At 45.7% G+C, this 122594-nt stretch overlaps 3 long non-coding RNA genes across 5 annotated transcripts; 1 reads left to right on the forward strand and 2 right to left on the reverse strand.

Annotated features, from left to right (window-relative positions):
- Positions 1-21398: 21398 nt before the first annotated feature.
- On the reverse strand, positions 21399-44551 carry LOC125091843 (uncharacterized). 2 transcript variants are annotated; one of them, XR_007124766.1, is made up of 5 exons: positions 44191-44551; positions 42469-42692; positions 41945-41987; positions 41097-41223; positions 21399-21898 (listed from the first exon to the last, which is right to left on the reverse strand). It is a non-coding gene; the product is annotated as an uncharacterized LOC125091843 (long non-coding RNA). The 2 variants fall into 2 exon arrangements; XR_007124765.1 differs by having other exon boundaries at positions 41945-42692.
- Positions 44552-64602: 20051 nt separating this feature from the next.
- Positions 64603-118367, reverse strand: LOC125092365 (uncharacterized). The gene is made up of 3 exons (XR_007124886.1): positions 118030-118367; positions 112012-112367; positions 64603-64650 (listed from the first exon to the last, which is right to left on the reverse strand). It is a non-coding gene; the product is annotated as an uncharacterized LOC125092365 (long non-coding RNA).
- On the forward strand, positions 74608-84701 carry LOC125092363 (uncharacterized). 2 transcript variants are annotated; one of them, XR_007124883.1, is made up of 4 exons: positions 74608-74711; positions 77814-78036; positions 80202-80317; positions 84494-84701. It is a non-coding gene; the product is annotated as an uncharacterized LOC125092363 (long non-coding RNA). The 2 variants fall into 2 exon arrangements; XR_007124884.1 differs by lacking the exon at positions 80202-80317.
- Positions 118368-122594: the final 4227 nt, after the last annotated feature.

The following is a 122594-nucleotide window of genomic DNA, read 5'->3' on the forward strand; positions in this document are numbered from 1 at the left end:
AGCCTCACTTGCCAAGCAAATAGGCTATGATCCCAGTGGCGGGGTCAGTGACAGCCCACCAGGAACTGGTGTTAGCTGTGGCTGGCAGAATACAGAAGGAAAAAGCACAGAGGGGAGGCTGGGAGTCAAAGCAAAGAGGCGGTATGGGATGGTGGAAGGGGTCCGGGCTGTGTTCTGTCTCTACTGTTACTGAGGGCATCATCTCACTGCCTCCCCTGGGCTGGATCTCAAATCCTAGCTCTGCCATTTCCTGATGGTGGCCACTAGGTTATTCTAAATCCACTCGCTCACCTTTCCAGGGCTTATACTCTGATGTGGTGGAATACGCCAACCCCATCTGAGACAGCCCACACTGTCGGTGAGCCACAAAGCTAAGGGCCTAGGTGTTAAGGGTTGTTGATACTACCAGTAGTGGCGGAGTTCATTGTGGGACTTGCTTTTCCTTACAGCCACTGCCCTTTAAGAACCCAGAACACTGCATGAAACTGTTTCCTTACTCCCCCAACCAAGCTCACGTCTCCAGACAAAATTCATCTCCTGGGGGCATTCTACTGCACGGCGTGTGAGTGGGAGTCCATAGTCCCTGCTTAGTGGTCCCTATCCTGGGCCAGAGACTCCTTCTTGTGACCAATGACCCAACTATGAACAGGAGTGCTGCCTGGGCCCTTGCTGGAAGGCCTTTCCTGCACCTTCGCGGTGTTCACACCACTTGCCCCATCTGACAATCCCCTATCATCCACGAAATGAGCTGTAGAAACAGGGCCCCAGCCCAACATTCAGGGATGATTCCTGCTATCTTTCATCTCCCGGGCCCAGAGGACAAACTCTTTTCCTTTGTGTTCTATTTTGACATTATTCTGCCTCTTTGTTCCCATTTTAGGGCAGTGTGAGGGGAGCTGTGCGTTAGCTTTTGTGGGCTTTAATGAAGCAGGATTTGACAGCATTTCCTATCAGGTATCATCTTTTGTGTGCATGGGGAGAAGGGCTGAGAAATGTTCCTTTAACTGGTGCCGGAAGAGAAGACAGAGAAAGACAAGAAAAAAAATCTGATAACTACTTTTTTTCCATTAAAGTTCTGGCCCCTTTCTAAAACATGCTATTCGTCTATATTTCAAATCAGTTGGGAATCATATCTTTCCACAACTGCATTTCCTCACTTCCTGAAAACATATATCACAGGATGTATAATAAATGTTTATGCTAGCCGTAAAGAGGAAAGTCACATTTAATAAAATTTACCATAGACCCCAAGGTGAATTTAATATAGGAGTCTGAGTGACGAATCCCAAAGCAAGTGAATTCGGGCTTAAAGCCCGTCCTGCACAGACTTCATTATGCAGAGTTGATGTTCAGGGGGGAAAAATTCAACAACAAAACTTCCTGAGGTCCCCTCATGAATGAATTGGAATGAGGCTCTCCCATTAACCCTGCCCTTCCCCATGAGTCTCTCGGATGCCGCACATGAAGGATTATTACCGAGCAGCTGGTGGCTGGCTCCTCCCCGCATCTTTGAAGGATGGAACAGGAAGAAACAGCTGAAAATAGCCAGTAGGCAAGGTACACCAGCAGGGGCAACTGTACTCACACGGGGAGGACTGCTTCTTCTTGGGGGTGAAGATGCTATCATGGGCCCCACGTTGTGTGGCCAGACATAGACAGAGATGGTATCTCTCCTACGGCTAAGTGTGGATGGTCTGTTTTACCCTTTGAGGATGTCCAGTTCCAGGAATGTGCTTCCCTCCTCTCAGCGTGCTGGTGTGCTGGAATTGGGACAGAGAGGAAGGCACCGTCCACTGTCCACATGGGTCCAGGGAAGCAAACAGCCTCTTTCATCATCTTGGCTGCGTTGGTCGCAGGCTGCTGAGCAAGAGCTAGCAAGGCTCAGCGCCCCCCATCCAGGAAGCCTCCAGCGAGGTAGCAGGAAATCACGGGAGCTTCTTCGGGATCCCCAATCCATCAGCCAGTCCTTTGGTGTGCCTTGTCCTCTCCATGTCTTTGAGAGCTGGTGAGCCCTGCCCTGCAGGGCAGCCCTAGTCCAGAGTTGCCCATCAGGGCTGTGCTGGCCCTCCTGGCTGTGGGCACCAAGCTGGTACAGGGAGGCGCACGGAATTCACGGGCTTATTTCATCTACTAAAGCAAGGGGGTGATAGAACGCAACCCGGAAATCTGGGGGCTTGAGGGATCAGGAATTAGTACAGTCAATGACCTGCATGGGGTCTGTTGCTTCTTACACATCCATTTGAGAACGACTGCCCTGAAATAATCCCAGATCACCAGGACCTACTAAACAGAACAGCTGGTGAAACAGGAGCTGAGAGCTTGTTAAACATTCAGACTCCTCGGCCCCTCTAAGGGTAACCTGCATCCACAAGGCAGACATGGCAATGTCCTGTGGCAGGTGGATGGCAGGACTGAGATTCCAAGAAAAACTGTGTGGGTCCCAGTGGGGCTAGGCTTGTGTGCTGAGAACCATGACCCCAGGAAGGGACTGTACGTTATGGGCACTGGCTATGGAGCCAAATTGTGTTTGAATCCTGCCTCTACCTCTTATTTGCTGTGCTGCTTTGAGTAAGTTACTCAGCCTCTCCAGGGCTGTCTGACCTCATCTGTAAAATATGGATGATGAGAGCGCCTCCTAAGCCGGGAAGGTGTGCAGATTCAAGGACAGAACAGACGCCCGGTGCTGGGAACAGTGCCTGGCGCTCAGTCAGAACTGTGAAAGTGCTGGCTCTCAGCTCCAGAGGAGGCCGCTCAGACCTTGTCATGATGCCGGGGTGCTAATGCCAGGGGAAGAGCCGCTGACCGCACAGCGGATGAGAAGCCAGGCAGCAGGAAGCAGCTCCAGCCTCTGGGCAAACCTCAACCACTCGGCGCCCACAGCTCAGCCAGCCTCAGAGGACAACCCACTCCCTACCCTGGGAAGTGCTGTACATGGTCCCTCCTGGGCCAGGCTGGGGCGGAGGAGGGGGTCCCCGAGACAGGAGCCTCTTTCCCTGGACCTGACTTCTCAATCCTTCCACCTCCCTCTGTGCTCCAGAGCTGTGACTGTCCCACCCCCCACTACCCCACCACCCGCCCCTGAGGGGCTGGGAGAACTGCCACGAAGAATCCCGCAGCAGTGAGCTCCAATAATGCTAAACAATGGATTAATTACACTGCTCGCCTGTTTAGCTGCAGCCCCCAGGGTCGCCTGCACGTGTGGTCACGGCAGACAACAGGTGCGAGATGCCAGGGAACACATCCACTGCCCGGTGCCGCCCTCTGCCCCCTTTCCCCTCCGCAGCCCCTCGGTCTCCTGATCCCTGACCTCCCGATCCCTGGTCATATCCTCCAGCCTCTGACACTACCCTGCCCCCACCGCCAGGCCCCCAGAGACATGAAAGCCTTTTGTTTTTTCTCCTCCTTCCCGCTCTTTTTAAGGGTTTTCCGTGCTGGGACTGAGCCTTGTTTGCACAGCCCCTCAGAGCCAGAGGATGGAGAGCTCTGGAGGGTGAGGTGAGTCTTCTTTCCAGAAGGGCATCTGGCGTAGGGGGACGGCTGGGCTGGCACCGTTCTGAGCCCACCTGGCCAGGCAGGGAAGGGGCGACAGCTGCTTTATGCTCCTATGACTGCCAGCTTTCCCAAAAGGAGGTCAGCCTTGGAGACCAAACTGCTAATTAGGTCGCATTCTGCTTCCTGCTGCCACTTTAATTTCCACCCCAGAAAACCCTCAGCTGCGAGTCCAAGACCATCAGCTCCTTTCACCCAAATGCAAATGTCTCCGAGGCCTCTCTGGCTGGCCAGCCTTCCAGCTGGCGTGGCCACCGGCTGTAGAACTCTGCACAGAAGATGAGCTTCCAAGACAGAGGACCGCCTTAGAGAAAACTGGCTTCGAAAATCCCAAGTCTGCCAGAGTTTGGGGTTGCTTTGAAGGCCGGGGGCCCCGTGAAGACTATAGAAGCCGAGTGTTCTGAACTAGCACTGAGCCACAAGTCAGAGACCTTGGGCCTCTTTTTGACTTTGACACTAAAGACCTAGTGACCTTGAGTAGGTCACTTCTGCTCCCTTAACCAGTCTCCTCATCTGTAAGATGAGGAGGTTGAATGACCCCTTCCAGCTCTGAGCCTCTGTGATTGTGGTGAGTCTTATTTCCAACTCATAAAGAGCTCATTTTGACTTCCCTATCCCTTGAGCAGCCATGGAAATGTACGTTGCCTTTCTTTCCTGTAAAGACTAATGCCCTCCCCCACCCAGATTACGGTACCCTCATTCGTCCTCATGTGCCAAGTGGAAGAGTAGGAGTGGAGAGATTCTCCTCTGCCCAGGGTCTCTGTGGGGACAAGGCCTGACTCCAGGTCCTTGGCACTCCTCAGAGAGACGCTGCCAGCAAAACTGCACAAGCAAGGAGTCCCTAGGGCTCCAAAGTCCCCTTCGTTGGCCTTCCTCACACCCCTTCTCCTCTTCCTTGACCCTGGTCCTCTTCACCTCAACCTCAAATCCACTCCCCTGACCCTTATCCACACCTTATCAGAAAAGGCTCTGGCATCTGTCATCTACACCTTGGTGGCCATGGAAAAACAGTTTGTTGCTTGCCTTGGGTGGCTTTGTGTTCTCAACCCCATGTAGCAGGTGCTACAGTGGCCAGATCTGCCCCCCTCCAAGGCACTCTGGCCCCTGGCCACCAAGACTACTGGTATTTGAGTCCCCCTCTGGGGACTGCTCTTGGCTGATGGGAAGCCTTGTTGTCTGAGGTCACAGCACCTTCCAGGGTGAGTGGGAGGCGGTACCAAGGCCCAGTCCCTTTGCCTTAGTTTGGGACAGTTATACAAGTTGATCCCAGCTCTGCATGGCAAACATTCTGACTTCTCCCTCTGCCTTGTCCTGCTTCCCTCCCTCCAGAATGGGTGTTGCTCCAGAGTGCCCCAGGGTGCTCCCAATACACTTCCTACGTGCCCATCTGTGACTCAAAAGGTCTTTCCCAGGCAACCCAAACCAAGAAGCTTCACGTCTGCATCCCTAGGTCAAAACTGTGTTCGGCAGCTGGGGAAGAGTTCCCTTCCTGAATTCCTGTAACAGAGGCAGTTGCCTTCTGGCAAAGGGAAAGGGCGATCCTTTGGGTCCGGTCTCACATTTGCCCCAATACTGTGCAGAATTTGAGTTCCTTTGCAGATGGGATGCACAGGTTTATGACACCCACCAGATGCAGAAGCACCCAGGCAGACTCCCTGGAGTGGGTCGGGGCATCCACCTTCTTCCCTCTCGTGTCACTTCCTCCTTGCTTTGTGTTGCAGGACGGCCCCTGCATCATGCTCTGATCCCTGATCCAGTAACACAGCAGCAAGACCTAACCAGCTCCAGCACCCCCCAGAAGGAGCTTGTGGCATCCTTCCCTCAATAATGCTGAGAGAAGGCAGGACAAGCTTCCTGCGGTCAGAACGGGGTGCTGGCAGCCACTTGTCACTGCCACTCCTGGCTCTTCTCCAACAGAGAACAGTATACCACTGGGCTATTCCTCCAGTGCTCTCTGGGCCAGCCCCCGTGCCCCCACCTGAGACCTGACAGAGGTGTGAAAGCCAGTCTCTGCCGAGCTCCCAGAGTCAGAGGTCTAAAGAAATAACTACAAACCAGTGTGACAAATGTCATGGGTGCGTGAACTGTCCCCTAAGGGACTTAATGCAGGAAGGGGGTCCAGACTCCACAGACAAGGGTTTGGAAACGGGTGCTATCCACTCACTTTACTCCTGGCTGAAGACGACTGAGCCAAACAGGACCATGTCTCATTAGGGCACGTTCATTTATAACCTCCTGGGTAATGGGGGCCACCAACCCACAAGAGTCGCCTGGCCCAATGAAGGGAGTGTGGAAGTACGCCGGGAGTCCCTGCCCACTCTTCTTGCCTCCCTGTACTGACTCCGGACAGAGCACAGAGAAAAGGCCCACTGAGATAACCGCTTCTGTCCCCGCACTGAGGGCTCTAGACCCCAGACCAGTTCCCAGATCTGGTTTAAATGTCTGCTGGGCAAAATCTTCTCCATCTTGTCCACCTACGTGCCCCTAGGTCCCAGACACTGCTGAGACTCAATGGCCAAGGGGCAAGCCAGCAAAGGGGGATGGTGGTGGGCTAGGGGAGATACAAGTGTTACCAAGAGAGGAAGTAACACAAGGAGTGACTGCAGAGCTGGAGGCGAGAGAAGGAGAAGGGGAAGGGGAATTCATGGATCTGGAGCCATTTCATAGAAGGAGACTTGGTGAGTCATCAGATCTGGGAAGGAGAAGGAGGAGGCAGGTGAGGACAGGGCGCAGGTGTCAGGCTTGAGGGACTGGAGCACATAGCAGGCCACGTTTGAGAGGGCCATGGGACTCCAAGGTAACATACGGTCTAAAATTCGGGAAAGAGGTCTGGGCCGGGATTGGAGATTGGGAAACATGAGAATACAGGTAGACATGACTGAAATCCTGGGGATGGATAAGACCACCCGAGAGAAGAAGGCCCAGATCAGAATCCCGAACAGCATCAACCCTTACAAATCAGCCACAACGGGAGGAGCCTCCTAGCAGCCAGGGAGGTCAGAAGTGGATCAGAGGTCACGAATACCAAAGGGAACCTAATTTTCCAAGTGGAGGGTGTTTATCAGTGCCAAAAGCTACTGAGACGTCAGATAGGCAGAGACATGGAAAGTGACTCCGATAGGAGCAGCACCAAGGGCCTGCGGCCAACCTCAAAGGTGGGAGAGGCAGAAAGCCTTGAAGAGAAGTCGAGGCACTTCAAGACCATCCGGCCAATCACAGAGACCCTACCCAGAGCACAGAAGGCCACCCAGGCCACAGCAATGTGCCTTTGAAGCTTTAGATTGGGAAAAAGTTTTTCCTTGACACTGAACTCAATTCCACTTCCAGAGACAAGGCAGGCTTCCTGCTTCCCCAGGTGTTCCTGGGCACGGTGGGACCCACGTGTGTGTAAGCATCTTGCCATTACTCCAAGGAACTGGAACTAATGGATCAGCCAATTAGAAGTCCCACAGCTGCCTGCCGGAGCATGGGGACTGAGGGATCAGAAAGCCTGCCTCAGCCCAGACCGGGAGGCTGCTCCAGCAACCGCCAGAAGCAGGCACACCATGCTGGAAATATTGCCTAACAGACCGTAAAATTCCCAACTCTAAGACCTTCTTTTAAAGACGCGCCTTTTTTGTTGTTTCGTTTTGCAGGGGAGGAAAAGAGGCCTCTTTTATAAAAGTAAAGCCTCTGCTCCGCAAGGTTTGAGGTCAGTCCGGCGCGCAGAAGGAGTATCTTTCAACTAGGTTGTGGGGTGGGGCGGTGATCCCCATCAGGAGGTCCCCAAGCACCTCTACCTCAGCAGCCAGTCTCGGGAGTAGTCTCCCTTTGAAACTTTGGCCCTGGTGTGCATAAAAAACCTTTCCCTTTAAACTATTCAGACCGGGTTGCCTGGGTGGCTCAGCTGGTTAAGCGTCTACCTTCAGCTCAAGTGATGATCTCAGAGTCCCTGAGATCGAGCCCAACCTCGGGTTCCCTGCTCAGCGAGGAGTCTGTTTCTCCCTCTCCCTCTGCCCCTCCCCTCTCTCTTGCTCTCTCCCTAGTTGTCTCTCAAATAAATAACATCTTTTAAAATAAAAAATAAACTGTTCAGACCATTGAGGAGGCTATGAATTCCAAAAGTCAAATCTAAAATGTTAAGGGCAAACAAAGGAAAACAAACACACGTGCAAGTACAAACAAAGCCGCCTTTACCGAGTAAAGGGTCCTAATTCTACTCTAGCTGATACTTCACTTAGCTCTGGCCCCCATCTCCAAGGGCTCCAACACCCCAAACAATACCCTTTTTTGATTCCTAATTTCTCTCCCCACTTCCCATCTTCCCTTTCCCTTCCTAAGTATGGGGCTCTTGTCACACACACCTTCTGGGGCATGATGATCCATTCCTGGGGGATGTGGCAGCCTCCTTTGGATTCCCAACCGCAGAGAAACACATCAAGCCAGTGGTTGTCACATTCAAGTGTGTGTGATGATCACCAAGAAAGTGAGTCAAAACGCAGAGCACTCAGCCCAGTTCCCCAGTTTCTGACTCGGCAGGTCAGAGGTGGGACCCAAGATCTTGCATTTGTAGCAAGTTCTCAGCTTCTGCTGCTGGTCCCCAGACCACACTTTGGGATCCACGGGTGTAGGCCCAGGTTGTTAAGTATTTAGGATTTAAGCCACCTCGCCCTGCTTCTGTGCCCATGGCATGACTCATCAGTCAGCATTCACTTTTCTGCTCACCCTGATCATGGCCTCTGGACCCTTATCCTCTCAAGGCAGTGTTACAGATAGTCCCTGAATGGGGTCGAAGGTCAAGATGCTCCCGCTATGTGGCTGCTGCCGCTAATATGCAATATGCTGGATAGAAGAAAGGACACCACCACTGACCGAGTTGCCCAGGCCAAAAGCCTGGGCGTCATCCTGGATTCCATTCTTTACATTCTACTCTTAGTTCCTCAGCAAACGCTGCCAGCTCGAACTGTAAACCAGATGCTGAGTCTGACCCCTCCTTGCCGGGGTCCAGGCCACCACCGCTCCTGCCAGGCCCCTGAGACAGTCGCCTATGAGGTGTCCCCGTTCCCTTCTTGCCCACTCTGCAATCCGCTCTCCCCACAGAGGCCAAAAGGCTCGCTTCAGAGCACGCCATCTTTCTCTGTTCTCACCGCCCAGCGGCTTTTAACAGCTTCAGCATAAAATTGGATCAAAAGTTCCTACGGCGGGGCGCCTGGGTGGCTCAGTGGGTTAAGCCGCTGCCTTCGGCTCAGGTCATGATCTCAGGGTCCTGGGATCGAGTCCCACATCAGGCTCTCTGCTCAGCAGGGAGCCTGCTTCCCTCTCTCTCTCTCTCTCTGCCTGCCTCTCTGTCTACTTGTGATCTCTCTCTGTCAAATAAACGAATAAAATCTTTAAAAAAACAAACAAACAAACAAAAAAAAAAGTTCCTTGAAAAAGATTCAAACGACCTAGCTTCCGCTCTCCACTCTGATCTCATCCCCTTTCGCTCATGCGCACGCCTGCGCACAAACGCACGCACGCACTCAGGCACGCACGCACGCACTCACTCACTCACGCAGGCGCACAGGGTCTCCCGGGGGGGGGGGGGGGGCTCTCCTGGTGTGCTCCCACCAGAGGTCCCTTGCGCTTGCTCCTCCCTGTGCCTGGAGCGTCCGGCCCCCATTGCCCTGGGCTCACGGTCTGGTTTAGAGGGGGGTCTTTCCAAGCCCCCACCTCCAGTCACACTTCCCCTCATTCCCTGTGCCCCCTTTCTTGCTTTTCCTTCTCGGGACTCATTATCTGACAGCATGTTAGACATTTGTCTGCTTCCTCTTTGTCTCCCTCACTAGAGAGCAGGCTCCCTGAGAGCAAGGTCTGGATTCTTTCTCCCCCACCCCACCCCCGCCTCCAGATCCCCGGTGCCTGGACCAATGCCTGGCCCCAGACACAGGCTCGATGCATAGCTAGTGAATGGATACATCTATGAACAGGTTCACTGTGACATGCTGAGAACCTTTTTGAAAATTACTTAAGTGAATTCTCATAATGACCTGTAGGCTAGATATTATTATCAGCATTGTCCCCATTTTATGGGTGAGGAAATGGTATGGCAGACTTCAGTACTTGCTCCAGGCCTCACATAATAGGAACCAACAGAACCCAGATGCGAACCAAAGCCTCTTTGACCCATGCACTCGGGCCCTTTCCCTGACTCCTCACCTGAGGCAGGGCCAAAGCTCATTTCCGGGATGCACACGAGCAAGTGCAACTTCTAGTGCCCGTAATTTTCTTATTATCATCTGGCAGAGGACCAGGCTCCCAAGAGGAGCTAATGCTGACAGAGGAAATAGATGGAGAGGTCTGGAGTGAAAGATTCTGTATGGTGGGGGAATCAGAGAAAGGGCCAGCTGGGGCACAGAAGAGGACCGCATGCCCTGGAATGGGAGTGACACTTCAACAGGACGGGAAAGGACCCGAGATGGAGGCAGGCTGTGCTAAAGACGGAAACAAGTCTGTCACGGGTTCGCTGATGGCCAGTCTGGGCTACAGAGGGTCCCACTGGAATCCTTCAGACCGGGTCCATCCATGGTGGAGGACGATTGAAAGTCATTGCTAGTTGGCGAGTACTGAGGGCACACCTGCTCTGTGCCTGGCCCTGTGCTGTCAAAACACATGCTCACTGTGCATTTGTGTTGCCCTCAGCTCTCAGCCCCGGCAGGATGGACTTCCACAGCCCTTTTCTCTCAAAGCCTTTGGGCTATTACACAGGCCTCTCCAAACTCTACACAGCGTCATAGCATCATCCCCGCTTCACAGCGGCGGCTGTTTGTTGCAGCAGCTAAAAGGACTGTGGCACCAGCTGGTTCCACATACTCTCTGGCCTCTCTCCTTCCCTTCGCATAGTTCTCGAGTTGTCCTTACTTTCCGCACTGCAATCCATCAGCGCTGTGATGGCCTCCATATTGCCAAATTGAGTGGAGACATTTTCAACCTCTTTTCCTCAGCTCTCGTCAGTATTTGGAACTGCTGCCACGTCCACCATTCTGTGTGTTTTGATAACATCACTCTCCCAAGGTTTTCTCCCACTTCTTGGCCAGCTTTCTCTTAGTCTCCTTTCTAGGTGTTTGTTCTAGTCCTTTTCTCGTGTCCTGAAGGTTGAAGCTTCCCTATGCTTCCATTCTAGACCCTAAGTTCTTATTCTGTAAACACCTTCCGGATGACTTCTTTCAACCCATAGCTTCAACTACAATTATACCAAGGTTCTCCAAATATTTTTGTTCATGGTCTTATTTTAGGAATTGAGCATAGACCCCTCTGTATGTGTAGTTATTTATCTACAGGTGAATCTATGCATTCTTGTACTTTCTTATGCACTTCTTGTACTCCATATATTGTAAAGCATATATAATAGAAGTGTGACAAATAGATACAAATAAATCTAAATAGAAGGTCTAATCGTTTCTTCTCCCACCCAATGGACTATCTTGCATCACATCATTCTCACAGACTACTGGTTGGCAAACCAATTACTCCCTAAGGCAGAGACGGCCAGCAGTCTGCCACCAATTCATGCTTCCCTTTCCATAATAGTGGCAGAGCTGGGAGGGGCTACCTGGACTTTCAAGAGAAAAAAAAAAACACCATTTGAACACATTGGAAACAAAAGTGAATATATAAATTGGAGTGTGTGTGTGCATGTGTGTGTGCACACATACACGATTGCCTACCAGACATGGATGTCATAGATGTATGCCAAATTTAAATGCAGCATGTACAAAACTAAACTCATTATACCTTTCTTCCCAAAACTCTGACCTTCAGGAAATTACCAGATGATGCTGGAAAATAGTATGTCAGAAAGCAAAGAAGTGCTCAAAGGCTATGGGGGATATGCTAAAAGGACACAATTGCTGGTTTAAAGGGGCTCCCATTAGCCAGATTTGGGACAGTTAGAACATCAAAAAGAATGACTGTAGTAATATATATCATATATATTACGTGTATTATACATAATACAATATATATTATGCATATTATACATAATATATAATGTATATTGTATTATATTGTATATAATTATATATATGTATTCTATATGTGTAATATGTATGTATGATATACATGTACATACACATACATACATATACACATAATGTACACATATACATAATATAAATTTAATATATATTGTATATAATAAATATGTTGTCATATATATGTATACATCATATATTATAATGTATTATATGTATTATATGTATATGTATATGTAATATAGTTATATGTATTATAATGTATATATGTATTATAATATTATTATATATGTATACATATATACATATATACACATATACATACACATATTATACATATATGTATACATATATGTATAATAATATTGAATTTATTATGTATATATATATATATATATATATATATTTTTTTTTTTTTTAAGGAATCCAGGAATCCAGGGGTACCTGGGTTGCTTAGTTAGCTAAGTATCTGACTTAGGCTCAGGTCATGATCTCAGGGTCCTGGGCAAGCCCTACATTGGGCTCCTTACTTAGTGGTGAGTCTGCTCGTCACTCTCCCTCTGCCTCTGCCCCTCCTCCTGCTTTGCTCTTCCTCTCTCAAATAAATAAATAAAATCTTATTTTTTTTTTTTAAAAGGAATCTAGGAGTCCATAGTAATACCTTTTTAAAAATGGTGGCGGGGGTGGGGGGAAGTGGAGAGGTAAAGCTCTTCTTTACAGATGAAAGCCAGCTAATGAATGTATAAGGTATAGAAAATTAAGGAAATCGGTATTTTACAACTAACAATGGAGTAACTGATTGAGGCAAAGGTCATTCCTGGATTATAACTGGTGAGACATTCACAACAAGATATTTACACATTCACATAGCTTCACCCCGACAGATTACTGATTGATTACAAAAAGAGAAATGTGCTTTTTTGGGGGAGAGATCAAACTTAGCATCATTAAAAAAGAAAAACCTTAGCATCATTAATAATGGGTCAAACAGCTATTATGTATATCCTGATGAGACACAGAAAAAAAGATACAACATCATCCATGTAGAATGCTCGCGCACAATGCACAACCCGAATCTTATCCTGAGGAAATAATCAGCCATATTCATATTGTGGCTCATTCTACAAGGCAACCAGCCTAGGCTCTGAGAAAAGATCATGTTATAAAAGACACAAAATGGCAGAGAGGACTGTGGTAAATGACATAAGACTAAAAAGATGGGACCACCACATGCAATCCACGATCTTTGAGTCCTAGATTTTTAAAAAAGCTATTAAGCACATACATGGGGACATCTGGGGAGATTTAAATATGCACTGTGGATTAGATTGGATGTAAACGAGGTTACATTTCTTGAGAATTGCAGGTTTGTAGGAGAATGTCTTTGCTCTTAGGAGATACGTGCTGATGTATCGAGCTGTAAGGTATCACGATGTCTGCATCTTACAAACGGTTCGGGGAAAACATGTTTCTGCGTGTCACTGTGGACACATTGCAGACCAGAGAGGGAGGGAGCGAGGGAGAGAAAGAGGGAGGGAGCGGGGGAGGGAAGGCAGGCGCAGCGTACTGTTAGCAAGGGATGCGGTCTAGATGAAGCACAGAGAGGCATTCCTGACCATTTGGGTGGCTTTCCTGCAATTTACAAATTTTCCAAGTTCAACCTGGGGAAACCAGCAAACAAACTTTGTCCCTGCTCCTGCTAAAGCAAAGGTTATCAGGGACCCAATTAGAAAAAGCTTTATTTGATTAAAGGTTGGAATATTTTTCTGAAAGCTAAGGAAAATCATGGAAAGCATTTAACCAGAAAGAAATGACATGATCCGATTAGATGTGAGATGTGAGAGAGAAGGAAGGGCGCAGTAGGACTCCATCTTCTTGTCTGTTCTTTGTTGTCCCCCATCCATCTAGATGAATATATTGTGAAGAGTCTACTTTCTAAATGTCTTTCTCCTCAGGTTGAGCCTTAGCACCTGGATTCCCATGACAAGTGACTTGGTTCAGACCCCTATCCTGGCCCCCTGGATCAATGGTCTCTCCACCTAGATCTCTCCCAAATCAGCCTGTGGTTGGGGCTGGAGCAGCTTTTCTAACATACAAGCATGGCTAAAGCATTCCCTGTTGAAAAGTTTTTTAGCAGCAATGCTGGGGGAAACGTCAGTGTCTTTGGCTAATCCCCAGTAGACATCCTGGTCTGGTGGCGGCTTGCCAGCCTCTCCAGTGGCCCCTTCCACCACATTCCAGGTCTGTCCTATGTTCCACTAACCTGCAGGCAGTGCCTCACCTGTGCCCTGCTTCTGCGCACCTTTGGGCTTTCACGCAACACTTTCTGGTCCAAAGGGAGCGCCCCTTTGCCCCTTCTCTCTGCTTGGGCCACCTCTGCCTGCCCATCAGAGCTAACTGAAGCAACCTCTCTTCTGGAAGACTTCCCACTCCTTGGAGTCTCAACCGCTTTCCCTTCCGATGCCTCTCCGGCACCCACTTACTGACTGCGGCTGCCTTTCTTCTTACTTGCATCTCTTCCCCTCAACTCTAAGGTCCTTGAGGATGAGGGTCATATTTCATCTGTTCCCTAGAACGATGCTCCAGATTGAGCAGCAGAACATGGTCAAGGGTTTCTCACAAAGGGACGGCTATTGGACGAGTTCCACCAACAAGGTTATTACACACTGAACACACAACTGCTGTTTGGTTCTCTACGCGTATCCTCACAAGTACTCTATGAAGTAGAGCAGACGTAAGGGAGCAGTGGAAAGATGGCCTGGATTCCAGAAGCTGAGAACGGGGCTCCCCACCCTCGAAGCTGGTAAGACACAGACATTGAGCCCAAGGATCCCCTAAGGACTCCCTGAGATGACCATTGTTCAGTTATGTGGTTGCCAGACAGTATTTTCAGTGTCAAACCTTCTAGGAGTCATCTGTTTCTTTGGGGCCGGCTGCTGAGAGCTCTGAATAGCTCAAGTGGATGGAAACAGGCCATCCTCGCCCTTGCTAGGACTGTCCCTTGCCTCCCTCCTTTCCGAGAAGCACTGCCTGGGGTGTTTGGCCCACTTCTGAGGGGAGGGGGAACCTCAATCATGGTGAACCGGTCACCCCAGTGCTCTGCTGTCATTTCCCTCCTGTGTGCCCACCAGAAGCTAAAGTTGCCTCAAAGGGCAAAAGGCCTGATTGCTGCTCTGGCTGTTACCCCTCATGACCTCACACGGCCCTGGCTACTCAGCTGGTGACAAAGGGGCACTGTGGTGTGGCGACAGACCATGGGTCCAGAAAAGGGACACCTTATCACGGTCACAGACAGATTGAACTCATACCTGAGAAGCCCCAGATGGTTCCACCCGGCCCGAAGAGACAGAAGGTCCTGTTTTTTCCCCCTTCACCTTCGACAGCCTGTGGCCTCTTCTGCCTCAGGACAGTCCCTCCTTTGTAAACCCTCTGCCAAGAGGCTGCAGACAGAGGCCTGGGGCCAAAGGCACCGCAGCCACCCCAGCCGCTGAGAACAAGGTGCCTTTTGTATCAGACACCGAAGAAGGGATGGATTTATTTCTAGCACCTTCGGAAACAAGGCTAACCTACTTCTGTCCCCCTTAGGAGTTCAACTTCGAACCGGGGAGAGAAAGAGCCAACAGACAGCTACACTCATACTCCCACAGGAGCCTGTTCAAGGGGTCATGTTAAATACCACCTCTCCCCTCGAGGCAGGGTCTCTCTGCTATTTCTACCGGAAAAGCGACATGAAGAGTCACCCCAGACAGGGCCTGCCCCCAAATCTGTGGGCCTGAGGCTCCAGATACCTCATCTGCCCACGCAGCCACCCAGCCCCATCGGTGACCCTCGTAACCAGGGCCTCCCATGGTGTTTCACGCAGGGGGGCTCAGCCTTTATGCATCCGGAATGTACTTTTGCCTCCTGGAGCTCCAGAGGGCATGCATCTCAAGCCCATAAATATTGTAAGACTCCACCTCCGTGTACTCGTGCAGCTGGGGGCTCGTCCCAGAGCGGGCCCCGGGGCGTTCTGGCATAAAGCTGTTTGCTTGCTGTTCAGATATGTGACCCGAAACCGACAGCCCACAAACACGCTCAGCTCTCCTTGCTGCTCAGGGCCTGGGTCCCACCCGGCTTCTCCCCCTGCCCCCTCCTTTGCTGCTCTGCTGGCCTCTGCACCCCCTGACTGTCAGCTACTGCCTTATTTCTGGCTTCTTGGTCTGAATTCCCCACCTGAATACTCGAACGTGTCTGCCTTTCTTCCTGCCCCACACTGCCTTTGATTCTCCGGTGTCTGGCTTCTTCTCTCTACTTGATTAGTGGCAGCCTCGCCAAGACCACGTCCCGCGGCCTTTTCCCCGGCGACCTTCGTGCTCTCGAGTGCCCCTGCTTGAAGCGGTCACCTACTGGCATTCCCCGGTGCTACGATGATCCCCAGCATGGGGGTCATCCTTACCACCATCACCAGCAAGCGACAAATAATTATTTGCATAGCACTTAGTTGCCTTTTGATCACTTCCACGTGCTTTTGCTCCTCAGGATGATCTTACAGTTTATGTAAATCAGCATAAGCGTTCCCATTCTATCGGTGGAACAGGGCGTCCAACCCATTAAGTGACTTGGTCGAGAAGACAGGAGTGGTAGAACTGACTTTGAATGCAGGACTCACTCCTGATCCTCAGGTGTCTGAGAAAGGTTTGGGTTCCGATCCCAACTGGGGTTGGAATTTTGCCAGGGGTCCCATTTGAGAAAATACGGCCCCATGTGCCTGGGCCACCCTTGAGAGGGTCCTGTGGGGGTGAGAGACACAGTGCATGAAGGCATAAAACCCCTCCTCCCGCCCCCTTGGAAACCTTATGCCACCTTCCCTCCTGATCAACGCAACCTTCACACATTCCCCCCTGTTGGACTCAGGGCACAGCTAATTGCATAACCAGCTCATGAATGTTCTGCTCTGATTTGAGAATGTTTTGCTCACCCACAGGGGAAACCCTAAGCTCCAAGGCCTCCCTGCAGGGCTGCCGGGCCTTGCTAAAGACCAAACTGCCCTTGGCCGGAAGCACAAATTCTTCCTGCCCTTGAAGCAACGTGCACATCCCAAGTGCTTACAAGTTGTAGAAATGGAGTTATTACACATTCAATACCAAGGAAACCTTCTTTTCCTTCCTTCTTCATGAGTTTAACCTGATTCCAAGCTATTAAAATTCATTTGGTGAAATGCCTCCCCAGACAGATCTTAGCAGCTTCACCTTTCACAAATGGGGCTGACCCCCCATTAGGTGCAGTAAGGTGCGAGAACCAGCAGGCCGAGAAGGGGAGCTAGACCTGTCTCTGAGTCCCAGGCTTCTGAAGGCTGCTTTACAGAGACACAAAGCCTTGCACGGATTCGGGAACAGCTGAGGACAGGAGGAGAGGGGCCAGGAGGGAGTCACATATCTGCACACCCGCAGGGGTACCCCTGTGCCCAGAAGGAAGCTCTGCCACCTCACTCCGGATGAGCCAAGCAGCACCCTCCTCGTGGAACTCCCGCTTTTCATTCAGACAGCTCCGTAGAGCTAAAAACCCTTTGCTCTGATGGATGAAAATCAGCTTTGGAATGGGAAAGTACTTGGAGTCACTGGGGAATGAATATAATCTCCAAAACACATTTACTGCTCACATTCAAATGAAGATGAAATGATTCCTTTAATACTCATCAACTCTATTAAACTTCATAGAAGCAAAACCTTTTGAAATAAATTAGCCAGATACTTGCTGGAAACAACAGGTTTTTGAGGCTGCGTTCTCTTCCACTGATACCCATCTTCCTGGAAGCCCAGCCAATGGACATGATAAAGAGGAGGATGGGGTGATGGGGAGGCCAACTCGCACACGCACAGGGCATGGCCCATGGGCCTGGCATGGGTGTGAAGCGTTGTGAAGTTACCATGCCATTTAATTGCCCTAACGACTCTGGAAAGTAGCTACTACTACTATGGCCACTAGACAGGGAAGATAGTGGAGGGTCAGACCAAGAAGAAAGTAGGTTGGAATCTCAAAAAACCCTGTCCCACTCTCCTTTTTGAATCTACACCCAAGCGAAGCGTGGCCATCCGCACCACATATCATGCAATTACAGCTCAATAATCGACCATTTGGGTTCTGGAGTCTGAGCATGTGATTCAAATCCTGTCTCTGCTGCGTTATAGTTGGGGATGCTCAGGGAGATGATCTGGTTTCACTGAGCCTTGGCTTCCTCATCTGTTAAACTGAGAAGATAATGGTCCACGCAGAGAACAGCACCGGATATGCCATAAGCAATCAAAATCGATGTAACCGGAAGCAGACAACTGTCTTAGGTCGGCTGCCCCAGCAGGAGACCCCAAGAAAAAGATGTGGGTACAAGGAGTTCACTCGGGAAATATACCAGGAAAATATCCCAGGAAACAGAATGGAGAAGTGTGCCAGGGGATGGAAGGATGCTAACAAAGGGTGCATGAATGATCAGGCTGACATTGCAGACCACTGGGACTCCATCTTGTCAGGCACCTCTGGGAGAGACTGTAGGGCTAAATGCCTCAGAATGATTCTACTAGAGGAATGAGGCAGCTGGTGTGTTCACCCTGCAGCTCCCCTATCAGTGGCTGAGCAGTGGTCCTAAAGGCATTAACCCCTTTGCCCTTCTGGCCTGCCCATGATCCCATGTGGAAATTCTATCAGGTGGCGAGTTTCAGTTGTGCACAAAATGACATTGTTGGCAAGGACTGTAATGGGAAGCACTGAAGGAATCTGGGCAGGGGAGTGACAACATCTGTTAAAATAACTCTGAAGGCTGGCCCCTTAGTGGGGCCTTGGGGAGCTAGGGGCCCAGAACCAGAAAACACCCACATCCAAGGGGCTTCCCGACAAGCAGCTTCCACATTCAACAATGGCTCCATGTGAGGACAGATTTCTTTTTGCTATAGACAGCATTTGCAAGACTATGGCGTGTGTGGTGAATAGGGATACCTCTGGAGCAAGAGTCATAATGACAGAGGTCACCCCATCTTACTTGTGACCCAGCACCCTCAGTCCCTCTCCTGGCCCAAATAAGAGGTGCCCTGCCCTGGGCCCTGTGCTTTACAGGATCCCACTCTGGCCTTTCTCATGGGGTGGGGAGTTCTGAGGGGCAAGGAAATATACCTAAGGCTTACACAGGGCCTTCTCCCTGAGGATGGATGACCACTGATATGTCCCCCTAACCCTCCAAAGTGGCTAAGGAATGGGTATTTCCAAAGTGAGGTGATGGAGCTTGGACTTGGAGCATCATGGGACCTTCGTAATGTGGGCTGGAACCAGGGGTGAGAAGAGAAGAACAGTGGTCTGAGGGCCAGAGGACCCCTCTTCCCTGCCACCACATTCCAGTGAACATCTCTGAGTCCAAAGACCCTAAAAGCAATGCTGAATTTCCAGATTGGTATGAAGTTATATTTGTCAAGGTAGGAGAATGGATGTATTTCACTTAACAATGTATAAGCTTCATTATACTTTGTAAATAGTCAGACATAGGGTCTGCAGGCCTCCATTGGTAGGTGTGCTCTGAGTTTTTGCACATGTTAAGGATGGGCTTGGGTCTGGGGATGGTGCTTCTGAGTCTCACCAAAGAGCCCCTGAGTCCAACCCACCTTAGTCCTGAGGAATCTGCCCCAAAGTGATCATGAAGTAGATGAGAATGGAATCTTCTATAAAGTTCCCCCCTCAATAAAAAAGCATCCAAAGTATGAATCAAAGGCTGCTCATTGTGGAGAAAGTGAGAATACACACGGGCATAAAGAAGGAAATAAAACACTCATAATTCCACTACTTTATAGGAATATAAAGTTGTCATTTGTTTGCTTGGTTTTATGAATGTTCTATAAGGTGCCTACAGAGTAACACAGCTAACTCTATCTGTATCTCCGTGGTCTAAAACTTTCCAGAGAGAGAATGTTCCAAAGTTTTCATTCAGTGAGCAATGCGATTGCTGCAAAAATCACATAATATTATTAATACCACCATTAGTCTGGTGTCTTATTAGATTAGCAATAATCTAATCACATTGTGGAAAATCCTTCAAGAATATTAGCAAGAAATAATTTCTTTCTGTGGCTTCTTGAACAAAAGCAATTCAATCATGACCCATCAAATTTATGTTGGCTAGAGCTTAGGAGGAAGAAAAGTGGAGGAAGACACCAACTGTTTAAGCCCCAATTCCAGAAAGACTGATGGCTTGTCATGGCCAGGGTGGGCAATGGATGAGTGTGGAGTGGAAAGAAGGCAGTGGGAACAGGCTATATTCATTCTCTTCCTAATTCAGGAACGCAGTCAGCATTTGTTAAGCACCTACTATATGTGACACGGTGCTATGCCCTGAGGAGCTCACAGTATAGGGACAGGCATTTGCTATTTTTAGAGTCCAGCCTCCACTACTAGACACTAAGGGTAGGATAGGTGACCTCTTTTAAACCAATCAGAGACTTCTGTCCTCCAGACCACTGTGATTTGTGAGAGAGGGGCACGTGATCGAAGCCAAGCCAATCAGCATCAAAAAGACTCATGTCTCACATTTTTACTGTAGCTTCAGGGAAGAGAAGTTTCTGTCTCATCTTGGCTGGAGTTCTGAGGTTATTTAAATTCAAAGTTCAGGAGGAACAACATATAAATTCAGAGAACACAGGAGATCTGAGAATGAAGCTCACCCAGACAGATACTGGAAAACTTGTCAGGCAACTGAATTCAGCTGCAAAGGAAGGTGAGTTTTTCGGTGACACAAACCAATAAATCCTCATTTTTGGTTTAAGCAGGTTTTTTTAATTTTGTTTTGTTTTTGGATACTTGTAACCAAAACATGCTAGCTGATACAAAAATAGGAGAGATCCTTAGGACATGACACAATCTGGCCTGTAACAAAGGGGTGGGTTATGGTGAGATGTTAGTGCTTGGGAGTGGGGGAAAGACTACCTCTTAGAATTCTTCCTCCTGTCTCCGGACCTGGGGAATTTCAGGGGAGTGGAACATTGAGCAAGGTATTGGTGGATGAATGGGAAGTGATCAAGGAGAAGAATGGACAGAGGGATTTTAAATATAATTTTTTGATTTTTTTAAAAGATTTTTATTTATTTATGAGTGAGAGAGCGAGAGAGAGCACACAAGTGGGGGGCAGGGGCAGATGAAGAGGGAGCAGCAGACTCCCCACTTAGCAGAAAGCCCAATGCGGGACTCGATCCCACGACCCTGAGATCATGACCTGAGCAGAAGGCAGACAGTTAACCGACTGAGCAACCCAGGCGCCTCAAATATAATTTATATTTTTTTAATGTAGGGCCTGGCAGACCTGGATGGTTTGGGTGCTCGTTATGGAATTGAGATCCTTTTTTGAGCAAGACCCTTTCCTGATGTAAAACCCTGGACTTCCTGAAGAAAGAGTGGATCTCTGGTTTGTACTCTGAGACTGTTTCTGAAGCCTGTAAACTCAGAACTGGATCACTCATCACCAGAGTGGACCCTTTGTCCTTCACCTCCACCTGCTGGCCCTTCCCTTCTGGGGACTTGGGATCCAGGTGCAAGGTGTGTGGCCACTGGCTTCATTCAGGTCTTCTTGTTAGCAATTCACTGCCTTCTTCTCTGGTCTTGTTGACAGTTTCAATAAAACCTATGCCACAGAGGCATTTTACTCAGGCTTTTAGCCACAGAAGGTTCAAATCAACCACTCTTTTATTCATACTTTCAGGGACTTTCCTTTTTTTTTTTTAATTTTATTTATTTATTTGACAGAGAGAGAGAGATCACGAGTAGGTGGGGGGGGGGGGAAGCAGGCTCCCTGGATGAGCAGAGAGCCTGATGTGGGGCTCAATCCCAGGACCCTGAGATCATGACCTGAACCGAAGGCAGAGGCTTTAACCCACTGAGCCACCCAGGCGCCCCCAGGGACATTCGTTTTTGGAATCCGAGCTCTTGCCTCCTCCTTACAGATTACCTGCATTCTCTTTGCTCAGACTCTTTAAAAGCTAGCCCAAGCCCAGCTATTTTTTTTCTTGGTTTTATCTATTGAGACTTATGGAGAGGCAGGCAACCAATGGGTCCCAAGTTCCAGGATGTTGCAGGGTCCCCCATTAGACACTCAGAACTTTCTGCACTTTCGGCATGAGTCCATTTAACAATTTGTCAGCTCCCCTCTGGGGAAGTTCACAGGAGACCGGGCGGGGGGGGGGGGAGTGGTGTGATTGTGCAGGCATCTCACAACTCTGATCACTTTGCATAATTCACAAGTTCATGGAAGCATGGCGTGTTAGTATTGCAAAGTCTGAGACCGTCTCATCTAAGCCTCTGGAAAACACGAGGGACTGATGCTCGGGAAGGGGGAGGCATTAGCCATCTCAAACCTAAAAAGAAAGAAGAGAAGGGAAATGGGGGGGGGGAAGGAAACAGCAACTGTGATATCCTAATGGCCTGCATTCCACATTTTTTTGTTCAGTATTTTGTGATGGATTCAAGTGCATGCAATGAGCTACTTTAGCAATTCTGTGCTAGTGCCAGCCTCTCTCTCTCTCAAGCTCTCTCTCTCAGACCCTTCACCAATGATCTTCCTATAGCCAGTGCAACAAGCTCTATTAGAGTACACAAAGCTCAGACTTGGATCCTTATAGTGAACGAAGTCTGGTGACTTCCTCCCCACTACTCCACTACTACACAGACACACACACACACACACACTACATATATGTCCACTGTTTTAACAGGAGTTAGGAAGTGTTTTCTGGGTAAAAAAGAACCTTGGGGTACAGACCCATGGATATATCTGATACTTCTCTAGAAGGTCGCTGATAGAAACATGGTCTCATGGAAGAAACAGAGCCCCTGGGAGGGAAATCCCCATAAGGAAAGAAGCGAGGACTGTTCAACAACTGTACCTACATCTTTGATGCAAAGGGTGGTTTCTGGATAAAACATGATGGTGAACAGTGGTAAGACCCTGCCATCCTGTGGATGTGAGTCCCCCCACCCCCTGCCCCGGACCACTGAAACAACAACACTCAGCTCTAGAACCCTCTGTGGGACCTCACCCTAACTGGTCGTGGCACTCATTACTTTGCAAGACCTATGACATGGCGTTTCTGCTTATCATCTCAAGGCTCGGTGGGGTCCCAGCATCTGTGGCACCTACATAGCCTCTTGGACATAGGCCGGGGGGTGTGGGTGGCACGGAGCGACGCTGCTCTGAAATTGGGAGTGGGGGACGACAAAGTTAGGGACATCTGGCTTGGCTTAAAAACAGACCACATTTTCGCTTTTGTTTCCTTCTGCACAGCAAAGGAAACAGTCAACAAAACAAAGAGGCAACCCATGGAATGGGAGAAGATATTCGTAAATGACAGTACAGACAAAGGGCTGATATCCAGGATCTATAAAGAACTTCTCAAACTCAACCCACACAAAACAGATAATCATGTCAAAAAATGGGCAGAAGACATGAGCAGACACTTCTCCAAAGAAGACATACAAATGGCTAACAAACACATGAAAAAATGTTCATCATCATTAGCCATCAGGGAGATTCAAATCAAAACCACATTGAGATACCACCTCACACCAGTTAGAATAGCCAAAATCAACAGGACAGGAGACAACAAGTGTTGGAGAGATGTGGAGAAAGGGGAACTCTCTTACACTGTTGGTGGGAATGCAAGTTGGTGCAGCCACTTTGGAGAACAGTGTGGAGATTCCATAAGAAATTAAAAATAGAGCTACCCTAGACCCTGCAATTGCACTACTGGGTATTTACCCCAAAGATACAGATGTAGTGAAAAGAAGGACCATCTGTACCCCAGTGTTCATAGCAGCAATGACCACAGTCGCCAAACTGTGGAAAGAACCAAGATGCCCTTCTATGGACGAATGGATAAAGAAGATATGGTCCAGGAGCACCTGGGTGGCTCAGTAGGTTAAGCCTCTGCCTTAGCCTCTGGCTCAGGTCATGATCTCAGGGTCCTGGAATCGAGCCCCACATCAGGCTCTCTGCTCAGTGGGGAGCCTGCTTCCCCTTTTTTTCTCTGCCTGCCTCTCTGCCTACTTGTGATCTCTGTCTGTCAAATAAATAAATAAAATCTTAAAAAAAAAAGAAGATATGGCCCATATATATAATGGAGTATTATGCCTCCATCAGAAAGAATGAATACCCAACTTTTGTATCAACATGGACAGGACTGGAAGAGATTATGCTGAGTGAAATAAGCCAAGCAGAGAGAGTCAATTATCATATGGTTTCACTTACTTGTGGAGCATAATGAATAACACGGAGGACATTGGGAGTTGAAGAGGCGAAGTGAGTTGGGGGAAATCGGAGGGGGAGATGAACTATGAGAGACTGTGGACTCTGAGAAACAAACTGAGGGTTTTGGAGGGGAGGGGAGTAGGGGGTTGGGTGAGCCTGGTGGTGGGTATTATGGAGGGCACATATGGCATGGAGCACTGAGTGTGGTGCATAAACAATGAATTCTGGAACACTGAAAAGAAATTTAAAAAAATAAATAAAAATTAAAAAAAAAACCCAGACCACATGTTTTGTCTCTAATCCTCTCAGAATAAATAAGCAATTGAATGTATAAATAACAGAGCCTAAGTAACTAAGTTGACTTTCTGTGCAAAACGTTGTTACACCTACCTTGTGTCCCCAGGCTTCTTTAGGAATGTGAATTGCTGTTAGTAGTCTTTATGGCTCTGAAGTGTAGCATAGAATACACAAGATAAGGACTCCAAAGATAGGGTCTGAATATCAGCATTGTTATTAATTAACCACATGACCTTGGGTTAGTCACTAATCCCAGAAATTCTCAGCAGAAGTGTCTCCAGCATTCCAGGGTATTATTATCACAGGGAGGTGTGCCTCGAGTAATTAGCTTTCAATAATAGCCAAGTCCTGAGACTTGAAAGCAACTTAAAGTATATAAATTAGAGTGAATCCAAAGTAATGCCAATAATTCCATCATTCTGATTTACCTGATTATGTGTTTCCTCAAAGGAGAGAGAAAGTGTTGGGGAAATTATAACCAGCATATCATGGGAGCTGGGCATTCCATTGCCGGTTGAACTGATAAGGTACGCAGAGGAGCTTGAAACCACGTGACAGATAACGGCCATCTGACGTTAACTGATAGTATCTAAAACATCTTTTATATATGAAGATAAAAACACCAATGCCGGGGCGCCTGGGTGACTCAGTGGGTTAAGCCTCTGCCTTCGGCTCAGGTCATGATCCCAGGGTCCTGGGATAGAGCCCCGCATCGGGCTCTCTGCTCGGCAGGCTCCCTGCCAAACAGAGAGCCTGCTTCCCCCTCTCTTTCTCTGCCTGCCTCTCTGCCTACTTGTGATCTTTGTCAAATAAATAAATAAAATCTTAAAAAAAAAAAAAAAAAAAAAACACCAATGCCTTCCAAAAGAGAGAAAGTGAAATGTGCATGAAATTTCAAGGGTGCTCATAGACATGGGGCTGCTTGGGGCTATGGACCCCAAGAACTCAGAGTTATATGTTCTTTGTCCTTGGCCAATATGGGTCTTGAGGTGTAAATTTCGTGAAACTCTTAAGCCATGTCTCTGCCAAACCAGACAGTTACCACTCCATCAGTAGGAGTTAGTTATAATGATTATAGAAGTTGTGGTACCCATGAGTTGTGATTCGACAATTACTTCCATTTCTTTTGAAATTTCACCCCCCACGATAAATTTTTAATAACAAAACTGCAAGGAGAGACAAGAGAAGAAAAAGAAGGGCTTGGGTTTCTATATTGCACATGATTGAAAAGGGTCTTAGGAACATTTTTGTCTACGATACAACAGTCACCTTCCAAATAAAAGGCAGACAGAGTGAGAACACAAGAGAAATTATAAATGTTCTTCATGTTTATAATAAGATGTTGTCTTTATAAATTCTACCTTTTGTGATATTCAACAATAAAATAAGAATTATTTATATTTTCCTTTTCAATTTGCATGCTTACTGCTTTATTACATTTATCTATGGAATGGGAGTCTGGAAAAATTCAAGATTCATTTTTTCAAAAATAAGTTCCCTTCAGGAAAATTTGATTGAGCACATTTTTTTTCCTTGTGCAGACCTCGAAGGCACAAAATAAGATTCATCATAATCCTTAGTTCAAGCTATGCTCTGCCAGATTTTATTTGCTGAAGATGGCTGGAGCAGTCACTCCCTCTCACATGTTCAGGAACAATGTGACCTGGACACTCCTCCCTTAGAGGGGGGAGCTGTCTGTCCTCTCCCCCTTGAAACTAGGCAGGACCTGTGACTCACTCGTGACCATAGCTTAGGCTAGGTCTTCTTCTGCCTTGCTTGCTGGAACACTCAAGCCAGAACCTCGAGCTGCCACGCCGTAAGGAACCTCAAACTAGCCCATGGGGTGAGACCACATGGGGAAGTCCCAAGATTACAGAGAGAGAGAGAGACCTCAACTGCACCAGCCCCCACCACTATCTGACTGCAGACACATGAGAGATCCCAAGTCAGAATCACCCTAGAAACAGTGAAAGATAATTGCTGTTGTATCAAACTACTAAGTTTGGGGGTAATTTGTCCAATAACAACTTTAATGGCACATACACTATTGTCACTGATCCATGAATGGTTCCATGGCTTGCTTGGGGGAGTCAAAATAATATAGTACTTATATGAGCCCTGATTGGCCATCTCTCTAGAGTTTTTCTTGCTAAAATCTGGTATTTTTAAACATTGATTTCATTATTCATGTATTTGCAAAATTTTTGTGAATGCAATGCCCATTTCTGCCTCCCTTGCCAAAAATGTTTATAGTACTATTTATTTACCCTAGAAATATGAGTTTCTTCTAAACTTGGCTACGACCTTGACAGCGCATCATGCATGGGAACTCTGCTCGTCCTTGCACCCCCGTAGCTAAAAGATTAGAAATTCCTGACTCAATCTCTAGGAAGCTTCAGTTTCCCACATGTAAGATGGCGGATCAATCCTCACCCTGCCTGTCTCGTGGGGTTGCTGTGAACACCTATTTAGAAAATGCTGAAGAAAGCATTTATAAGTAGTAAGGATTTGTTATCATAAAGCTGTATCTTTTTTCCACTTTCATGATGTATCTTTCATCATCCTGTCTCCTGGCTCATCTGAAAAGCACAGGCTTCAACCTCTTTCCCACTGTGTGAACTTGAAAAGTTTCTCTGCAAATGACCCATTGTCTATATGGCAGGCGTTTGTACGTTTCTTAAGGGCAGTGACCAGGTCTTCTGTTCCTTTGATTTCCTTCACATTAGGGATGTAGTAATGCTTTGGGTTTAATAATTATTTTCCCCGCCCACGTGTCCCGAACTCTGGCCTGGCATTCCCACACAGACTGTAAAGCAGAACCTTGTATGGCTACGGCATGCCCAGCTCGGATCCCACTCTAGGAGGGGTCATTACTGAAAGACCAAGAGGGTCTCATTAGAAAGTGGTTTTGCCCTCAAGGCAGCGCCATGGCATGGCCCCCGAGGACAGCTTTAGAAAGATTCTGTAGAGCCAGTCCCTGAGATTTCTCGACCGAACATCCAGATGTCCGTCTGCTGCACAGACACCGAGAGGGTTGTTTTTGATGATGTGATGTTCCTAATTTCTATTCACAGGTCACGTGTGTTCCCGGTTTCCTTTGGGAATTAAAGCTGGGGTCTTGGGTGTGGAAATCTCCAAAGAGTTGGCGACATAATTCCCGGTCTTCAAATCTCACATTCAGCTCAGCCCCTAATTGCCCACAGAACTTCTGTTTACCATGCAAGGAAAAGGGACCACATGAGCCTTTTTTACCTATAGGCTGAGACCTCCTTGCAGAAGACTGGCAATCTCGCCTTGGGGGATATTTCGCAGCTCATTATTTTTTCTCTCTAGGTACGGTAGCCTCACTTCTGCTCATTAGGCTCCTTTCACTACATCATTGCTTTTCTTTAATGTGGCTGGTCTATTAAATAGCTCTCACCTGGCAAAGCCCCCCAGTGTCCCGAATGTAGCTCTGCTCCCCCGCTTTCATGACTCAGTTTGGACGTCGCTTTAATAAGAGTAGCCCTGGCACCAGCATCCCACGTCTCCTCGGGCCACAGAGCCCCTCTGCAGCAATGGAGGGGGGGGTATCAGACAACTCGGAGGACATGCCACTTAGTGTTCAGAGAGGTTCCTGAAGGCTTTCACAGACACGGAATGAGGGACACCAGAGGAGCAGCTCTGAGCAGAAATATTGGCATCCCATTTATTCAGCGCTACCAAATATCAAAAGGCAATTGATTAAATATTGATCTGACAACTGCTTGAAAAGGAGCAGGTGCTTCTCACAGTCTGGCAAGAAATCAGGGTCAGGAACACTAAATGTGGGTACTGCAAAAGCATGTTTGCAAAATCTCCGTGTCTTCTTGCCATGATTAAAAGGCTTATTAGTCACGGGTGAAATCCTATAGAGGGAATGTGCTTTGGCGTCAGCTCCTATTAAGCTGCATGAAATTCATGTTTCTTCTTTAGTCAGAATCCCTCAAACTGACCCAACCGATGCAGTTCCCTTTGTGGTCAGCTCAGCTGCTTTGGACTTTTTCTGAAGGTCACCCCTTGAACTGAAACAGATCTTAAAAGGCCAGTGTTCTAGTCTTTGTTTGTTTCCAAGTTCAGAAATCCACTTGTGCTAGGTCGGGCAAGAAGGAAAACAGAAACGTGTGTGCACGCATGTCTAGGTGTGGGGGCATGTGTATGTGCGCACACACACACACACACGGATGTATGTATCACCGACCTGAAGCTGAGGAGTTTTCAGGAAAGAACTCTCCTTCTCGTCTTCCCTCCCTCTCTCCTTCCTTCTCTAGGCTCTCACAGGCTCTCATTTTCACCTCTCTGCCCCTATGTGGGTTTTTCTTCTATTTCCCCACAGGCCAGAATTCTCTTAGCTCACCCGCCACTGGCTTGACTTTGGCTTTGGTTTGTCTCAGCACTGACTCCTGGGTGCCCCCCCCACCTTCCCCCGCCATCAATGGCATGTCACCATTGCTGCAGGCTGGATGGCAATCGTGAAATGGTTGTTATTGCCCCGGTCCATGCAATGCTGGTCATAGCTATTCACATTGTCATTGCGCAAGCTGAGATCTGTGCGTTGTCAGTGTTATACGTGCTAAATTGAACTGCTGCTTAAAATGTCTTCAGAAAGATTATACTATGATTTCTCATTGAGATGAAAAGGTATCATGTACACAGAAAGGCGGGTAAACAGAGCGGTGAGGCATACATTTGATATTAGCAAAGCAAATATTCATTATTGGAGGAATGGTAGCAATTTCGTAATTTTTTTTTCAAAGCAACAGCCAAGTGTTTACAAGACCCAAGGCAGGAAGACATCTACAAGTAGATGAAGCTGTGTTACATTGTGCTTCCCAGATACAAACAAAAGGACGGCCTATCTCCTGTCCAGTAATGCAATTGAAAGCAGGAGAAATTGCCAAATCCTTCAGAACAGACTAAAGAAATTTCAAAGCAGTGAGAGGCTGACGTGACCATTCACATGTTGAGCAAGATCATTGTTAAGACAATGAATATCCGTTTGTCCCAAACTGGCCAACTTCTAGCAACATTTGTTTCAACCAAGGGAAAAACAGTACCTCCATTTGATCAAACAGTAAAGCCCCGGAATCAAAAGTTGCCAACGGGGTGTCAGTTTCTTGGAAGGAAATCCTGGATACAAGAGTAGAGCACCCTGGGAAGAAAGGCCATATCATTGATGTTTTGGGGACATGGAGAAAAATCACCTGTGGAAAAGCACATGCATCAGCAAGTCTGAGTTGAAAAATATTTCAGGAGAGTTAGAGTCAATGCAAAGAAGTTTTTAGGAACTTATTTTACTTGTGTATTACTCTGTGTGCGTACTTAGTACATCTGAAAGGCCCTTCAATATGTATAAAATTACAAGTGGATGTGATTTTTTTAAATGCATTATAACAGCTTAATTGGCAGCATTTTTTTTCTTCCTTAGCGACACATAAGACCATGATCCATCTTACAACTGATGTGAACTTAGATGCAATGAGACACGGTAGGCCCAACAGAATGTGAGCAGAAGATCTGGGTATAAATTTGGCCTCGCCTGCTTAAGAGGAGACACCAGGTCCCAGTATTCCTTTTTCTCCCAACCCCCTGGCTGGAGAGGCAACGAGGCCACACTGTCCAATATGGCAGCCGCTAATTAGCTGCACGTCATGATTTAAATTCAGATTTTATTTTTTTTAAAGATTTTATTTATTTATTTGACAGAGAGAGATCACAAGTAAGCAGAGACGCAGGCAGAGAGAGAGGGAGAAGCAGGCTCCCCGCTGAGCAGAGAGCCCGACGCGGGGCTCGATCCCAGGACCCTGAGACCATGACCTGAGCTGAAGACAGAGGCTTAACCACTGAGCCACCCAGGCACACCTAAATTCAGATTTTAATTAATTAAAATTTAAAATTCTGTTCCTTAGTGACACTAGCCACAATGTTAAGTATTCAGTAGCCACATGTGGCTAGGGGTTACTATATTGGACAACACAGATACTAATAGAAACTTTCTATCATCATTGAATATTCTATTGGAGAGCAGTGGACTAGAGGGACTTCGACTTTGGAAGCCATGCAATGACGATGGCAGAGCCATTCACGGTCAAGCACAACTGCTTGAAGCTGAGCATCTAACTGACCTGGAACACTCATTTCTGACTGTTGAAAGAGAATGCATGTCTTTGTTCTTCACACTACTTTATTGCTGGGTATTTTGGTATAGGAGTTCACTTTTCACACTAATTAATACCATTGGTTGACTCATTTATTCTCCCTTTCCCCCAGTAGGTTCTACTGGGGCAGACTTACATTGTTGTAATTTAGCGCGTGGTCTGACCTCTGATAGGCTCTTAAAAACATGTACTGAATGATTTAATTAATAAATAGGAGCACATGGGAGGGACAGTTACAATTCAGAAGATCAGTGAAGGTTTCCTGAAGGAAGAAGCATCTCAGGTGAGGCTTGAAGGATGAGTCAGAGGCAACAGAGGGATAAGGGCAGGAGGAAGAGGCTTCCAGATAGAGAGAAGCCCCAAGGGGAGAGAGTGTGGAGCTTTGGAGAGAGTGAAAACTCAACATGTTTGAGCTAAAGGGGGGTAGGTGGTGAGAGTCAAGCAGGGAAGTGATGGTGACAGGCTGTGTGAGCCAGGCCAAGATTTTATTTCATCCCAGAGGCAGTGAAAGAACCACCAAACGATGCTGATGCTTTCACTAAGCTATCTTAAAAATTTTCCAGTAAAACAAATGTTTGTACTTTTCTTGGAGCATTTGAGGGAGGAGATTCCCTCACACTTGAGGTAAACCATTTCCATACTTAGCCAAGATCCTCGTGGAAGGTTCCCTTGTGTCTAACCTAAACCAAAGTATATTTCTTTTTTGGTCATGTGGTGGGCCTAAAACACACTGCTTACCATTCCCTATGGTTTTTGTATACGGTAGGAAGCTCTTGGGAAATAGGTCAGAGCCCTCTGTTGTAAGTTCCCCAGTCGGATGGCAGGCATTTTGCTACACGTGGTAGCTTGAATGAGGAGGGACCTGGCATAGCCAGAGAGAGGGACAAGGGAATAATGGAAGTGCACTGCATTCCGAGAGAGATAGCAAGATCATTGCACATCTTTTCTTCCTGGAAATAATGATTCCAGGGCCTATCACCTTCTTTTCTCAGTAACAGGGACAATCTAGGGTCTTTTCTTTGTGAGAACGATGATACATGGAAAACAGACAAACATTCTACATTAGCCTTTATCGATGAGGTGATTCTAACCACTCATCTATGGGCAAAGAGCCTGAATTATAACAGCTTCCTCCACGTAACTCTAACAGCTCTCTTGTGAGTTTTAGATCTTCACGTCTACCTACTGTTCACATCTTCCTCTGTGAAAGTCACAAGCTCCTAGAATTCAACATGTCTCAACCCCTATTTATTATCACCCCCGTATCCTCCCCATAAATCTGTTCCTCTTTCTTATTGCCAACAACAACATCCTATCCACCTAAATCACAGATTCCCACACTTGATTTTTGTCCTTGCCTCCTACCTTTTCTCAGACCCCTCAGCCTCTCCACCACCAAGCTCAATCACGTCTGCCTCCCAAGCATCTCTGCCCACTATGCCATCCTGTCTTGCATTTCTCGTTGTTTCCAGAATCCATATCCTCATCATTTCCTGCATCTAGCCCCAAGTTCCTACAATCTGGAATGGCATGCCTAAAATCCACATCCAACCATGCCATTCCTCCGCTTAACATGTTTAAATTACTCCCTCCCACTTTGGAATGAAATCACATTCAAGAATGGAGTGTACGAGGCCCTTCACGACCTACTCCCTGCCTACCTCCCCAGTGTTATCTCCCACGCCTCCCCCAGATCTTCTCCTGCCACTTCTCCATCTACTAACAGGCACAGTAGTTCCTGCTCCTCTTTTTATAGTTGTTCTCTTTGACAGCCACGTGCTTTCACTTTCTTATGCACCTGGCAAAAGTCTACCTGGCTTGTCAGGTTCAGTGTGGATAGCTTTTATCTAAGGTGGCCCCTTCTGATTTTTAGGTAGCCAGCCTCAGTACTTGCAATATCAAAGTTTCGCCATAACACTTCAGACACCATGTGAGATTGCTTCTTACTTTGCATCTCTTCCTGACAACACAAGGAATTTATTAAAAGTAGGGCCCTAACTCATTCATCTGTAAGAGTACAGTGCCTACTATAGCACCTGACACATAATAAAGCACCCAGCAAATGTTTCTTGAGTGAATTATGAACCTAATCAAAGAGAAAATTAGTGAATTGGATGATAGTCTTGCATAATTTATAAGATACACTACAAAGAGGTAAAAGGATATAAAGAAAGAACAGTTGAGAGACTGAGGGGGGGCTCTAATATACATCTAATTGGAGTTCAAAATGAGGGAACATAATTATCCAGAATCATGCTGGTTAGAGAAGGCTAGGACTCAGAATCAAAGTCACACAAATTCTAAAGAGTATGAATAAAAACAAATCTAAACTCATATAAAACTTCAGAATATCAAGGGCAAAGAGAAAAAACTATAAGAATGAGAAGACAAATTCCTGTCAAAAGAAAAAGTACTAACAGCAAAAGATGATAGAAGACAATGGCATCTTCCAATTACTAAAGAAAAATCATTGTCAACTTAGGTGTTAATTTTCAGCAAAAATAACATTTAAAGGTGAGGACAAATAAAGACATTTTCAAAAATAAAGACTCACAGATATTTACTAAATAAACAATTAGAGGATATACTTTAATAAGCAGAAAAGTGAACCCAGAAAAAGTAGGCTACCAGAAACTATGATGAAGAAATATATATAGAATAATATAGAATAATAATTTTAATTAACCATTGACCATAAAAAATAGAGCCATAAATTGTGTCTTTTTCTTTCAGAGGGAGAGGGAGAGAGGGAATCTTAAGCAGGTCCCACACCCAGCATGGAGCTAGACACAGGGCTTGATCTCAAGACTCCAAGATCACGACCTGAGCTGAAATCAAGAACTGGATGCTTAACCGACTGAGCCACCCAGGCACCCCCATAAATTGTCTTTTTAAACAGATGGGATTAATGTTCTAGACAAAATAACAAAGAAGTTGAGGAGGCTAGTGGAGCTAGTTAAAGGTCGGAGTAGGAGAACAGATATAATAGCTTTAGACTTTGAAAAAATTCATAATTAAATATGCATGTTTAGAATGTAAGAATAACTAGTAAAATTGGAGAGAAGTATAACACACAGTTTCCAAACTGGCAATGAATAAAAAGGACAATTAATTTTTTTCCAGTCTATTAGACAGTTCGAAAGGAAAACAAGTGTGGTAAGCAGAAAACACAAAATAAGAATATAAAAATAATTTCAAATATATGAGTATTACAGAATATATGCAGCATGACTTCATTTATGCAATGTTTTAAAATTCGTAAGATAATTCCAAGTGTTGTTTTCAGATATATATCTGTGTTGTAAGTTATAATAGACAGTCATGTAAATGAATACCAATCTCTGGGGGAAGGAAGAAGGGAATGGTATAGAAGTAGGGTACACAGAGAACTTTCACTGCAGACTTTGTTCCTTTTTAAAAATTATGTGGTAAATATGACCAAAGAGGTTAATATTCCATAATCTGGGTAGTAGACACACAACTGTAGTTTTCTGAGCATTTGAAATACTAAAATAACTATACATAAATCTATACCAAATGCAACGTAGCCTCCACATTTCCAAATGAAAAGATCTTTTAGGAAGATTTCTTGATCACCTGGATGGTTCATTTTGTTGAGCGTCTGACTCTTGATTTTCGGCTGAGGTCATCATCTTGAGGTTGTGAGATCATGCCCTGTGTTGGGCTCCATGCTGGGTGTGGAGTCTGTTTGGGATTCTCTCTCTCTCTGTCTGTCCCTCCCCCACTGCTCATGCGCTCTCTCTCTCTCTCTCTCTCGCTTTCACTCTCTCTCTAAAAAAAGAATTTTTTTATCACCTTGAATACACAAACTTTCAAAGATACAGATGGAATAGTGAAAGGTTTACTCACATTATTTAATTTTCTAATAAAATTAGATATCCATATTTATAAACATGTTTTACATAAAAAGAAGTATTAATTGGAAACACTGTCCTTTTGCCTTGTGAAACAGTTGTTTTTAAACTGATCATGCATCTTTGATGTCAGTGACTTTCTTAGAACACATTTAGGGATATGTTTGTGACATTGAATGTAGGTTTTGAGGTCACGTGTTATCCTCACTTCCCTCGAAGTTGAGATACAGCCCTCTTTAGTCTATGTTTAATGGTGTCACTGGAAATATCTGAAGCATTGAGTTTTCATCCCCATATTAGGATAGTTGTTTTTTTTTAATTTACCCTATAGGTTTATGTTTACCATCTCCAAAGGTAACCACTTACAAGTGATCCTTAAAAGCCTTGGTTACATCATGATCTAACTCTTGCAATTGTGAAGCCATGTTCCCATGCATGGTGACTACATTTGCACTAAATTTATTTGCCTCATTTTTAACTCTATTCTGTCAGATGGTCATCCAAAATTAGTATTTTGGATGCAACTGAAATCATTTCTAGCTAATGTGTCTTGACCAAAGAAGTATTTTGTTCATCAAATTAATATAATAAACTACAATAGGAGACACAGTGCAATGTCAATGGGAGACTGATTACCTTACACCTGGTACCACCTTACAAACAGCTATTTCTAATATTTCAAATCCATGGGAATGTATAAATAATAAACTAAAACAAACACTTACATACCCATCACACTGAATGGACTCCTTTTCTGAGCAGTAATTTTAATTTGTTAAAAATTGGTTTCTGTTTCTGGGATAAGATAGCATAGACTCAATATTCCCTCTTTTTTCCTCAAAGTATGACTAAAAACCCTGGAAATAATTCAATAGACAATGATAAAAGAACTCAGAATGTTGGGTAGAAGAAGACAGACTAGTTAGGGACCTCAGGACTTGAAGACCAATACTGTCATAAATCCCTGGGTTTTCATTTTTGTTCCAGGAAAAGGGAAGCCCATCAGGGACTTAACTGGGAGATACACCCAGGGGCATGGCAGGCCAATCTACTCACAGCAATGGTACCAGCAGAGCTCAGGAGGCTGTTCCATTCCCTGTCCACATCCAACAAGAGCAGTAGGCTCAATCTGTCCACAGCAGGGGCAAAAGTGGGTCCAGAGTGGACCCGTCTACTCCACCCCCACATAGACCAGCAACATTTAAACAGGTATCAATGGAGCTAGCATGCTCCATGTTTTCTAGCTATCCACTCAGTGGCTGCAGGTGACCCAAGGTTAATGTCACTCAACCCTTCACCTAATGGTAAAGAATCACCCAAATCCATGGCTCCTGATCCTCCAATCAATGGCAGAAGGAAACTCTAGTAGGTTCTTCACTCCCCCAGAAGCACCTATGAAAATAGGAAAATAGGACAGGAAGCCAAATGACACAGGTGGCCAGTGAACAGGCCAAGGGTAGTGTTTTCCCTCTCATAGGTCTAGAATCCCTCACATTCTACTTAAGAATACTGAGGAGCCCAGGGAAACACTGTTCATCCTCACAAATGGCACTAGCAGGGATCTAACAGAAGCTCAGGCAGAGCCACATAAATCAAACAGACCAGAATACCATTGCAAGGGCTCAGGAAACTAAATTGCCATTGGAACTGAGAGCTAAAAAAAGGTAGGACAGAATGTGCAAGCGAAACCGAAACAGGGCAAATGCCAAATACAATAAAAGATTCAAATACAGAGTCTTCTAAATAAAAATTAAAAGGTCCAAAATACAATAAAAAAATTACTCATCATTCTCATAACCAGGAAAATCACAACGTGGATTAGAAAGATGACCAACTTGGGACACCTGGATGGCTCAGTCGTTTGGGGACCTGACTCTTGATTTCACCTCAGGTTGTAATATCAGGGTTGTGTGATCGGCCCACATCAGGTTCTACATTCAGCATGGAGTCTGCTTGGGACTCTCCTTCTTCCTCTCCCTCTGTCCCTCTCCCCTCCCCACCCTGTAAAATAAATAAATAAATAAATAAATAAATAAATAAATAAAACTTTAAAAAAGATAATCAACTGATACCAATAAGAAGATGAATCAGATTTTAGAATATGAGACATATTCTAAAGCAGTCACCATAAAATTGCTCCAACAAATAATTATGAACTCTCTTAAAACAAATAAAAAAATAAAACCACAGCAAAGAAAGAGAAAATATTTTAAAAAATACTAAATGGAAATTATAGAACTGAAAAATACAGTAGTAACTGAACAAAAAACTTACTAGACGGGCTCATGGTAGAGTGGAGATGACAGAAGACAGAATCAGTGAACTTAATAAAAGCTCAATAAAATTTACTCAATCTGACCAACATAGTAACAATAGACGACTTAAAAAAAAAAAAAAGAACAGAATTCCCAGGACAATATGGACAATAAAAAAAAAAAAATCTTACATTTGTCTCATCAGAGTCTCAGAAGGAGAAAATAATGTGGGGCTGAAAATGTATTTGGAGAAATAACAGCTGAAAAATTCTCAAAGTGGCAGAAGACCTAAACCCATAGAATTGAGAAGCCTAGTGAACCCCAACTAAGTAGACACAAAGAAATTCATGCAAAGTCAAATAATAGCTAAACATAGGAAAACTCAAGATGAAGAAAACAATTTCTTTAAACAACCAGGGGGAAATGACGAATGAATTGGAGGGAATAACAATTCAAAGGATAGCAGATTTCTCATCAGAAACAATGGTGGCCTAAAGAAAGGGGCCCATGGTTCAAGTGCAGAAGTGTAACGACTGTCAACCATGAATTCTGTACCTGGTGAAACTATCTATTAGAAATGAAGGGGAAATAAAGACATCTCTTAGACAAGGAAAAACTGAGAGAATGTGCTGCTAGTAAACCTACATTTAAAGAATGGCTAAAGGGTCATGAAGCAAACCTCAATACAGAATATGTTCTGTGGGAACACATAGGGAATCACAGTGATATCAGTAACAGAAAGACAAAAATAAAACAATTGGAAATTAAACAGTACACTACTAAGCAACCCATGGGCCCAAAAGGAAGTCTCCAAAAGATTTAAAAACACATAGAGATAAATTAAAATACAACCTATCACAGTTGGTAGGATTCGGCTAACGCGTTACTGAGAGGGAAATGTATAGCACTCAGTCTTTCCATTAAAAAAGAGGAAAGATCTCAAATCAATAATCCAAGTTCCTATTCCAAAAGGCTAGAAAAAGAAGAGCAAAGTAGAGCCAAAGCAGGCAGATGGAAGGAAATCATAAAAATAAGAGCAGACATAAATGAAACTGAAAACAGCAAAACAGGAAAAAAAAAATCAATGAAACAAAAAGCTGGTTCTTTGAAAAAAAAAATCAATAGTGTTCCAGTGAAATGGGCATATAAATTGAGAAGGAACACAAATCACTAATACTGGGAACAAAATAGGGGATATTGCTATAGATTTCTGTAGCCATTAAAAGAATAATAAAGGAAAACAACAAACAACTTTACTCTCGTAAGTTTGACCACTTAGAATAGACCAGTTTCTCAAAAACCCTGAACTAACAAACTTCAGTGGAGATAAAATAGATACCATAACCATTAAAGAAATGGAATTTGTAATTTAAACTCCAAAAGAGATTCCCTGGCCCCAGTGGATTTACTGGAGAATTTTGCCAAACATTTAAATAAGATTAACATCAATTTTACCCAATCTCTTCCAGAAAATAGAAGAGGCAGTAACACTTGCCAACTCTTATTATGAAGCATGTATTATATTGATACCAAAACCAGGAAAAGACAGTACAAAAAAAGAAAACCACAGATCCAATATCTCTCAGGAATTTAAAAACAAAAATCCTCAACAAAATATTACCCAACACAATCCAACAATGTATATAAATAATTCTTTTTTTAAGGATTTTATCTTATTTATTATTTTTTATTGGGGTAGAGGCACAGAGAGAGAGAGGGAGAGAAAGAATTTTAAGCAGGCTCCATGCCCAGTGTGGGACCCAATGCAGGGCTCTGTTTCACAACCCTGAGATCATGACCTGAGTCAAAAAATCAAGAGTCAGACGCTTAACTGACTGAGCCACCCATGCGCCCCTATACGGTAAGTCTATACACCACGATGAATTGGGGATTTATTCCAAGAATGCAAAGGTGGTTCAACGTTCAAAAATCATCAATGTAGGGACGCCTGGGTGGCTCAGTTGGTTGGACGACTGCCTTCGGCTCAGGTCATGATCCCGGAATCCCGGGATCGAGTCCCACATCAGGCTCTCAGCTCCATGGGGAGTCTGCTTCTCCCTCTGACCTTCTCCTAGCTCATGCTCTCTCTCACTGTCTCTCTCTCAAATAAATAAATAAAATCTTTAAAAAAAAATCATCAACGTAATCCATCATATCAACAAATTAAACAAGAAGAATCATATGGTTATATCAATGAAAATAGAAAAAAACACATTTGAAAATGCAGCATGCTTCATGATAAAAAAAACTCTCAGCAAATTAGAAACAGACAGAACTACCACAGCTTCATAAAGAGCACTTACAAGAAACCCGCCAACGTTGTACTTAATTGAGCAACTGGATGCATTGTCCTAAGATCAGGCACCAAGTGAGGATGGATGGTCACTCTTACAACTCATACTGACCAGAGTACAGAAAGTTATAGCCAGTGCCATAGGCAACAAAAAGAAATAAAAGATACAGAGAGAAGAAACAGAGAAATAAAATTGTGCCAATTTTCAGATTGTCTAAGTAAAAAATCCCAAGGAATCTATTTAAAAAACAAAACAAAACAAAACACCCAACATTCCGGAACCAAAAAGTGAGTTCAGCAAGCTTATGGAACATAACATCGACACACAAAGATCAACTGCATTTTATAGACTACTCATGAGCATGTGGAAACTAAAATTGAAAGACATGACAGAATTTACCTTCATGCCAGAGAAAGTGAAATATTTTGGTATACACTTAACAAAACATATCCAAGATTTGTATGCTGAAAATTATTTTTAAAAAACTGGTAAAAGAAGTCAAAGAAGATCTCTAATACATGGAAAGACATTCCATTAAAGGCATTAGAAGACTCAACATAGTTAGAATGTCAATTCCCTCCAATTTGATATATATATATATATATATATATATATATATATATATATATGTTTAATGCAATTCCTATTAAAATCCCAGCAAGGTTGTTTGTGGACACGGACAAATTTATTCTAAAATGTATATGGAAAAGCACAAGCCCTTGAATAGCCAAATAATCTAGAAAAAGAAGGAAGGAATCATTCTACCTAATATTAAGGTTTGTTACTTAGTTATAGTAATCAAGGCAGTGGTATTGCTGGATAAATAGACACATGGGTTAATGAAACAGAATAGACCACAGATAGCCCTCCACAAATATGTCCGATTAATATTTGACAAAGGTGCAAAAGTAATTCAGTGGAGAAAAATGGCCTTTTTAACAAATACTGCCAGAGCAATTGATATCCATAAGGGGAAAAAAAAAAACTGAACCCAGACCTTATAAGTTACAGAAAAATTAACTCAAACTGGATCATGGGCTTAAATGAAAAACATAAAACTATGAAACATTTAGGGGAAAAAAGGATGAAAAATCTTTGTGATCTCCAGCTAAGCAGAGATTTTAGACTTGACACCAAATGTGCAGTCAGTAAAAGAAAACTGGTGAATAGGACTTCACCAAAATTAAAAATGTTTGCTCTGCAAAACACCCTGTTAAGAGGATGAAAAGACAAGCTATGTACTGGAGAGAAATGTTTGCAAACCACATATCTGATACAAAGGACAAGTATGTGGCATATACAAAGAACGTGCAAAACTCAACCGTAACAAAACCTAATAGTCCTATCAGAAAATGAGCCAAAGACATGAAGAGCTATTTCACTGCAGAGGATACGCAGATGGCAAATAAGCACACGAAGAGACATTCAGCTTCATTAGCCATTAGGGAAAGGCAAAGAAAAAAACCACAATGAATTATGACACACTTATCAGGACCGCTGAAATAAAGAAGAGTGACAATGTCAAATGCTGGCCAGGACTGCTGGTGAGAACGTAAAATGGTACGGTTACTCTAGAAAACAATTTGGTAGTTTCTTATCAAAGTAAACAGGCAACTACTATACAAGCCAACAATCGCACCCCTGGGCAGAGGGCAGAATTTCCAAAGAAATGGAAACCTGACATTCACACAAACGCCTGGGCATGAATATTTATAGTCGCTTTATACATCATAGACAAAATGTGCAGATGCCTAGATGTCCCTTAATAGGTAACTGGTTGAACAAACTCATACACCTATACTGTGGACTCCTGCTCAGCCATAAAACAGAATGAACTACTGACATATATAAAAACTGGAATCAAATTTGATGGAATTATGCCGAGTGGGGCGGGGAGCCAATCCCCAAGGTTACATACTATATGATTCCATTTATAGGAGATTTGGAAATGACAAGATTTTTGGAACAGAGGACAGAGTAGAGGTTGTCAGGGGCTAAGGACAGGATAGAGCAGAAGGGAGTAAAGATAGCAACAGGGGGACCCTGTGGTGACAGCACTGCTCTGTCTTGACTATGTGTTATCTCCACACGCCCGCACACGGGAGGCGACTGCGCAGGTCCAAGTACACACATGGGCAAATGAGTGCAAGTCAAACTGGGAAAACACAAAGACTGCTGGATGATATCATGTCAATATCCTGGCTGTGAGATTGCCCGGCAGTGTTCTGAGATGTTATCACTGGGGGAAACCGGATAAAAGGTACAGGGGAATCTTGCTATATTATTTCTCACAACTGTGTGTGAATCTACGATCATCTCTAAATAAAAGTCAACAACCCTGCAAGTCAGAACTTCCTCCCTCCCCTATCTTTCCCCCTCCCCACCACCCCCAGCTAGTTGTTGAACATTTACCTGCACAGAATTGCTTATCTTTGGAGAATGGACTTTGTGTTAGGCTTCTTCCCTGAGTGCCTCACAGGAGACGAAGTTGGTGGCTGGAGACAGTGGCTTTACCATCCTTGACTTCAGGTTTCCTCCCCTGTAAAATGGAGATGGGACTAGAGTGAAGGAAAATGAATGATTATGCAGAACCTACTTTTACCTACATTACCTTCCCTCATCCTCTCGGCTAGCCCAGTGAGCCAGGCATTAGGAGTGTCCAGGTTTCAGATGACGAGACGGGCTAAGGAACATGCCTATCATAGAACATGGCCAGGTTGGAGTCCACAGTCCAGGCATGTTTGGTTACGGCTGGCTGCCTGGGAGCTTATCCACTCTCTGACCCTAAACCATACAAGGCAATGTCTCCCAGTGGAAAGTGAGCTAGGCAGAGAATGCCTGAGCCTCTAAGTGTGAGTTGTGGGGTGGGGAGGAGGGCTAGGAGGGACACAGCCTGCTCCTACCAGGTAGATACAGTTGCATCAGGAGCCACAGACCTCACTGAGCCAGCATCTCTCCCCTGTGGAGCTAGAAGAGAGAGCTGCTCATTTCCCCCTGGCTGGTTGTCTGTTCCCTACCGCTGCCTGCAGTATGTAGACAAAGCAACCCCAAAGGCCCAGCACTCTCTCCTTAGAGACCAGGCAGGGGATCAAGGTCAGCAGCTGTGAGCCATGGGGACATGGGTATGTAGAACCCCGAAGGACACTGGCCGGGGCGGGGGTTGGGGGGATAACCCTGGTCCTGGGGCCAGGCCCGGCCCATGAAGGAAGGAAGGAAATATCTGCTTGGGTTAGAGATCACATCGCCCAACAGGGGCTTACCTTCCAACCCTTGGTGATCTCCTTGGTGCTTTCCTCACAAACTCTAGAGAATGGACAAAGGCAAGGCAGTTCAGTGGTTAGAGACCGGGCTGGTGGTCAGGAGACATAGATTTCAGCCAGCCCTGCAACTTCCTCCAAGTCTTTGGATCAGTCATGCTCCCCCCTCCTGGGATTCCATGTCCTCGCCCATAAAACAAAGGGGTTCCGATCCGGTGGTCCCCAAGGCCTCTCCAGGTCCTGCCAGTCCTCATATCCGAGGTTAGTTCCAGGGCCTGCACACGGGGCCTGCCTGATTCCACCACAGCTCACAAACATGATTGGAACAGAAGCCCTAGTCCGATTTCATTTTTCTTCTGAGGCTGTTTATTGCCTAAAAAAATGTACTTAGTGGTAAATTCGTGACTGTGATGTTAAGTGTAGGCTACAAAGCCAGAGACCAAAATATATTAAAAATAAAATAGTGAGGGGGAGGGGTGGGGAGTACAGAGCCGGAAGAGGGAGGGCCATCCAGAGGGTCGGGAAACCTTGGATTCACAGGAGCCGCTCATACACACGGGCACTATTCCTTATTTATTCACATCCTCTGCCCTGTCTGGGTTCCGCGTGGTCTCCACTTCTTGTTAGCTTTTCAGCTGCACACCAGGCCCCAGCTGGCAGTGGCTAATTGCAATCAGCAGGTGAGAAATGTAGGTTCTCCGAAAAGGAATTATCTCCAGCGCTGGGAACCATTCTGGGAAATGTAACAGACCTGGGAAGAGAGGGGGAGATGTTTAAAACCTGAACTTCTGTGAAAAGCATTAATTGAAAAAGACAGAACCGCGCACCAGGAACCCATGACTCGCTCGCCTGAAAATATAATGAAGCGACTTCATGTGGAAGGAAAGATGGGGGAGCATTTTCATTTCTGCAAAAGCAGCTCTTGCCTCGTGCGCACAGGCCCTGTCTGGCCTCTTTTCCCAGGAGAGCCAGAGAGCACAAAGGTTTGCTCTGGGCGGTGGGGGGGGGGGGGTGGTTCATCTTTATCTTTACATTTTTCTGCATCAGTAAAACCATGACGCCAAGCTAAGGACTTTTTATTTATTTGTATTTATTTATTTGTTTTTAGAGAAAGATGTAAGGCAATCTACTGTGAAGTGGAATGACTTGAGAAAGCAAGTTCAAAATCAGGGCGCGATCTTGAGCTCGCTCAAGTCTCGTGCCAAGGGAGGTGGGGGGGACAGGAGGCGGGTACAGCCAGAGACTGACCCTAGAAGGTTGTCCTGCTCCTAGGGGAAGCAAGCACCACAAGGCAGGGAGCAAAGTCCTGGAGGGGACTGTGATCTCCGCCCAGGCTGCTGGCCGTCAGTCCCATTGCAAGCCCCTGGGGACACGAGAAAGGCCCTCTAAGCGCCTACCTGCTCACCTAGAGAATCGGCTTCTCTCTGTGCGTTATCAGGAAAGGGAATGAAAAGCGTACCAGAGGGGTGATTTGAATTTCATTTTCTCAATATGTGCCCCCGTGGGGAACGCTGCGTGGTGTCGCATGCTGATTCAAGGAAAACGGTCTCTCTGCTCACTGAGGTTGAAGGCTCGTCGTGGGTAGCTCGCCTTGCACCAGGCGGTGGGGGCGCCCCGAGCACAGACTGGGGGTATCCCACAGCCAGGGCCTGGTCTGGCCACCTTTACAGACAGACCCCCCACCCACAGCTCCTGCGGCCCGCTGGGTTCCGTGTTAGAGGAGGGAGTGAATTGCGCTGCGACCCTTCCCCAGATTCGGTAGAAGGCAAGGGCTAAGATGTGGCATAAAACACAAAAGCCTCACTCCCCTGAATAAATATTGACAGGGCTTTGGGGGAGGGTGGGTAGCTTTGTTTTCCCTTCCTCTTGGTCGTGTGTAAGACGAAGAGGAGGGGGAGGTTAGGCTCTGGGGCCTGGCTCTGAAGGAACCACAGTTCCTGGTGGGAGGTCAGGCTAAGGACAAATACACCAGGGCAGGGGCAGGCACGGGGTTGGTGGGGGGCAGGAAGCTAGGGGATTTTGTCCACCTACAGGAGCCCCTCCCACAGTCCCCAGCCACTCCAGGGGCCCAAGGAATGTCAGAGGAGAGATTCAAGTCTCCAGGGAAGGAGATAAAGAGGGCTCTAGAACTTTGGCCTCGGAGCCAAACCCCAGGCTTTGTGATCAAAAGACAAATAAACAGCCATTCCCACAGGGTCTCTCAAACCTGCTGAGCGGCACAAATGTTTCCTCCTTATAAACAAGCTTACCTGAAGAAGGCGAAGAAAACCAGACCCTGAAATCCCACAGTTTTTGGCAGACCCCTTAGGAGAAACGCCTGCCGGCAGCTTATCAGTGCCTTTCTCACATCGCTCTGAAATAAGATGTCAAAGTTTGAACATAAACCATGAACAAACAAAATCAGCCCCGTTCTTCATGCCGGCTTCCCCATCCTGACACAGGGAAGGTTGAAACAGAGCTGCAGAATTCGAAGCCACTGGAATGAACTGAGAGAGGCCAATGGGTCCCGGAGGTAAGCAGGGAGAGGTGGCCTCCTTTCAACGAACACCAGGCCCTGTACCACTGATCTGCGCAGGCCTAGGGGGCCCTCTTCCCACAGATGTCCATGGAGTTCTTTCCAGAGGTGTCACTGGCCAAGACAAATGCCCTAAGGAGCACCCACTATGAACCACCATTTGGGATAGGCCAATGTCCACACAGAGCAGGTCTCTGTCCCGAAGTTTCCATTCTAATTAGTAAATTAAACAGCACGTTAGTAGGGGATACGTGCCAGAGCAAGAACATATCCAGGAGAGGAGCGCCTGGGTGGCCCAGTTGGTGAAGCATCCAACTTTTGATTGCAGCTCAGGTCATTGTCTCCGGGTCGTGAGACTGAACGACACATCAGGATCCATGCTCAGTGGGGAGTCTGCTTGAGATTCTGTCTCCCTGAGATTCTCTGTCTCCCTCTTCCTTTGCCTGCCCCTCCCATAAATAAATAAATTCTTTAAAAAGGAAGAAACAATACATCCAGGAGAGGGGTGGAGAATGGAGGAGGCGACTTTTGAGCAAAGATGAAGGAGTGAGCCCCTCTAGGAGGCACTCTGAGGGAAGAAGGACCCAAGTAGAGGGCTCCTTCTAAGTAAGTGCCAATGACCTGAGGTCGAAGCAGGCCTGGCAGAGGCCAAGGGCACCATGGGAGCCAGTGGAGCTGAAACGGAAACACGAAGGCCGTCGCTACAGATTCTGAGCGCGGTAGCGCCCAGTGCCCAGGTCACCTCATCAGCCTGTTCTGCTGGGCTGGCCTCTTTAGAGCCACCTCTAGGGGCCTATACTCCCTGGTTCTCCATCAGCTACCACCTAGTCCCTGAGAGGGTCCTGATTAGTTACTAACTAAAGGGGAAGCCCCACCCCCGACTTCCTGGACAGACGTCAAAGCTCCCAATGCTTCAACTCGCAGATGGAGGCATCCTGGAGACAGACGTGTAGGAAGAGGGAGGCTGATCTGAAAGTGTCCCTCTCCGTTCCCCACCCCCAGGTCCCTACAAAAGCTGTCCACATACACTGAATGATTCAATAAAAGTTTGGCTGACCCTTCCCCACAGAAAGCATGGAGATGCCTCTGAAGAGACTTGGCTGTGTCCTGGACTCATCTGATTTGGTCTGAGTCTCTGACGCAAGCACCCAGGATTGATTTAGGGTCTACCACGCTGACAGACTCTGGCCTGGCTCAGAGAGGGATGCAAGCAGGGTCTAGCTTATACTGGGAAGCTGCAGCTCAGGGCTAGCCCAAGCACTTTGATAACAAATTCTTGGCTCAATGCCCCGAGGATTTCCTTGGTCAGAACCTCCCTGTTTGCTTTTCAGCATTTAGCAACACAGGCATTGCAACACTCAGACAGAGCCTCGAAGTGGGGTGACCTTGGAAGAAAGGAGCTTGTTCCAGAAGCCCAGGGACCTGGGTTCTGCAGCAAGGCTATGTGACTGGATGTTGCAGTTCGGCCAGAAGTGGGTCAGAAAGGCCGCGGCTGTGGAGTAAGTAAGCGTTCTGCTCTGTGATAGGGCAGAACGCTCCACAGCTGGGGACCTGTTGAGTAGTCTGTAGGTCTGCAGTGTGGACCCTGAAAACAACAGCACAGGCAGTCAGGAGGGAGAGATGGACATGAAGTGGAGGAGGGCAAGGACAAACTGGAGGCCAGCTGGATAGAAGGGAGCCTTCCCAGTTTCTCACAGCCTCCAACTTCATAGATGCAGGTGACCTACAAGCCAGGTGGGGGGCCTTCCAGCACGCACACCCAGTGGCCCTGGCACTCAGAGAAGCCCAGGGACGGGGGGGCCAACGGCTGCGGGCCTGCTGCCACCCACACCAATGATGTGAGAAGGCGGATGGGTGACATGTGTGAGCTGGACCGTGCCTGTCCTGCTCGGACGGTCGGACCACAGAAACTTCACACAAGTTTCTCTTTGGGCCAACCCTGACCATGGAGGGAAAAGGGGAGAATTCTGTGAAACATAGTTCCCGCTTAACGACTATGGTAAACCCACCACTGTGACTTTGACCTCAGGCCTCAGCTTCCTCACCCCTGACATCTAGTTGTTGGCCGGAAGGAAACTGTTAGGAGCATCCGTGTTAAAGTAACAATTCCTTTTTCCCCCTCACTGGCAAGCCAGCAAGGGCAGCGCATCCCACCAGGTCAACTTGCATCACACAAGGAGGTGCCAGGACAGCCCAGATGCTATTGTGACATTGGGAGGCCCTACTGGCTGGACTGAGTCCAGAGTCTCAGCCTTAATCCTCAGAGGAACTCCACATTCCATGGGCACACACACTACCTCATTTCCCACCTTATCGTAGGTCTGTAGGAGTGAGACATTATCATCTGTCTTCCCTGGTAGTAAAGTTCAGATCCAGCATGCGGCTGGACTGATGCCAGTCACCTGCTGAGGCGGTGGCAGCAGGTGATGAAGCCCATGCTCTGTCCCTAGCACTCAGGCTGAGAAGTCCCAGAAGGCTGCAGGGAGATTTTTAGGCTGCACACAGTTCAATTAACAATCCAGACCCAAACATGTTCTCTAGGAGTTCAGCTTCCAGGTGATTCCAGAAAACTCTAAGACAACCTAATGAAAATTCTTCTCAGCAAATAAGGTGAGCACTGTAATCCACGAAGAACTTTCGACAAAATATGTTCTTTGTAGAGTCGGTTCTTAGGTACTGCAGGGGTGGGAGGAGACAAAGAGGTAGAAATGCAGAAAGGAGGGGCACCTGGGTGGCTCAGTGGGTTAAAGCCTCTGCCTTCGGCTCAGGTCATGGTCCCAGTGTCCTGGGATCGAGCCCCATGTCGGGCTCTGTGCTCTGCAGGGAGCCTACTTCCACCTCTCTCTCTATCTGTCTGCCTCTCTGCCTACTTGTGATCTCTGTCTGTCAAATAAATAAATAAAATCTTTAAAAAAAAAGATTAAAAAAAAAAAAGAAATGCAGAAAGGAAATGGAAAAAAATTATATTGTATAGAGAGACTCATTTAGGACCAAAGAAAAGAAGAGGTGTAAAAATGTGGCCGTTCAAGAGAAGGGAGGCTGGATGGATCTTCTTTGAAATTCCATGAGTTTAGGAGAGATCATCAATAAAATCTAAAACTAGAGGTTCCTGTCTCAGCACATGCAAGGTGCAAAGAAAGGAAGGAAAGGAAAATGCCAGAAGGAATACCTTAGTTCAGAGTACCTCATGAAAGAAAGAACTTTTATTTATTATGGGGCAGAGTGGGTACAACACTGAATGAGACTATGGTCCTGAAGTTACACCCTCTAGACTTGCGCCTTGTGCGATGTCTGTCTGTTGGGGGAGGAAAAGTCACTTTCCCTCTACCCTTCTAGGTTCTTGGCTCAGACAGCAGCCCCCCCCCCCATATAAAAAACTAACAGGAGAAAAACAAACAGATGTTTAATGATATGCATACCTTCCATGTACATGGAAGACACCCAGGAAAATAGACTAGCTCCAAACTGGCCCAAGCCATCCCCTTAAATACCTTCTCCAGCTAAAGGCCAGAGAAGACATCGGGGGAGGAGAGGCTGGTTCTGGGAGGTTTCGGGGCAAAGCACAGTAATCAAGAGTAAAGATGTTATGCAGATTTAGGTCATTGCCTTCTCCAATGATCAGAGTTTCTAGAGACTGAGTCATCCTGGTACAGAGAGGGAGACACCCTTACAAAAGGAGAGCTCCCTTATACATGTAATTTTCTCTTACAAAATGGTAACTTGTGCTCCGTTTTCAGAGTTTTTCCCAAGTCTGCTGTTCCTTAAAAATAATCAGCCTAAAATCATCTTTATGCCAAAGAGTCATATTTTGGGGTGACAAATTTTGCTGGAGTATATGTATGTCTCGCCTAGAGCAAGGTGGTTCAGACCGCAGCCAGGAGCATCCAAGGTGCAAAAGCCAGCCAGCAGGAGGGGCCGGCACAGCTATAAGGGTCTGACCTATGGAAGAAGAGACACTGAAGACTTAAAAGTGGGAAAGGACTTATGTCCACACAAAAACTGGCATGTAGATGTTTACAGTAGCTTTATTCATGATTGCCCAAGCTTGGAAACAAACAAGATGTCTTCAGTAGGTGAATGGGTCAATCCCAGACAATGCAATATGATTTAGCACTAACAAGAAGTGAGCTATCAAGCCATGAAAAGAGAAGGAGGAACCTCAAATGCATGTTACTAAGTGAAAGAACCCAATCTAAAAAGGCTACATACAATTCCAACTATACGACATTCTAGAAAAGGCAGAACTCTGGAGACAGCAAAAAGATGAGTGGTTGTGGGCAGCTGGGGAGATAGGGGAGGGAAGCACAAGTGAAGCCCAGAAGATTTTTAGGACAGTGAAAATAGTCTGTATGATATTATAATGGTGGATACACATCACTACATTTGTCTAAACCCATAGAATGTTCAACGGCAAGGGTCAACCCTAACATAACCTATGGACTCTGGGTGATAATGATGTACCAGTAATAGGTTCATCAACTTTTACAAATGTACACTCCAGTGGGGATGCTGATAACGGGGAAGTTGTGCATGTGTTGGGGGCAGGGGTTATCTGAGAAATCTCCATACCTTCTTCTCCATTTTGCTGTGAATCTAAGACCTAGAGGACAACACAGGCATCAACCTCTCTGACCTCAGCCACAACAACTTCTTGCTAGACATTTCTCCAAAGGCAAGAAGAGAAACAAGAGCAAAAATGAACTATTAGGACTTCATCACGATTAAACACTTCTGTACAGTGAAGGAAACAGTCAAAAAAACTAAAAGGCAACCTACGGAATGGGAGAAGATATTGCAAATGACTTACCATTTAAAGAGCTAGTATCCAAAATCTATAAGAACTTATCAAACTCAATGCCCAAAACAACAACAACAACAAAAATAGTCAAGAAATGAGCAGAAGATATGAACAGACATTTCTCCAAAGAAGACAACCAAATGCCAATAGAAACATGAAAAAATACTCACCATCACTCAGTATCAGGAAAATACAAATCAAAACCACTGTGAGCTACCACCTCACGCCAGTCAGAGTGTCTAAAATTAACAAGTGAGGAAACAACAGATGTTGGCATGGATTCAGAGAAGGGGGAACCCTCTTACACTATTGGTGGGAACACAAACTGGTGCAGCCATTCTGGAAAACCGTATGGAGGTTCCTCAATAAGTTGAAAATAGAGCTACCCCATGACCCAGCAATCACACTACTGGGTATTTATCCAAAGGATACAAACATAGTGATCTGAAGGGGCAAATGCACCCCAAAGTTTACAGCAGCGATGTTCACAATAACCAAAATATGGCTAGAGCCCAGATGTCCATTGAGAGATAAATGGATAAAGATGTGGTATATATATGCAATGGAATACTGGTTGGCCAACAAAAAGAATGAAATCTTGCCATTTGCAGTGCTGTGGATGGAGCTAGAGGGTATTATGCTAAGTGAAATAAGTCAGTCAGAGAAAGACAAATACTGTATGATTTCACTCCTATGTGGAATTTAAGAAACAAAACAGATGAATATAGGGAAAGGGAAGGAAACATAAAATAAGACAAAAACAGAGAGGGAGGCAAACCATAAGAGACTCAATCTCAGGAAACACTGAGGGTTGCTGGAGGGGAGGGGGTTGAGGAGATGGGGTCACTGGGTGATGGACATTAAGGAGAGCACTTGAAGGAATGAGCACTGGGTGTTATATACAATTGATGAATCACTCAATTCTACCCCTGAAACTAATAATACACTATATGTTAACTCAACTGAATTTAAATAAGAAATAAAACATTTTTAAAAACTGCTCTAAAAAATTAGAGTTTTTTTAAAAAGTGGGAGAGGAAACTGAATCTGAGGTTCCTTAATGTTCAGCATATCAAAAATGAAAGTTTAAAAACGAAATTGTACTTTGGTTAGTGAACCACAACATTCTTCCTGAATCCTCTTGATAGTTCAGTGCAAATATGGCTCAGGTCTCCCATAGTCTGCAGACATAAAAGTTACGCCCAGGACTCTCTAGAGGCAAGAATGATCTAAATTGGAAATTTAGCTTGTAATACCTTTGTCTAGTGCAGGGGTTGGCAAACATTTTCTGTAAAGGGGCAGATAGTAAATATTTTAGGCTTTGCGGGCCATACAGTCTCTACTTCAATTACTACTCTGCTGCTGTAGTGTGGCTTTGTCCAATAAACTTTATTTACAAAAACAGGCACAAGCTGGACTTGTCCTGTGGGCTGTAATTTGCTGGTCCAGTACATTCCTAGAAAGTTGGGCTTGCCTATGCTCAAAGTATAGGCAAAGTGAGTGTTGAAATTATGTGTTACATATAAATTACATGTGTTCTAACACAGAGAAGGGGGAATTAAGGAAAACAGTGATAAAAGAGAAGAAAGGAAGCCGACTTTTGTTTCATAAGCCAGGGGGAGAAGAATGTAGACACGAGCCACGAGGAAGAGGCGGCAAAGCGTGTCTTGGTGGGGGCAGCGCACACTCGGAGGAACACAAGACAGAGAACATGAGATCAGAGCTCAATGGACTCTGATTCCAGGCCGTTGTCTGCCCTTCTGTCATTCTGTCCAGTCCCCAAATCCTCACAGTCCAGAGCCAGGCAGGAAAGGAAGGCAGAGCAGGCTGTGGTGAGTGAGCAGAGGTGGGGATGATGACCACGCTGGCGGTGTCTCTCCGTGAGGACAGATCCCTATCTTCCTCCAACAACACATTATGCCGAAAACATAGCTAAACTTGAGCTTAAATAAACAATTTAATCAGCAGCCCAGTTTCCTTTTATCACCCAATCTCCTGGCTAGACGGACTAATTATTTTCCATCTCCTAACTGCTGGACTGTTAAGTATCATCTGAAGCAACCAGAATACCAGGCACTGCCGAATGCTGTCGCAGCCCAGGCCCTGCACTAACGTGATTCCCACGGTGGCTGCGTTTTTAAAGACCCTGCAACTAAATAAACATGGCTTTCGGAATGACTGTTTGCAGAAGTACTTTGTTGTGTGGGAGGCACGGAAGGCTTTTTCATTAGAAAATGTGGCCAGTGTTCATTAGCAAAGAAAACAAGATACAGGTCTGATTGTAAGCACAGCCATCACCATGTTGGAGAGGGAGACTATTTTTAGACAGTTCCCGATGAGCGTGCATTTCGAACTCTCTCAGCCTTACTTCCCCACCTTTAAAATGGAGCTTGTGAGGTTTACCACGGGGAGGTGTTCTGCAGAATAAATCGGATAGTGTAGCTGACCCAGCTCTCAGCCTATAGTGGGTGCTTTCTAAACAGGGGGTCACCTGATATTATCAATGACTGATATCTGTAACACAATTCTGGCACAAAGAAGATCACGCCAATCCTGAGGGGAGAATTGCAGTCCTGAAAGAAGATGTTTTCCTTGCTCTTTATCAACCTTCCCGTGGTCTGTGCCTTCTACAGAGCAGCTTCCCTGAAATGCCACCCCTTGGCTGCCATCCCAGCTCTGAGGCCGTGTGGAATTACGGAAGTAGATAGGACTCAGGATAAGTGGAGACTTAAAGCCTTCTGGGTAATGAGACAATGCCATCCACTGAATCACAGGTTTCTTTTGGCAGGTGTACAGAGGGAACACCCTTCCTGTCGCTGTAGCCCTTCCCAAATCCATGGCCTCTCCTGGCCTGGGCTCCAGCCTCCCTGCAGGCTGATGTCCCTCACACGCCATCCCACCCATGTGGCTGGCAGGGAGGGGAATGACTTACCTCCCAACCAAGGCCTTTTCTGGTCCCAGCATCACCGGGAGTCCATCCCTGCAGCCCCTCTGCAGGCTCATCAGGACTCACAGGAACCCTGGAAGCTGCCTCCCAGCTGGTCCCTGTGACCTTAACCTTGGCCCCCTCGATTCCATCCTCTGCATGTGGCCAGGAGGCTTGCTCTGAAGCCCCAGATCTGCTCCTGGCACTGACCTGCCAACAGCCAGGACACGAAGAACAAAGTTCACTCTCCTCAACAGGATCTAGAAGGCCTTTCCCAGCCTGGCGCCAGCCTACTCCAGGCTGCTTCACCTTCAGGCCCTGCACTCTTGCCGTTCTCTCTGCTGTGTGTGCCCACCACCTCCCCTTCCTGAGCTTGTCCAACTTCTGCTTGACCTTCAGCCTCTAGCTCGAATGCGACGCTTTTTCTGACAGCCCCACGTCAGACAAGCACCAATAGCCCCCTCTTCTGTATTCCTGTAGTGACTTGTTTGATCCTCCCTTCTAGTACTTTCCAAATGTTAGTATTACTAGTCATAGATGGTTTGCGTTTGGCTGTAGCCTCGATAAGGGCATAAGCTATAACTTACTCATTTTGGTCTTTCTAACACTCGACCTAGTACCTGACATGGGGTAGTCAGTGTGCTTGGTTACTAGAACAGAACATATTCAAAGAACAAATGCCGTGGGTTTGGCAGGGCAGGAGTGGCTGGTGCAGGCAAGACACAAGATATCCAGAGGCACCACCAAGGGATTCTATTATATTTCTTCATTAATGGTTTTTAAATTTTTCTTAGGATCGCCTTTGGAGAATCAGCCAACCTTTACTGCTACTCGCTCCCTCTTCCACCAAATTGATAACCATCTCTATTCTCCGAGCTGTCAGTCATCCTGTATTTTATGATTTTAAACCCGAGGTATAACCCATCCCTTGACCATGTTTTGCTCAGCATCCACAAAGCTCAGGAGGCTCTGTCTTTTCAGCCTCTGCTTTGCCAGCCCTTGCTACCCTCCATCATCTGCAAAAGCTTTATTAGCAATAGTTTCCATAGGTGAAGTCAAGAGACTCCCCATCTCATGGCAAGGATTTTCTAGGGGCTCCCAAGGACAGCTTCCCTCATAACCCTTTTGCTGTTTCTTGCCCTGAAGCTCAAGGGTAAGTGCCACATTCCGTGGCAGGGGACGTAAGCTCTTCCACATCTCAACTTCCACCCCTACCTTCTCAACTCACCACTGCCACCCTCCTCTGGTTGGGACCACCTTGGGCTTTGCTGCTGTTCTGGAAGCAGACCAGGCTCTGTGGTACCGTGTGGCTCTCCAACATACTGTTCCTGGAATGCTTCCCCTTCTTCCTCCATCTGGTGAACTTCTAGTCATCCTTCGAGGTCCATTTCGGCTCTTGCCTCTTCAGACGCAGAGGCATCTTTTCCGCCAGTACTCTTCCCCCCCCTCCTACATGGGAAAGCACTAGAAGTAGGCTTTCACGATGGGATTATCCCTACCTCTGTTTTTTTTTTTTTTTCATCTTTCTAATTTAATTTAATTTCTGGATATCAAGGGCAATCACTGCATGACTTATAATTACTGGTGAATGACTTACTCTCATCATTGGCTCATGCATACTCCGTAAGCACTAGCAAAGCTATTACCCAAAAGCAAAGCCAGGCAGGACCGTGACCATAGCCTACACACCATCCCCAACCCCTCATTAACCTATGACCTTGACTCCCTGTTTGACAGGGTTTATCATACTTTCAAACCATATATTAATCATCCCAATTCTTTCCTTTTTATATTTTACTTTATATATTTTATATATATTATATACTTTATATATTTTACTACAGCTATGTACATTCTTTTAAAATTAAAACCCCTTATTTGTTTCTAACTTCAACAAAAAGGAACATTCTGCACATAATCTTTCGGAGTATCCCCCCCACCCCGGATTTTGCATGGCTAAGATGTATCCGTATTTTCCTATGTCACTGTCACTTAGTCTCCTGTGTAATTTTCCACAGTGTGCCTATGCCACAATTTATTCCTCTGCTCACCTTTTGGTGGGCATTTGGCTTGGGATGGTGTTGCCAGATTTAGCAAGTAAAAAATACAGGGCACCCAGTTAAATTTGATTTCAAGACCCTTTTTTTAGGATAAGTATGTCCTTGAAACATTTGAGACATGTTTATTACCAAAAAAGTATTCACTGCTTGTCTGAAATTCAAATTTAACCGGCCATCCTCTGTTTTATCTGACAGCCTTAGTCTGGAAACAAAGCTGCTATGAACATGTCTGTATGTGTCTTCCACTGGACAGGCTGAGGTTTCCCTTGGGTCTATACCTAGGTGTGTGAATCCCAACTTAGGACGTTAACACCAAACTATGTTCTTAAATGGCAGCTCTCAATTCTTGAGCCCCGTCTCCCATTTTAAGACTAGAAAAAGCATCAGAGTGGGGAGGAGAGGATTACATGTGAGGACATTGGTGAAGAGCCATGGCTCCCAGGGAATGCCCTCTTCTCTTCCTTTTAATGCAGGGATTGCGGTGTCACTCTTTAACCCCAAGTCTGGTGAGGATCTTCAAGATGTTTTGCAGTATGTTCCCTGCAGCTGGGAGCCCCAGAGCAGCTCACCTATGCCCCCGAAAGCTAAAGCAGACTGTGGGCTGGGTTTTGCTTTCAGACCGTGCCTCCAGGGGCCATCTGGGTGGGTGGGGGGACAGAAGGGCCATTAGGTGCTTTCATGGCCAAGTCAGTAGAGATTACTGCCTTGGGGTGACCCTGGTCTCCCAGAATATATTGGAACAGGAGATGCAGGAGTGTGACCCACAGACTCAAAGCAACCGCAGAAGAAAGAGAGCTGATGTGGAGCCAACTTGGGCCCTGAGTCATAGGGCAAGATAATCCCAGCTGAAAGAGGCTAAGGAGATCCTGCCAGCTGGCTACCTCAGGAGCATGCCTAGACCACCACCCTTCATGGTGACCTATCAGCCCAAGGTCAAGAGAACTGGAGCGAGGTCTCAAGCCATGAGAACCTCTGAAGGGCCCAAGAGAATACCTCAGGAGAGGAAAAGCTGGTTTTATTCATCTTTCATGCCCATCCAGGGCCCCAGCTCTAAACACCTGAAAATGAGACCCAAGAAGAGCAATGGCACCACCAAGTTAGAGCTGTCTGCTTCCTGGCCTCTCATCCCTCTCCCAGGGCCAACCAATGGTGGCTGGGGCAAAATGGCCCCCAACAAATGGTGGTGGTGAGCAGGGACAGAGGAGAAGTTCCACTCCCCACCCAACTTCCCCATCGCAGCCTTTCTGCCTAAAGGGGGCCTGAGGCATGCAGGGAAAAACTGAGTGCCAAGCCAAGCTTTGAGTTCTGACTTTTCCATCTTAGATGGGATATCTGCATTGCTCAATTGTGAACTGAAGTAACCGTAACCATCTATTACCTAACAATAAATGGAAATAATACCTGCTTAGTTTGCATGCAGGTTTTGGAGAAGATTACCCTCCCTGAATCAAGTCAAACAACCAAGCGCTGCTTTGTTCATGGCAGAAGCTATGCTTATCTGTATACTGGTTACACAGGCATGTCCTGATTGATGCTTATTCACCTCACACATACATTCAGTCATATCCAGCCAGCCACACTGGACTACCCAACTAGCAAAGAGGTCAAAGGCTTTCCTTCCCTCCCAGCCTTCTCTGGGCGCTCCTTCCTCTTTCCACTTCTCTCCGTCCATCTTCCTCCCTCCCTCCCTCTCCCTCCTTCTCCTGTTCCCTTTCCACTCCTCTCTGTAAAGCCTACTGCATTTTGATATTCTCAGTCTCAGTGTCCTCCTCTTCCAAATCCCAGGATCTTGGTCCTCACTTTATAAGGAAAGTAAATGGTAGGGGAATGGGAGCCTGACTGGCCTGGCAGGTGATAGAGTCACAGTGATCCAACAGGATGTGAGTATCCTGATAATGAGTAGGCTATCACGGATGAGGGTTTGGAAGCAGACTGTCATCCTGCTGGACACTGAGCTCTTCAGGAACAGAAACCATGCTTTATTTGCTTCAGTGTCTCTAGCAGCAAGCCCAGTGTCCAGAACACAGTAGCCCTTCACCAGAGTTTATTGGAAGGATGAGCTAGTGGATGAATAAATGAATGGGAAAATGGATTTAGCAAAAGGCCACAGGGATCATCATTTGGTCACATCTATTTCAAGTATTATCTCCAACAATGAAGATAAAAGAGCAGTATCTAGCAAATTTGTGGTGACCAAAGCTGGAAAGGAGGCATAATGTAGTAGATGAGAGACTCAGGACTCAAGATCTCAACTGGATGGATGGAATGGGTGAAAGAAACAAGATGAAATTCAAGAAAGATAAATGTAACCATCTGCACTGGATTCAAATGGTCAACGGCCCCAGTTTGGAAACTGCTTCCTTTGGAAATCCCCTGGGAAATTTTTGGTTCAGTGTGAGTCACAAGTAAAACATGGCTGCCAATACAGACATTCAGAACCGGGCTTAGGCAGGCCATATCAGAGAAGGCTCGGGAAAGGAGGATACTGCTAAATAGAGCATGTCAGAGCCTGGTGACTAGGAAGGTAAGGGATTTGGGAACTTCAATATATAAGAAATAATTGAAGAAATGGGACATTTGCGCATGGAGATAAGACACAAGGAGTCAACAAGAGTAAGTTTAAACTGGTTGATGAGCCATACTATAGATGAGGAATTAGTTTTAGAATTCTGCCACAGTAGAATTACAGAGGGGTGAGGTGGAGCTGAAGATACATAAGAACCCTGTCCCAGAATATCCCAACTACGGAACAGGCTGCTTTACGAGGCAGGATCACTCCCACTAACCTCAGGAGATTCAAAAGAAGCTCAGGAATGATCTCTAGGGGTTTGTGCAGGCCCTGGCCTCCCAAGTCCCTTTTGGTCTTGATAAGATGGGAGTCCACCCAGTCCACCTTTACTAGGTAAAGCCAGTCAGAATTCAGGGAGCAGGTGGATTACAGAGTGAAGCTGTGGCATAAAGAGATACCAGCTATATCTGAAGCCAAGTAAAGAGTGTGTCTGATGAGAGGCATTGGGGGGGCCAAACAGAAGGGAGATGAGCCAGGACCAAAATTAGTTAGGCGCCACTATGTTTGCAAGGCTTACTTAGAACCCAATATTCAAAGAACGTTCATAATCAGTTCCAATAAGAGCAAATAATATTCATCAAGCATTAATAATAGGCAGATCCCAAAGTTTCCTGTCTCTTGGAATTAAAGGCCAAATAGCCCTACTCCTCTAGGGTCAGAAGCAGGTGAACTAAGAGTTGAGGAGAAGGGGCAGGGGACTAAATCAGAACCCAAATACCTTCAGATGGTTTTGTTCTGCTGAATATGAAATACATATTTGGAATCTTTGGTTTTAAACATGCACTTACCTTATAGGAGACTGGTTCTATGTGTGGCATCCCCTAGGCGCTGGTTAGAAGTGCAGACATACTGAACCAGAATCTTCATTTTAATAAGAGCCCTGGGGAGTTCACAGGTGCATTAGAATTTGAGAATCAGGGGCGCCTGGGTGGCTCAGTCTGTTAAGTCTGTTAAGCATCTGCCTTCAGCTCAGGTCATGATCCCAGGGTTTTGGGATCGAGCCCCACCTCAGGTTCCCTGCTCAGTGGGAAGCCTTCTTCTCCCTCTCCCTCTACCCTTCTGCCCAGCCCTCCCTTTCGTGCTCTCTCTCTCTCTCTCAAGTAAATAAATAAAATCTTAAAAAAAAAAAAGACCTTGAGAATCAGTGTTCTACACTAGAGTTGACCAAAAAATGTTGCTTTCTTGCAGTCTTATGCCATCAATCCAAATATGGGACACATGACCCAACAAGTATGAGCATATTTATGAAGACAACAGGACAGATCTTTGGCATTAAGACCATCCCGTCTGCAAAACTGGTTCCCGCGGTTCCAGGAAGACGGACAGCTGCTGCCCAAGTGATTCCATGCTAAATCAAACAGCTGGGTTTAGCTTAAAGTAAACAAACAGAACATGTATCTCAGAATCTGGTAATGACGAGAGAATAGGATGGCAAGTTTGATCCTTGGAATCCAACGATCCAGTGCTCTGGAACCCACCAATCCAACATGAGAGGCTTCAGTGATTAGGGTAGTTGAGATGAACGATGAACACATCATCTGTCTTGACCTTTAGCTCTTCCCTCATTCTTCTCTTTAGTACATGACCCCATGCTCTACCATGGTGACCGCTGGTGCTATTTTAGAAGGGGTAGCAGAAGCCACCTGTTCTACCTGTATTGTGAAGGGCACCTGGCCTGTCATCTGGAACAGAGCAAGGATGAAAAGGGAATTGTAAGTTTTATGATAAAATGCCTTGAAACCTTTTTGTTTGTTTGTTTTTTGCACTGCTCAAGTACATTGTCCTTTTTAGTGTGAGAAACAACCCAAGAAACCAAGAAAAATGGGAAAACATCAAGGCTTAAAATGAAGGATAGTCTGGCCTTGAGTGAATCAGAAAATCCATGATTTTAATTCACATCTAACCATAAGAAGCAACGAAATGGCCTTTTGATTTGTTCCAGTTTTAGGACCAAATCCAAACATCTTATGTAATAGGATGCTCAAGACTATTACTCACCCAGTAGTATTTCTCTTCTGAAAATCCCAAGAAGGGCTTTCTTTAGATCGACATTTAAACAGAGTTCAACCTTCCAACATTCTAAGGTTCCACCCTGTAATTGGGCGCAACTGGATTCAGCAGGGGTAGCCCAAGGTCACAAAACTCAGGCCCTGAAATCTCTCCAATACAGCCCCAAAAGGGATAGCAGCTATCTCTGTGGTTCTTATTTACACATTTTTTTCCTGTTCCATAAATCAGATGTGGGGTGGGGGGAGAAACTCTTGTTTGGCCTTCGCAACAGGACAGATCCACATATGTACAGAAGGAGCACTGGGGGACCCTGCCCTCTGCTTTTGGGGGCCACTTGTGTGCCTGGCAGTCCTTGCTCGCAGAAATGAACAAGTCTGGGAATGAGGGCAGGGTGGCAGATAAGCAGGTGGCTGGGGGCCGGCAGGAGACATGGGAGCCATGGTAGGTATAGGCTTCCATTCCACATCCTTCTCCGAGCTCACTTGGGCAGTGGGATGTCTCGGACAATCAGGGACCATTAACAGGCACCATCCACACGTTTATCAGTAAGAGAGTCATGTTTATTGGCAACGTTCCCCCTGGCTTCACCCAGGGAGGGGAGCTGCTCTTTATACCCTGGTGTCCCATGGGTCAGAGAAGAACCCGTCTTCCCCAAGGCAGAGCATGCCCCTTGCCTGCTTTATCCAGCAGTTTGGCCAAGTAACTCAGCAATATTCATTTAGCAGCCATAATGGAGTTGGTGCTAGGGAAGGCCAAAACTAAATGTGCAAGATTCCGTCCCTGCCCTCAAGAAGTACCCCATTGTGTGTGTGTGTCTGTGTCTGGCGGGGGCGGGTGGGATATACTAACATGGCAAACTAGGGTTCACAAAGCAGGAGACAGTAAATGTCAAGAGAGTGGTAAAAACAAAGAAAGAGTGTGTAGTTGCCTGGAACAGAAGTGCAGTGCATTGTAACAGGAGTGAGGCAGGAGGGTGGAGGGTGGTCAAGAGATCTGGGAGCCTGAGGTCATGGGGGAGGGCATTCAGTGGTGGGCAGAGAAGATGGGGGACAGATCAAGGGGTCTGTGAAACTGGGAGAGAGGGGTGCAGTTGAGCCGTAGCTGGGGACAGTGGCTGCAGTGGAGGTCTCTACTCTGCGCAGGACTCCTCCCTTGGCTTGTGGCGTGGTCCAGAAAAAAACCTTTGTCAAGGAGGGCCAGAGCCATCCTGAGGACTGACAGGATGGATCAAGTGCCCAACCTTGATTGAAGGAATATTTCAGATACTCCTCCAACTCCACCTTTTGCCCTGCGGGCCAAACTCTTTGTTATGCCAAGGCCTTAGTAGTGCTCTCCTTCCACAGGGAGACACAGGACTAGTAATTGTCAATCAAATCTATCACCAAAAAAATGCAGGTATTTGTTACAGGGAGAGAGGGAAGCATGCCAGGCATGGTCCCCTCCACAGCGGCATGGTGGCTGAGATCGCAGAAAGTGTGAGCTTCGAGTAGCCAGGCCCCACTCCACATCTCATCCATTCCTCCTTTGGACCCTCACTCCCTTCTTCTGGTCTCCTGCGCAGCCTCCACAGCCCAGACACTCTGGGGTTGCTAGTGTTCCCACAGACTGAGAAAATAAGCCATCAGGGCTGCCCCCTCTGCCACATTTCCCCGCCTACTCACTTAACTCATATGGCACCCACTCCTCCTCAGTCCCACCCTTAATCTCAGAGGAGGAGGTAGCCTTCTTGCTCAAGGCCAGCCTCTCCCTCACTTCTCCACACACCATCCCTCCCTTCCTCTGTCATGGTGTCTGTTCACTTTCTTCTCAGCTCTCAGCATGACAAATATCCCTCCAATCCCCAAAATCAAACTCAACAAAAACACAACACAACACACACACACACACATATACACACCCCTTCCTTTAACCTCTTGCAGCCATTGCCCATTGCCCACCTTCCCTTCTCAGCCACAGTCCTTCAGAGGGTGGTCTTTGCTGGCTCGACCCATTTCCTCAATTCCATTCAGCCCTTGACCCTGGCTATGGCCTCTCACCCTCACTCTACTGAAACATGGTATCTTTTTTTTTTTTTTTTAAAGAGTTTATTTATTTGACAGAGAGAGAGAGATCACAAGTAGGCAGAGAGGCAGGCAGAGAGAGGAGGAAGCAGGCTCAGTGCCGAGCAGAGAGCCCGATGCGGGGCTCGATCCCAGGACCCTGAGATCATGACCTGAGCTGAAGGCAGAGGCTTAACCCACTGAGCCACCCAGGCGCCCCTGAAACATGGTATCTTTAAGATCACCAGTTACCTCCCTGTTTCCAAATCTGGGGAAAACTTTCCCCTCCTCATTGGCTGGATGCTGTACCATTGCCCTTTCACAATATCTTGAATCTCTCCATTACCCTGGTCTCTGTCTTTCCTGTGTCTCCTCCTGCCTCACTGACTCTCCTATTACCAACCCTGCTGGGAACCAAGTGTCCTCTCCTTCCAGAAGCATCCATATCACCCTCTGCTAAGTTACAGAACTCTCCTCCAGGCTCCCTTAACGATCTGGCCCTTACCAAGTTATATCAACATTATCTGTTTATGTGTTTCCCTATCAAGCAAGAAGGGCCCAGAGGGAAGTGGCTATGGCCCTAGTGCCTGTCACAGAATACAATGTCCACAGATACACCACAAAATTTGTTCAACCAACTTGGAACGAATGCCAAAGGCAATCTGGACTGATTTCCAGCTTGATGGTTTGTTTAGGATTTCATTTCCAACTGCACGTGTTCTTTCTTTTTGACTCAAAGGCCCATATTCTAAAGGTACAGCCCTCTAGAAAGTGCGGATGAGAGCTCCACATTCAGTGGGGAAGCTCCAGACCCAATTTCTCAAGGTCCTCCTTAGTCTACTTTCTTATTTTTGGTTACCATGTTGCTGGGGTCTTCCACTGACCTGGCCTTGTGTCCACTTGTGGGTGCTCAATTCTTGCTGAACAGAATGTGGCCATCATCTACAACCATACCAACTCCTAAGCAGCTCATAGGGACAGTGAAGTCCCCTGACTGGGGACTCCATGTTTATAATTGGTTCTCCTTTTATGTATTTGTAGCAATAGTGGTCATCATGCAGACTGCCTTTACAGGGTCACCTACAAAACAACATTGGCATTCTAGAATCCCAGGAACCCACACTACAGTCATTATCAAAGGGAAGTTGGTATGTGGAATCTCTAACACACTTCACGTTGTTGCCAAGCATTGTTGACCTCAACCTGTCTCCACGGTCCCAATATTTAGAATGGAACTCCTTCCCTTCCCTGGATTGTCCTGACTTCTATTTAGTGGCTATGACTTTGGATTCCAATTCTGATCCTGTTGTTTTCTTATCCAAGGGCATAGACCCTGGCAATGTTCTTGGGATGTGCTTCCTTTCTTCCCAGTTTCTTGGCTACTCATCCTGGCTCCTGCCCCATTGGCTCTGACCCATGTTTACTCTTCAAGCCCTTTAAGGAGAAGCCATACATCAGTCATCTCAGATAGCTCCTTCCTACTTCCCCCATATGTCCACAAAAGCTTTCTAAAAACCCTCTCTTCTCTTAACCCTATAAGAAAGCAAGCTTCAGGGATGATCGTGGATTTGTTGCTTCCCTCAATCACCTCTTCCTAGCTGGTCCAGATTACAGGGGTCAGGCCAAATTGAACCAATAAACACTCCTTCAGCCCACTGGGTACTGGAGATAATGTACGGTGGATTGATGTTAGTGACAGTGCATGAAATGGTGGGAAACACCCTGAATGGGGTTAGAAGATGTTACCACGTAAGTTGAGATGAGCCCTTGAACAAGCCATTCCATTCTTTCAACCTAGATGGTCTCTGGGGTCCCTCAAGGTCTACTAGCTCAGATTCCTGGTTCAAGAGGTTCCCCCCAGGACTATGAACACCTGATTCACTGCTGCCCCTGTATTCTCTACTACCCCTTGAAGACTGCCAAGTCACTCAACGGTCCCATAGAGGCCTCCAGCGTCCCAGGGCTAGTACTCACAGTAGCCTTCTAACAAAGGCTCACTCTGTTTCAGTTTAATTCAAACATCACAGGGACGCCTGGGTGGCTCAGTTGGTTAAGCAGCTGCCTTCGGCTCAGGTCATGATCCCAGCGTCCTGGGATCGAGTCCCACATCAGGCTCCTTGCTTGTCAGGGAGCCTGCTTCTCTCTCTGCCTCTGCCTGCCATTCTGTCTGCCTGTGCTTGCTCTCTCTCCCTCTCTCTCTCTGACAAATAAATAAAAATAAAATAAAATAAAAATGTGTTAATTCAAACATCACAGAGGTAGATAGAGAGGGCAACCAACAGAGTGGCCAGCCAGGTCTCTGATGCTCTTCAGACCCCAATTAAAACAGATATCCTATATGTATGTGTTTATGGCTTCCAGGTATTTGAATCCACAGGACCAGAGCCTCTCTCAGCAGAAGTCTGGCCCCTTGAAATATCTCTCTGGGCATGGTTATCCAGAGATTCCCATTACCTTTCTCTTCCTGTGCTTCATCAGCAGGGAACATGGCCAGGATTTGGGCCACACTCAGTCTGAACTCATCTGCATATTTATCACCTAGAACAAAAGTTGTCAACCTTTTTCTATAAGAGCTAGACAGTGAATACTTTTGGCTTTTCAGGCCCATACAGTCTCTGTCAACCACTCAAGTATTCAACTGTGCTACTGTAGCACAAAGCAAACCATACAAGTAAGGGTGGCTGTATTCTAATAAAACTTTATTTACAGAAACAACTCAGGGGCCAGATTTTACCCAAGGGCTGTCTGTTGTCTACCCCTAGAGAAGCACTACCCATCACCAGCTGGAACTGGTTATCTAGCTCTTCACTAGAGGCACCTGGGTTTGGGAACTAAGTCGGATCCCTTTGTGGTTGTCCCTTTTGTTTGTATAATCTTGCATGGCTGGATCATTAATGGTGACATACATGGTTGAGTTAGGACACAATCTGCCTGAAGACATTTAAGGACAATGAATACCCTGGTCCTGCACATCAACTCACTTTATTTTGCTTATCAATAGATTACTGCTATTCTTGACCACCATTTGCCAGGAGCATTCTCCCTGAAGGCAATATTTTAGGGGATGAGGGCACTGCAGTGCTATCTAAACTGAGTACATTGTTCTTAGGCTGAATTTCAGCAGTGACCTCAGTGACTCCAGTTCCAGATGGCCGCCATATGTCCTAGTACACGTGTGCTAATAGCCTCTGTTAGAAGGAGAAAAAGTTTCCATTTCCCCTCCCTGCTTCCACCTCTGGTCCCCAGGGCACCCCAGGCCCCAGCTTTCTGTGCTTTCTGCAACATGTTGCTGAGCTCAGTTCAGAGCAGAGAGGTGAGGGGGGTGGGAAGGACAGTATTAGGGAAGGAATGCAAATTTTGGAGCCAGAGAAACCTGGGTCCAAATTCCAGCTTAGCTCACAACATGAGTTCTTCATCTGTAACAGAGGAAAAGTAATGCTACTGCCTACTTTACAGGACTTCTGGGAGGATGAGGTAACAGAAAGGGTGTGAAAGTACTTTGGGAAGACAATTTGGTTAGTACTGCTGTTACTTCATCAGGTGGTGATAAGCTTAGCCCCTCCCTGCACCCCGCTGTCATTGTTCAGGGATGTTTCCTGTCGCATGGAGAAAGTTGGGAAAGAAGAATCTCCAGCTGAGACATGACGAATGTCTGGCAAATGACCTCTCTGCACAAGTCCTGGTTCCCTGTCACACAGTGGCAACTAAAACCTCACCTTGATGTCCAGTACTCTGACAGACGTACGTTTAAGTGTCTTTGCAAACATTATCTCATTTCTTCTTGCTACAGCCCTGAAAGGAAAGCCGAATATGTATTACCACCTCCACCGTCCAGGCAGAAAACTGAAGGAAAGGGCCACTAAAAGAATTTCCAGAAAGCATCCATCAGTTTGTTTTCCATAAAGTTATGAACCTTTCCTGTCACCAAAAGAAAGACCTGCTGGGATTTCTCCTAGTTCTATTTTTCATTAAAAATATTTGTTTGGAATGCAACTCTAGATGCTCCATGCCTGGCCCTTTCAGTGGCATCTGTCACCCTGCTTCTTGTCAGTGACTTACCTGGAAGCTGCATTTAACCCAGAAGAAGCTGGTAAAGGTTTGTGGAAGTGGGGAGGAGGGGAAGAGAAGCAATGGCTTTCATCACTAAAATAAATGCCAAAAAGAAAAACTGATTTAATTCAGAGCTTATTTAGTATTTTGAAGGGAGAAAAGGTAAAAACAAGATCCTGGTTTAGTTGTGTGCTCACCCAAGCATTGATTTTTGTCTCAGAGCTCTGAAAATGTCTACGAGGTCAGAGTAGAAGCCTTAACTGCGTGTCTCCTCCTCTCATAAAGCTTTATGATGAGGCAATGCCTTCCTGGACTCCCAAACTAAAGTTGGATTGGATGCATGGAGAAAAATCACATCCCCCTCCTACTGGTCAAGCCAGGTGTGATGCTGAGAAGCCACGGGCTTTCCAGGTGGACCCAGGTCAGCATGGCACACAGCTGTTATCTTCTCATCAGTTAGCATGTTCCAAGTGTGGGTCAGTTTTTATCCCATTTTAATATCTTCAAACCTGGTATCTTAGACTGTTGCTACAAGGGGATGTAAACCTCAGAAATTAACCTATTGTATATGTGTGTGTGTGTGTGTGTGTGTGTATACATATACACACACACAGTATATATATACACATATATACATATACATACATACTGTTGTATGTGTGTGCGTGTATATATATATACACACACACAGTATATACATATACACACACATATATGCACACACACACATAACACATGTACATGCATATATAATTCTAATAATATTATTATAGGGGCACCTGGGTGGCTCAGTCTGCCTTTGGCTCAGGTCACGATCCCAGGGTCCTGGAATCGAGCCCCACATTGGGCTCTCTGCTTGGCTGAGAGTCTCCTTCTCCCTCTGCCCCTTCTCCCACTTGTGCTCTTTCTCTCAAATAAATAAAATTTTAAGAGAAATAATATTATTACAGATATACTACATATAATATACATACATATATTTATGTAATTTTTAAAAAGATTTTATTTATTTATTTGACAGACAGAGATCACAAGTAGGCAGAGAGGCAGGCAGAGAGAGAGGGGGAAGCAGGCTCCCTGCTGAGCAGAGAGCCCTATGAGGGGCTTGATCCCGGGACCCTGGGATCGTGACCTGAGCCGAAGGCAGAGAATTTAACCCACTGAGCCACCCAGGTGCCCCTATTTATGTAATTTTTAACAATATTATTTATTCCATTTTTATTTGAGTAGACAACAAACTCACGTGGTTCAAGCAAAAACTAATTAAAAACTCCACTTCCTCCCGCTCCCCAGTCTCCCCACTCCTGCATGTTATTACTGCACTGTAGCAAATCGAAGACATGATCGGTTTTGAGATGTATCATTTTATGTACTATTAAGAAAGAAAATAATATGGTGGATTATAATTCTAAAATGCCACATAATGGAAGACACTTTCCTATTTCATAGATATCCAAATGAGAAAAACACGTATGTCTTAGAACCCATGAAATAGGGTGGTCTCCTTGTACACATTTCCTAGTTCCTTTATGCATATATAAGCAAGTACAAGTACAGATGTCAGCTCTGCATTCTAAAGAGAGCAGAGTACCTAATGGTCTCCTTGTTGTTTTTTTCACTTCGAAGTCTATCTCAGAGGTCTGATCGTATTAGTACATAAAGATCGCCCTCGTCCATTTTTATGGCTGCATGCTATTCTATTGAACGGATGTGGTATAATACGTCTAATCAGTTCTCTATTGTTGGAAATTTAGGTTGTGTCCAATCTTGTGCTCTTTCAAATGATGCTGTAACAGATAGCCTTGCATGTACGCCATTGCACAAGAGGCAAGGATTGCTATAGGATTAAAGTGTGAAAGTTGAGAGCACCTGGGTAGCTCAGTCAGTTAAGTGTCTACCTTATCTGTCAGGCCATGAACCCAGGGAACTGAGATCAAGTTCTGCATTGGGGATCCCTGCTCAGCAGAGAGCCTGCTTCTCCCTCTGCCCCTCCCCTGCCATGCTCATGTGCACTCTCTTTCTTTCAAAACTACATAAATTTTTAAAAATCTCTTTTAAAAAAGTATGAAACTTGAATAGCTGGGCATTTGTAATTTTGATGAATTTTACCAAATTATCTGCCATGGGGGCTCACACCAAATTTGCCTATTCCCCACAGCTTTGCCAACAAATAGTACTTTGTTCTTTTTTTTTCAAATCTGATAGGTCAAAAGAAATGGGATCTTACATCCAGGTGGCCAACAGATACATGAAAAAGTGCTCCACATCACTCAGCATCAGGGAAATACAAATCAAAACCACAATGAGATACCACCTCACACCAGTCAGAATGGCTAAAATTAACAAGTCAGGAAATGACAGATGCTGGCGAAGATGTGGAGAAAGGGGAACCCTCCTACATGGTTGGTGGGAATGCAAGCTGGTGCAACCACTCTGGAAAACAGCATGGAGGTTCCTCAAAAAGTTGAAAATAGAGCTACCCTATGACCACCAATTGCACTACTGGGTATTTACCCTAAAGATACAAATGTAGTAATCTGAAGGGGCATGTGCACCTGAATGTTTATAGCAGCAACATCCACAATAGCCAAACTATGGAAAGAACCTAGATGTCCATCAACAGATGAATGGATAAAGAAGATGTGAGATACATATAATGCAGCCATCAAAAGAAATCTTGCCATTTGCGACAACGTGGATGGAACTAGAGGGTATTATGCTTAGCGAAATAAGTCAATCAGAGAAAGACAATTGTCATACGATCTCCCTGATATGAGGAAGTTGAGAGGCAGTGTGGGGGGTTTAGAGGGGAGGAAAAGAATAAATGAAACAAGATGGGATCGGGAGGGAGACAAACCATAAGAGACTCTTAATCTCACAAAACAAACTGAGGGTTGCCGTGGGGAGGGGGGTAGGGAGAGGGTCGTGGGGTTATGGACATTGGGGAAGGTATGTGCTATGGTGAGTGCTGTGAAGTGTGTAAACCTGGCGACTCACAGACCTGTACCCCCTAGGGCTAATAATATATGTTAATAAAAAAATAAAAAATTTTAAAAAAAGAAATGGGATCTTAGGATCATGTTACATTTCTCATATTATAAATGGAGTTAGCCATTTTTCCTAACTCTTAGAGCCATTTCTATTTCCTTTTCTGTGAACTGTCTGCTTATACCTTTTGTCTATGTTTCTATTAGCTTGTTGTACTCATTGATTTCTTTTCAAGTAGATCTATACTTTGTGATATGAGTGGCAACTTTCCTGCTAGTTTGTCTTTATTTATTGGTTTGTTTTAGCTCGTGTATTGTACTTTTTGCCATGCAGACAGTTCAGTCTGATTTTCAGGTAACTAAACTTGTCAACCTTTTCTTTTATGGCTCCTGGATTGCAAATCATACTTACAAAGGCCTTGCTTACTCCAAGGGTATGCAAGAATTTCCTCCTTTTTTCTTTAATGATCTTGAAGATTTCGTCTTTTTGCATTTAGATCTTGGATCAGATTTGGATTTTTTCCTATTATATGATATGAGGACTGAATTCATTTTTATTTTTAACTCAATAGCTAACCTGTTGTCCCAATGCCATTTATTATTTTGTTTTATTTTGTTTCATTCTCTTTTAGAGAGGGAGAGAGCCAGAGTGGGGGAGAGAGAATCCCAAGCAGGTTCCACACCCAGTGAGGAGCCCAATGTAGGGCTTGATCTCACAACTCTGAGATCATGACCTGAGCCAAAATCAAGAGTCAGACACTCAACTGATGGAGCCACCCAGGCAACCCATCCCAGTACCATTTATTAAGCAATCCATCATTTCCCACACTCGTTTGAGATGCCACCTTTATAACTAAATTGCTATATGTATTTGGCTCCATCTCTAGACTTTTCAACCCATTCCATTGTCTTAGGTCTTCCTATCTATAAGCTACCTATATTTTTAAATTAAGTGCAGTTCTAATTTCAGATGTACAGTCTAAAATCACTCTCAAGGATGGGTCACTCTGAAAGCCCCCACCTGAAAACCTATCTTTGATACAACCCACCTTGTTTTATAGGCTATACAATAAAAAACAACTAGGAGAATTACTCTGTTCAGTGAAGGCCTCCAGGGAACACTTGGTGACATGACATGGCTGCTGTTTGATAGAATAGTAATATTGATCATTACAGTTTATTGCTTATGGCTCCAGAGGTACATACCAGAACCCTACACGGAAATGGCCAGTGCCTCTTAGCAATGATCTCCAGTGTGCCTGGCACCTTGGCTTACTTACCAAGAGACCTATAGATGTTCCTAGTTCCAGCCCCACTTCCCAGCTTCCCTAGCAGCCTTCATTTATCTCCTTCTTACTCAGCAAAGCCACCATTTCATCTAGGACCGTAAGGCTTCTAAGATAATCAAACACATGGCCTCCTCATAAAATACTGGGCCCCTCTGTCCTAAAGGCCTCAAGGTTGGAATAGCAAACCTAAGTTTTTTTGCGTTCAGTATATGGGAAATTTCAACTCAGATTGGTGAACTATAACATCATTTCCAATGATCTCTGCCTTCTGATATTTGTGTTCCTTTGTAGTCCCCTCCCACACAGAATCAGAGCTGGTATGCATGACCAAGAGAATAAGCAGACATGATAGCGTGTGACTTCTGTGTAGGTCATGAAGGCATTACAGCTTCTCCCTTGGTCGCTGAACTCCTTGCTCTATGAAAGGCAGCCACCATGTCCTGAGGACACTCAAGCAGCCCCGTGGCATGACCCATATGGAGAAGAACCTCGGTCCCTGGCCAATAGCCAGCACCAACTCACCATCCATGTGAGACAATCAAACTGAATGGTGGCAATAGCCCCAAATAACACAGGAGTGCAATCTCATGAGGGAACTTGAGTCAAACACCACCCAGCTGAGCCATTCCCGAATCGCTGACCCACAGAAACCATGCAAAATAATAAACAATGACTGTTATTTTAAGCCATGAAGCTTTGGGGTGATTTGTTTTACAACCTTAGATACGGGCCATAAAGCCAACAACAGGAGCCCAACATCTGGTCTCTGTCTTCAATGTTCTGGACAGAGAGCCTCACAAGGTCGGGCACATTGAAAACCCTCGAGAAACAGTCATCATCATTGTTAATAGTATTCTTTCATTACTACTATTCTTCTACTGATCGTGCTGTGTTGACTGTGGAGTTTCACAGCTCATTCTCTCTCCAGACTGTGAGTTCCCTCAAGGCAGTGCCTCGGTGCCGTTTATCTTTGCCTCTTCAGCTACTGGGCACCACCCAGGACATGGTAGAGACTAACATGTGTATCTTAGTGGGGTGGCCTGTGAGAGGGTAAAGGCAAATTCACGTCCAGATACTTGAGCCACATGGACATAGAACAGGGATATTTTTTTGTAGTGCCAGGAAAAGGACCAAAGAAAACAGGGCAGAGCCAGGCTCTGGGGAAGAAGGCAAGGCAAGAGTTTGTCGGGATGTGTGGAGGGCAGGGCAGCCCCGGCCAGGTTGTCCAGATCCTTGCATGAGAGGTTCTACTTCTCTTTTAATGAAGGAAGTTCAAGTTCCCCTACTGAACTCTCTGCCTTTGGTGGGATCTTCTGAGTGTAAAGACCCTCACTTGTCACCAGCGTAGGTGGCACCTTGGACCAGTCCACTAAACTCACTAAGCCTTGGTTTCCCCTTCTGGAGGCTGAGGCTAACAACAGCCACATGTGAGACTCGGGCACCCTGGAGGGTTAAACATGATCAGGCTGGGAAAGCGCTTAGTGGCCCGGCAGGCACGTGGAAAGAGGCCAGGGAATGTCTGCCACTAATCACATGGCAAGAAAGTCTTAGTGAATACCATCTTTCATTTGCTGGTATCTTGATGCCAAAGCCTTTCAATGATTCTCAAGCTTTTCTGCCTCATTTGCTGAAAGAACCAAGGCCGACTCACGCATGCTCACACACATACACACAGACACACACACACACACCCTTCCTTCTGGAAGAGGTTAACTATTGTGACCGGTACAATTAGCCCCTTTCCATTTGATAACAGCCCCATCTAAGGAATTCACAACCGTTAATTAGAGGCACCCGGCAATCTTGTGAGGGAGGAAAATTATCGCTCTGAATCTACACGTGTCTGAAGCAAGTTGCTCTGGGGTAACCCCAGTCACAGAGCCCGGGCCTGAGCAGGGACGGAACAGGATGGAGCCTGCCAGCCCACAGCCCCTCTACACCGCCTCTTCCCTCTCCCAGGGCTCCAGGGGGCTGACTGGAGGCCCTGCAGTTGTAAGTTCATTATTAAATCATTTCTCACCAAAAGAAGAAAAGGACTCGAAGCTCCACACACCGTGGTTTTTAAAATGCTAGTCTCTCTTCAATAGAAATTGAATTCACTGATGTAGCCCAGGGAAAAGCGAGCTCCTTCCTCCCCTCCAAATGATTCTTTCAGGGTAATATAGCAGTTAAACCTTCAGGTACATAATAGCACGCCGGTCTATTAGCTAAGGCGATTTTATTCTTCAGCTTGCAGCTTCTCGCCTGACAGTTGTCACCTAGACAACCATGTCTCCATGAACTCAAGAGGAGACTGGGGGGCGGGGGGTGTCCTCTGAGGAGACAGCCAGCCTGATACATCAAATCTTCTGGTGCAAAGGAGCCATTCTTGGCTTTGCGATGTGGAACACACTAAATAATGCATTCGACTGTTGTGTCTTCATCCTTTCCATCCCCACCACCGCAGGCCCCTCCTTGCCTGTGACCTTGAAACACTCCCTGAGCTTCATGCCTTCCCATTCTCCTGTTCTCAGCAAATCTGGTTTGGTGTGAGTATGTGCGTGTGTGTGTGAGTGTATGTGTACGCGGAACAATTTTCCAACCTTGCAGCTTCCTCACTATGGTTTTTATTTTGAAACAAAAGAACTGCAAGGGCAGAAAGTTCTCGGTGCCAATGGGTGAGGAGACCAATCAGACAGAAGCCCTGCCAGCCTCATGTGACCGAGTGAGGAGGAGCCATTGTGCTCTGCCCCAACCTGGGAAGGGCCAGGCCCCAAGGCAGGAAGGGAGAGCCATCCCTCCCGGTCTCAAACCGCAAGGGCACTATCAACTTAGAGCGGCCAGGGAGCAAGGGGAACACAATAACAGTTACAGGACAGAGGCCCATAGTGGCACTTTCCTCACACACCTCAAGCAGGGTGGCAAGGGCAATGAGGGCATTGGTGGCCAACTGTGGTCCCTCCTAGGACTGGGATGAGAAAAGCTGGAGGGCCTGTGAAGGCAGCTGAGAGATATAATGTGACGTCTGCTGAACTGAGGCATCTTGAGGGAGGGGCTGGTTACTCATGAGCTGGGCACATTTGTGATGGGGGGGAATGCATCTAACTCCACGGGCTGGCCACTCACTCAATGCCTACGTGTTCTCCTGAACTCTCTTCCAGACCCTATTGGTTAAGCGCTTCCTGGAGGTGCTTGCAAGATGATGACTGTGGGGGAAGAAGGACGCTTCTTTGAATATACCCATCCATCCCAAGCAGCCCATGCAGCAAACAAGCAAGCTATCCTGTTAGGTCTTAATTTGGGCCTTTGTGGCTCCCAAGACCCCACAAGCTAGACCGTGGCTTTCTCCTTGACAGCTCTCATGGCTATGGTGTGCCTAGGGTCCCTCTGTATGGGAATCAGTCGGTGGCATGCTGGAGCTAGCTCATAATGGCTCAAAAGAGCTGACTGTGTGCATCTCTTCTCAACTCCATGTTTGGTGGCATCATGCAGGCAGCTTAAAATTAGGCATGGTTGGAGTATCTATACCACAGAGATCAGCTACAAATCAGAGCCTTTGTTCATTTGTTTAAAAGCTGGCTTAGCAACATACTTCTAGAACCACCTATACCCCAGGTCCCAGAAATTCTGGTTGATCCATGATGTTAGGATAGGATGACACTATCCTCCCCGACAGAACACCTGCCCTGAGTCTGGTCAGTCAGAGTGCTCCATCCTCTTGGCCATATAATCTGATACAGGATGGGCTTGTGACACACCATAGGCCAATCAAAGCCTTCCTTAAGATTTTAACCAGAGGGGCAGCTGGGTGGCTCAGTCGGTTAAGCATCCGACTCTTGGTTTTGGCTCAGGCTGTGGTCTCGCAGTTGTGGTACTGAGCCTCACATCAGGCTCTGTGCTCAGTGCAGGCTCTGCTTCAGAGTCTCCCTCTCACTCACTCTCTCTCAATCTCTCTCAAATAAATAAATAAAATCTAAAAAAAAAAGACTAATCAGAGCTAAGAGGGGAAAATGCCCTTCTCCTGCATTCAACAGGAATAAGAATCCTGTAAGCCTAATGTCGCCATCTTTTTCAGTTTCTTCGCAGACAATAAGGCCAACACAGAAGTGAGCACGAGCAAGAGATGGACAGAAAACAGGGCCCTAATTGCACTGTTTGTACACCTAGAGATGTATTACTTCTTCTTTTTTCTTTTCTTTTTTTTTTTTTTTTTTTTGGCTTAAGCTAGATTGAGTTGGGATTTTGTCACTTGCAACCAGAAGAATCCTAATTACAATATATTCTCTTCCCTCATACCCTCTTCCTCCAGAGAGCAGCAGATGATGTCAGGGTTCTGCTCATGCCCTCTTGGCACTTGCAGTCCTCATGTAGCTCGATGCCTTCTTACTACAGGCAAATGAGACACTCTTAGGCCACCAGCAGGAGAGGCTAGGGCTCTGTATTTAACACATACAGGGGCAGCTCTAAGCCAATGAGCAGCAGGAGACGGTAGATAAATAGCCCAGCTCCCCAGCTCCCCAGGCAGGACTGCAAGGCACATTGCACACTACTTCCCTGAGATCCCCAGCATAGCCCACCCTTGGTTACCATGGTGGTAACTTGTTTTGACCCTGAATTGGCTTCCCTCTCTTCCCTGTCTGGCTTCTCCACTCCCTACTGACGCCTCCTGGAATCGCCTCTCAGATAAACTACCTGCACCCAAATCCTTGTTGCAAGGTCAGCTTCTGGGGAAATCCAACCTAGAGAAATATACTGTTGCCAAAAAAAAAAAAAAAAATCAGGTAACTATGACTAATGATTACTACAACCTAAACCGTTTTGTCCCTATCTTTCTCATCGTTTCTTTCTGTAGTTTCTCAGCCCAAGGTGAGTCATGTTACTTGTTTCCGGTTACCTAATGCCTGGCTGCAGAGTTAGCTTGCAAATTAGGGCGGGGGGAGGAGGGGAATGGCCGTTGGGAATAGAAAGCGGGAAGTCACACTCCTGGTTTTTTGGCCATTATCGCGAATTCTGATTTGGAGTTGGCCTATATCTGGTCCGGGCTACGAAACATAAAAAATCTGCATGTACCCAGAGGTTTTCCTGTGGACCCCAATGAATGAGGAGCAAAGGTTTTACTAGTTTTTTCCTGTGAGAAAGTCAGCCTTGGACAGCTGGAGATCCTATCACGTTAAAACGGCTCCCTCCCTTCCACCTGGATTGCTCACACTTACCACAGGCCGTTGGAGACATCTTAGCCAAGAAACCCATAACTGTCGGGGAACTGTGGGCTGGAATGACATTTTCCCACAGGGAGAGGCCAACTCTCCCCGGCGGTGTGTGACACTTGGGAGTGCGCCTGCTCACAAACCCGTGCGCATGCCACGCGTGGTGTAAGCCACGCCCATCCTTCCCGGAGCCCACGCTCCTTCTACTTCACCAGACATCGGGCTGCCAAGCTTTACAGCTCCCAACACCTAGATACCTGTATTTTTCCAAAGCCTTGGTTTGGGAGTCATTTCCTCATGCGTTACAGCTCCTTTGGACTGAGTATGCTTCCGACGTCAGGGTAAGTGGGTAGGAGGGACTAATTAAATGGATTTAAGTGAAAGACTTTGCGATATCAGATGAAAAGAGTCCAAATCTAAATTGCCACCGCTAATGCTTCCAGGAATTAAGGATCTTTAAGGAGCAAAACACAGAAGATGGTATGGCATGAGAGAAAACCTTAATACGGCGTGTGAATACCTACATGACAATTCCAGCTCAGTCACTGCCAAGCCATCTGGCAGCAGGGACAGTGGTCCTAAATACAGACAATGGGGCTGGACTGCCTGGGTTTAAATGCCAGCTCCACCTCTTCCCAGCTGTGTGACCATGGGCAAGTTAAGTAACCTCTCTGGGCTCAGCTGCCTCCTCCACGAAGTGGGGATACTAATGGCACCTGTCTTGGAGGATGGACATAAGCATGAAATGAATTCATAGCTCTCAAAGGTTCAGAAGAGTGCCTGACACCTAGGAAGCTTCCACAGGTTTGCTCTCCTCAGCGATCACAGTCTCTCTGGGCCTGAGTCTTCTCAGCTGTAAACGGAGGATTCCTACCTGGCCTATATTTTGGGGTTTTATGAAGACAAAATGACACGTTATTGGAAGGGAAAATCTGGTAAAGCATAATATAAATTTAGGTTGTGATTAAATCAGCTCAAGGTTTTGTGGCCGACGATCCTCCCCTAAAAGAGCCGGGGTGGGCATTTAGAGGCTTGGTTAGTCTTGACTTCTGGGGAAGGAAACAAGAGCTCAGGGAAACACACCCTCCCCTCTACAAGGGTCGGACATATGGCTAGCAGCTGGGATTTATGCAAAGCATTCTTCGAATTAGTCCAAAAGCCCCACTGTTTAGTTATTGCCCCCAGCACAGCCATAAAACCGCAGCTCACAACTGCCTACAGGTTGTTGTATCCCCAGCCCATGCTCACCCCAGCCCCTTTCAGGCTGCCTAGCCATGGCCACTCTGAGCTCCCTGGCCCCAGAGCCACCTGCGTGTCCTCTGGCTAACTCAATCTGCTGTCAAAAAGGAGGAAGTAATTAAATGGGGGACATGTCAGTCCCACCACAGGCCCTGGAAAAGTCAATAAAATTTAGTCACCAGAATGGGAACTGATTTTTAACCACTCTGCTATAAACCATGACATGCACAAAAGATGTCAGCTTCAGGTTACATAAGGGACCAAGCCCAGGAACCCGGTGCACAGCAGTTTGCCTTCTGTGGGGCAGAAGGAAGGAAAATGGAGTACTACTTACTCCAGTGAAATGTGAGGTGAGAAAGGAAGGGAAAATATCTTGTTTCCTCCAAGACTCTGTGCCCCGAAGAGACTAGGGGGAGGGGCATTGGCAGTGGTGAAGAGGAGACAAATGGAAAACAGGACAAGATAATATATTGTTACTAGACAGGCCAGTCTGGCTCTGGGAAGCAGTATATAAGAGAATCAGCCATTAGACAGCAGTCCAATTAGCAACGTTGTTGCTGGCTCTCTATTCCAAAACCCTCTGCCAGTTCTGTTTCACTCTGCTAGTGTCTGAGTGGATTTTCTCAGCCTTTACAAGGCCCTGTCACTGAGGAGCTGCAGGGAGAAGAGGTTTGGAGGGAAGAACCAGAGCATATGGGAAACAGGATTCTGCTTGGCTGACCTGATGCACCCTGCCCGCCTGGCAGGCTTTTTCCTCCCATTGGTTCCTTTTGTGCTTTGTAAATCACGAACATGAAATCAGTATCACTGACCACTTTGTGAGAAATTCTGGCTATGATCTAGTAGGGCCAGCATCTAGATTTTGCCAAGAGCAATCGCAGTGGCTTGGGGTGGAGAGGGAGGAGAAGGTCTGTGAACAGGAGGTTTCCTTTTCACACATCAGAGACATCACAACAGACCCAGAGTCATAGAAATGTGCTGAATCATTCCATGCCTGGAGACTCAGCTCTTTTTGCAAAAAGGCCTAGGAACACTTTTGTTTCATGCCCCCCCAAAAAAGTCAAAGGTGACTTATTTTTTTTTACGATTTAATTTATTTGAGATAGAGTGAGAGAGAGAGAGAGAGCACAAGCAGGGGGAGTAGCGGGCAGAGGGAGAAGCAGGCTCTCCCCTGGGCAAGGAGCTCAAGCACAAGACTTGATCCCAGGACTCCGGGATCATGATCTGAGCTAAAGGCAGACACTTAACCGACTGAGCCACCCAGGTGCCCCAGAGGTGACTTATTTAGGAATTTCAATGAAATGCTAAATGCAAAATGCAGAGCGTAAAGCAACCCACAACTATCTTATTAAAGTTAGTAGTTAACCTTCATTGAACACTTCTTACTAATTTTAATCCTCACAACTTTCCTGGATAGTAGGTTCTAATATCATTACACTTATTTTACAGATGAAAAGACTGAGCCCCAGAGAAATGAAGTAACATGCCCAAGGTCATGTGGCTGAAGAGCGGTAGAAATGAGAATTGAATAGTCAATCACTCAATATTTACTTCCTGTCAGCTCTCCATGCTAGCAATAGAGGACACTTTCCTGATGCTGGGCAGATTCCCAGACCTTTTCATGTACATTATCTCACTGGATAAGCAAACACATCTCTTGAGGCAGGAGTGCTTGCCCCCAATTGAGAGATGCGGAAACTGACATAGAGGAGGATTAAGTGGCCCTCACAATATTATAGAGGGGGAAATGAAGAGTAGAAGTCAAACACCCCTTCTGGTCTTCTTCTCTCCATACCCCTGAGGCTTCAGTATACTAAGTGTTTACATATGGCAAGCTCCCATCGGCCCTAGTAAAATGTGCAGCACTGCTCCCCAGGAAGGCCCCCCTCCTCTGCTTCGGGAGACAGGTGTGATGGCTTCCTCACTGACCACATCCACCTTACCAGTGACGTGCACGCGTATTTCCTGTGAGGTGGCCACACGTGGCCACACGGGTTGTTCTGCAAATGGCCTCAGCCCATCTGTGGAGGCACTGTTGACCTTGTAGATGTGGTAACTTTATCATTTTAGTAAGATAATTTTCCAGTAGATGGCAGTAATGTGTCTTGAGGAAGGGATGGGCACCTCTTCCTAATTCATGCAAAGGCAGTGTAGGGGCAAGTGGGGCCCCTGATGTTGTCTGTTTTAAATTCTTTTACCCATAGGAGCAAGATGGCATTGATCCTTCTGTCTTCTGTTCCCACTTAAGACCTAAAATGGGAGATTTCGCTCTGCAAAAATTCATCTATTGATATTTAAGAAAATGCTTACCAGGCGCCTCCAATGGAACAGTTCTGTACAAGGTGGACCTACCATGGTGAACAAAGGAAACAGTCCCCACCGTCTTTGTTCTGGAAGCTCAGTAAAGGAGTGTGGAAGGCATGAAAGGTCAGTACAGTTTAAATGGCTTACCCTTTCTCTCTGATTTGCCTCTATTCTGTACATTATGAGAGCTCAACAGCAATAACAGCTCAACTCTTTGGACTCCTTTGCAGCTAGAAGTTGTCATGGGACCCAGTTCTGCCCATGAGACATAAAGAGTAGTCAATGGACACTCACTTTTCCCCTTCTCCCTTCTTTCTGGATAGAACACAGATACTATGCCTGAGTAGCAGCAGTCATCTTGTAAACATGAGGACAAAACCTACTTGCTATAGGCAGCAGAGAAAGAGGAGAAAAGGCGTCTGAGTCTGGTGTGGCATTATTGAGCTATAAAAATGGTGCTGAATAGCCTATCTTATTTGGGGAGATAAATAAACCCCCATTAAACTACCATCAGCCAAGTTTTCTATTACTTACAGCTAAACATGACTGTAACTCACACAAGGAGCCAGACACTAATCAGTATAAAAAATAAATGTGAATAAATGCCACACTAGAGAAGTACACAGCACTGTGGAAAGGTAAGCTGAGGCACCTGACCAACTCAGAGGCAAATAAAGCTTTGTGGAGAAAATGACATTGAATCTCAGTAACCAGGGGGTTGGAGTGACATGCCTTTTGGTAGAGTAAAAAAAAAAAAGTTGTACGAAGGCCTTGAGGAGGGAGGAAGCATATACATTGGGGGTAGAGAGAGAGGGACAGTTTACACAGGTACACAGGTAAATCAGTCCCTGGGGATCAAAATTGTGACCTTAACCTCTTTGCTTAGTTCATTAACCAACAGGATTGACTAATCACAGCCAGCTAACCACTCAGGCATCGCCAAGGGGAAAGAATGCGAATGGAGGATTTCCCTGGGCCTGGCTGAATTGGAAAGAAAATTAAGATCACTTCTGATTATTCACATCAATAGAAGGAAAGGAAGATGCCCAAAGAGGGTCGATATAAAAGTACAGGGAGGATGATGAGTATCCACACAACCTGGCACACCATACATGTTTATTGAATGAACAAATGATGGCAGTGAAAGTAATTTCAAACTGCGAAATGATGCACCCATCATTACTTCCAGTCTACAATGTGTTGTACCATACTCAATCTTCAAGGTCTAGTTCACAAAAGATAACAACAGAAATCCTTTTATGTTCTTGCAAAGTACAGGGTTCAGGATGCTGTCTTCCTATTGGTGAATCTTGGCTTTTGCCCTTTTCTCTGCAAAGGGAGAGGCTTTCTCTCGAAAAATCATTCCTCTGAATGCTCGCCTTTTTTCTACTTCCCCTCTACCGGATTCTCCCGACCTTCTGGATCACTTCCTATTAAAAAATGTTTCTGTTTCAAACCCTGGTGAACTATTCATTTGCCTAACCATCACAGACAGATCTTCAGCTCTGCCTCTGGGAATATTGCTTCTCTCTTTCTACTTCTCTCCCCCAGGGAAATGGCAGTCTCTCCATGCCCCACCCCACTTCTCACCATCCTTGCTCCAGCCCACGCTCACCCCTCGGGGCCCCACGTGCAGCCTCTTTTTGGCCACACAGTCCTTCTTGCCAATCTTGAATGGCACCTGGCTCCAGCACCATCCCTCCCCTCTGCCTGAATCACTGTACCTGCTTTATTCCCATTTTACTGTGTCCTTTAGCCAACCCCTCCCCCAGGAAACCTTCCCCTACACTCCAGCCACATGGCTTTTCCTCTCCACACTCAGATAACCCTGGGCTATCAGGTCCTGTTCCCTGCTCAGTCTCTCCCACTGGCCAGAGGACTCTAGGAGGTAAGGACTCTGCCATCCTGTTCACTGATCAATCACCAGCCTTCAAGAACAATTACAACACACTGCAGGCACGGAGTGAATACTTACTGTGGTCACATTATAGCAGATTCCTTTCTATTTTCCACATGATTATAAGCTCCCGGAGGACACGGTTTAGGTATTTTCCATCTTTGCAAACTCCCAATTAGGAACAAAGTCTGACACAGGATAAGGAAAGGGGAGGGTGGACTCCTTACATGTTTAACCTGGAGAAGAGTTAACTGGGTAAGAAGTGGGGAGGACCCACTCACTGTCTTTAAATATGTGAAAGGCTGCCAAATGGACTAATACAAAGCTACTTCAAGTATGGTCCACAGACCAGCAGCAACTGCAACACCTGGGAACTCACGCTGTTGCTCAGGTCCCACCACAGACCCACCAAACCAGAAATTCTGGGATGGGACCTGGGGCTGCTTTGAAGAGCACTCCTGCGGACTGCGATGCATGCTACAGTTTGAGAGAAGACTTGGGCTAATGGTAAGCATATTCTGGGTTAAGAAGGAGACAGTTTTCCATTGAATACACAGAAAATTCCTCTATAGGTCTACCCAGTAATGGCAGAGGCTGCCTTGTTAAGTTCCCCGCAGCTCTACAGGTCCTAGAAAGGCAGAGGAACCTCCCATTGGGCCTCTGTTGGGATTTTATGCCTTGATTATGACACTATTGATCCAGCCAGGAGACAAGACACCAGAGTAACAAAAGCCCTTCAGGAATGTCCCATGGATCTCTGGCTTGCAGGATCGGGGGCTGGGGACGGTTGAGGGGGTCCCTCCAGGCAGACCAGTTCCACCTCTCCAGCTACCTGGAGCCCGAGGGGTGGGAGAGTCAGTGGGGCAAAGGTGACACAGGCAGGAGGAGGGCAGCCATATTCATCTTTTTAATTTGAGAAAGGCTTTCTGGCTGTAGAAGGAAAAGAACCTTGCAGTTACAATAATAGAAATAGCAAAAGTTAACATTTATCAAGCATTTACTCTGTGCCGGGTGCAGTGCTAACTTGCTTGGCAAGGATTTTGTCATTTGATTCTTCCAAGAACCCTATAAAAATTGCTAATATCTCTTAACTGAAATAAGGAAATAAAGTGAGAAAGAGGCAAAATGCCTTCTCAAAAGATCACGCTGTTAATAAAAGCAAGAGCAAGAACCCAAGCCTTCTGGCTTCGGAGTTTCATCTCATGACTTCAATTCTGTGCTCCTTAACTCTAAGTAGTTAAATGTTCTATGTTCAGGATCCAGAAGGTCTTCAGCCAGGGCCAGTGAGATGCCCAAGCAGCAGAGCTGGGGGAGGAGAGTGAGCTATGAAGAAAATGGGATTGGCCAGGGTGGGCTAGAATATATGACAGCAATAACCCCTGCCCCCTGACATCTCAGTGCCTTAAAACAATCAATGTTTGCTTCCTGCCCCCCAGGAAGTCTATCACAGGTGTTCCTAGGTGGGCTGCTTTTCTGGGAGTACTCCTCCCACCTAGGTCAGACCCAGGAACCTTCCACAGTTGGCTCCATCTTCCCCTGGAGCCCCAGGGGACCATCTGTCCCCACCAGCTGACCGGAAAAGACTGGGAACAAGGGAAGGACCTCACCACTTACTCGAGGGGCCATGCCTGGGAGCCAAGTGGGCCACCTCCCCCACACTGTACTAACCAGAACTAGTTCTATGACCCTGCATCAGTGCAAAGGAGCAAGCACAAAGCTCTTCCTGGGACTTTGGAAGACAATGAAAGGCTGGTCAGCACCGGAATTATCACTGCCACAGAGAGATTTTTTATTTTCACCCATGAAGGGGCAAACTCATCTCTAGACACAATCTCTGAACTATTTGGATGGTAAAACACTTTAGGTCCTTACATTTCTAGGTGTAGGCTTATACAGAAATTATGTATATGCCCTTAAGCCAACATATGTATGAGATATTTGATTTGCTTGATTTCTTTGTGTGTGTGTGTGTGTGTTTTAAGAAATATATATTAAGATATGTTTCATTATTTTCTGCTTCCACCCCATTGAACTGGCTTGACACCCTCTGGCATGTTTATGTCCCGCTCTGGAGACCCCTGCCTGGGAGCTCTGAGAGCTGCCCAGAGGGGAGGCAGTTTGCTGGGCTGGAAGCGAGGGCTCCTGGGGCACAGTGCTTTCCCAGGGATGTCCCAGCATGGTGGGCAGAAATGGTTAGAGAGCAGGGAGGGGATTGCTCTGAGCCATCCTGTATTTCTCTCCGCGGAGGACTCCATCCTCTTCCTCCCTCCCTCTGCCCAGATCTCTGACTTAGGTGCCAGTGTGATATGAGAACCCTCCTATTAGGTGGAAGTAACTGACCCCCTAAGCCCACTCTGACTCTAAGTTTTACCAGTTCCATGAACACATAGGGAGGAGCAGCAGCGAGGTGAGAGGTCGGAAAGCTGCCTTGATTCACTGCTTCACTGATGTGCCAATATCAGAGGGGAAGAGGCAGGATAATACGGTTTGAAATCTGAGTTAGCTGTTAATATTTGGCCTGTGGGGATAAGCTGGTATGAAATTCAGAAAGACAAATGGGAGAGCGTAAAGGAATAATGATAGTGATAACTAGCTCTTATGGAGTGCTTACCATACGCCAAGCCTGTTTCAAATACTTCATCTCCATTAATACACTACAGCCCTTTGAAACAGATATTAACTCTGCTAATTTGTTTGAATTCAATCAATCAAATTGAATTTGGAGGAGGAAACTGAGGCACAGATAGGTTTAACTGAAGGATGTAGAGGTTTACTAAAGCCCAGCCTGGCCCACTGACAAGCAGCATTGGCCTCCCCTAGGAGCTTACTAGAAATGCGGAACCTGGGCCCCACCCAGGACCATTGAATCAGAGCTCCCCGGTTTAGCAAGACCCAGCCCCCAGGGGATATAGACACATTAGAGCCTGAGAAAGGCTGGATTAGTGAGGCAACAAGGTCTTATTCAGCCCACATCATCAGTGGCCTCTTGTTTCAAGAAATTGTTGCTTCTCCAGTGCTGAAGTTAGGCAGGAACCTGCCAAGCTAAATTCTTCCTCTCTATGATCTAGAATGATCTAGAAGTGATATCTGCCATTCCCAAATGCCAAGTGTTAGGTTAGAGTGGCCAGCATTTAGAATGGAAAAAAAAATCATTATTTCCCAAAAGAAAGAGCTCAGGAAATTGGTATATACAAAGATATGATTGGTTCCTACTTCTCTTTCCCATGGCTCTAAAGCAACAGTGGTGAAGAATGAGACTCCGAAATGAGTTGGCCTCATTCAACTTCATAGCCCACATTGCTGTGTAGTCAGACAAGTCATTAGTCTGTCTTAGCCTCAGTTTCTTCCTGGGCAAGATGCAGATGCATGTAACATAGGAACAGGCTGTACAGCTGTCAAGAGGATTAAATAAAATAATCCATGTGAAACAGTACTGTGAACACATAGTTAATACTCAGTACAGTTGAACTTGACTATTACGAAGGGTGGTCATAGATGATTCTAGCTTAGGCTTATAATCTCAACTAAGATTGTTTGGGGTGCCCTGGAATGGACTGTGTGTGCCTAAATCTCAAGACGGAATGAACAATTCGTTTAGAAGTTGTTATAAAAACAATGGATGTTAGAGACCCCAGCTTTGCGCAGGTCAAAAAACCCGTTGCATAAATGAACCATCAAATACTGAAGCACAAATACCTTCACTTTGAAAGAAGACCTTAGGAGCAGTTCTATCTTCCAGATGATTCAGAGTCGATTTGACTGTTTTCCTCTGTATTGTTTCAAGCTGTTCTTTCTAGAGGGCAACTCAGAAGGTTGGCACCTTCAGTCATTTTGCACAGTATTGAGGAAAATTCTGTAAAATACCAGGATTTTTCTCAAAAATATGTGTCAATGATAAATTTAAATAAGAAGGGACAGATCCAGGGTGTGTAGCTGATAAAAACAAAAAGGGAGCTTTCGGTGACCCTAAACACTTTTGTTTTTTCTGTTTGTAATTACATATACCGTTTGTGTCTAGAGTCATTTACATTTATCTGGGCAGGTTTCAACAGCAGTTCAGACACACCCATTCCAGAATTATTTCACCTACTTGGTATGATTCTTTTTTTTTTTTAATAATTAAATTTTTTTTAAAGATTTTATCTATTTATTTGACAGAGAGAGAGAGAGATCACAAGTAGGCAGCCAGAGAGAGGAGGGGGGAAGCAGGCTCCCTGATCAGGGAGCCCAATGTGGGGCTCGGTCCCAGGACCCTGAGATCATGACCTGAGCTGAAAGCAGACGCTTAACCCACTGAGCCACCCAGATGCCCCTCAGTACAATTCTTGAGCAAACTTTTGTTCATTTTGACCACCAGAAACTTCCCTCATAATATATAGAAGGAACCACTGTGTAGCGAGTGGCCAGCTATCCTCAGCTGGACCATCGTGTGGAGAAAACACAGTCCCAGACCCACTCTGGACCACCAGGGCCACCCTGTGACCTCACACAACTCACTCAACCTCTCTGGACCTTCCTTGGTTGCCACAGCTTTCACATCATCATTCAGATAGCTGGCCCAACTCCCTCACCATCCTCCTCTTGTAGTGAAGAGTAGATGAAAGAAATTCACAAGTGCTAAGCCAAAGGCATATATAAATTTTGGTCGACTAATATTTGTTTTACTTCTTTTATGTTGTTCAGATGTGGAGAGCTAAATGAAAATTATTTTTCCTATTCCCACAGAAGATAAAGAGGAGAAGATTCCATTCATTATCTCTTTCTACTAAAAGCCTATATGGGGGTGCCTGGCTCGCACAGTTGGTTGAGCGTCCGAGTCTTGGTTTCTGCTGATGTCGTGATCTCAGGGTTGTGGGATTGAGTCCCATGTCAGGCTTCCTGCTGAGTGGGAATCTGCTACTCTCCCTCTCCCTCTCCCCTTTCCCCTGCTCGCCCTCACACTCTCACTCTCAAATAAATTCAAATAAAATAGTTTTTTAAAAAGCCTCCGTGTGTGTGTGTGTGTGTGTGTGTGTGTGTGTAGTGGTGATTTGAAAAAGAAAAGCAGCCAGAAGATAAAAGGGAGACACACACAAACAGAAAACCGTGGAGATCAATGTCATTAGGAATCCTGGTATGAGCACTGACTAGCTGTGTGACCTTGTGTAAGCCCTGTTGCCTCTTGAGGCCTCAGTTTCCTCACCTATAAGATGAACAAACCAGACTACATCATCTCTCATGTCTTCTCAACTTTCAGTGATCTATGGTGCTCTCCCCAGTCAAGCTCAACAAACCGGTCACCTCCCCTACATGACAATGATGGATGAGTCAACTCCCAGAAGCAGGGTGGAGCCAGTCCAGACCCTGTCCACAACCTTGTAACATAGGGCTCTGGCCTTCCCAGGGAAGGTTGGCCTTTCTGTTTCCATAGCAGACCAGGAGTGGTAGCAGAGGAAATGCCATGAAGGAAGAAAGAGGGTGAAAGGAAGACGAGTCGCCAGGATGTAACACTCTGTACTGACAATGTTCACCATCACTTGTAGTTTTCAAGATATTTATATGAATAATATCCATTATATTGACATTGTGATGAGGGTGAGACCATGACATTTACTATATATCCCATGCCTGGCATGGCCTGGGCCTGGCACATAGGCTCAGTACGTGTTTATTATAAAAAAAGAATCGGTGAAAGGTCTCCTCTCATCTGGTGAGGTAGGTGTGGTTATTTTCCCCATATTTAGCTGAGGAAACAGATTCAGGAGAGGTAGCTGATTGCTGAAGTTTGCCTGGCGGTGAAGATGAACTGTGATTTGACTGTGTCTTCCATTTCTTAAACCTGTGCTTGTTCCCTATGTCATCATTCCAGTGCTAAAGGTTATTGAGAAATGGCCACACATTCTTTGCAGCTTCAAGAAATTGAGTCCTTTTATCCACCCACTGAATTCTAAGCATGGTCACTTGTCTCACCACTGGGAACACTGCCATTGCCATGTGAAGAAGCCCAGGGCAGCCAACCGGAAAGTGAGGAACCGTGTGGACCGAGAGGCTTGAGCAACCCCAGCTATCTCAGCCATCCCCACTGAGGCTCCTAACATTTGAATGGGACCATCTCAGATCACCCAGTCCTAGTCAAGCCAACTCAAAGAAGAAGCCACAAAATCGTAAGCAGAAAAATGATTGTTGCTGTAAGCTACTCAGGTTGGGGTTGATTTGTTACACACCAGAAGCCGGCTGATACAAATAGTATCCTTCCACTCCCATGACTTCTGATGTTTCATGGTGACTATTATTTGACGCTGAATTGCCCTTCTTTCTCACACAACCTTGAAGTCATTCCTCATGCAAATACATATGCACACACTAGCACACATGCAAATGCACACAGATGTCTAGGGAAAAGAAGGGGCGCCAGCTTTTATAGAACTTTGTTTCGGCATGTGAAGGAGGAATTCTAAGCCCTTCTCTCCTTATAATCAGCAGCCAGCTCATGGTTGCCCTTTGTCTCACTGTCAACGGGCTTTTGTGGGGGAGTCTAGAGTAGAAAAGCAGGAAAAAGGAGATGGGAAAATAGGAAGGAGGAGAAAAGGGTTCTCACCTGGGGAGTCTGGCCATGAGGAGACCTCAGGCTTAATCACAGGGCCACAGCCTCCTAGCCTCTGCCCACAAACTGGGATCAATGAGTCAGCTGGAGGCCTTTGACCCAGGTGAGCCAACAGAATGGACACCGCCCACCACCTCAGTTAGCCTGCGACTCCTGGGCCTGGTGAGGGCAGCTGGTGCTTATGCAAAAACCAAGGTTACAGCAAAGAAAGTTCATGTCTTTCCAGAGCCTGGCATCTCTTGGATTGGCACCGTTGGGTCCTGCCTGGCTTTTCAAGTTAGCAGCTGCCAACCGGCAGGAGCCCGTGCCCGCAGCTGCTGCTATTGCCACCTTTGATGGTCTGTCACTGGGACCATTTCTGTGCTCTGGTTGTGGTCACAGAACATCTGCAATTAACCAACCGTGAGGGACCTGCTAGCTCACCCAGGGAGACAACAGAGTGGGGGAAAAAACTGCTAGGAGGAAAGGAACAAAACACAGCCCATTGCGGGGAAGCCCAGCAGAATTGCCAAACCGCCCGGCGAGAGCAGAGCCTGTCACAGCAGACAAGGCAAAAGCACCTGAGCCCAAGAAGACTGCCCGGCACATAGTAGGTGCTCAGTACAGCTTTGTGGGATGAAGGAATACAAATAGCCCAGCTGCAGAAGCAGGGCTTATGTCTGTTCTCAGATCTTACTGCAAACACGTTTGGCCCTCCTTGCTAAAACCTGCCTCTGCTCCCCAGGTCACCTCTGACCCTCGGAATGAGAGGGACTCCAGGCCACATTTAACTGCCGGCACAAATGCCTCCTGATTACCTTGGAAACTGAGATGGGGGCCATCAGCTTCCTTTCCTAGTGAACTCGGTGCAGATTAGATCAAATAAATTAGCATCCTCCATCTCAATCACATCGCTCGATGGAAACAACTTTATGCGCTGAGGCAGGGGTTAACTTACAATTCCCTGCCTCCAGATAAAGATTTACTTATGTGTTTACTTATTTATGCCTCATCTCCCTGCACAAAAGGTTTAAGACAGCAATGGAAAAATATCAAATGCAGCATTCTATGTTCAATCTGACAAGCCTGGAGAAGAAGGAAGCTTTTTTTGTTGTTTTTTGTTTTTGGTTTTGTTTATGTTTTTCTGGCAGCGTCTTTTGACCTACACTTGGCATTCTGTGTAATGTCCATGTGCAAGAGATTGCAGTGGTGGGAAGGTCACGGGTCATGCGGTGTCAGCACAGCCCACGCAGGGGGATGTGAACCTCCAGGCCTATCCGAGCTGAACCTCTGGCCAAATGAGGTCATGGGACAGGAATGTCAATTCTAGAGAATGTATGTTTTCTGGTTTTACAATACAATTTGGGGAGGTGAAAGATCGTGTCATTACAAAGTCAATAGAGTTCAGAGCAGAGGGCAAGGAAGGAGGGGAGTGGGAGTAATGTTTGCCAATTTGTCAGGCTCTAAGTCCCCATATCTCTCTTTACGCAATCAAGAGTGATCATAGGCAGCTTCTGGGGAAATATCGCAGTCCTGATATTTTCAGTGGAACAATTATGTGTTTGTAAGTTATATACAACACCACTGGAAGAAGGATAGGCAGGACAGATGACCCACAGGCAGGGTCAGTGATAAAAATTGGCTTAAGGAGGCAGCCTGGGGTGGTTGGAAAGAATCACCTAGGCTATAAGGATGATGGAGGGGAAAGGGGGGCAGAAGATACAGCCCTGAGCCTAGCAATGATGGCAACTCAACCAGGGATGGGCTCAGAATTCCAGACACAAGCTGCTCCCCAGGGGAGGCTTGTTTTCAGTTGGTTGACTTGTTTCTCTTTAACATGAAATCGTTTTCAAAAATAGAAAGGCAGGAGGAATTTTACAGTGAACATCCATATACCCAACACCTAGGTTTGACAATTAACATTTTGCTACAGTTGCTTTATTGCATATCTAGCCCTTCATCCATCTGTCTGGCCATCTTATTTTTACCTTAAGGAGGGCACGTGATATAATGAGCACTGGGTACTATATAAGACTGATGAATCACTGAACTCTACCTCTGAAACTAGGAATACACTCAATGTTAATTAATTGAATTTAAATTTTAAAAAAGGGAGTTACAGATGTCAGTTCACTACCTCCCAAATACATCCATACTTGTGTCATTAATGGTTGGTTGTTCAATATTTGGTGTTTTTGCCCCTTGAGATTATATTTATAGATAATGAAACACACATACATACCTTCAGTTAGTACTTGACAAATTCCAGCAAAGGCATAAAACAGTGCAACCCAAGTCCAATCAAGATAAAGAGCATGGCCATCATCCAGAAAGTTCCCTCATACCCCTTCCCAGTAAATCCCTGCCCCTAACAATCAGAGGCAACCATTGTGCTTTTTTTTTTAACCACCATAGATTAGTTTTGTATATTCTAAAAAGTCCTATAAATGGAATCATACCATATTCACTCTTCTGCAAGTTTTCTGTCAGTCAACATAACATTTTTAGAATCCATCTATGCTGTTGTGCTTATCAGTGCTCATTCCTTTTTATTGTTCAGTAGAATTCCATTGTACGAATTATTACGTTTTGTTTATCCGTTCACCTGTTGATGGCTACGTTGATTGTTTTCGGTCTTTCTGGCTATTAAAAATCATTTTCGATTGATGGAAATACACGAGCTGGAAGGTCTCAGTGCAATTGGCCTGTCAATTCACATATTCAACTTTCAACTGTCCTGCAGTTAACCTTGTGGCTTACCCCCTCAAGTGTCAGAGTTGAGAGTTGAAAGCCGAAATAACTCACAACTTAATCTGACTTCCACTCAATGATGTAGATCGATTTTATTGCTTCGTAAGGTAAGAGACAAAAATTTTGAGAGCTAATTTACATAAAGAGAAATAATCGGTACTATTTCATATCAGCTGGGGTCTGAGGAGGTGGAGTAAACTTATGTTTGTGGTCTCTGAGTCCTGTCCTCACCAGAAGGAAGGGTTACCCACCCCTGTATTTCTCACTTCTCCCACCTGGACAGGTTTTCAAGATGGAAGCGGCCCCACCTAAAGTCAAGCAAAACTCAAGACCTCAGGGTCCATGAGGTGCCAGTTCTCCAAATGCTGGTAGAAAAAACCTTTTGTGCTCTTTCTGAAGAAAATACAGAGAACACCTTTATCTTCCCCACACCTTCACTTCCCATTCTCTCCTCAACCCACTACAGTTCCACTGTCAATCTCAGCACAGTGTCAAATAAGATGAGCACCGAGACATTTCCCCTGGGTTTGGCTTCCATCGTCAATGTTAGAAAAGACAGTTCCAGTGAGGTGGTGGGGATGGGGAGGAGTTTAACACAGCCAGAGAGAAACTGAGAGAACAGAGCTAAGGAGAGGCAGAGAGGACCCTGTGAGACGAAGCTAGTACAGTAAAGGAAGTTTCTAGAACCAATCTTCACCCATTTTCAAAGTTCAGCTAGATCCAACCCACCCGGATCACCACCTTACGTCTCAAGGCCACTGTCCCTTCACTTCTATCTGGGTAGGAAGCTCGCCACTCTCTCCAGACACCTCTTAGTCTCAGAATAGCACCACCTGTGTCTTCTGCAGCAACCAGAGTGTCCTCCTCTGGTCCTTGCCCCAGCCAAGGAAGGCACTGTCCTGGATGGCTGCCAATGCCTTGGCAGGTACCATCTTTGCTCCCCTGAGATCAGTGATTCTCTGGCCCCCGGATTTCTCCCCTTCCCCACTGGCCCCTTCTGTCTCTCTCATTCTGGTTGCCTGAACAGAGTTCATGTGCAAATTGCCAAGGCTGCTTCTGGCCTCAGGTGAAGCTTGGCCTCTTGACTATTATTTTATGCTACCAGCCCAGGCTTTGCTGGCAGCTTGAGACTTTATTGACAGTTTTGCCATGTTCCCAGGAATCCCCAAGGCTGCCCTGGGCTCCCTCTCACATCACTGTCCTTATTCACTTCTAATTCCATCTCTTCTCATTTTAAAACCCTCGATGTCCCTATTGAGTCTCCCACGCAATTCCAGTTTCCATGTAATGGGAAACATCTAGGTCTCAGTTCATCTGTAGAACAGATATGATTAACACCAACCACATCCACTAAACGGTTCTCGACAGGACCATTGCCATCCATGTTCTCCCCAGTAACCCAGTCAAGTTTCTCTACCACCGTTACGCCAATCCCCATTCCCACACCCCTAGTCATGTGTGCTTTCACAATCCTTATGTGGCTGATATCCAATACCAAAATGCTTTAACACATGGTGGCGAGAACAGATAGACTTTCTACAATGTGGAAATTCCTCGACGGGGCGTCCTTGCACATGCCAGCTATCATGTTGTGTTGTAAGAAAATGATGCTCTCGTGTGATACAAGTATGTCACTGGTTCATTCACACTATTTGGTTCTAGGACATTATGCTTCCTGTTTCTGTTCTTGGCTTCTATAGCTTCCTTTCTCACTCCTTTGGTCCTGTCAGCTATCAGTTCTATCCTCCGGTGTCATTGCATCTGCTTCCAGCATCACTGATCACCCCATCTTCCAATCTGTCCTTTCTAATGAAACATGTTGGGAAAAGGACACAAGCTTCAAGTGATGACAATATACAAACAGGTAGCATGCCTGGAATATTACAGCTACTCAAAATAGGTTTTAAAATACTATCAACTTAAAGAAAAACTTTTCTGATAAAACACATTGAAAGTCTAGATAAAAATATGACACTATTCCTCCCCAGGTTGAAAACAAAGTGCAAAGCTTGGCTGAAAAGAATGAGAAACCCCCAAATTCCCTATTAGCAAAGGGACATGAAAGTCAGAGCAATAAATTCACACTGGTGCCATGGAATCCCCCAGAAGCTTCAGCCCAGATATAGGCCACTGGGGCTGAGATGAGGGCTCTGACACTCTCCCACACACAGAAGCTAGAAGCCTCAGAAATCATTCCCATCCACTAAGACTAATACAATCACACTGTCCACTGTCTTGCTAAAGCGATAAGGAAACTTGCTGTCTGTTTGGTCTTTATGAAGGTAAACTAAAAAAAAAAAAAAAAAGACACCTATGAAAAAGTTAAGAACCCAAGCCTCCATTCCTTGTAGAGGCGAAGTTCGAGTTACAGAAAGCCCAAACTGAAAGGTCAACATAAAAATTGGTCAGAGCCTGGGAGACCCTATGGCCTTGGCAAAAGTCAGTGTGAAATCACTCTGAATCCTACAAGGACCTCGGCAGAAGGAAACAAAAGTTAAAGACAGTCTCACAACTAAAACAAACAAAAAACAATGACCAGTTACACAAGGAAATGAATTACCATAAGGGATAGTTGGCAGCTGCAATAAAGAGGGAGAATATAGCCTGCCCCCAGGAAATAATAGAAACATCTGGAGAAGAATATAAAATAAAGATCCTGAAAGTGATTAAAAAGATACCAAGAATAAACAGACATGGTAATGAAAGCAAAGGATAATATGAATAAGGAGCAGCTAGAGTTGAAATACTAATAAAATCTTTTAAGAAGAGGAATGGAAAAACTGTAAAAAAAAAAAAAAGAAGAAGAGGAATGGAAATTTAGAATGAATTTCACCATATAATGGCAGAATCAGAGTCAGGTGACTTCTGTAGAAATAGGCAGCAGGAAGAGACAAGGAGAGCAAAAGGGCAAATTTCCTATCTGAACTTGCACATCTGATATCTATTCAGCTAGTCTCTGGTGTAGAAGAGGATCTCACCAAAGATTTGCTGAATGAATGCAGCAACAAATGAAGAGGCTATAGGTAAAAGGACTGAGGAATAGTGAAGGAAATTCTTCTGGGCAGTATTCTGGACTACAGTTTTTCTTTTCTCTCTTAAAACCCAATGTAGCTCCCCAAACTTATTCCATCTTAGCAATGGCAGACAGTCATTGGCCAAGGCTGTGTATAGCCATCCAGAGGCAGCAGACATTTTTGTGGAAAGCATTTCACAGCAGGGCCTAGCTGCGCTCATGACTTTCTAGACTGTGGCTATGCTGAGAGCTTTATTCCAGCCCTGCATGGATTGAAGCAAAAGTGCAGAGGGACAGAAAGAGCGAGGGCCATGGAAACACAGCTGGGAAAGTCCACACAGAACAAAGTATATCTCCAAGACGCTCCTTGATCTCAATGGTTCGACCTGTCAGTAGAGAGATGATCAGTCCAGTTTTTATCTCAGTGGAACTGGTAGCACATGAATGTAGAAATCAAGTCAAAGCACATCAAAGAAATGGGTAACAAAAGATAAAGGGGGACCTGTTCTAGAATCGGCCCAATGCTGCATCCATAGCTGTCTCATAGCCATAAGGGGAGCAATGGAACAGGTAGTACCCTCCAAACCTGAAACCAACAAAAGGAAACCACCGCCCTGGCATGATGGTTTGAAATCATGCTGCTGTTTATGCTGAATTTAACTGTTTCCTATACTATATATGTTCCACTCCAAATTTAGGATCCAGTGGTTCTTAGTTCCTCTTTTAGTTCTCCAGAGAATCCACTGGATTTTTTTCAGCCCTCTCTCCACTCAGTCATATTCCCATTTCACTTAGATAACTCAAGACACTAAGGTTGCGGAAGTCGTTCCCACAAGCAGAAGCTGCAATGGACCGTCGTTACAGGCAACGCAAAACACACTTGACGAAAGGTTAACATGCTAGAATACCTGGATCAGATGGGCAAACTTACATGCCTGTTGCACCCACTCTGGGAAATGAATCATGCAAGATGGCTTTCTGACCTTTAGGGTTTCCTTTTATACAATGAGGATGCATGGAAGAGGTTTGGGGCATGGGTTTGGGTGTCAGGCTGACTAGAGTCTGAAGCTGAGTTTGCCAGGTGCTAGTTAAGAGACCTCAGTGAGTTACTTAATGTCTCTGAACTCATCTGAAAAGTGGCGCTAGAAGTATTATCAGTTGATAATATTAGGTACAGTGCACACCCGTTGTACTGACCTCGCAAGGCAGCTGGGAGGACAAAGCACGATATGACATGTGACTATAACTCTCTGAGATACTCAATATCTCATGAAGAACACTGAGAATACTCATCATGGATTTTTTTTTTTTTTTGAGGGGGATGCTCAGCCATAGATAAAACTCCAGAGAGAACCATACTGTCGAAGCTGGGCTTTAGGGTTGAGAGAAGCAAGAGCCCACAGCAGGATTACAGAAGGCCCCCACCACTTACCATATCCCAACAAAAGAAAAACAAAATCTAACCCACATTCCCCAGCCTCAATTCCCACACATTGGCATAGTTGTCTCCATACTTTCAGAGAATACACATGCTCAAATGCACGCCTAAGTGTTAGTGGAAGTTACCTGTAGGGCATGTGATCAAGCCTTTGTAAGGATGATCATGTGGTAGATTGAAGATGGTCCAATCGTTCTTTGCTACTCCTCCCATGGAGTGGTGGCATCCATGTCCTGCCTGTTGTATCTAGGCTCAGCTTTGTGACTTACATGACAGATAGCATGTAGGGGAGGTGATGTTCTGGGACTTCCAAGGCTCAGTCATGAGCAGCCTTGCAGCCTATGTCAGATCTCTGTGGTTGCTTGCTGCAAGGAAGCTGGTGGCCATGTAAGGAATCTGCCCGTCTCGAGGCTACCATGCTGGAAAGCACACAGGAAATGACCACATGGAGAGCCTCGAGACCATAGGAAGAAAGAGAGAGAAATGCTCAGCCAGCCCCTAGGCCTTCCAGCTGTTCCCTGCTGAGGTCCCAGGCATCTGGAGGTGCAGAGGCAGGCTGTGCCTGTCTAAATTGCAGATTTGAAAGAAAATACATGCTGTTTCTCTAAGCCACTAAGGTTTTGGGTGGTTTGTTACATAGCAATACATAACTGGTAGAGAACGCATTCTTTTATTGTCTGAATTTTCACAACTAACACATGTTTCTCTTTCCAGTTTGAAAATAAAAGGGAAAATATGAAAGAGAAAGTTAAAGGAGAAGAAAGGCTTTTTTTTTTTTTTAAGAGAAAGGCAATCTCCTGTACTCTTCCTTTCACTAGCCTCTCCAACAACCTTAATGCTGGATTCAACTTGGATTGTCATAGGCTAGTCAGTTCCCTCTTCTGAAGGAAACCACCATTTGATGCCTCCTGTCATCTCAGAGAAAATAGATCCTGTTCTAAAGAGCTGTAAGCACAGGGCAAAGCCCTTCAGAGATTCAGAGACAAGAGCTCGATGTCCTTTGGGATGAATACATCATTTTGCACGTGTCCTTATGCTTTTCAGTTGGCCGAACCATCCCCGTAAAATGACTCAGCTCAAACCTTGCTAAGAACAAAGGACAACTGATCTGCTTTAGAGTCTAACCTGGCATCATCGCGATGTGACTTCAGAGAGAGTCAACCTTCCCTATTAAGAATGTGGTCTTTAGGATCTTGGATCAAAAGGGACCTCAGAGGGTCTTTGGTTTTGCAACTAGGGTGAGGGAAAGGGCGTTCATGTCACCTCTTGGTTTCTGCCTTCATCAAACAAAGGGGTCCGACTGGATGGTCTTTTTAAAAATTTTTATTTATTTATTATTTCTTTTAAGTAAGCTCTACACTCAACGTGGGGTTTGAACTCACAACCCTGAGATCAAGACTCATGTGCCCTGCTGACTGAGCCAGCCAGGTGTCCCTGACTGGATGGTCTGGAAGACCTCTCGTAGTTATGAAGCCTATAATGCTTGAAGCTAAAACAGAAGCCCGGGTCTTGCTCTGTGCAACATGTCAGGCAAATCAATGATGGAAAGAAGCCTTCCATGGTGCCATCACAGGCAGAGTGCTAAAGCCTCAGTGTGACCTAATGGGACATTCATTCCCTCCTTTCACCATCCCCTTTAGTGAAGGACCCAAATTCCTGTGCATAGCTAACTGTTAGGAGTAAAGGGGTGTCTACTTGGCAGAGGCTTTCTATTCTCCGAGGGGAAATAAAGGGTAGTTCCCCTTCTTCAAAGGGAAGATCTGGTGTGTGTGACATGGTGAAATGAGCAGATCTTTGGAAAGCTTTTTTGCTGTTTCTTGGTGGAAGAGTGGTTTGGTGTTTCCTGGTATCTCCTGTACAGGCCATTTTAGATCGTCTACCAGCCACTCCCTCCCCTGGCAGCAAAGCCAGAAGAAAGCAGCTGACAGAATGAAGCTCTCCCCCACCCCCTTGATGCTAGAATTCCCTCATCAGTTAAATATGGAGAATCAGCTTACCCAGTGAATTCTAATGAGGCAGCCTCCTCAGCTGTCAGTAGCCCTCCCTGCTGAAGAAGGAAGCAAGGAAAAAGATGGCCCACGATGCTCGGAGCAGTTTACCTTCCCACACCAAGACACAAGAACCTCAGAATGGCCTCCATTACAGCGGCACTCACAGACAAGCCCACCACAAGGAACACTGGAGTAAGTTACCCTGGGTCCTAGGACTCCCACCAAACACGGCAGGTAGGGGATGGCAATTGTAAAAAATTAATTAAGATGAATTATTAGTCTAATGAAAAATCTGGGCTTAAACATATGCACATATGCAAGCCCCCTTTGCAGGCCAGATCTCAGTTGAAGTGGTGGACATTTCAACCTTAGACCCAAAGGCAGCCAGTTGAAGGTCTGAGTTGATATTAGTCAGGAAAACACAGGAACCATTTCCAAAGGTGGTGCTAAGAAATCCAGGAACCGGGCAGGAGGCAAAATTGCAGGGGTTCTAGACCAATCTCGGCCACTGGTTTTATCACTTGACAAAAGACAGGTAAGCACCAGGTCTGTGCTTCTGAAACAAGGAAAGGCAGTGGAATGCCAGTAGCACGTGGACCACAGGGGTAAGCGTAGCGTATCTTTCAAAGGCATCAGTCTTGATGGCAAGTACTTTAAATATTGTTTGTTTTTAATTTGGAAACTGTTTTCCAGAGATAGAAGCAACATAAAACAAAATTTTAAGCGCACAGTTCATGGGTTTTAGCAAATGAACACACCTGTATAAACACCACCACAATCAAGAAATGGAATATTTTCATCATCTTCCAAATTTTCCTTATGCTCTTTCACAGTTAATACTTCTTCTAGCCCCAGGAAACCACTAATCTTCTTCCTGTCACTACAAGTTAGATTTGTTTTTTTTTTTTTTTCAGAGGTTCATGTAAATGGAATCATAGAGTATTTCCTTTTGTTGTCTGACTTCTTTTGCTCAGCAAACTAGCTTGAGATTCATCTATGTTGTTTTATGCACCAGTTCATTCCTTCTTATTGTTAGATAGGATTCCATTGTACAAACACAGCAGAATGTATTTTTTTGAGAGAGGGGCCGAAGGGCAGAGGGAGAGAGAGAATCTTAAGCAGACTCCATGCCCAGCGTGGAGCCCAACATGGACTCGATCTCACAAGACTGAGATCATGACCTGAGCGGAAATCAAGAGTCAGACACTTAACTGACTGAGCCACCCAGGCGCCCTACACATAGCAGAATTTTTAATAACATTCTCAAGCTAATGAACATTTAGGTTGTTTCAAGTTGGGACGGTTACGAATGAAACCATTATGAACATTTGTGTATGAGTCTTTGTGTGTTTCCAGGTCTTAAGGCTATGTTTAATTTTATAGGAAATTGACAAGCTGGTCTAAGGTGGTTCTAGCAATTTACATTCCCACTAGAAAGCATTTATATTGAAACAAAGGCAAATGGACTTGAGCCACATGATATATGGGGGTTCTAAATCCAGAAGATAAGCCATAGTCAATTTCCCATGAAAAATCTCTTATGGCATTCCCCCAAAGTACCTTACACATATTTGGGGCTTTGGAATTCTGTACTGTGACACCTGAGGATGCACATATATACAATATGTATATACAGTAATATGCATGTATAGATCTATTACTTAGTAATAGATAACCATATTAAATATAATATAATTTTACATAATAGAAGGTAAAGATGGCAGAGGTTGGGAAGGACATGTCTTCACTGTCATCGTTATTGGCGATGGTTCAGAGAAGACTCTGCAACTTAGTGTTTTTCAAGTTTGAGTAACATACAGACCTTTTCGAAGAAATAATTTTCTCTTGGGTGTTTGCTCTTGGATAAAAATATTTAATTAAAATAGTGCTCATTACATGCAAACGTAAGACCACAGATTCCACATATTTTAGCTTGTCTGCATCTTGGAAGCCCTTAAACATTTACAAATTAGTGGAACTCGAACTATAACAGCAGAGCAATTCCAATTAACAACATTGATTTAAAATAATGGATAATATTGTTTTCCTGAAACTCAGCTGCAACCGGCACTAAGTATGAGAGAGGACATTATGTCCACACAACCACAGGTCAAACAATGGCTACATTTTCCCAGTGCTTTGCAAATTATTTTCCAATTACTAGGAAACCTTTGCTCAAGCAATGTGCATTCGGCACAAATGCTTCATTAACATATAAGGTCTGTCTTTGTGGTTTTCTTATTAGGCCAACACAAGTTAAGTGGAACTACTGATCATCCATTCAACCATCCACACGTGCACGTTTGTGCGTGTGCACCTGCTGTGAGACTATAAACCATAAGGGGTGGGGACTGTGTTGCTGGGTCTCACCATTATATCCCCAGGAATTGAGGGATGAAAGCCCCAAACAGAAACTAACTATAAGATTGAATAATTAGGTCAAAGAAATTTTTTTAAAATGAGACTGTTATCTTTTCAAAATTATAAATACTGGGGTCCATTTAGATAAAATATCAACTTAAAAAAAAAACCTGAAACCCTCAAATTCCCATTTGGGTTTTGGCCAAGTGCAGACACAATCAGACACAATCTGCAGCTCTTCTGAGGGGACAGCCTGGGCAAACAGTAGAGCCATGAGGACAAGAGGGAAATTAATCAAGAAATATCAAGAAAGCCTGGGAATATGGCATAGCTAGTGATGTGTCATTTGTTCAACAAACAAATAGGAAGGCTCAAGGGAAATGAAATTTCTCAGGACCGAAGACCAAGTGTGTCTTGTCAGCAAACGCGGCGAGGAAACAAAGAAGCAAAATCACTTCTGATGAAAGGAGGCTCAGTACTGGAGTTTAAGGAACACTTGAAGAGAATACAATGAGAATCCCTTAGAATTTGAGTAGGATGCGACATCTCTGAATTATTTCCACATACAACTCCCTTGCATGACAAGTGAGGGAACTGCGAGCTCCCACTTACAAAAGAAGAAACCGAGGCTCACAAGGGTCTGAAGCTTTTCCTATGGTTACAGAGGAAGTCAGAAAGAGGGGTCTTGTGCTGAAGTCTCTTGCCTGTGGTCCACACTCTTGCCAATATTCTGGCAAAGATCTAGCAGCAGTACAGGCTCGTGGTTAAATGTGTGGGCTCGGAATCAGACCGCCTGGCTAGGGGAGGTCCCTGGTACACCCCATCCTCATTCTTGTTGTCACACAATGAAATCACACACGTGGATGGAACGCCATGCCCGTCACACAGTCTGCTCTCATCAAATGTAGCCTTTACACTTGTAATGGTACATACATTATGCAAATAAAAGTTGACGGGAGTGGATGGATTATACGTAATCTTTGTACCAGGTACCAAAGCATTCTGGGATAGATAACGGCTGAGAAAAAAAATTGACATAATGAAAGAATCTAACAACATCAAAAAGGATGAGCTATAGAATTTTGACTAGTAAGGAATGAGGAATGATTGTTCTCACCAAAGGGGAACAGACAGAGAATTGGGGGCCAAACTGAACAATGAGATTAAACTGGGAAAGTCAACATTCACAGTTACTCTTTTACGTTGCCATTCAAATATCTATCTGTTTAAAAGAAAGATTAGTTGATAGATGATTTAAAATTGCATCTTACTGTGAGTGTAAAGAAGATTCAAATGAAACTCGTAGGGATATTATATACAGTGTATTAAGGGGACACTGTCTGATGGGTGGCTAAAAGGTACAGCCTGTAAGGCTTTCCTCAAGTCATTCCAATTCAATTCTATTCTCTTCCAAAGAACCCATTTACTAAGCATCTATGTGCTCACATTAGGCTGCTTTGGTCCTGTGTGCTAAGCACTTTGTTAGGTCCTGGGGATCCAAAGGTTAAAAAAAAAAAAAAAAGCCTAGCCTTGGCCTCTCAGTCTAAGTGGCCAAGTCAGAAACGTGAACACAGAACAACAGGGCACAGTAGTGGCACCATAGATGTCCATAGTGCTGGCATGTCCAAATAAGGACATTCAATAGACCGAAGCATTGGCCCCATTTCCCCCCGCTACTCTGCTGTCATACACCTACATATATAACCTTGCTTTGGCCCCATCATGGTTGGAGTCCTTCTTGGCCCCTTGACTTTAGGCTTCCTTGTGTGACTGACTTGCACCAATGAGATGAATGGATGTGACGTGAGCAGAGGCTTAACATGAACTTTCCATCCTGTATTCCTCCCAGCCATGAAGAGAACATGCCACACATATTCTGCAGAGCCAAGGAACACAAGAGACAAGAGGAGCAGAGCTGGATCCAGCCAGCAGCCTGGAGCCAAACCCAGCTGAACCCAATTTGGATCAGCTAACCTCCAGCCAACACACAGACCCTTAACGTAAGAAGTCAATTCTCGTTTTAAGCCATTGAGTTTTAGGGTGATTCATTACATGACATGTGTCCAGAGCTGTCTGAGACAGGCCATGGGAGGTATGACAGGGATGGACAGGAATAGAGCTTTATTGGGGCTTTTCTCTGCCAACATACCACCTACTTCTCTCCCACACTCCCTCCGTGAAACACATAAGCACATCTCCCAAAACAGAGCTATAAGAACTGTCGCCGTTGCCGATCCTATAAAAAAGACTTTCATTTGGATTCTGTCAGGGCAATGCAGGGCCCATGTATTAACCACTCCTGAATACCTCCACAGCTCCCTTTCTTGTCGTTCTTTCTTAAAATTGGTGGCTCCTTCAAAAAAGCACACATATGATGCATATCAAAGCAGCCCATGAGCCAGAAAACAGGCAGAGGTGGTTTTCCTAGGAGGAATGAGCTGGTTTGGGTAGCTGTGGCCAAATTTTGAAAAGTATCCTGCAGCCATGGGGAATGCAGAACTTCAGTCACGGATGAAAAATGTTAACTTCTCTCTCTCTCTCTCTCTCTCTCTCTCCTTCTCTCTCTCTGGCGAGTAGATAGATGTTAAGGAAAGGCTGGGGCAGGTTCATAAAGTGTGGGCAGGGTGGTAAGAAAAGTGACAAGGAAAATCTATCTCATGCTATGAGAAATGTGGGGCTATGCCTTCCATCCGTCCCTTCCAGAACGCACAACAATATAGGATGATACACATTTCAGAGGCAAAGGTTTTTGTTAGAAGTTTTTGTTAGTTAATTTTAAAAAAGAATTTAAGGAGAGGGCTTCCAACTAAGGCAGATGAGTCCCACAGTATTAATACAGTTAAGCAAATATTGGAGGATCATAGGAAATGAGGTTGAATAAATTACATGTTTTATCAGACATCTTTGGGCTTTGAAACTGCTGACAGCCCACTGTGGAATATTAAATCTCACATTTCTCAATTTGCCTTTTTATTGATGTTGGGGAGGAGATTGTATATGAAAAATTTTCTTCTCCCAACATCTATAAAATATTATGTATGCATTAACATATGTGTAAATATTTATTTTCAAGTGTGTCTTTGGCTGAGTTCCCCCAGAAGCCAACCCTAAGACAAGCATTTGGGAGCAGGTCCTTTATTTGGGAGGTGACCCCAGGAAGTACCATTTGGGAAGTGGGGGAGTCAGGTAGGGAAAAGAGTTGATACAGGGCTCATTAATGATCACAGGGGAAGGTGGGGCTCAGACCTGTTAGGAACCTCTGGGAGATGATATGGATAACTGTCCTACCTGTCACAAGGGAAGCCAAAGCATCACAATTAAATCCCATCCAATATTGGCTGAAGGGTGCTACCAAGGGGGTTAACACCCAGCACTTGCAGTCTGCCCCACCAGTAGGGCCTGAGAGAGAACCCGCAGGCAGAGAGTCTTCAGAACAGGTGGACGATATCCCTGGTTGTCCAAGGACAGTGTGTGCTATAGAAAATGCAGCCTTTAAATATGTGTCAGTAAGAAGAGTTATATGTTCAGTGAGATCTTACAAACACTTCCACTTGTCCAGCCCACCAGTATACTCTTTTTTAAAGACTGATTGATTGATTTAGAGAGAGCACACATGTGTGAGTGGGGGTGGGGAGGAGCAGAGGAAGAGAGAGTCTCAAGCAGACTCCCCGCTGAGCGCAGAGCCCGACTCGGGGCTGGATCCCATGACCCTGAGATCACAACCCAAGCCCAAGAGTCTGACGCTCAAGCGACTGAACCACAGAGGTGCCCTCCAGTGTGCTCTTTTGAACCACACTTAGAATCAGACTTCAGTTACAAAAAAGTCTTTGTTTCTGAATGCAAGAGTCCCACAAGGAACCAAGGGAGCACAGGAGGATGGAAAAGCAGCTGTTTACAGCCAGAGCCTGCGGATTTCAATGTTTTCACAGCCAGGAAGGCTGCACCTGTGTTTATCTGCTGACCTTCGGCCCTGAGTTAAACTACCCACGGACACACAAGAAAGTGGTGCTGTGGGGATTGGCACATAGTCTGTGGACCTCAACCATCCTTCACCACCAGGCTGCCTCTGGCTGGGTGGGTGGGGGGGACTATGGCTGATGCAGGCCCAGATTTACCATCCCAGAGGGGAAAGAAATCACAAATTCTGCAGGAGTAATGGGCCTAAGGAATAGGGGTCAGAGAAAGCTTCAGGAAACCAGCCAGGGGTTCTAGCCTTTCTCGGTTGATGGATCTCTCTAAGAGTGATAAAAACCATGGATTCTTTCCCTCCCCACAAACCAAATCATATGCCAAAAAAAGTGCAGATTATATGAAGAGCCTCACAGTCACCTGAAACCCCTCTGAGTCCCAGATTAAGGTTCAAGGTGACAGGAACAACTCAAATTGTGCATGTTGTGATTTGGGGGTACTTCCAGAAAAAATGTTCAAATTCTAGAAAATTCCCCAGGAAACAGTCTCTTCTTATCAAGATTTCCTCTCTCCTGCTGGCAGCTCTCATATTAGGTCTACAGTTGCCAATAGCCTCAAGTGACAGGAAGGATTCCAGATGCTAATTCATGATTAGATCTGGTAGGGTTTTTTCCAGCTCCCATGTAAACCACAAGTTCTGCCTAGCCAAACTAGGTCAATCAATGCCGCAGGGAGGTTATCTCAAATTAGAAATTAGCTGGGACCAAGGAACATACCTAATCGATTAAGTATCACATAAGAAGGACAGAAGCATTAGAGGTAATGACAGTGACAGGGATCTTGACCCCAAAATAGAGGTCTTTTCCATCCCTTACCCATTATTTAGAAAGTTGCTGTTCTGGGAAGCCAATAGGGCAGAGAAAAATATAACTCGGGGAGTCAGGCAGACCTGGTGCCACATTCCCCATGGAACCCATAATTCACTGTGACCCTGGGAAAGTTAGGCTATCTCTCTGATAGTTAGTATCACATCTGAACAGTGGGCGAGTACCATTTTCCTTCTAAGGATGCCGTGGGAGTTAAAATGAAAACCAAGATACACTGAAGGCCAGATCCAACTGCCACCAAGTATCTCTGGGAGAAAATCTCTACCCCAGAAAAGAGCTCCGAGGGCACCTGGGTGGCTCAGTCAGTTAAGCAACTGCTTTTGGCACAGGTCACGATCCTGGAACTCCAGGATCGAGTCCTACATCAGGCTCCCTGCTCAGCGGGGCGTCTGCTTCTCCTTCTGCACCTCTCCCCTCTCATGTTCTCTCTCTCTCTCTCTCTCTCTCTCTCTCTCTCAAATAAATAAATAAAATTTTAAAAAAGAAAAAGAGCTCCAAGTCTTAGATGATAGTCTCTTAATTTCAACCTATAGTTATCAAATTATAGAGCCCTAGACAGTACGCAAAGAAGTAATGCAATCCAGTCCCTAATTGGGCAATGAGGGAAGTGAGGCCCAGAGTATGCAAACGTCTTGCTCAAGTCACACAGCTAGTTGTGACAGACTGAGAACCTGGGGCTAGCTCTCCGGACTCCCAGTCCTGCGGTCTCTCTACTAACAAAACGGAAGTACAAAAAATGACATTTTAAAGATCTCTTGGAATTTAATGGGATTGTATATCATCTTTATCCAAAACATTCTTGGAAGAGAATGAACAGAGATCACCTGATACATAGTGAGCCATTCGATACGTGTTTTGGTTCTGGCTGCTTTGGCTTCCGGATCATTCTGACCTGGAGATAGGTAGATATGTAGGAGGTGAAGAAGGAAGCAGTGTGTTGGGAGTTATACTGAACAGGCGAACAGACTGGATCATTTTAGCTCTGATACGAGGTCAACGTGTGAGGTGCAGCAACACACTTGACCCCACGGGGCCTCCACTTTATCTGTAAAAGTATGTTCCCAGGCTCCCTTTGGGCTCTCATGTTCCAGTCTCCCCCGAGAAGGCCCCAGCGTGCTTTCTGTCTCTCGTCAACTGTCCTAAGGGGCTGGCTGCGCAGGAAGCAGGAAAAGAAAATTTGAATAGGAGAGAAGAGAGGAGACTAAAAGGGGTAAGGAGCCCAGGCAGTGAGCAGGGAAGAAATACTTGAGAAGAGGGATGTGGCCGCAACAAAGCTGGAAGCCTGAGAGCCTTGACCTGGTCCCCAATCTGGGAAGTGGCTACCCGAGATTTTTTGTTCTTGGATGTGTCTACATTCAACACAAACCTAAAAGGGCTTCCCCTTATTGGCCCATCCATTCAGTCAATGTTGTTGTTCTTTTTCCCTTTTTCTTTCCTTGTTTCTTCTTTTTCTTCTTCTTTTTTTTCCGCAGCAGCTTTATTCAGATATAATCCTCATGCCACACATTGCACCCAATTAAAAGGCACAATTCAATGGCTTCTCATATAGTGAGAGCTGCATGACCATCACAGTCAGTTTTAGGACATCTTCATCACCCCCAGAAGAAACTGACTACACTTCAGCTGTACACCCCCCACAACCCCTCCATCTCTGCCCCGAGCCTGAACCAACCATTAATCTACTTTCTGCCTCTCTAGATTTGCCTGGTCTTGACATTTCATACAGTATGTGAGTAGAATCATACACCACATGGTATTTTGTGTCTGCCTTCTTTCACTCAGCATCATGTCTTCCACATTCATCCATGTGGGAGCAAGTATCAGAACTTCACTCCTGTTTATTTGAGTAAGAGTCTAGCATAGGGATAGACCATATTTGTTAATCTGTTAATTGGTTGATGGACATTTGGGTGGTTCCCGCTTTGGGGCTATTGTACATAATTCTGCTGTGAACATTTTTTTTAAGAGATGGAGATGGGTAAGAGTGAAGAGAAAAGGAGAGAGAGAATCTTAAGCAGGCTCTATGCCCAGCACAGAGCCTGTCGTGGGGCTCGATCTCACAACCCTGAGCCAAAATCAAGAGTCAGCTGCTCAACCAACTAAGCCGCCCAGGTGCCCCCAGTCTGAACATTTTTAAACAAGCTCATCTTGTGAATCCACCAGTAATTTTTGAGAAGTGTTTCACACCAAAACTTTGGGGACCTAGACGTACAAAAATGAATGGAATCCTTGCCCTCAAGGAAGACCCAATCTTCCACAGATATGCCATCTGAGGGAGGTGTTCCCAGTGAGGCTGGGGCCCAGAGGCAGAGAGCACGTGGCAGGCTGCAGAAACTGTCCAGGTGAAGGCACAGAGGTGTTGAAGAAAATACCACAATCTGATCATTGCAAATAATAATAATAATAATAGTAATGCCTAATCTTCCCTGATGTTTGCTATGTATCCGGTACTAGTCTAAAACCCTTTATATTTGCATGAACTCATTGACTCCCCATGGTAGCCTATGACCCTATTATTTCCCCCAGCTTCTAGAAGGGGGAAACGGAAGCACAAAGATGTAAGTGATAACCTGAGGCTGGCCACCCAGAGGGGGGTCCTGGATTCAAACCAAGGGTCCAATGTACCATCTGAGCCCCCGTGGGGATGTCCTCATTTAATTTCCAAATCGTCCTGGTTGCTTAGATCATGGAGTGTTGGAGGGGAACAGCAGGAGGTGACATTGGAAAGGCAGGCTGTGCTGAGCCATATGAAGAAATCCTAACTCCCAAAGCAAAAGGGAACGGTTGAAGGTTCCTATGCCAGGCAACAACACCAATTAGATTCTCATTTAAGGCAGACAAGCGGCAACAGTGGGAGGGTTGATGGACAGTGAGGAGAGACCATGAGTTTATTTTCCTATTAATATGACCTGAAAGTGAACAGTGTCTCCACTACCCTTTCCCATATAACACACCTGTCACAGGTGTGAAACTGCATTGGTTGTGCTATCCTGGATGCAATCTTTCCAGGAGGATGCCACGGTCAAGTTTTATGAACATCGTTCTCGTGTTTGCTATCATAGGTTTTACCCTGATTCCCAATGAAACTGGGCTGGAAGGTGACATAGATCTCACCGTGCAGAAGCAAGAATTCTGTGTACACATCTCTGTGGCTCATATCTCTTTTCCCAGGCACACCAAAGGATGGGATGTCAGCTGACAAAGACAGGGTTCCTGTGCCCAAGGACCATTGAAGGGGGCTTCTCACACACACATATCCATAGCAGGGCTGGTCCTCGCCATGTGGGTATCTCATGGGACTCTTGGCCCTGCTTTTCCATCCTCACCCTTGAGATTTAACTGTAGCTTCCTATCCCCTAACGGAGCCCACCCAGACTATAGAACCAGCCAGGGGAGCTCCGACGGTGCTCCAGAATGAGTGCCAATAGAAACCAAGACATGGGGGCGCCTGGGTGGCTCAGTGGGTTAAGCCTCTGCCTTCAGCTCAGGTCACGATCCCAGGGTCCTGGGATAGAGCCCTACATCGGGCTCTCTGCTCAGCAGGGAGTCTGCTTCCCCGCCCCCCCCCCCCGCCTCCCTCTCTGCCTACTTGTGATCTCTGTCTGTCAAATAAATAAATAAAATCTTTTAAAAAATACATATATGTAAAAAAAAAGAAAAGGAAAGAAACCAAGACATGACTGCGGCACCTATGCGAGGCGAATAGAAAATGCGCCCGCTCGTTATCCCTCTGCCCAAAAACCACGGTTGTTTCATGGAAGGTAGAGGATGATCCTTGAGCCGGCAAGAGTTTGTATTTAACTCACAAATCCTCCCAATCCCTTTATGAAGCTGCTGTTATCATTTCCATTGCACAGGTGGAGACGCAGAGAGAATGAAGGGTTAGCAGATTGACCTGCTGTATTCAAAACTGTGCTGGTAAAACAAGGCTCTGGGCAAATCATCTCCCTTCATCCTCTCCCCAGATCTTTCCTTGTTTTTCTGTTAAGATCGAGTGTTTTCTAGGGTCTGAGATGGTGTGGGGGTTGGCAAATGCAACACTTGGTACGCACATCTTTAGAATCTCGCCATTTTAGCTGGGATCATTGCAGGGATGCTACAAATATCTGTTGAGTGAGTGAATAAATAAATGGTGGAAATATCTCTCAGGGTTCATTACTAAAGTATCCCCCATCTCCCTCTTCCTCTGAATGTGTGGGTATGTTTGAGTGTAGGCATATAGATAGATAGATAGATAGATAGATAGATAGATAGATGTGTGTATACATCTCATATACATATTAACAAACATATGAACAAAATATACATAAAAGATAAATAAAAGCAAAAATATGTGAATACTAACTTTCAACGCCTATATTCATGCTCTGAATTGAGTTCTCTATTTTAGAAAAAAAAAAACTAGAAATACCATAATAGCTAACTTTTGTGGCCTGCTTATTATGCACTGAGAACTGCTCCAAGCTCTTCAAATGTTTTAGCTCATTCAAGTCCTACAACAACCCTTTGTGAGGTAAGCTCTTATTTTCCCATTTTACAGATGAAGAAGCTGAAACAGAGATTTTTGAATACTTTGGTCAAGTTTTTACAGCCACTAAGTGGAAAGTGAGGATCTGAACACAGGCAGTCTGGCTCTAATTCTGAATTCTTCTGTTAAGAGATAAAGACAAGGTGGGGCATCTGGATGGCTCACTCGGTTGGGCATCTGTCTTCAACAAAGGTCATGACCCCAGGGTCTGGGATCGAGCCCAGCATCGGGCTCCCTGCTTAGCAAGGAGCCTGCTTCTTCTTCCCCTCACCCCTGCTCATGCTCTCCCTCGCTCCCAAATAAATAAAAGCTTAAAAAAAAGATAAAGACAATTCTCCAATTGCTGATTGAGAAAACTATATGAATTATATTCAACTCCATCATAATTTGGCTCCCCTGGAGAGAAACTGGTCATTTGCCCTGTAGCCCCAGGTAACCTGATTGTTTTAAGTGTAACCCAAATAAAATTGGGTTACCTTGAGGCCAATCTCTGTCTCAGCATATCCAAAAGAAACAAAAATCTCATTACCAAAAAGCCTTAAAAGTACCAAAGTTCTCTTGAGATGATGGTGAGGAGGAACTTTTATTATGGAACATATAGGAAGACTAATTAAAATCTAATTCACATACTACTCTTTCCAAAATTTGTCTTTTTATCTTTTTCCTCTGCCCCAGCCTTCTGGCCCCTATCCTCATGCTGGCTTGTCCTACTCACTTTCTCCCCCTTCCTCTTCCTACCTCATCTGAGCTCACAAATAGTGCTACTATTCTCCTGCCTGCCCCTGCTGACCCTGAAGAGCCAGGAAAGACCTCACTGGTCAAGCAAGCAATGGAGATTTCCTTGCTATGAGACAGTAGGGGAAGTAAATTGAAGCTACTTATAATGCACTTATTCCTGACCACACTCCCACAAGATAGGCACAATCATTATCCCCATTTTACAGATATGTCATTTGAGGCTTAGAGCAGTTAAGTAACTTCCTTAAAATCACACAGCTGGTAAAGGCAGAAGCAGAACTTGAATCTTCACCCATCAAAACTGTAGCCCATGCTTTCTCAAAATATATATGTATATATATTACTGAAGTAGAGTTGACATACAATGTTACTTTAATTTTCAATTGCATAATATAGTGACTTGACAATTCTGTACAGTATGCAATGCTCACCACGGTAACAGTAGTTATTATCTGTCACCATACACTGTTATTACAATGTTATTGACAATATTCCCTATGCTGCGCTTTTCATCTCTGTGACTTATTTGTTTTATCACTAGAATTTGGACCTCTTAATCCCCATCACCTATTTGGCCCATCCCCCCACCCTCTTCCCCTTGGGCAGCCACCAGTTTGGTCTCTGTATTTAATCTCTGTGCTATACTGTAGGTGGTTCATGGATAAACATACAATGATCAGGAACTTGTTGAGTTTGGGGAACCTTTTCTGGTTCTACGAGCTATGCGGGGAGGGAGGCTCTGACTGAATTCTAAAGAGTTTTACATACTTCGTTGAAGACTTTAGACTATTCTTTAGACATTTGGGAAACCACTGGGGATTTTAATCAGGGGAGATTTTAATCAGAGAAATTTTAAACATGGGCTGTTTTGCTTTGTAGAACAATTTGTTGGCAAGAGTGTGAAGAGTGGACTGGTAGCTCCAAACTCCCAAAGACTTTTTTTTTTTTTTTTGGCTGCTTGGTCAATAAGTTTATTGTCTTCATCTGAAAAATCTTCATAGAAAATAGTGGCTTGATTTATTAACTCTCAGCACCCCACTCTTGAGCATACATTGTGTTTTTTCCATGGTTCAGGCTTGCTTTCTTAGAGAGCTAGGGGAGTGGGTGAAACTGCTCAACCTAGGGTACATCTGAAAGATTGAAGTGCATCCTGGGAAATAACTATCCTTAAGGGAAAACATCTCAATTCAGGCAGGTGTGCCATCTTTATTCAAGTGCAATAGGATAAAATTGTATGGGAAGGGTAACGATTCTACAGAAAGATCAGTTTGTCACTCAGATTACTTTCTGTCTCAGACCTCATAGATTTACACCTGAGTTCTAAGGAGGGAGGACTACAATAAGGATAAAGTAAAATCTTAAGAAGTGTCCAGTTCATGAACATGACTACCCATAGGGCCACAAGAACTTGGCCTTCAGCAGCACTGATTTCCTCAGTCTCCACAGGGATGGGGAATAATTGGGTTCTAGCACCAGTAGCAATGGCCACACCTCAGTGGGCTCAGGGGACAAGGCTTTGGGGATTGGTAGTCACAAGCAGCAGTGACATGCCTGCTGTTTGGGGCAATAGTGGCAGCACAAATCAGTAGAGCATGCCACTGCAGGAGGAAAGGAAAATGACAACTCTTTTGGAGCAGCCAAGACCACTGGCTCCCAGACTGTGCATGAGACACTCCCTGGAAAACACTGAAACCATTTAGAACCCATGTGAGGAGAGCTGGAATTCCAGTAGATGGTCAGGGGCCGAGCAAGAGAAAGGCAGTTTTGTGACCGATTTTCTGGCCTTGATTTTGACACTGGTCCTGGGGTTATGTGGCCTGGGGGAAGTCCAAGCGTCCACAGTAATGATACATAGGTCCAGAGGTTACAAGGGTTGAAATGGAGAAGGAAGCGTGGAAGATAAGGGGAGGTGACAGATATGAGAAATGGTTAGAAGGAAAAGTGGCAGAGTCTAGTAACTGGGTATAGAGTCTTGGGTGACATCTTGGTCAATAAGGATGCCATTTGCCAAATACCAAAGTCCAGAAGAGGAGCTTGAATAGGAGATGATGAATTCTGCTCTAAGACATGTTGAGTCTGAGGGTCCTGCAGGTGATTGAAGTGGAGGTACAGTTTAACATAAGTGACAGGAGAGATACATTTAGAAGGTACTTGCATATAGATTGTAAATTTAGGAACTTGTGGTAAAACAAGTCATGGGAGGTGTGCCAAGTGAAGAGAGACGAGGAACAAAATGAATCCTTGAGTAAGGTCAGTAGTTCAATACTCGGTAACCAACTGAATATAGACACTAAAAGACTTCATATGTCTAATATCAGGTGGATATGGGCTGTTTGGGGAAGTCAAAACAAAAATTTAGGGGAAAAAGAAAACAACATGATCTTGAGTTGGGTTTTTTTTTATTTTTTCCTCATATGTTTTTATTTTTTCTATTTCTTCTAGGGTTTGGTAAATTATAAGACTTAATTATAATTATACGGGAGAGGGAAGAAAAGCATCTGGAATCATCCCCGTTTTTGACTTAAATGTCATCCAGCTAACCAAAAAAATTGTAGAGAGCAAGGATGGGGTTAGTTGTTAAGTCTAACTTTACTTTACTTTTTTTTTTTTTTTTTTTTGAGTTGGGTTTTTAAAGGTGTATGGGTAATGTAACTTAAAGAGGTCCAACAGACAATTCAACAAAATCTCTTTGGAAGGAAAACTCATGCTGGGATCTGTTCATAGGCAAGTGTCAAAAGCCTGGTGGACTGGATATTTTCAGCATGCTCAATCCCTTCCAAGTGACTCAGCGTGTGAGAAACGCCAAGTCACTGGGGAAGAGACTGATTCCAGTTAATCTTTTCTTAGGATGAGACTCAGCTGTCAGAACAGGGAAAGTTCCTTTTTGCTTAGCCAAGTAAGAATGATATCAGGATTGTATTAAAAGCACAGTTAAGTTGAATCCTCACCATCTAGTGTCATTTCAACTTGCCCTACAGCATAGCATTCAAGTTAATCATGAAGTTTTTCTCCAATGAGGCATCTTTCTCCTTTTAAAGGAAGCTTCCAAGTGGTTTTTCTTTTTTTCTGGCCTGAAATTTCCACCAGAAGAGTCAGTGAGTCATAAAACTTTAGGGAAACCAGACTGTAAGGTTCAACTAGCTTAATCCCTTTATTTAGATGAGGATAGTTAAGGGCAGAAAGGTTAATTCAAGGGCTCTCATTCAAATGCCTTCTGGGATCAGGGAGGCAACATCAGTGAGTATAGCAGGTCTTGAATTTGCTTTTTAAACACCTAATTTTCACTTCTAATATGAAAAATGCTCCCCTTCTGTTTTTCTTGAGATCATGCGGCCCTCATTTCTAGCTCCCCTCCCCCAACACATTCACTAGAGATGGGGGAACACAATAATATTTCTAACTACAGAGAAAAGGACTATTATAAACAGGGTAAGAGATATGGCTTCTGAATCAGGGGTCAGCATCTGGGAACTAACTAAACAAGCTCCATCCAGAGGGTCAGCTTTTCCCTAGCTTCAGTCATCAGGGGTCTCAAAAGACTGTGAACCCATTGCTGCTGACCTTCCAAATGTATTTACTTGTCTTCCTCTCTCTTTTGTCTCTAGACTGCTCCACGCTTTTTCCATAGACTTTAACTCGTCTCCTGAAACTAGGCTGTTGATCAGGATGAACACACAAATAACTTTCCTAGAGTTACCCTGTTATTTTTTGAGCATCTGGTGTTTTTCTGTATTTCAGATGGATATAGAAAGTTCCAGATGTCTCTAGCCTAGGTCATTTGGAACACAACACTCATGTTTCAGTTGTCTGCCTATCTGTTTCTCTTCTTACAGATATTTTCCTACAACAATTTCAAACACCAAACCAAACAGATTTTAAGAAATTATGTAGCAGTTCCTTCATAGTAAATAATGGATTAGGGAACCAGAGTAGTGCCATCGGGCAATTTTTCCATAAGTTCATGGTTTAAACATGCTAATGGGAACCAGAAATGCTTCAACATGTATTAATCTCTAAGATTACCTGCTTGAAACTAGGAGGTTACCAGCAGCGTCCATAGGCTGTAGGTAAAACCCAGGTCTATGAGTGTATTGCTTGTATTTCTGGCCACAGCTTAGTTGAGTCTTCTGCCGCAGGGTCTCTCACAAGGCTGCAATCAAGATACTGGCTTAGGCCTTGGTCTCATCTCGAGTTTCAACTGCAGAGAGATCCATTTCCAAACTCATCTACGTAGTTCTTGGGAAGCTCAGTTTCCTTGAGGGCTGTTGGACTGAGGGCCTCATTTCCTCACTGGCCATTGGGTGGAGGCCATCCTCAATGTCCTGCCACATGGGCCTCTTCAAAACGGCAATTTGCTTCATCAGAGCCACCAAGAGAGTCTGCTAACAAAAGGGAAGTCATGATTTCTTGTAACCTAATTGTGGAAGTAAACTCCACAGCAAGAATTTGCCATATTCTCTTGGTGAGAAGCAAGTCATTAGGTCCATCCACATTTGAGGGAAGAGAATTAGATGAAGATGTGAATTCTAAGAGGTAGGAATTACTGGGGGCCATGTAGAAGTCTGCCTACTCCAGTGTGGTTCCAAATATACTTTTCACCATACCAACTAGAGCTTAACAACATCAGTTTTAAATTGACTTGATTGTAGCCCTTGAAATGGTAGAAGGGTTGAGAGCTAGAGATGAGATGTGTTAGTTCGGATACCAATGGCTGCTGTAACCATTGAACTCTAAAGTGTCACTGGCTTAACACAAACTAGGTCATTTATTGCTTTTGAATACCCATGTAATGTAGTTGTTTCTGATCAGTTGGTTCTCAAAGTGGTGATTCAGGGACTAGGCTCCTTTCATCTTGTTGCTTACCTATCTTTAAAATGGCTTCCAATGGGTGCCTGGGTGGCTCAGTGGGTTAAAGCCTCTGCCTTCGCCTCAGGTCATGATCCCAGGGTCCTGGGATCGAGCCCCGCATCAGGTTCTCTGCTCAGCAGGGAAACCTGCTTGCCCCTTTCTCTCTCTGCCTGCCTCTCTGCCTACTTGTGATCTCTGTCTGTCAAATAAATAAATAAACTCTTTAAAAAAATAATAATAAAAAATAAAATGGCTTCCAAGGTCACCCTGGAGTTTGTCTCCATTCCAAGAATCCAGAAGTGGGAGAGAGCATGTAGGGTACCATCTGAGAAGTCTCTATGGGTCAGACATGGAAATGGCACTTCCCCCTAATTTCCATCAAGTAGAACTGACAGGCCATTCCTAATCACAAGGGAGGCTGGGAAATAAAGTCTGTTTACGTGTCCAGAAAAAGAAGAACTGTTTTGATGAATAACTAGCCAGTCTCTGCCACAGAAGCTTCATCAAATTCATTCATTTAGTAAACATTAATGAAGGGCCTTTTATGGGCCAGACACAATGCAAAATGTTGGGAAGATATACATGAAGGGATGGATATTTGAAGAATATCCCTATTTTATTCCTGTGTTTTCTTTCTTCAGTTTCTGTGGGTTTGTTTTTTTTAATTTCCTTTACCATTTCCTTATATTTTCTTTTTCTTGCTTTTGGTAAACTACCCTTAGAGATGGATAGCAACAACTCTTTCTTCCTTCAGGTACATGCTGTTCCTTTCATTTAGAAGAGAAATCTATTTCTCATTTCTTTGAATTTCATGCTGGCCTTATGACTTGTTTTGACCAATAGTATGCTGTAAAATTGATACAGTTTCATTTCAGAGTACTGGCCTGAGACCTTATGAGGCTAGTCCCTTCTATTTCCCTGTTCTAGATACCCTGAGACCACTTTGCTATAAGGAAGTCCAAGTTAATAGCATGAGGAGGCCATGGGGAGAAGAACAAAGGCATCCAAATAGCCAGTTCCAAGCATGCCATTAGCTGAATGCAGCCAGAGGGGTCACTTTGGCCAATACCACGCAAGGCAGGAGGACTGCCCAGCCAAGCCCCACCGATCCACTGGATCAGAAAATATAATAGACCATAGTTGTTCTAAGCCACTAAATTCATAGTGGTTTACTACATAGCAATAGAACATTGAAACACAATTTATTCATTTTCCCTTTCTTTATTCCATGCTCACATTTCTGGAATGTCATTCAGATAAGGTTCAGAAGGAATTGCTTCAGATAATAGGAAAATAGGTGAAACATATCACAGAGTCCAGATATACATGATACAACAAGCACCTTTAGCAATCACAATACTTTAAATCATTGAGGCAGTGTGGGCAAAGTATTTACTCACTCCGTAGAAAGTGTAACCAGGGATAAAATGCCAGAAGAACTTTGGATGTGAATTGCTCCCCTCCTAGGATATGACCTGTTACAGCCACATTCTGTAGGCATGTAAATATTGATAAATGATAAATTCCGTAGTTCAAATAAAAGAAAGTTCCAAGCGACATGGTCATGGATTCAGAATGTCAATAGTACAAGTGACTAGGGATTGATATGACATCTCATAGCTGAGAGTATGGAGGCATAGATTCTGATAACTACTGATAATACCCTGCCTCTTTTTACATATTTCTCTTACTTATATTAGGCCTACAGTCTACACAATCTGGAGGGGTGGGAAGAAAAGTTACATAAGAAGTCTCAATTCCAATAGAAAGACTGATAGTAAAAATCTAGAGATGTTGTGACCTCACATCAGAGCCTTTAAAAAAAAAGCCACACCCTTAGTTTGCAGAAATGAAAAATGGCCCTTCTCCAAGGGATGAGTACAAATGATTCTACCATTGGTTTCCATCCAGCCTTGGCTAAGTCGTCCTTGGTTTCCTCTGTCCTTGAGTACTCTGGGGGCAGGTGCCTGGCAGCCCAGCAGGGAGGGTGGAGAGGAAGTAGTGGAGGGCCAGAGCAGAGCCAGCAGGCCCTCTTGATTTGCCCTCCTCGCCTGACATTACACTTAAGCTCGTAAGAGCTGCCCCTGAGCCTCTGTGCAGAAGCCAGTTATCACTGAGTTTCATACTACAGTCTGTCCTTTATATGACTTTCATCAGCTTCTGAGCAGATGATATCCTGTGTTCGCTGTCCACATTACAATCAAGGCACCCTCATCGGAGTTAATTGCCATCAGTCAACAAGACTTGCCTCTGCTTTATGGGAGAAAAACAGAAGGGTCCCCATGCCAAAGATGTACAGATAAAATGAGAGCCAAGGAAGGCTTCCTTGAGGAGGCAGAAGACACCTGGAGGAAAGGTAAAAGGAGTCAGTGAATAATTTTGCTCTGGGGAGCCACATTGTCTGCACTTGGATGGGTTATAGGAGCTGAGACCCAAAGAGACTTTCTGTTTAAAGATCCAAGGGTGAGACTCTCAGCATTTGTAGTCAGATGGCAGCTGGGGCAGGAGTCATCTGAAGGCTTTACTGGGATGAACATTCAAGGTCAGCTCCTTCACTCACATGCCTGACATCCCAGGGCTCCCCTGCATGGCCTCTCTCTCCAGACCTTTTTTATGGACACTCAGGGTCAAGGCTGGAATTAGAAACTGCCAGGCCTCCTCAAGTCTAGGCCCATAAGTGCCAAAGTATCCTATTTGCAATATCTGCAATATTCTGTAAGTCAAAGTAGTCACAGGTGACCCCAGAGTCAAGGGGGCATAAAGAATAGTTGCTTCCTCTTAACAGAGACACGGCATGTGTTTACAGGAAGAGAGGGGACTGAAGGCAGCCGCTGTGGGTGACCAGGTACCACACAGCCCCTTTCCCTCTCAAAATTTTCTTGGTTTACAAAATAAATCTGTAGTTCTAAAAGGCAGGCTGGTAGTGGTTATCCCCGAGGGAAGGGTACATGAAGGGGCTACTAGGGTGTAAGGAATGTTCGGGTATGTTCACTTTGTGAAAACTCATCGGGCCAGACACTTGTGATTCATCTGTGTCACTGAATGAATGCCCTACTTCAAGAAAAAGTTTACATGAAGTGAGAAAAACAACTACAAACCAAAGAAAGGTGAACCTTTTCAGATGACAGATTATAAGGTCACCCTGCCATAGTCTGACACCAGTCCACATGAGAGAAGCCAAGTGACTCAGTTGAAGTTGAAGGTGGGGAGGGAGTGGCTGGAGTGCTGGCGTCCGCACCACTGAGAGGGAGGGCAATGGTGGGGGCGGGGGGCTTTCCCTTCACCTTAAACCAGGTGGTCAGGGCTTTATGAGAACTACTGAGAGCCTGACCTATGCTCCCTGAAGCTTGAGGGAGGTAAAAGCAGCCATCTGACTCCTTCGTGGGGCAAAGTATGAAGGTGTGAGCACATGGCGAGCAGCTGGACACAATGCAGGGAAAGACGACTGCCTGGAGAACCACACTGTTGGAAGGGTCTGGGCTGCGTGTGCATTTCCCCAAGCTGCATGAGGACCCTGGAAGGGATCTGGACTGAGTGGTCCCAGGAGGGCTCTGCCCAGAAGGACCACGTGTGGAGCAGTTGGTTCCATCAAGGGTGGACTGCACCTAAGCCAGAGGACTGAGGGAGAAGCCTGCCAGAAGATGCCAGTTCTCACGAGCGCCCTCTCTGGTGAGAGGTTCCCAGCAATGCAAAGTCCCTCAAGGACCGGAAGAGCTGCCAAACTAAGAGCTTTGAACATCCTCCACATCCCGGAAGCTCCTTGGCCAGCAGCAGCTACACGAGTCTAGCGATAGGCTCCCTCCCCTCTCCTCTGCCCCTTCCTGGGCACCCACTATGGAAGGACGGGACATGGCGACTAGAGACTGGGGGACATGGGGTGGGGGAAGGGAGGAAGAGGACATCGCGGTGCCCCTCCCTCTCCCCTGTACACATCCCAGTCCGAGTTAGACTGGAGCTGGAGACAGGCAGGGGCAGGTGCTTGAAAATGAATAAAAGATTGGTTTTCCGGAAGAGACAGGATGGGATGTTTCATTTATTGAAATGAGATCGCACTTGAGTTCCTACACAAGTTGAGATACAAGTCAAACACAAGTTATAATATATGCTTTTGACTTCAAATGGGCTCACAGCCCCACCTTATATTCACTGTTAGGGCCAGAGACTGGCACCAATCCAACTGCTAGAACGAGTGCCCTTGAAAGTGCTGCCTGGTCCCAGAGCTGTTTCCGTGCACTCCCCGTGGCACGAACGCACGCGTGCTAGTGCTCTTGAAGAAGCAGCTCGGTTTCTTCCATCTGCATTTCCTCATTTGCCCATCTATTCAACAATGGTTGTTCAGTTTACAATGTCTGGCACTGCACTGGGGCAAGAGGTACCATAACAAAAGCAACAGAGTGCTGGCCTTCTTGGAGCTGGTGGTCTGCTAGGGGAGACAGAGGGTCACACCACCATACAAAGGAACGGAAAGGAGCGCTAAGGAGGGGTGAGGCTCTGGCACTGGGAAGGCCAGCAAGAAGGTCACCCTGTAGTAAGGGATGTCATAGGACGGTCCCCCGAGGCACTTGGTGATTGAACCGGGGTCTGAAAAGAGACTAAGATGTAAGTAGGGGAAGGGGGAGAACATTCTAGGTGGAGGAACCAGTATGTGGGTTGACCTCTCAAAACCGGGGCTAGAATAGAGAATTGAGAGGGAATGCTGTACCAGGTAGAGATAGTAGGCTGGGCCCTGGGGCCTCTGTAGACCTTGCTAGTGATTTGAGACTTTATCTCAAGAGCAATGGCACTAGGAACCCATCAAAGTGTTTTGAATATGAAGGAGATGGTATCAGAATTATTAACCTTACCCTCAAAAACAATTCAAATTGGACCACCTCCCCACTCCCACTGCCACCAGCCTATTGCAACCCTACTGTACTTCTCACCTGATCTCTGAAATCACTTTCCAAGTGGCCCCCCTGTTACCTCCCCTGCCCCTAACTACCCCAACAGTCTGTTGTTCATTCCACGGCTATCATGATCCTTTGAAAAATAGAAAATTGATCATGCCTTCCCTCTACTCAATACCATCCAGTGTCTTTCCACCATCTTCAGAACACAATGAAAAGTTTGTACCATCGTCAACAAGGTTCTATAGGAACTGGCCCTTTGCCTGGCTCCCCCAACCTCCTCTCCTGTCACTTTCCCCTTGCTCACCGGACTCCAGCCCATGGGTCTCCTCACCACCGTCCCCTGCCCAAGCTGCCTGCATTTCCACTGTGGAGCGTTTGCACCTACTAGGCCCTCTGCCTTCCCGGATTGCTGTGTGGCTCTCCACCTCTATTCGCCTGGGACTCAAATGTCACCTCATCAGCAAAGCCTTTTCTAAAATAGCACACTGCCATCCCCAGCCCTAGTCCCTCCCTATTCCCTCTCCTGGCTTCTTTTTTCTTCAGAGCACTTACCAGAACCCAGCACATTTATTTCGTTGATTTCTGTCTCCCAACCGGTGCCCCCCAAATCAGCTGCAGGCTGAGCCGGGACTTGGTCAGTCTCACGTATCCCATCGCAGGGAAGGGCAGCTGGCACACAGTGGTCTCTTAGTAATGGTCTCTTAGTAACTATTTGGGGATGAATGGAAGCATGGCTTCAGGGAGGCAGTTAGGGGAGGGCGATGGGTAAGGATAAAAGCAAAAGGACAGCTCAGAGTGTCTCGCAGGTCACTGGGCCAGCGATCAACAATGTGAGCGGCCCTTATCCTGGGAAGGGCATGTGAGGGTCATCTATTGAGGTGTGAGGAAAAACACAAAACTGGAGTGTTCTAAAGACATACAAAGAAATCGAGCTTTCTTCGTACTTCCAAGTCAGAGAAACCAGAGCGTATGGATGTTATTTTTAAAAGAAGGTCCCCATACTTAAGTTATTTCTAAAAGAAGGTCCCCAGAGCACATCTGGAGCCTGTGCTCCAGATTTGTTAATTACCGCAGTGGGCGCCGTCCACATGTTTGAAAATCCCTGAGAAACCCTGAAGCTTCGGCTAGGATGGAGGGCATGGGGTTGGAGGGAAGTGGACAAGTCAAAGCAATGTACAAAGGTAAAACTGTCAGGGCTTGGGAAGGCATTGGCCATAAAGTGATTAAGGGGAGGACGGCGTCACCACTGACAGGAGAACTGTAGGTAGGGAATGTGGCAGAGGGCACCCCGCCGCCGGCTCTCACCTCTTCCTCCTGCACATCCCCCCGGCTACAGCTTCTTTTCTCCCTTGCAGTGAAATGTAACCTTGACGCAGGATTCTGGCCAACGAACTGTGAATAGAAGTGATGGGCATCCAGGCCCAGCTGGCCTCAACACACAGCGAGGGGACCTCATCTTGCTCTCCCCACCCTCCCCATCAGCTGGGACTTGGGGAAAGAGCGAGCCCCCAAGCCGCCAGAGATGATTTAACTTGTCATTCTGACCTGTAGCCTATCCCTACCTCGTGGCCCTCCAAATGAGCCAGGGCACTGCAAGCCCAGGGCTGAAATGGCCACAGCTCTGTCCCCCACCAGGATGGTGGAGCCCGTGATCTCAGAACTCCACTCCTCCTGCACCCGGATCCAGGCCTCTCCAAGGGCTGAGGGCAGAAGGCGACCATGGTCACAGGGGGAAGGCAGGACAGCCATCAGCCAGGAATCCATCCCAGGGAAGCAGGGAGGCAGCCAGAGGTAGGACCACGGTGAATTGAGCCTCCAAGCCCCCAACACCATAGTCTTCCATTGTGCCATCAGACTGCATTTACAAAGTACAAAATCAATGACGAAATGATTAACAATTCCAAGGTGGCCACTACAGAGCAGTAAGTTCCAAGTGCGAGGCACTACTGAGCACGGAGCTGTGTGCTCCTGGGCCATGCAGCTAGGCCTGTGGAGCGCCTGTGTGTTTGGGGAGATCTGTGGCTTCTGAACCAGAATGGGGTGGCAGCCTCTGCCTTCAGGGTCCTGGGGTAAGAGGCCCCTGGTTGACGCTCAGAGTGTCGTGGGCACACTTTCCTGAATGTAGCACGGGCTAAGAGCTCTAGCTCTCCTCCTCCCACCCCATCTCCGTGGCACATTTAACCTTTTCCCACTTCTCCAGCTCCTTGCACAACGTTCAGAGAGGAGGAAGGTGAGGCTTGGGTGACCAGCTGGAGGGAATGGGGCTGGTAGAGAGGGGCACATAGTACTGAGAATGCTGAAGAGGTACTTTTCAACAGGATGTAACAAGAATTACCGTTCCTATGATACACTCAACCAAAACTTCCTGAAAGCCCTCCAGAAACTGCTTGGGCTGGGGAAGGAAAGGCACAACCTGTCATTGAAACAAGGAGAATTTTAGTACGTTAAATAAAAGTTAAGAGGAATCTTGGCTATTGTTAATTGGTAATTGTCTACTACGTAAGGACTTCCGAAATAGACACTCAATTGATCAAAGGAAAAATGAAAATGCAGAGAAAACCCTCCCAAACACTCACCCAGATACCTAACCTGTGTGCACACACATACTCACAGAGGGAAGAAAAAAACAAGTTCAAGTGAAAACAATGTAAGTCGATAACACTTACACTGCTTATTACCGTGTGCCTGGCACTCTCCAAAGTTTCTGTAGTAACCACTTCAATCCTCATGGAAATATCTAAGGCATTATTATCATCCCCATTTTACAGATGAGAAAACTGAGGCTCAGAAGGGAAGATACATATATATATCTTGACTAATGGTTTTGTGTGTTGTCCCTGTGTACACACGACTAACCAAACCAGGCACGCAACCAGAATTCCCACCTGTAAAACTTCCCTTTTCAGAAGTAGTTCTGGAAAGAAAATGTATTCAGTTGCACAGGTAAAGTTTAGGAGGAAAGTAAGTCTAAAGTGTAGAATTGTAAGTCTTTGGGGCGTGTGGGTTGAGCTGCCGGCTCTTAGTTTTGGCTCAGGTCATGATCTCAGGGTCATGAGCTTGAGCCTGCTTGGGACTCTCTCTCCTTCTCCCTCCCCCACTGCCCCCCCCCCACATGTGTGTGCTCTCTCTTTCTCTCAAATAAATAAATAAAATCTTAAAAAAAAAACACAAAACTGTGAGTCTTAAAATATATCCAGAAGCACTTCTGTCTGGTTTCCTCTATTCCATTACACTCAGGGGCACAGGCTCTGATTTTGTGGAGGGCTGGGGAGGACACGATGTTGACGGCATCATCTGTTAGAACAAAGACTAAGCCCTTCCCATAATTCCCATCTGTGCCTGTTCCCAAGAATAAGTGGAAAGTTCCCACATGGACTCATTTTTAAAATATTGCCGAGAAGCACACCAAAGGTGTTCTGACTCATCACTGGCTGGTGTCCACTCCGGAGCCACACTTCATCAGCATGGCCCTAAAAGTCCCTTCATACCAGAGCAGTGACCTGCCAAATATAGCAGGGGCCCTATTTTTAAAAAGGTTCAAATGAGCTTTCAGTGAGACATCAACACATACCATCAGCACAGTTTCATAAAAAAAAAAAAAAAAAAAAAAAAAAAGCCGGGCCCAGCCATCAGCATGGCATTCAAATAGTGCTGAGGCAGGGTAACTGTGGACCGCGGAGACAGAAGTGACAGCGGCCCCTGCTCAGTGACAGCCTCCATGGGTCAGAGCTGTTAAGTGCTTTCTTCTGTATGTCGTCTCCCCGTTGCGCGGGCGACTGTACTGCATGGGAGGCCGTAGTCCGCCCATTTTACAGATGCCAGTGCCAGCCCAGGAAGGTCACATGACCTCCCTGCATTCAAGTAGCTTCTGAGAGACCTGAAAGGTCACTCGGGGGTTCTGCATTTGGAGGTACGCGCGCTTGTGTTCCTGGAGGGTGTCCCCGGGAGGCACCGGGGACCTGTAAGGAGACAAACCCCATTGGCCACTTGTCGTGCCTGCGCCCATCAGTGCGTGGACACAGCCCCTCAGCCACTGGCCCGGAAATCCCCTCGGAGTCAACAGGGTAGAGGGTTTCAACAAGGGATCATGGACCTAGATATAAAAGCGAAAATAATAAAAGGGCTAGAGAAAAATAAAAACATCTTTGTGACATGGGGGTGGGGGAAAATTCCTAGATACCAGCAACAACAGAAAAGCAAGTGCATAAAGAAAAATAGGGAATGGGCTTTGTTGAAAACTTTGGCTCTCAAAAGACATCTTTAAGATGTGGGAAAGCAAGCCACAAAGGGGGTGAAAATAATTCATATGTATATACTCACAGTGTTTTTTGAAGATTTTATTTATTTATTTGAGAGAGAGAGAGAGCATGAGTTGGGGCGGGTGGTGCAGAGGAAGAGGGAGAAGGTTTCCCACTGAGCAAGGAGCCTGTCATGGGGCTCAATCCCAGGACCCTGGGATCATGACCTGAGCCAAAGGCAGGCACTTAATCAACTAAGCCACCCAGGTGACCCTTTTACACTCACAGTCTTAAAGGCAACAAGGGGGGGGGGGGTTACTTCCAACAGTCCCTTCCAGGACTAACAGATCATGGCTCCTGGCTGCTGTTGCACCGGAAGACATCCAGAACTATCTATTGGTTTCTCCTGGTGAGGCCCTGTGTTTCTGAGGTCCTGCAGGCACCAGGCCCCTCTAGCTGGGAAAGCGAGACTTCTGAGAAGCATGTGGTTGGCAGGAAGCATAAGCCCCACTCCTCGTGAAATAAGATCCCCTTTTTCTAAACATTCTGGTACATCTCCCTCGCAAGAAGGACAAATTCTTTTCAAAAGCGGGAAATGGGTACCTAGCTGTTGGAGCTCTCACTATAGAAG

The sequence above is a fragment of the Lutra lutra genome, chromosome X, assembly GCF_902655055.1.
Source record: "Lutra lutra chromosome X, mLutLut1.2, whole genome shotgun sequence".
NCBI classification, from domain to species: domain Eukaryota; kingdom Metazoa; phylum Chordata; class Mammalia; order Carnivora; family Mustelidae; genus Lutra; species Lutra lutra.